This window comes from Haliotis rubra, unplaced genomic scaffold (genome assembly GCF_003918875.1).
Source record: "Haliotis rubra isolate DU_JTF1 unplaced genomic scaffold, ASM391887v1 Scf20, whole genome shotgun sequence".
NCBI classification, from domain to species: domain Eukaryota; kingdom Metazoa; phylum Mollusca; class Gastropoda; order Lepetellida; family Haliotidae; genus Haliotis; species Haliotis rubra.
The window spans coordinates 2,356,783-2,500,961 of NW_025766003.1; the positions used below are offsets into that span (position 1 = coordinate 2,356,783).

General features: G+C 40.0%; 6 protein-coding genes and 1 long non-coding RNA gene across 11 annotated transcripts; 4 read left to right on the forward strand and 3 right to left on the reverse strand.

Annotated features, from left to right (window-relative positions):
• Positions 1 to 4,985: 4,985 nt before the first annotated feature.
• LOC124275591 lies at positions 4,986 to 6,707 on the reverse strand. Its single transcript, XR_006898314.1, has 2 exons — positions 6,636 to 6,707; positions 4,986 to 6,525 (listed from the first exon to the last, which is right to left on the reverse strand). It is a non-coding gene; the product is annotated as an uncharacterized LOC124275591 (long non-coding RNA).
• Positions 6,708 to 8,379: 1,672 nt separating this feature from the next.
• Positions 8,380 to 30,815, reverse strand: LOC124275587 (protein phosphatase 1 regulatory subunit 37-like). Of its 2 annotated transcripts, XM_046711177.1 has the most exons (13): positions 30,389 to 30,815; positions 23,236 to 23,333; positions 22,093 to 22,138; positions 21,660 to 21,760; positions 20,268 to 20,387; positions 19,635 to 19,785; positions 17,890 to 18,035; positions 16,567 to 16,692; positions 15,971 to 16,112; positions 15,277 to 15,443; positions 13,894 to 15,100; positions 12,688 to 12,771; positions 8,380 to 9,246 (listed from the first exon to the last, which is right to left on the reverse strand). In XM_046711177.1, exons 1-13 carry the CDS (start codon positions 30,702 to 30,704, stop codon positions 9,197 to 9,199), a joined length of 2,754 nt encoding a protein of 917 aa, XP_046567133.1. In that variant the 5' UTR covers positions 30,705 to 30,815; the 3' UTR covers positions 8,380 to 9,196. The 2 variants fall into 2 exon arrangements, with proteins under 2 accessions (XP_046567133.1, XP_046567135.1); XM_046711179.1 differs by lacking the exon at positions 12,688 to 12,771.
• Positions 30,548 to 56,021, forward strand: LOC124275589 (serine/threonine-protein kinase VRK1-like). Of its 4 annotated transcripts, none has more exons than XM_046711183.1 (13): positions 30,548 to 30,572; positions 34,851 to 34,913; positions 40,535 to 40,681; positions 41,213 to 41,265; positions 42,493 to 42,562; positions 42,827 to 43,020; positions 43,409 to 43,513; positions 47,234 to 47,366; positions 47,632 to 47,752; positions 47,996 to 48,054; positions 52,242 to 52,417; positions 53,118 to 53,301; positions 55,419 to 56,021. In XM_046711183.1, the coding sequence occupies exons 2-13, from the start codon at positions 34,889 to 34,891 to the stop codon at positions 55,526 to 55,528; spliced, it is 1,377 nt and encodes a 458-aa protein (XP_046567139.1). In that variant the 5' UTR covers positions 30,548 to 30,572; positions 34,851 to 34,888; the 3' UTR covers positions 55,529 to 56,021. The 4 variants fall into 4 exon arrangements, with proteins under 4 accessions (XP_046567139.1, XP_046567138.1, XP_046567141.1 ...); XM_046711182.1 differs by lacking the exon at positions 30,548 to 30,572 and adding an exon at positions 30,892 to 30,958; XM_046711185.1 differs by lacking the exon at positions 30,548 to 30,572 and adding an exon at positions 31,166 to 31,188.
• Positions 56,022 to 63,947: 7,926 nt separating this feature from the next.
• On the forward strand, positions 63,948 to 78,044 carry LOC124275595. The gene is made up of 4 exons (XM_046711188.1): positions 63,948 to 64,025; positions 70,813 to 70,978; positions 71,905 to 72,267; positions 77,878 to 78,044. The coding sequence occupies exons 1-4, from the start codon at positions 63,980 to 63,982 to the stop codon at positions 77,981 to 77,983; spliced, it is 681 nt and encodes a 226-aa protein (XP_046567144.1). The 5' UTR covers positions 63,948 to 63,979; the 3' UTR covers positions 77,984 to 78,044.
• Positions 78,045 to 85,136: 7,092 nt separating this feature from the next.
• LOC124275594 lies at positions 85,137 to 88,866 on the forward strand. The gene is made up of 4 exons (XM_046711187.1): positions 85,137 to 85,205; positions 86,421 to 86,587; positions 87,509 to 87,997; positions 88,698 to 88,866. Exons 2-4 carry the CDS (start codon positions 86,421 to 86,423, stop codon positions 88,801 to 88,803), a joined length of 762 nt encoding a protein of 253 aa, XP_046567143.1. The 5' UTR covers positions 85,137 to 85,205; the 3' UTR covers positions 88,804 to 88,866.
• A 3,515-nt stretch (positions 88,867 to 92,381) lies between these two features.
• On the reverse strand, positions 92,382 to 98,177 carry LOC124275597 (mitochondrial chaperone BCS1-like). Its single transcript, XM_046711191.1, has 5 exons — positions 97,911 to 98,177; positions 96,432 to 97,227; positions 95,473 to 95,628; positions 94,214 to 94,331; positions 92,382 to 93,734 (listed from the first exon to the last, which is right to left on the reverse strand). The coding sequence occupies exons 2-5, from the start codon at positions 97,162 to 97,164 to the stop codon at positions 93,479 to 93,481; spliced, it is 1,263 nt and encodes a 420-aa protein (XP_046567147.1). The 5' UTR covers positions 97,165 to 97,227; positions 97,911 to 98,177; the 3' UTR covers positions 92,382 to 93,478.
• Positions 98,178 to 105,154: 6,977 nt separating this feature from the next.
• Positions 105,155 to 125,082, forward strand: LOC124275596 (dipeptidyl peptidase 3-like). The gene is given in 20 exon segments (XM_046711189.1): positions 105,155 to 105,195; positions 107,295 to 107,462; positions 108,591 to 108,707; positions 109,913 to 110,002; positions 110,295 to 110,432; positions 110,889 to 110,963; positions 111,734 to 111,830; positions 112,191 to 112,345; positions 112,893 to 113,023; positions 113,226 to 113,284; positions 114,028 to 114,222; positions 114,957 to 115,063; positions 116,505 to 116,597; positions 117,458 to 117,520; positions 118,027 to 118,151; positions 118,942 to 119,062; positions 120,144 to 120,323; positions 121,993 to 122,155; positions 123,548 to 123,618; positions 123,620 to 125,082. Coding segments are annotated over 19 exon segments (2,199 nt in total). The 5' UTR covers positions 105,155 to 105,195; positions 107,295 to 107,306; the 3' UTR covers positions 123,683 to 125,082.
• The last annotated feature ends 19,097 nt before the right edge of the window (positions 125,083 to 144,179 follow it).

The following is a 144,179-nucleotide window of genomic DNA, read 5'->3' on the forward strand; positions in this document are numbered from 1 at the left end:
ATACAAAAATGTGAAAGGTTTACAATAGGATAGTAATGATCCTATTAATGTGAATATAGTTAAATACAATTCTTAATATGCAAAGAAATATCTTTTTGCATATTACAGCTAAAAAAATGTTTAAAAAATAATAAAAAGTGTTAGATAAAACATTTCTATTTGTACTTTTGTTAATACTCATATTTCAAAATTTTCGGAAATCAATATCAAATCTACTCAAAAACTAAAATTTTCAAATAATTTTCCTTCTAGGATTATTGACCAAATTAAGTATAACAAGATATTAATTTTGCTGCCCTGATAAAAAAAACCTGGTACAGGCCAAGCTGAACATGAAACACATTAAGATGATTATATCCTAATCAGCTACAATTGGTGTTTGTAGGAATGTTCATACCAAATTTGACCTAAGTGAATTAATCCTGCTGAAATGATCATTAGGAACCATTCAGTCTCTACTCCACAAACATCCTATAACCCCAAGAAATACAAGTATGCTATGAGATTGTCTTATTTAAATATTACTGACATCTTTAGGCATATTTCTAATCGCATCACTTATAGTCACAAGATGTCAAACCTCAAAAAAAGATGCTTCAAGTTGCCTGTACACATACTGGGGAGGATGTAAACCATGACTTCCCCCATCCAGACCTACTGGACATATCTACAGGTCCCCATTCCCATAATGGTAACATTTTGGCCCATCAACTAAATCTTTCACTCAAATTCAAGACATATAAAATGTGTTCTGACTATAGCAGATCTTGACTTGTCTACCTGTTCACACATGCTATTCCCAGGCACACTTGTACTTAGCCTTGTGACAATACAGTCTCTACAATAACACATGAAATACTCGTCCTCATCTGCAAGATAAACGACATCCTACCAGACATGATAATAAGCATTGCCTCTGTTAATAACACAACATGAAGACTTAGAACACTGAATATGTGTCATATGTCGGTGTCTATGTTGACATTTAGCTGATAACCATTCAGTCACACTTCCCAAACAAATATAACCAACCTCACAATTGACCCAATCATACTACTTTCACAACTATTTTCCTTTACTTCCTAATGGAAACTGTCTCATTGGATAATTGAAACTAGTTATTTTCTGGCATTGACATGATGTATTTCCTTTTCAAACAGGTTCTGAATGCTGTTGAGTATGATTGTTTGAAGTACAGTGGCAGATCATGAGAGAAACAGAAAGATGTCACATTTACAATTTGAACTGTTCTTTTATCCGGATTATGAAAGAGAAACTGCGAAAGTGCTATTTACAACAGGGCCTAAAGCTAGTCTATATGTACAACCTATACAGATGTGAATATACACAGTTGACATCAGCAAGCAACACAGTGGAAAATGAAAGACAAAAGGAGCATGGGAGTGTAATGCATCTCAATGTAAATGTGTCCGTCCATGCCGACAGCACTAGGTTTCTACTTACAAGCACTCAGGACTGCTATGCATAGAAGTTAACTCAGCCTAAGAATAGTTCACTAATACAGAGTGTTCACATTAAAACAATAAGGGAATAAGAAATTGATTACTTTCTATTCTGACTATGAAAATGGTTTCACTATATTGAAATCTACAATGTTACCTTAACAATTCAATTGGAGTAACAAAACTCAGTCCACTGGAAATACTTGTATAACTGATTGAGAACAGTACTGAGAGTACAGCTTTGTAATTAATATAAATATTACAGTACCACATGATACATCTTCTTACAGTGCATGAAGCCAAAGGATGCACTGTGTTCTGATAAAAGGGCATAAAAGAATAAATCACATGTTTATACAATGGGATAAAGTGTTTCAGAAGGTTGAAACAAACCTGTCATATTCTATAGCACCACTAGCATTAGGAAAAACACCTGTTTCAATAGTCACTACCTGGGACAGAAATGTACTGAATTTTCAGCAACCATTCCAAAATCACCACAATGAGTGAGTGAGTGAGTTGGGTGTAATGCTTTTTTAAAACAGTATTCCAGTTATATCACTTATATTTCAGCTTAATGCCAAGGAAAATAACTAACGTGACATATGCCGGTAGGTATGTAACATTCACCACTGTGGTGAAATCAACAAATTAGTAATGTAGTGCAGACAAACCAATAACCATAATTGGGGTGAACCAAGAATTGAACCCACGATCACAGATTTCAAGTAGGCCCACAGGCAACGTATGCCTTGTCGACAAAGACTTAAACCAATTGCAGCCCAAAGCTCGCTTTGTGAAACCGGACCCTCGGTATTGTGGACTATATTCTAGGAGAACTGAACGACAGATTAGAGAGTATTTTCAATGCATTAACAGAAAAATCAGAAAGTATTTTTGAAGAATTTAATGCAGACAGATTAGAATGTATTTCAGAAGCATTAACAACAAACAAATCAGAAAGTATTTTAAAAAGAATTAAACGACATATTAGCAAGCATTACAAAAGCATTGAATGACAGATCTGATAGTAGTTTGGGGGTCGGCAAAGAGATCTTTTCTATCCATCATCATTCTATATATTGTCAAAGGATCAAAGAATCCTGCTTCACAACAGAGATTATGCATGTTACAAACCTCCCCATACTGGAAGATAAGGTCCTGCTAATGTTTGACTGTAATGGGAGACACAACAGTTACACAGACATGAATCTGTTCACTTGAACAAGGCTGATTAATTCAATTCAGCTAGAACACAAAGAGTGAACATGTGAAATCCCACATTGGGGGGACAAAAACATATGGTAACATTTGAATATAAGGCCAGACCAATTTTAATGTTGTTTTATGGATTTTTGTCCTCAGAAACCCTAAATACAGGATGGATTTTTTTTTTTTTAAATCACCAGTCAAAGTAATATTCCATCTAAATTCTAAAAGTATTTTACTTTTGGCAATTTATGAAGTGTATATGGGGCAAAAAGTTCTTGTAAGTTTACATTTTTTGCCAATACAAACATTAGGATATGATGTTTTGAGCAGGGAAAATTAATTTATATTTCTGTTCTCATTCTTGAAAAAATATGACCGGTGGATCAAAAAAACAAGAAATAAAATTGGTCTGGCCTCAGTAGGCTTTGTTTCTGATATATGATATAGATCTATGATATATCAATGAGCATGAAACAAGCCAAATGTGCAGAGTGATCATTGATGCACACACATATCTTCAAGAAAAATACTAATTTCCTGATACATACAAATAAAACATGTATATGCCCTATCAATCCTGTGAAAGAGTGGATTGGACTTCACACCATTTTTATCAATATCATGGCACAGGTTTTGTGAAATGGCTTTGTAGTACATGTAGTTCCTGCAGACAACATCTATTAAAAGAACCCTTAGGCATATATGATGAATGGTGCTTAATCCACATAATCGTATCTTGGGAATCAGAATTAAGTGTACCAGTAACCATCACTTTGGACAAAATATGACATATAGATTTTATTTCCAGAGTAAATATATAGCCATATCTTTCATAAGCTGATGAACAAACTGTGACTTAGGCATCAATTGCACCATAAGATGTGTATATAATACATAACATGCACTTTCATTCAAAAGATTATCTTGAGAATCAAACTGTCAGATGAAACCAATCTTACACAAAGCATAGGTATTTATATCAACAATATATACATATAATAGATTTATATCCAGGCTACTGATGCAATATGCCCAGTAGTCATGTTCATATCACATAGGATGGCAACACAGTGCAGTGATCACCATAGTAACAGGTCATCACTGCCTTTGGCGAAAGATTAATATTTCTGGTGCCTGTTTGAATTAAGAATCTCCAGTTGGAAATTAAAATAACATCACAAACTTCATGTAACTATGTCACTCTAATGTCAATGTATAACCCATCTAAAATGTGTACCGGTATTTCTTTCATGATTTTATCCAGTAGATTTAACCAAATTGTTTGTAATGATTAAAAACTAAATCCACGAATATTAGCACTTATTAGAAAGTTAAAATAACTCTTTTTTCCAATACACTCCCCCAAATTGGGTATTTTATAAGCTGAAGGAGCCTGTGCTGTTTCTATTATTGATTTAAAAACTTAATTTGTGAACAGTCAAGAGTTCTACAAAACACAAAGGTGACAATGACAAGACGACTATTGTCATCACAGCACTGCTCTTGAATGAGGTGCATATTTTGTATGGCGTTGCAGGAGATATTTACATAATCAGTTGAAAGGGGACAAGCTCATCCACTGCATCAGTATTTTATGAGAAACCTGGCTGATGCATCATCCCATAGAGACATTACTTCTCGGATCTTTGAATCAAAATATGATGCTAAATTCTAACATGACATAATTTCACTGTGCTGAAGCTGAAGTAATATATATATTACTTTGTTTATATATATAAAACACCTTTTACACTCAAGACTCTTCTTTTTACAGTAACAAACTAAAAATGCAGAAAAACATTATTTAGAATGAAACAAAATAGTAGAATCTTACCCTTGAGTCTTTTGATAACACATGCTTCAAAACTCTTTGATAAAAGTTCAAAAAACCTTGTCACACCTTGGAGTTTAAAGCATAGTTGATCACGTTTGATACATATGATATCAAAAGACGAGTTGTTGATTTTTTTCTTTTAATAACTGGGTTGGTAAGTGAAGGTTATCAGTTTCCCAAGATTCGTATTCCTCAAAAGGAAACTTTAGTGAATTCTTTCTAGTACAAAAAAAAGAAAACCAAACCATTAGAGTTTGGCAGCAGAAACTTGGATAGCATATTGAAACTACATTTTATATCATACCACATGACATATATCCTGAAAAATAATGTGCTAACTTCAACAACACAACCATATTCACAGTATGAAACCAAATGCCCCGTTAACACCATACCAAACACAGATCTTCAATGATTAATAGGTCTAATATCAACCTTGAAAAGATGGGTACACTTCAATTGATATGTCATTGTCCAGCAAAAAACAGCATATATGTATTCATCTTACAGTCAAATGAATGAAGAAACACAAATTAAGCTATAATACAGAACTGATACACCAATGGTTCCAATAAACGGAATCTCAGGACGATCAATGACGTCTTGAAGCATCTATAGCATCTCTGTGCAGTGACCAAATCAGTAGATCTCACCAGTATCACTTTAGTTTTACACCAGGGTCACAATCCACAAGTGCTATGATTCGTAAGCCAAGGATAAACTATATAGTTACGACAGGTAACGTTTTGTGGATAGAGACCCAGCACTGGACTTCAAAATATAGGAAAAAATGAAGGTACCAATTACTTGAAATTAACTTATCTGGGCATCCAATTTAAGAACTCTTTATTCATATCTGTGAACACAGCAGATTCAAGTAAAGAAGACAAGAACTTTAACATGGAATGCATAATCATGCATGCTCGTAAGCTTAGGGGTAAATGTTTTAATGTTCTCATAATCTTTGCAAAAACAGGACAATGTATTTTATAACACTGATTTGTTTAAAGGGAATCATGAGGTAAAAATGTAATCGTATCCATCATACTGCACTATTGGATCAAGTGTACCAATAATATAACTTAACCATCAAGTCGTCTAATCCAACTCCTAATCTATTTTGGATAAAACAAATTTTGTCCTTCACAATTCTTTGCAAGACAAATTTCAGTATTTTGACATTTTGTCGTTGCAAAATTATGACACAAGATGTTTAGTGACAAGATAGTGCCTGAAAGAAATATTTTCAGAAATAGAAAAGATATTTTGACACTCGGGTGAAGGATGGGTTTCATCAATATCTCACTGACTAAATTTAATTTTTATAGAGTTTTAAAAGTAAGCAAACTTTACCAAAAGAATGAGGCCAAGATCTACAATGACTTAATGCTTCCTCCTGGGCTTCATGCTGCTTTAAACACTATTACTATTACTCTCCCAGGGTGCTTCTGAAATCAGGAGGTGAAACCCGAGTGATACTGGCTTACCACAATGGTGAAACAACTGAGTACAATGCTGACAAATCTTGGCTCTAAAAAAGGGGAACATGGCATTCAAACCTACTGTGACGCATCCTGGCTTGCCTAGAGAGTGGACAACTCTGCAGGACAAACTGCAACATCTAAGGTGCCTTGGCTATGAGCACAGCACCTGTTAGTACCATCAAATGTGTTGAAGCACTATCATATGCAGAAACATCCAAGAACAAATACGGTCAGCAATGTTTGTGAAGAAGTATTCAAGAGTCATTTGTCATGTTTTGCCATAAATTTAAGTAGAACATTTATAGTCACTGACAAGGTTCGGAGTGAATCTGTTGGTATTCTTAGCAATGCTGGATCAATATCTCGACAGGGAATCAAAACATTTGGATATTGGAAACACCAGTGTGGTGATACACACACTGTGGTCGAGTGGCTAGAGTGTTTGCCTGAGGAGGCTGATGCTTCTATCTCATAGCTGCGTTACATTTTGTTATCCTGCCTGGTGCAAAGCATTGAGGATAAGAACCAGGGCCTAGATTTTCGAAGCTCTCTTAGCGCTAAGATAGTCGTACGTGCCATACATTAACATTAACTTATGACTATCTTAGCTCTAAGAGAGCTTCGAAAATCTAGGCCCAGGACCTAGATTTTTGAACTTCTCCTAGTGTTAAGATGGTTGTCAGTGCCATACCTTAACATTAACCTACGACTTTCCTAGCGCTAAGAGAGCTTCGAAAATCTACGCTCACTAGTGGTTGGCTCGGAGTCAGTCACTGTGTCTTGAGTTGGGTATTCATTTCAAACAGTGGCATGGTATCTCAGATGGCTGGAATTGTAAAAACGGCATACGTCTGGTTTAGTATAAACAGCATGTACACATTTCATCATATAACTGAAATATATCGAACACGTTAAAACCCATTTCACCAACCCATTAGGTGAAATGATGTTTAGTGTAAGGGGGAAAAGCTACTACACTCCCATTAAGCAATGGAAAAGACAACTTTGTCAGAACAAACCAATATACAGCATTTACAGACGGAAGTGATCAAGTATTCAGTACACACCTAGTTACCTGTGATGACTTGCAAACTGAGACTCCATGAATATAAATGTTGACCAATCATTTTGACAATCAATCCTTGAGGTTTACTATTTAAATTGACTAGTTGTATAACAGATAATGTTCTTAATCATATTATCTTGTGGTTACGAAATGGTAATGATAGCAAGTCTTGATCCTATTTTCAAGACCCTTGTTCATTTGACTACCAGAAGCTACACAACACGTTGGCATCCGGTCACAGGCCATCGTGTCTGTGAGGATTAAAAATGTTAAAATTATATAAAAAATTTGCGATGACCTCCAACTCGAAATGCTTCACAGTAAAGTACATGATGACAAGGCCGGACACTTCAGTGTACCCCACCTGCCTCCTTTACCGATCGCTACGGTACCATCACATACAATCGATTGTTTCATCCACATCCCTGTTTTGTGTTGACATCGTCATCCATTTGTGTTAAGATCGTTTAGTTGAGGGTCAAAATCGGGTTTCAATCAACTTGTAGAAATAACAATACAAAATTGGTAGGTCACGAGTGGTGATCGATAGGCCAATCATCCATGAGGTGTTAATCGATTGTATGCTACGGTACCGTAGCAATCGGTACAGCAGGCAGGTGGGGTACACCAAGGTGTCTGGCCATGTCATGACTTATTGTAGTGTAAAGCATTTTGAGTCAGGGGGTCATCTCAAAACCAAAAAAAATCTTAACCTTAAATCCTCTCAAAGACACGAGGGCCTGTGCATCCACCTTCATCCAGTATCAGCATGTTCACTCCGGTTGTGTTGGTGTCCAAATTGATATACTCATAATACCAATTACATTACAATAGAATGTTCCAATTACAGTACAATAGAGTGTCCCTATTACATTACAGTAACACATTCAATTACAGAGCGAGAATGTTACAATTACATTACAGTAGGATGTTCAGTTACAGTACAATTGAACGTTACAACGTCAGTAGAATGTTCAGTTACAGTACAATAGAATGTTCCAATTATATTAGAGTAGAATGTTTAATTGTGGTACAATAGAATGTTCATTACATATTAACATACATGACCATCATGGTTATGTTTAGGCCAAATAAACAGTTTAACTGTCTTGGACATATAATCTGGTATTGGAAGACTGGCTTACTATACATCATTAACTATAGTTACTGAGCCTCCCCGCACATGAGACAAATTAGCTCAATACCTTACATAGAGAGGTAAACTGTAAGCATTAAAGCTTACATTTCATGCCAACAATCAAGTCTTTGTGGAGAACAAAAACATAATACCCTTAACCATCACTATTACATTTATACAACATGTACGTTTCGTAAATATTAACTTGGATGAAAATAATGTCTACTTTCCTTACATCTTCTCATTTTATCTTACTGAAACTATTACTGACATGTCCATTGTATCTCATCTTACATGCATTAAAGAGAGCATGAAAATGTGTTTTGTTTTGTTGAACTGATCACTAGGGTGTATGGAACTCACTGTCTTCTAAGTCTCTGGAGAGTAAGATACAAGGTGTTCTCTGCACGCGCTCCAGAGTCACATATTGTCATGGCAACATAGGACCACTTCTTTCATAAAAATCACTATATTATCAAATATCTATTTAATTTTTGTTTTAAGATAAGTATCAAAATTCACATTTGATTCTTCAAAAATATTTAAGTCACGGATCCTGTGCAATATACATTCAATGACAAAATAATTATAAAGTTTGACTGATAATCATAATGTAATATCTAAAATATACTAACTTTATACATAAACCCTATGTTCTGGATTACAATGTTCATCTTGCTGTATTTGCTTCTTGTTTGTATCAACTCTAACTACAATACCAAAGATGTAAAGACGCAAAAACTAAAGTGTGAAAGTACATCCAAAGAGAAAGCGAAAAACGATGAACAAGATATTTGTGTGGCGTATAATGTATTGTATCTGTAGCTTGGAAGCTGCAGTATTGAGCAAGACAGCATTTGCACATGGACTGTAGGGTGCGGCCAACCAAGCAATTTAGTGGGCAAAGCTTCTGTCAAGTTCCAAGTATTGCAGGTGACTTGGCCAAGGACATTCTTCCTTCTGTTGGCTGTGGGGAATGGACATGTAGGGTAAAGTCCATCAACTTGAATTATCTTCCATTGGTGTGGCATTCTCCTCACTTGTTAATTCTGAAAAGACAACAACATGATGAACATGTGCTTTTCACTTGATATGTTTCTTGGGATAGGGATTATGAAACATGCAAATAAATAATTTGTTCCACTGCTGGTCAAAATATTATCAGTTCAGTACATTACTGGCCAAAGAAGCAATACATGTGTATCAAAATACAGAGCTGACAATTTCATTTACAAGCAAGCAATTTTTAATTACACCTGTAACTCATAGTGAAGAAAATCTCCATCCCTAAACATGTTTTCATGCTAGTTATAATATTCCTGTTTCCACTAATCTGTTCTTTTCTTTGTTTTTACCAATTGAGCATAAACATTTGAGTCAGCATACTTGGGAGTCACCATTCTTTCAAATCATAAAAATGTGGCAACATCTGTCTGTTTGTGTGTTGTGTTTGTTTTGGTTTGTTACGCTAGACAATATTCCAGTGAATCATACTGTAAGCAACAACTGACTGTTGTGATACGGAGCACACAATCAACGAATAGGTCAGTGAGCCACATCATTCTATTCAATAAATTGCTTCTTATGACAAACATTGGTTGCTGAGGATAAATTCTATCCAAGATTGCTACTTTGTTGACTGGTTTGTTTGTTGTTTAACGCCGCAGTCAGCAATATTCCAGCTACAAAATGTATATGGCAGTGGCCTGTAAATAATCAAGTCTGGACCAGACAATCCAGTGATCAACAACATGAGCATCGGTCTATGCAATTGGGATACAATGACATGTGTCAACCAAGTCAGTGAACCTGACCACCTGATCCCGTTAGTTGCCTCTTATGACAAGCATAGGTTGCTGAAGACCTATTCTACCCCTGATCTTCACAGGTCGGATTCCTACTTACGAAAGTAGCTATAACCAAGCAATTCAATAATAGTATGTTTAAACATGAGCACTATCCTCTAATCAATAAGGATCTAGCTGGAAATGCCTGAAATTAATTTAACATGTCCAGTTTAAAAATAAATATACTAAATAATAAAAAAAAGAGGAAAACATTATATCATCATTTAAAAATTGTGAGAAAACTGACAAATTCAGCATGTGAAAAATTCCTCATAAACTGCATGAATAGAACTTTAGAAGACAGTAAATTGTTCTTTTACAAGTCGTACATGTTAAGTAATGTCCTTTTAATACACATTTTCACCACATGCCCCTGGTGTAACCAAGGCAATGTATTGTACCCAGAAAAAAACCAGGAAGTGATGAATGATCACCAAAACAGTTTTCCAAACATTTAATAAATTTGGAGCATGCATGCAAATAGGAAGTGAAAAGAAAAACCAAGAATCCAAAGGAAATTATGGATGCACAATAGCACATATACATCTTACAAAATTATAATCAAGGAAGAAAGAGACCCATCCTATACATCTTTTATGTGTACTAAGTGTGAATAAGTCACATGACCACCAACCAGCTATTTTCAACTATCCATATTAACAGTGATAATGGGGTCATTGGATTTGCTGGTCTAGCCAATACAAGAATTGTACATACAGTGACACTGATACTTTCCTATTCCACATGGTTTATTTAATCAAAGCAGCGTTTGAAAATCATGGGCTAAAGTCTACTGTATTGTGCTGCTGACATTTATGATCCAAAGTCCTTGCTGACTGGTAGCATCTGAGAGCTATCATTCAGTTCTCACTGAATCAATTTTGCTATGCACTGGGACTGAATAAAACTGACAGAATATAAACAAAGTAAACATGTTTGTTTTGTTCCAGCTACCAGCTTTGAGGAGTAATTTCATCCATCCTGGCCTTGTGAAATAGATAGAATTTCAAAGGCTGCATGCATAAACCAGTACTTCCCCAGATCAGAAACATGGCAGAGATCAGAGTCAGCAACAAGTCCTACCCAGCATCTGAGTCTTACACGCACATCAACATGATCATCAGGGCTCGATTTAAGGAAGTGCAACTAACTTGCACCCCGTGCAACCTTAGGTGATAACCTGTTTGCACAATACAAAAACATGTTGCAACTGCTGCTCAGTATATAATTTAATATATTGCTATGGTACTGATGATCCAGAACATCATTACAACAATAAATGTGGGGCTTTTATCATCGTTTAATCTTATTTGGTAAAAAGACATAAACAGTAACAGGCATTCAATCACGGTCTGTGTTGTCAGTGTCACTGCTTGGAACCAATTCCTCATTCTGTTTTCAGGCCAAAGTCTATGTTCCTTGAACAGCAGAACATTAACATGCACAATGTGCAAAAGTTGGTACAAATATCAGGTTGCATTTTTGCAGTTTTAAGTTTGACATGAAATGTGTTGATTTCTTTCACTGTATTTTTTTCTCACAGTTACTTATGATATTTATCAATCTTTAGTTAACGATTAATGTACATTGGTGAGTAAACGAATGTTGTTGTCTTGGAACTATTTGTCAGCAGATCAGCTGATTTCACTTAAGAGTGTTTGCATATAAACAACTTGCATCGGACTAAAGGAAATATTCTTGTGTCTTTCTGCTTCAGTGACTAATTCTACCTACACAGCTATGTTCAGTTTTCTACATATAATGTGTCCATTACTCTGACATCCAAAAAATACGAAGTCGTTAAAAAAGTGAGGGGGAGATTTCTCATTCAGGTTCTTAACCAATTATAGATGAAAGAACACATTTAACCTAATCTGGGGCACACAACAATATATGATTGAACAATAATTGCGATCAATAAAATGAACTTCAAGCCAATACCTGTAACTTTTGCTAACCATGTTAACATATAACTAGTGGGTGGTGATTCTGTGATCACCAACTGAAGGAGAAACCTCTCTCGTATCTTCAGAAGTAATACTACTATATTTCCAAAAAATGTGAAAGCTCAAACGGATTGGACCATTTGTTACTTTCAGTTTCAGCCAATGCCAAGGCAGTACACATGAATTAGGATGCATTAGGCAGAGAAAGACAGGACATTTCATTCTGTAACTGAAACAGCTGACTGAATGACAGAAAATATTTTGAGACAGTTGCCAAGTCCCACAATGTTATAGAATAAACCTGACTACATGAATACACCCGATGTCTCACTGAACATTGATTATTATTGCTATCACAAGAAGCCCGGTTGCTGCCTTGGTGGGAGACTGCTTCTCTAGATATCCTGAACCTTGATTATTATTGATATCACAAGAAGCCCGGTTGCTACCTCGGTGGGAGACTGCTTCTCTAGATATCCTAGACAAACCATATCAACAATGTCAGTTCAAACTGATTAAAATCTGATCTTTTACTCTGAATTGTTCTACTTATTATATGAAGATATGCTATCAATTAGATGTGAGCTTGACGTGTACAGGACGCTGTTGAAAGGGTGGATGAGGATCACAAAGCAATAACAACATGCAGCAAGCAGCTCAGGTTTAATACCTAGGAAGGCTCATGTGTAATACTTACGCAGTTGTGAAGGTAAATATAGACCAACACTTGCCAACATGGCGTCTAATTCTTTTTCAAAGTCATCAGTCATAGTAAACTCATCTGATGAAATTAAAACATAAAACTAAAGCTCAACTAGTGCATTGTGTGTGAGATGTTGGAAAAAAACAATGATCAAGGTCAAATTCTGTACACAGGAGAGCTGGTTAAATGTAAGTATCACAACAAAAATAAAGAAAATCATGTCTGCTGCACATGTTGGAAGTTCTCATTGTTATGAAGGGGCAGAATATATAGAAGTTGACTTCTACTTGTGAGGAATACATTGTTACTCCTCATAGTACAGCCGCCGTGATATTGCTGGAATATTGCTAAAAGCGGCGTAAAACCAAACTCAGTCAGTCAGTCACAGTACAGAGGTTGACATCCATATATTCTACCCCATCCCCTTCCCTTATGTGTATCACTTCTAAATGCCATTCCAAAATATCATTGTTATGATCTGTTTCAACATGTTAAAGTGAGTCTCCTTGAACTCAAACATGATACAACTAGACATCAATATATTGAAGAAAAGAAAAAAAATACTAACTGCATGCTGTTTGTGAAACATTAATGACTTATGTTACAAATTGTAGAACACTGTATTATATTAGAACGTTTCGATACTGGTTGTTGATTTTAAGAGCTATTATTTTGCTGAATGTCTATGGTACAGATACCAGAAGGTCTTGGAAAGATCGTTGAGGGTTTTAGCTGTAGTATTCATTGGTCTGCTTACACATGTTCATTGTAAAGAACCTTAATATTACATTTATGCCATTAGAATTGAAAAAAGAGCCTTCGTAACTTTGAACATTATTATGATTATACAATTCAATGATATTCAATGATTCAGCGGCAGGGATTGGGAAAGGCAGGCGCCATGGGCCATTTTTCACATTAGAATAAAAAATGGCCCATTAAAATTTTGAAGTTTACTATTGATACATGGGCAGTGGCCCATTCTAACTACAGAAAATGGCTAATAATCCTGAAAATGGCCCATTGTGAAAGTTCTCTATCCCAATCCCTGCAGCGGATACAGTTAAAGCCATGCTGGGTCATGTTACAGAAAGTTCTATATATACAGGTGAGTATTTTTTACTGCAGGACTTGAAACACTTTTTGTTGTTATTCTCTAAAACTGATATATTGCATACTAGTGTACCATGAGTTACTTACTGGTGGCACTGGCAGCTACTTCCTTATCTGTCTGTTCGTCAACAGTGTCCAAGGCACTGGCCAGCTCACGAGCAAGTCCATTTAAAGAGAGGTTGGTGTGGAAATCTGGCTTCTCTGTCTCCCCTGTGGTGGTAGTGGACTGTGCAGACTGTTGCAAGTCAGATGAGTCCACGGTTTGCCACTGCTCAGTCTCAGTTGGGTTGGATGGATCAGGTTTCACACAGGTTTCTTTAGCGTTCTGACTGTTCATTTGTGTCGGAGCACTATGTCCTTCAGTTGCACATCCTGGCTGAATTTCATCCTTTGATTTATCACACTGACTTGGTTTCTCCTCACACACAGCCCCTCCATCTGCTGAGGCAGCTTCATTACTTTGCATGTCCTCTGTAGCACTATCTGCTCCACTACCTCCATTTTGTTCACAAACACTGTCCTTACTGACAGCCTTACTCTCTTCCCTTTGCCCATCTCCTGAGGAAGTGTTAGCAGTCTGTTCAGAGTCTACACTTTTCTTGTCGTCTGGCACAGGTCTTGTACCGCTCTCTGCAGCCTCGGATACAATCTGTTCTATATATTCCTTGACGGTTTCCGTGGCTAGATCCTGACAGAGCGTGGTAGGGCTGATGGCAGGGGAGAGCACTGCCCCAGGGACCTGACTAGCTGAGAGGAGGTTGAGAGAGGAACTGGCTTCACTTGGTTGACCAGCAACCAGGGTTGGAGAAGGCATGCTCTCTGTCACTCTGTTCACAGAAAAAATCTTCTTGGCTGTTAGTTTGGGTATGTACTGAGGACTCAGCAGCATGTCTGCTGGTGGAGTAGACAACAGCTGTTGTGACGTAGTTGTGGGAGGGAGACACAGAGAAAGGTTCTGGGACGACGCAGGTGGGGAGGTGACTGGAATGTTGTCCTCGTGGAAGTCACCTGGCGATTCCAGAGACCGCTGAGGGGCCAGAATGTTAAAGAAGAGAAGTTTTGGTCTCTGGATCTTTTCAGCTGAGGGAATGTAATCCATGTCTGACTGAAGCGCCTCTTGTGCAGCTCTCACTACATTCACTACCTCTTGACGTGCAGCTTCTTGCCGAGCATGTTCCACCTTCTCCTGTTTCTGACGCTCTTCTCTCTCCACAGTTTGTTTCTGGTTACGCTCACAGTACACCAAAATCTCTTGGTGTAAACGGCGCTGTTGCTCTGCGTAGTCTTTCATCCCCTGTACAAAAAGAGAAATAATTATGCCCTTACCACAAATTCTAACCATTCATCAAAAGTGACATATAATGATAACTTTGTGCTTATTTGAAAACAATGGTTTTATTTCTACATGCAAATAAAAAGTATTTCAGTTGGTAAGACTGTGTTTGAGAAAATACTTGAGTGAGGACTTACAGATTCTTTCTTTGTGTCTCTATCCAAGTCTAGTCTGGCGACCGTGTCATTCACCCTCATGGCCAGAGACAGGGCCATAAGTCCAGCCGTCTTAATGTCATTTTCTCGCAGGTCCAGACGAACAAGTCGAGGACTGTCTGCCACAAACTCAGCTAAGGCTACAGCTCCTGTTGAGAGAAATATGGTGATATAACAATCCAAAAGATAGATGCACAAACTTCAACATCACAATATTTAATAACAATGTCAAAAGGTGGTGAGGTGAAATTGGGTTTAACGTCGTGCTTGAGAATATTTCGCTCATATGTCGGCGTGCATGCGTGTGTATGTGTATGTGCGGCGGCTTGTACTAGCCCAGACTTAAGCTGGTTTTATAGTGCTAGCCCACTGAGATACCATGCCACAGTGAAGCATGAATACCCCACTCAGACACATTACACTGGCTCCAAGCCGACCAGTCCTTGTTGTACCCATTAATGCCAAGAGCCAGGCAGGGACCAACAAGTACCATATTTTAACGTCTTTTGGTATGACGCGGTCGGGGATCGAACCCGAGACCTTCCGCTCTCCGGGCGGACGCTCTAACCACTACATCACGGAGGCGGTCTAATGTCAAAAGGATGCCTCAATAGCAGTAGATAATATATATAGACAGAAAAATATATACACACATAAGAAGGACCCCAACACTGACCTTCACATGAGACCTTCGTTCCCTGCAGTCCCAGCCTTAGCAGAGCTTTGCTTTTCAGCAACCCATCCTTCACGATGTGCATCCCTTCGTTGGTGACGTTGTTGTGCCCCAAGTTCAGTGTTTCCAAACACTCTGCTGATTTCTGTTAGATGCATTTGCAAACATCAGACATATTTTCGACACAGAATAAAACACCAACTTTTGAGTGTGTAGGTATAACTTCACGTTTTTATGCAAGTCAGCACAATTTCAGGTATAAAACTGATGTTGTTTTAATGGCAGGCATTGGAAAAACTTGATCATCAGCAACTGAGTGATATCCATTGCTGTGCTGAATCAGAGTGAATGGGTGAGTGAGTATGGTTTTACGCTGCTTTTAGCAATATTCCAGCAATATCACGGCGGGGGACACCAGAAATGAACTTCACACATTGTACCCATGTGGGCCTGGAACCCGGGTGTTTAGTGTGACGAGTGGATGCTTCAACCATTAAGCTACCCCACTGCCCTGCTGAATCAGAAGCTCAAGCTGAAATATCAAGCACATACTGGAATAGTTTCATATCAACAAAAAACATGAGACAGCTTTTACATACCAGTGCCTTAGCAACAGAAGCCATCGCTTGATAAGTTATCTGGTTGTTCCACAGCACTAGCGTCTTCAGCCCAGTGTCCAGGTTCTGTTCATACAGACCATCACACAGATGACTGGTTCCTACATCCTGCAACAGACAGAACATTCATGAAGCTGATGATAAGAGACGTGGAACCCCAACTCCATCCATTACCGACCTATACAAACCTTAATCTGCTGACCTACACTTAACATGGCATTTCTGAAGATGGTCACCAACACATATACAACAAGTGTTTGCCACTGATGTGGCAATGTCCCCCGCCGCTAAAGAATGGAATATCTATATTTACTACATTTTATTTTTGGGTCACATACAAGATGCCTGAAATGACTGGTGTCTGCATAACCCCCAATGTAGGCTGTCAACATACCATAAAACATTGGGTGCAATGTTTTATGAGATATCGCCTTTAAAAAGCGGTCAAAGTATCGTGGTGACCTTGAAGATAAGGTCAAGGTCACCCAAATAAACTGGTGTCTGTGTAATACCCCAATGTAAACTGTCACCAAATTTGAAGACATTGGGTAAAACAGTCCATGAGATATCACGTTAACAAGAGTTAAAAGTGTGAAAAGTGTCGTGGTGACCTTGAAAATAAGGTCATGGTCACCCAAAATCAACTGGTGTCTGCGTAATCCCCCAATGTATGCTGTCACCAAATTTGAAGACATTGGTTACAACAGTCGATGAGATGCCGTGTTAAGAAGAGTTTGAAAAGTGTTCAAAGTGTCGTGGTGACCTTGAAAATAAGGTCAAGGTCACCTAAATAAACTGGTGTCTGCGTAATCCCCCAATGTAGGCTGTCAACAAATTTGAAGAGACTGGGTACAACAGTACATGAGATATCACGTTAACAACAGTTTGAAAAGTGGTCAGCGTCGTGGTGACCTTGAAAATAAGGTCAAGATCACACATATCGTCTGGTGTCTTTGCAATCCCCTAATGTAGGCTGTCACCAAATTTCAAGACATTGGGTGCAACAGTTCATGAGATATCACGCTAACAAGAGTTTGAAAAGCGGTCAAAGTGTCATGGTGACCTTGAAAATAAGGTCAAGGTCACCCAAATCAACTGGTGTCTGGATAATCTCCCAATGTAGGCTGTCACCAAATTTGAAGACATTGGGTACAACATTTCATGAGATATCGCGTGTTAACAAGAATCGGGACGTACGTACGGACGGACGCCGCTGAATACATAGTCCCCCGTTCCGCGTTGCGGCGGGGGACAACAACACCAACAATAGATGATAGAGTTGTTAGATATGAGAAATGTATTGACCTGCAGGTGGTTGTTGCGGAGATCAAGCAGTTCTAGTTTGTGATTGTACTTGAGAAGGTTGCCCAGCTGGATTCCGTCACTCGGCATCAGCTTGTTGTCAGCCAGAAACAGCTCCAACAACGTCTCGTTCATCTTCAGTGCCGCAACTACAACATGTGGATTCAGGCATTACACAATCAAGTCAATGAACATGATACGGTTCAGTAGCTAAGTTATAGTAGACCAAACAGACCATTTACATTGACTATACCAAATATATATCATTATTCATGTACTGGAAATAATCATGTGTACAAACAAACATATTGTTCACAACCTGCAAAACTATGCAATGTCTCTTTGTAGTAATTAAACTGTAATGTATAAACAGTCTGCAAATAAAAGCACAACTATTTTAGTGTACATGAGAATCTCCCTTGTCAGTTCTTATTATATAACAATGTACCAGATGACTGTGTTCAGCCTCACCAGTCATCACAAACACATCCAAAGGCAAGGCAACGGTACATCTGAGAAACATGTGAACATATGGCACAAGTGAAAAAGGGGAACTGAATCAGAAATTATTTTGGGCATTGAGGAGTCACATGCAAAAAACTCAACCTGCAGATGTTTCTTGTTTAATTATTAATAGACCTAGTTTATTGGGTCAAACTGTGTGTTAAGTTTGGATTGATCCACAAACCATCGTCAAGCATCTTTGCTTGGTACCAACACACAAGCCATCCTACTCAAACCTATAGAGCTGGGTATTGCAGAGAATTTTCATATTGAGATATATTGCGATGCGAAAGCATATATTACGATATGTATTGCAATATATTGCAAGAAGTTCTTTTTTTTAACAAAAAACTACTTATAATCGAGTTAATGCTTGATTTATAAAGCAAAAACACAACAAAATTACCATGCTTGATTAAGCTTTAATAAAAACTTCTAATCATGACAAAACATAAATGTAAATAATATTTGGCACAAATAAAAAGGAAAGGAACAATTTATAAAACGGAAATATCCGAAGATTTCCGAGTGTTACGAAGTTTTCCGAATGCATGTCAAAATACCGGTTTCAATCAGCATATCGCAATACGTATCGTTTTCATGTCAGAACCGGTAGATACCGGTACACCGGTTATATTGCGCAGCCCTACAAACCTATTGCCAGTTCTGTTAGTGCAAATGTGCTATGCTAGTCCAAACTGTCCAAGAATAGTCAATGAATACCATGAATGCGAAATCCACATTCAACATGTATATTCAATAGTATGTAATTGAATTCAGCTTGGGACTTGGCTGATGTATTGGGCATGGAATTCCTCTAAATTCAGAGCTGAGCAATGTAGTCCCAAGGTTTCAGAAATTGTTACTGACGACTTGTTGTTTCGGACAAACTCTTACACATAAAGATCAAGCTTTGGCTTCAATAGGAGAAAGAGGCAAAGATTGACCTCAATATATTACAATTCATGAATCAACTTGAGAAATTAAAGAAGACCTGATTCTTTCATACTACTGTAGATAATCAGAATCTGTTATGCCTTGTGACAGATTAACTATGTCACATATTGTGATATGAAGGATCTGTTTTTTCTTTAACTTCTTAAAAGTAGTAAGGAATGCTTTTTCAACAATCCTGAATCCCTTTCTGGATTCAAAACATGGCAATAAACACGATGAAGGAACAATTCCATCCAACATTCAGGATGTAGACGTATCTAGTGGCGGCTTCATGACTGACAACCTACCAAGTATGATGAGGGCTCGGCCAGACAGAGAGATGTTCTCTAAGTGTAGGACAGTGAGTGTACTGCCCAGCTTCAGGGCACGGCCAATGATTGGGATGGAGCGTTCATTCAGATCACAGTTCCTCATGTCTAGATGAACAAGATGAGGGGTCTGAAACAAGCAGACATTGTTAGGCTATTGAATTCCATCACGTGAGGGTGTGCTTCAACAGCTTGTGAATCCTGGGTCCCCTTAACTTGTAACATCAGAATTATGACAAGAACACGTCCCTTTTACTTTCATGCTAAATTTCGAACAGTGGATATTATGTATACATATTTCCGTACTAATATAGTGTTCACTGAACATTTCTTGAGTGTGTTCAAAACTATATGCAAGCTTTCTGTTTGTAGATTACTTGAAAATATTCACATGGAAAATATCATTTGATACCAGGATATGTAGTAACAGGAAAATAAAAAATTGAGGGTTGCAGAATTAAGCTACCTAAATCAGAAACAAAAAGCCAGTTTCAGTTTTCGATCATTCTCCATTATCTCCATAATACGAGTATGTTATGCTAAGATTCAAGCACATGACATGACATTCAGCATGCTGACATAGATCATGCAACTGAGAGATCAATATCCTACCCTGCGTATCAGCTTGGAGCAAGCCTGCCATCCTCTTAGTCCTATGTTCTTGTTGAAGGATATGTTCAACTGACATGCTGAGTCATAGAATTCAATCATGTCAAATAGTGCCACAGCACTCTGAAAACAGAAAACACATTTGCTACTACAACTCACTCCAGGTATAAGATTCCTCACACCCCATGGAGACCTGGCTACATGTACTCATTATAAGGGGAAACTCATTTGAACGGGGAGGCCTGACCTAGTGGCTTTGAACAACATTCATAGCTTTAATAGTGTGTGAGTGAGTGAATTTAGTTTTACGCTGCTTTAAGCAATGTTCCAGCAATACTACGGTGGGAGACATATTGCACCCATATGGGGAATCAAACCCGGGTCACTGGTATGACGGGCGAAATCTTTAACCCCACGCCTCATAGCTAAAATAGTACCTCAACAACCTCTACTGGTTGACCAAATGGTGTCCAGCAATGAAGACTTTGTTGATCAACCTACACCGATGGCATAATATCAACCATTGTTTATTCTATTCACGCTTAATGATTTACAGGCATGCATGCATGATAAACAGGGAACGTGGACAACATCCAAACAAAATGCTGAAAGTGAATTCATGCATGAAGTTTTGTTTGTTTCCAGTTCAATGCCCGACTCAGCAAGAGTCCAGCTATATGATTGTGGCCTCTAAACAACTTCCTTTGGACCAGACAATCCACTGATCAATGTAATGAGCAATGTTCCATGCCATTGGGGTATGGTGATATGCAACCAATGACGTAACGTCTGACCACCTGATCCATTTAGTTGCCAAGAAACTATGAAATTTGAACAGTGAGTGAGTGAGTGAGTTTAGTTATACACCACACTCAGCAATATTCCAGCTATATGGTGGCGGTCTGTAAATAATCGAATCTGGACCAGACAAGCCAGTGATCAACAGCATGAGCATCAATCTGAGTAATTGGCATGTGTCAACCAAGCCAGCGAGCCTGACCACCCGATCCCATTAGTCGCCTCTTACGACAAGCATGGGTTACTGAAGGTTCATTCTAAACCGAACCTTCACGGGTACGAAATTTGAAAAGAAAAACTGTATCTGAGAAGCTGTAATTTGTATTGTCAGACAGTTAATCTAAGCATAGGATATATTTGGGATTACTCTTTCTCAGTAAATATGTTACATTTGACCACTTTCTAAATGGTATTGTGTCTTCATAGAAAGTTAATTCATTCACCATCAGTCATTGATCATTGGGCTTAAGTGTCAACTCATTTTGACCTGGAACATTTCTCTAAAACATTCAGGATGTATGAAGACACAAAGACAGATTTCCCTGGATTATAGGGGATGATCACTCCTATTTAGACTTAATACGGTTGAATGTGTACCTCATCCTCCAGGTGGCAGCCCTCGAGATCAATAACACTGAACTGTATACGCCGCAAGATTTCCTCAATACTCTCGCAGTGCTTGTGGTCCAGCTTCTCGCCTGGCAAAATGGCAAAGATTCAGTTGGGGCATCCCTTCATGAATGTGCACAAAATCTAACTGAAAACACTTCTCTTAATATTTTGACTGACTGACTGACTGAGTTTGGTTTTACGCCGCTTTTAGCAATATTCCAGCAACATCACGGCGGGGGACACCAGAAATTGGCTTCACACATTGTACCCATGTGGGGATTCGAACCCGGGTCTTCGGCGTGACGAGCCAACGCTTTAACCACTAGGCTACCCCACCGCCCCCTCAATATTTTGACATGTTAGAGACTTTTGAAATAAATAATGCACAAACACTTCAAATACTGAAGGAAAAACTTACCTTTTAAACTGAATAACTCTTGTCTCTTTCCATTGTCAACAAGACCCTGAAATAAGATGTATTGTGATTGTATTGTAACCATGGTTACACTGTTTAGGTTGTATTCTCAAAATGACATGACTTGGCTGTAAATAAATCAATATCATTGCTGCAACTTGTGTTAAGTGGATGGAATCAATGTTCTTGATGTTACAGAGTAGCTGTCAGAACAGATACTCTGAGACTGACAGTTGAACAACTTTAGGTTCAGTTAAAGGTTGTCATCAAGCAATAGTGCTATTTTTAGCATCAGTGGGGTGTTCTGCACAATGTATCTGGAAGTTATGTCATTGTGTAATAAGAGAATTCCAGAGTGATGTATTAAAGAATATTTTGGTCATGTGTTACTTTTGGTCTTCAAGCCTATGACAATTGTCACCAGGGGATAACCCGGGTCTTCAGCATGACGAGCGACCACTTTAACCACGAGGCTACCTCACCGCCTCGTGTCGGTTCGAGAGATAAAGAGAAGGTGAGGTGAAATTGGGTTTTACGTCGTGCTTGAGAATATTTCGCTCATATGACGACGTGCATGCGTGTGTATGTGTGGGTACTTGTACTAGCCCAGGCTGAAGCTGGTTTTATAGTGCTAGCCCACTGAGATACCATACCGCAGTTAAGCATGAATACCCCACTCAAACACATTATACTGACTCCGAGCCGACCAGTCCTTGTTGTACCCATTAATGCCGAGGGCCAGACAGGGACCAACAAGTACCATATTTTAAGGTCTTTTGGTATGACGCGGTCGGGGATCGAACCGAGATAAAGAGAAACAATTTTTACATGTACAGAGGGCAACATGACAAAATGTCATATGCCTTTACTCTTGCCTAAATAATCAGGGTGAGTGAGTGAATTTTAGTTTTATGCTGCTTTTCCTTAACAATATTCCAGCAATATCATGGTGGAGGGACACCATAAGTGGGCTACACACATTGTATCCATGTGGGGAATCAAATCCGGGTCTTCAGTGACAAGTGAATGTTTTAACCACTAGGCTACCACAGTAAAATAATCAAGAAATACATACGTATGCATAAGACTTTTCCTCATAATCATAGAACACATGGAAGTCTAGTTGACCAGTGTATATGGCGTTACCTGTACTTGTTGTATTATTCTATTGAGGGGCTTAGTGTTGTGTTTCTCACAGCTCAGCCTGTAAGCCATCATCACCTCGTGCCATGTCCATCCCCGGGCTGAAACATACATACGTAGCTTTAGAAATTAGTTAAGTCTGGTCCAGAGGATTAGTACCAGTGTTTGATATAAGTGCCTGCCCACTGGCCTGCTGCAGGTCGATCTGTGTCGGACCCAGATTTTCAAACTTGTGTTGGTCCTCATGGCCTGCAGTAAATGTATGTATTGATTAATATGTCACAGTAAGCTGCATTGTTTCACAGGAGGGCCTAAAGAGTTGAGCCAGGGTCTGCAGCTTCTAAAACCTGTGGGTTCAGATGGCAGCCTGATATTCTTTTTATTACAAACACTGACCAGTATAAACCTTTTATCACTGGTGCTTTCTTAGAAAAGTTAAACATGTTAAAAGTTTGTGCAGTGTTATGTGACATGGGTCAAGCCTTTGTCAGCCTTAAATATTCATTTGAGACTTGTCCAGAGAAATAGACTAAACCTAATTACACTCTTCTAGAGAGTTTGTACCTGGTGCTGCTTCAACAAGACTTTTTGTTTACTACGTTTGCACTTTTTGTCGGTTTTCTTCAGTTCCAGCGTTTAATGAATAGAGGCCAAATGACAGAATTATTCTTTGGATTTGGATTTTTACTTGTACACAACAATGTTAGCAGTCTTAGGCCAACTTACTAGCATTAATTTCAAGGGCTGTAGAACCATACTAAATTTGTCTTTGACAATTTCGGATCTTGTGATATGCCAAGAAAACTCAATCCTTTAAATATGGCATATGTTTGGTGACTCATTTTTTAATAGTTTTGTTTTTAATATACCGGTAGCTTGGTTGGATTTGAACATTATACTTACTGAATTTTGTAAAAAACTTATCATCAGTTCTCATTTAAAAAAACCCCGATTAAAAGCAGTACTTCAGATGATAAATCAGTGGAAATACAGTGATAGGTAGATAATATTTTCTCTCGTTGCCAAATGTTCTGCCATTATTGCCAATTACCAACCACAACCTGTAGCAAATCCATCTTATGACAACAGTTGAAATAGATTCAGAGTACTAAAACATGTCACCAAATTTAAAAAAATAATAATCATGTGCTGGATTGATCATGATCTAACCCAAAATCAACTGTAGATTCTCTGTCAAAATATTTCCATAAATGGCTATCAACAGAATTTTGTCCTCAAAAAAGAATTTGCTTGATGTGATGAGTAAGCTGTAGTGTGGCAAGCATCTGTTGACAATTCTCAGATACACATACACACAAACATACAAACAAAGGACCATCTGTGACACACTCAGCGTCACGTACATAACCATTAATGTTTCTTGATGTAAAGTTCACACGAAGGCTAGACAGGTGATAACTTGAGGTTCACTATAAATCATATTCCAACAACACTGCTTCATGAAGTGTCATGATTTGATGATGGTTGTGTAACTATAAATCCCAATCTTACTTTCTTGGTTTCATTTTCCTTTCCTTTTGAATAACCCTGGTTTAAAAAAAGCAATGGTTCGCTGATCAATGCTGATTGCTGCATAACTATTACATACTGATTTCATCGTCTTCAGAAGATCTAGTTAAAACATGTAAGTCTCTGTGTGTGTGTGTGTGTGTGTGTGTGTGTGTGTGTGTGTGTGTGTGTGTGTGTGTGTGTGTGTGTGTGTGTCAGTCAGCAATTTTGTACACATGTACTAGTGGGGTCAGCAATTCTGTACATACAGATACTACAAATTATGCTTATAAATTATGGGGGTTGGGGGCGGGATGGGCTCATTGATTTTGTAAATGACATGCAAGGAGGCAGGGGGTCACTTACTTAGTACATAATTTTATTTTATTTTTTTTTTGGGGGCTTCAATCATATTTTACATGCTTCTACATAAAAATGATCATCACCCCTCCTTAGCCCTATATTATGAATGGTCCCTAAGTACAGTAACATCTAGATACATGCATAGTAACCTGAGATCTCTCATTCTCTGGGCACATGGTCTCTGTTTAGAATCATGTGTATATGCTCTTTGGCATGTTTTTTTTAATGGGTAGCAGGGATTTAAACCTGTGAGAGTCTTTTAACATGTTTGAAGCAGGTAGCTATTGAAATCAGTATAACTGTAACACTGTTAGCATGTGATGAAAATTGCAACCAGACAACCAGGAGAGTGGGAGTATTTTCCAGCACTTCCAGATACTTGTGCTATTTGGGAAGTAATTGATTTCTCTGGCAGAGGCAGGTATTTGGCCAACAATAGCCTATATCAGTAAACATTTGCAACACCTCCTACTATCCAGTCTGTGGTACAAAATACAATATGGAAATGATTGTGACAGTGTTGAATCAATCAATCAATCAATCAATTTTGCTTCTTTGCACACATGCACGGACACATACAAACAAACATTTTCAAAGCTGGTTTGCATCAGTTTGGCTGGAACTCACAATGAAAATACTCAGGACCAATCAGACATGTGAGGCATTTGATATACTATTCACACTTTGTTAAGGATCAAATCATTGATTCAACAGAAAACTATGAGGAGGGGTCTATTTTGGTTTAAATATCTAAGCTTATTGTAAGCATGCTTGGTTTCAGTGTGTCACTGCATCTTGTAGATCCAATACCTGCTATTGACAGGTGTTGTGTACTTGTCAATGACTCGTTCCATGATTTGCAAAATGGTCGATTGGTGCCATGAAAACCATTTTTATGGTTACTCATCTATCAAGTGCATAAGGTTAGATTAAAGTGGCTGTTTGCCTAAAGAGGGGTTACCATACCGTTATTTATCCAGTTTTAAATGGGAATTTTTGTGATCCTTAGCAAAGTGTAAGTAGTATATATTCATTAACTACATTAGGAAAATGGCAATGTAAGTGAAAGTAACATCTGCAGTGGATGACTTCACTCACAAGTCCAAAGCCAAGTCTTGTAAAACCCTGGTCAGTAAGATAAGGTAACAAAACACAATATAATAACACTAAAATATACTAAAAATAATCTTAAGAGCAAAATTTCGGCTCGTAGATAGTAGACTCAAAAGCTTTCGAGACAGACTGCATTTGTATGGTGGCAATCCCTTTGGTTAAAGATAGTAACAGTCATTTATGATTTAGTTGTTGATTACAGCATCACCTCCAATTCTGCTTATCATGCTGATTACAACCAGGATATTTCCAGCTCTGACAGAAAGAAGACACTTGAATACTGTGTACTCCCTATCATTTTCCATCGGCACAAATTTGACAAAAAATACTTAGCATGTCAAGTGATATAGTTAAAAGAATTTGTGCTTTCTCTACATGTATCATACTGTAAACAATGGTTAACAGTCAACAGTTCAAAACACACGGCTTAACACAACGCACAAATATGTATCCAGTATGCACAAATGTGGTGAATGGATACAGAAAACATATATGGCATCCTGGACAAACAAAAATATACTTTGTGCCTAATTCTAGACAAGAATTATAAAGTTTCTATCAAAAAGTAAATATTACATCTTTAAGTACACTACACGTAGTACACTACACTATTTCATTACTTTACAGCACCCTTAAACCCTGGTAAACAATGTTTGAATCATATTATGTCATTCACATCTCTAACTAATATCTAATGCCATATGTCAGTCATGTGTTGCCATGGTTTCTATGGAAATGAAACCTTTTTCAGTAGGAAGCAGGCAAACTCACACTGAATGAGTGAAGGGAATGTCAACATCGTCAGAATATTCAGCTATTCATAGACAATTTGTACTCGTATTTTCATAAGATTTGTCAGGTTTATAGCACAAATGAAAATGACAAGTGTGTTCACGTTTTAATGACTCTCATCACACCTACCTACAGCAGGGATTTAACTGGGTTGTATATTTCAGTGGACACAGGTCTGTGTTAAAAACAGTCAGTGGCAGTATGTATTTACTGTTTTCATCCAGGTGGTTGTTTGAACGGGAAACAGACACAAAGTGATATGTGTATTGTCAGACTGATCAGCTGATACCATGGATACCAGTTCCGTGTATGATTCATTATTGTATATTTAATCCTTGAATCAATAAAGTCTATCTATGTACATCGTACAGTGAAATGTGACAGGTAACAGCCATCTTATGAATGATGTCATCCCTCAACAAAGCTGAACATACTGACTAGCCTAAAATTGGCTCTAAGCATCAACATGATTAATACCTAAAAGTGTTTTCATACAGAATTATATGATCATACTAAACTGACCACAGTTTTACTAGACATGGACTTGTGGGTAAGTTGCAGACTGTCACTGTATCCTGCTGTCCCCTTTCTCTATATTGTAGAAAATACTCATACCTATTTCAAATTACATGACAAATATCTAGTAACATGGTTCAATCATCATTTTCATTGGCCACATTGCTGTTACAGAATATTTTAGAATATCATGTTGTGTGCTGCATTACTTACTGTTAAAAGACTAAAGTAAATGTTCAACACGTTCAAACAGCTGCTTGTTAAGATACAATAATATATATTTTGGTAATTTGATAATAACAAATTAATAAATACCCATTTCATTTTATCTTTGCACATATCAACTAGTCTAAAGATACCACTTTAACAAAATTAATCATTTTGTAAATAATTGAATCCATATATCTTTTGAACAAATGTAGAAGGACAATAAAAACATGTTTCAAAATTGTCCTGTTTGATTGCATGTTTAATATAAAATTATGTATGATTTATTAATCCATATATAATCAGTCGATAACAAAATCGTATTTAATGCAGCACATAAAAATATGGAATGCAGTGTTCACGAATAGCGTCTGACACTCTGACAAATTCGGCAGATTCGCCAACGGTCCGATAGAAGTCTACAACCTGACAGTCCCAGTGTCTGACTGTATATTTCACAATGATTTTGACTGAAGTTGTTATATGTGACATGTGACACTTGTTTGCTGTTAATAAATCTTATGTTTGTTAATAATTTCAATGCCAGTTATAAGAAATGTTAAATCTGAAATGTGTGTTTAATTTTATTCTATGGGCCCTGTGAATTTTCAGTGGGTCAGACAGACATCTGAAACTTACAGGACCCAATGTCCTGTTACTTTGAAACACCATTCGTGAACACTGGGAATGCTGAAACTGAGAATTCAAATTCAGACATTAACATCTATGCTTTAAAATTGTAAACATATGCAAAACAAATAACAAGTGCATACACAGAGATGCAGAAACTTACTATGCATGTTAAGGAATGAATTCTGATATTTCATTTTTTAGTGCCACTCCTTTTTTGCAGTTTGGGACCCTCATTTAATAACCTGGCCTCATTGCACAAAGTCATATTAGTGCTAGGTGATCTTAACTCCCATTCCTTACTATAGAGTTACAATCATTGAAGCGATAAGGTTGCTACAGTTATGGGCTTTGAGACCTTTAGACCAAAGAAAACAAATAACCTAGGTAAATATCTCATTATCTATAGCCAGCTTCTGCTACAATGACTACAGCTGCAGTCAACTTGTGTAAGAATATCTCAAATAGGACTGCATGGTATTACCACGATTAACGGTATACCAGTCTATCACAATACGCCTTTCACTTTCAGTTTCAAATGATAACATTTTTTCTCAGAACCGGTATATTAGCAATTTAGGCAATGAAATATATGTGAAGTTTTGTGATTATCTTTATGGTTTAAGTTCACATCTACACAGGCTTTCATTCACATTGACGTTTTCCATTGTTATTGATTGACAAAACAGCATCCTTTACATACCATACATTTTATAAAAATGAACATACAATCCCTCAAAATCAAATCTAAATTCAAAATTTCTGTCATCACAACCATCAAGTATATTTTTAGGGCTTTTGTATGTAGAAAAAAGGCTCTGCATATACAATCAATGTCACTCACTTGGTCACTGTCAAACACTTAGGCTCCCAATATATATCGCAATACGTATTGGGATACGGGTACCATGTTGCAATACAATTTATTTGCCAATACGCAGCCCTAATCTCAAATGTTCAATAGTGATTAACATTACCTGACCACATCTTGTAACATATGAACATATCTCAGCAACTTCTTATCCATAAAACTTGTTATATATTCTCAGCTATACATTTACATTTCTCTGACAACAGTGATATTTATAAACAATAAAGTATTCTTGTGAATCATTAATTCAAAACACTGAGTTTATTTTGAGATTTAAACAAACGGCTTCACAGAGGTTCAGAAAAAAATTCACTTTTCCAATGACAGAGTCTTGTAAATGCAGGGCTCCAGATAATTTTTCAACATCAGGAGTACGTACTCCTTATTTGTTCAATATTGAGTACTGGAAAACCTTAAGTGTACATTTAGAGTACTGAATGGAAGCTAATGGACTATCAGTAATCTTGTGTTTCGTTTCATATATGCACCACAACATTGCTACTCTTGTGTAAACAGGTCAATAAACAATACTTTTTTCAGATAAATACGTCTGTAAATGATTCTAAGACCGTACACCATTGCTGTGGTGCGTATCTGCTACGTTTTCTAAATTATTTCCTACCGTATCGTGCATATTTTTTATCCGTACATAAGCCGATACGGCCCTTATCTGGAGCCCTGTAAATGTATCTCAAAGGTGTCTTGAATTAAATTGTGAAAGGTCAGAATACAGCACAGGGAAAAGGTGTGCAGTTAAGAGCATGGTTGTAATTCACTTGTCCATGTAGAGCAATGTAAGTACTGTACAGGCTATAAGCTACAAAAATCTTAGGAATAGCTGGCACAGTGTTGTAACATGTGTTAAAAAGCTGACACAAGTTAAAAAATAACATCAGCTCGAACAGCTGTTGGAATATAGTGTGAAAATTAACATCATAAAATATTCATAAACACTTTATAAAAATCTTTTTTGTAGATCTATCACTAATGACACTTGACAGACAAATGTGATCAGACAACATGCACAGATCTAGGTGACCAAAACGCTTGGGGTACTTCATTAATCAACTATTGTCAGCTGTTGACAAGGATAACTTGGAGAAAAACAGATATAGTCTGATAATGTATACAGAAGATTTCTTGAATGCTTATTACCATCCTTCCAAGGGTCGGGAGCGTCCTTGTATCCTGCGACAATTCCTTCATGAAACTTAACTCCGCGTTTCTCAAACTTGGCTGTGGTTTCTTCAAACGCTTTCTCTTCAGATGACGAGTCTGAATCGTCATTTCGCATGAGGGGACCCCCATCCTCGCAAGGCTGGGATCCTCCCCCACTTTGGTAAGCTACTTTGTTTACTTCCTGTCCTGAGGACGACGTCGGGACATCTTTCTGAGCACTGACAAATTCTTTCAGCTGACCATTTTCGGTTTTAGTGTCAGAGGAATGGCTAGTGGGTTCTGTCATTGTCATATCTACATATTTCGTTCTACGTCTATTACTTAAAATGAGACAGTCACACAGAAATTAGCATTTCTGGAAACTCATCTGCTTCTTTCTCGTGAATACTCCATTTTGTGGTTTGCGTCACGCCACTTCCGGTCCATCTGTGCAATGTGATTTATGATTGGATATGTGTATCTTATTGGCCAATCGGCGGGGGCGTTTTATCTCCCCACAGTGGCGCTTGTTTTGAAGGAAATGAGTGTGTGTCGGTACATTTGTCCGTGAGTTGAAATCTTTTAATTGTGTATGAAATAGCCATGGGACCAGGCCATCTGTAATATGTCTTCTTTCAGTAGACTATAATGTTGATAAGTTTATGTCTGAAGTCATAGAAAGAGGGTGAAAGTTGTGGATTGCAACGCTACAAAAAGCAATTTATCTGTCGAATAGAACTATGCTTTTCCTTATTTTGAAAATCTGTTCCCAGATACAACATTCTTAGTAAATATAGGTAGGCATGAACTGGTTTACATTCTGATTTGCAACCATTTTAAATTTGCATTTGTGAGAGAGGGATTGATTTATTTTGTTATACTGCATCAATGTGTGTGTTTGTTTGTTGTTTGACGCTGGTCTGTAAATATTTCTTTAAATCGAGTGATCAACAGCAGGAGCATCGGTCTACGCAGTTGGGATACAATGACATGTGTCAACCAGATCCCATTAGTTGCCTCTTCAGATAAGAATGATTTGCTGAATTCCAATTCAAACCCTGATCTTCACGGTCCAATGCATCAAACAAAGTGAAAGTAGGGTTCGAAAATAGTATTCATTGATTTTTGGCTTTGCAGCCAAGATTCAACAGTAAACTCGGCTAGCAAAGGTCACTACAAAACTTGCAAACGGGCCCACTTGTTTATTCACTCTGTTACTGATTAGCCTATTCTATACTACCCATCAAATATTTAGACTCACTTAAAGCACTCACTATATGCTATGTATATATATGTGGTTACATGAAGATGAATTTTTCCATTAAATAGGGGGAACCAACTGCAAACCGTATGCAGATGAATTGCATGAGGATCATGCATCAAATTGTTGAAAAGCATGTGCAGATATCATGCATGTGAACAGCTGCATTTTGGTGTAAAAGTTTGGTAAGAGTTCGCCAATTTTGACTGATTTTCATCATTTATTGAACTCATGAGAATAATCTTTCAACATTACGAATTTGTTTTACAATACATCAGTTCATGTGTAAACAGTACCTTTAAACAGTATGGAATCTTTTGCTAAATCTAGTTTAGAACAGTTGACTGAAGTAAGTGGCTACATTTACACTAGTGAGTCTAAACTTTTGATATGTAGTATAGTTCAGTCTAATAATTTTCATTGATTTATGTTTTTGAGCAGCAGTGTTTACCCATGCTAGTGTGTTGTGTCACTTGAATGATGGATTGGTGTTTGGGGCGCAGTGGCGATTCTACCACATTGTATTTATCTCTAACCAGGAAGTACTAGATAATCTGCTAAATCTGCATCTGGTTCTTGCAGTTTCCATTCTTATTCACGTTTTTACACCAATATAACTTGTTATGTATCTTATTATTGTCGTACAATCAATGTATTATATTGTGTACCTTGTATCACGATACAATACTATACAGTATTGCCATTTTGTTACGCCACCAGTCATCAGTGTAAATATTTGCTTCATCATGAGCACGATTAGGATTAAGGAAGTATTTCTTTATTTAGAGCTGACATTCAAACTATTTGTTTTGTTGCTGAAGGTCGATGTTGTGTATGCTTCAAGTTTCCCACTTGATATGATGAATGTCCCATGTTTTTTGTGATTCCTGTACCAACCTTGAATATGTCCTCATCACAGGAATAACTGTCTGATTGAAATATGTGTACCATAGAGTGGACCTCTGTGTACCCATGTAATGAGATATTAAAAAAGGCAAAAAAATACACTTAAAAGTCCATGGGAAGTAATTAATGGTTGTCAGTATAATGAAATATCACCTTGCTCAGCTTTCATTGAGGTGTGAGACAATGTCTCCATGGTGTAGTGGTTAGAGCACATGCCCGGAAAGCAGAAAATCGGAGGTTTGATCCCCAGGCACATCATGTCAAAAGACGTTAAAATATGGTACTTGCTGTTCCCTGCCTGGTGCTCAGCATTATGGGTAAAACAAAGACTGGTCGGCCTAGAGTCAGTATAATGTGTTTCATGGTATCTCAGTGAGCAAGCACTATAAAACCAGCTTAAGTCTGTGCTAGTACAAGCAGCCACACATACACTTGCATGCACGTCGTCATATGAGCGAAATATTCTTAAGTACGATGTTAAACCCCATTTCACCTCACCTCATTGAGATGTGAAGATAGTCGTAGGGCTACGAGAGCTTTGTGAAACGGTCTCCTGGCCCCTAGTAGTAGCACAACAACTTACGATTCCAGCCAGACGATGAGAGACTTGCCCTTATCACGTTGACATGCATGCTAATTTATCTAAAATCCACGAAATCTACACGATTTACTTCTGGTGGTCCCCAAATTATCATAAGGATGTTTTTGGCAGTAGAAGAAGCTGGAAGAAGATTTCACAGGGGGGTATTTGTTCAGACGCTATTTTGATCTAACAGTCACAGTGAATCCTGTTAGGTGGCTGACCCACCACCTATTTGGGGGTGCGGTGAGCGAGCTGCCTAAGGTGCCAGGCTAGTAATCCAGCAAGCTTGGAGGTGCCGGGATCAACCCCACCTGTGACCGGGTGTAAAAAACCTTGGAGTCAACTTTGTGTGCAGACTCTTTCAGTGTTCAGAGCTCCAGATAAGATTTAGCTCATGTGGGTACTGTACCCATTGTATTTTTTTGGAGTGGGTATTATGAATGTTGAGCGGGTATTTCATTTTCCGTTACCCACTGCTTTCAAATATGTGGGTATTTCAGTGATTTTACTCACCTAAGTATTATGTCATTGAGTAAGTTTACTATGCAGGTATGTTCTGCCTTATGTCATACCTAATAAAAATCAACTGAAATATAATGGAAATCATTTCATAAAAAATCACTCATCCTGTACTGACAGTACAACACTAGTCGTGTACTAACAGTAAAACTTGATAGCAATCGATGTCTTTTTCATTACGCAAGCGATTTTTATAAATATATTCCGTACACATTTGTTATAAACGTTTTGCGTATCTAACATTTTAAATGTTATTGGTATGCAACAATTATTTTTCAATGCGTAATTTGGAAATTTTCTATGCGTATTTTACCCAGATACGCAGCTTATCTGGGCCTCTGAATGTTGTCACAACCCCTAGTGTACAGTAAACAACCCTGTGCACTTAAAAGAACCCACGAATCCGTTGGTATATGACCAGATGGTGGCCACATTAATACGTGCAAACACCTAGGTGCGGGTACAGCAACCTGCAGTAAACTTCGACAAAGTACTGTGACTATGTGTCCCAGTCTACCCAGCTGTGAATGGGTACCTCGTAAGATGGGAAAGCCACATTAACTCGGTGCACCTAGTAGGCAGCAAGAGTTGTATGCTCCCCAGGGAGTTGAGATTAAAAATACGATGTGCCGTTGTGATGGACATGCAATGATAGAGGGAAAACAAAGCGCCTTTGAGCAGTTGTACTGGATTGTAAGCAATATAGCATGAGTCAGGATAAGGATAAATGTGTAAATTTTATGATAAAATTGATATTTTATACTTATCCTAATTCTTGATCTGAAGTACAAAAAAAACCACCCCCAGACTCGATTATTTACAGACCGCCGCCATATAGCTGGAATATTGCTGAGTGCTGTGTAAAACTGAACTCACTCACTCACTCAGCACAACAGGCTTCACTGTGGGCCCAAGTGTGGGCATATTTAGGACAGAGTATTGAGAGCATGGCTCAGGTCACATGAGGCGGCTTTTGTGAGTGAGTGCATTTTGACTGTTCTTGGGAACAGAGATTCAAGTTTCCACGTTACCGTCGAAAGGGAAAAGGAGATAAGCAATATAGCATGAGTCAGGATAAGTATAAAATATCAGTTTTATCAGGAAAATTACATTTTCTGGCCAGCAGATTATGTGAAGACACTGCATTTCATTTTATATATTTTCTAGCAATAGTTTGTTATATTTTGCAGAATATACCTGTTGAACTGAAGTCTGCTGCTCCACCAAAATGCCCAGGGCACCAAAACCTGCTGGTGAGAAGAGATTTGTTTGCAGTCTGTATCCCTGATGATTTATCATTGTTTCCGTGTCTTTTGGTTGTACACACAGTGTGTGCATGCAGGTGATCCATAGATGTAGAGGTTGCTGTTCTTTTACATGCCAGGATCTGCTGTTAGTAGGTTTGGAATCCTCATCAGCGCAGATCTCCAACACCCAATGCATATGTGGGCATACAGTTCACCCAGTCGTCATGTCCCAGAATTTCACTGTTACCCAAGAAACTAGACTTTCTGCTGATAATATTAATCACTGGTTTGTCTGGTCAAGCTCCATTGTCCATATCCTGCTATCACACAGTTGAAATGTTGCTGAGTTCAGCCCCAAACAAATACCATGTTTTCTTGAGTACAATAGTGTAATGCTAGAAGAGTGAATATTCTGGACAAACAATATTTCCAGTATTATATGCAGAAAAAAACTACATGGTATTCCTTCAGTGAATACAGCTATGAATAAACATGCATTAACAAACTTTGTCAATGAAAAATTGAAATTTGAGATGAAATATTACTGGACATATGATTTGCCATTCACATCTTCATTTCTGGTAGGTGTTGTTGTCCCCCGCCGCAACGTGGAACGGGCGACTATGTGTTCAGCAGCGTCTGTCCGTACATACATCCCGATTCTTGTTAACGCGACATCTCATGAACTGTTGTACCGAATGTCTTCAAATTTGGTGACAGCCTACATTGGGGAATTACCCAGACAACAGTCGATTTTGGTGACCTTGACCTTATCCTCAAGGTCACCACGACACTTTGTCCACTTTTTAAACTCTTGTTAAAGTGATATCTCATACACTGTTGTATCCAATATCTTCAAATTTGGTGACAGCCTACATTGGGGGAATTACACAGACACCGGTCGATTGGGGTGACCTTGACCTTATTTTCAATGTCACCACGACACTTTGACCGCTTTTCAAAACGCAATGTCTCATAAAACATTGCACCCAATGTTTTCAATTACGTTGACAGCCTGCATTGGCGGATTATGCAGACACCAGTCATTTCAGGCATCTTGTATGTGACCAAAAAATAGAAAGTAGTAAATATAGATATTCCATTCTTTAGCGGCGGGGGACATTGCCATATCAGTGGCAAACACTTGTTTTATATGCAATGATTTCAAACAAAATGTGTATTTATGCCTGGATTGCCAATCAAACAATTATTTAAATAGCCAGTTCTGAAAATATCCAGATTTTTTCCCACTTTTGTTCAAATTGCAAATTTTCTGTCTACCTATGAGTCTGACTATCAATATTGATCACAGAGATCAATAATCGTAAGCTAGATATCGATCGATTATCAATAAATATCATAGGAGTAACTTTCAGCAAAAATGCCAAAAATGTCTGAAAGAAATGGATATAGATGCATCACTGGTGAGTGGTGACATGTTTTGCATGGATTACAGCCTCCTGAACATAATTTAAAAGCAGACCATGAATAAAGTCTTAAAATTGTATATTGTGTGAGAAAATTAAAACTATTTTCTGTCACAAAAGTTAATGAACGATATTATGGATAACACAATTTTCATATCGATAATCATTACTCATTTTTCCTAGCAACCATATCTTGATTATCAATCATTTTAGCCAGCCCTATCATCCTATATTAATCCCTGGGTTGGCTGTGAGTCAGTATGCTGTGTCTTTGTGGGGTATCCACATCAAACTCCAGCACACTAGCTCAGTGGGCTAACACTATAAAACTGACATTCTGGACTAGTACTAGCAGACACATGTCTGCACATGTTATGCTATAAATACAATATTTTTCCTTATCCTGACTCATGATCTTTGCTTATCTCCCTCTTCTATGCAAATGGTAGTGGAACATTTGAATCCTTTGTAGTTGCCTAAAGCGGACGTAAAAGTACACTCAAACACGAGTTACCTCCCTTTTCCCACGTAAACAGTCATGTGACCAGCCTTACTTGTCACTTTCTCCCTTTTCGCCCCAGCGGATGGTTGGACGAGCACTGGAGTCCCGTATACAGCATATATCCTTTATATCTAGATCCTCTATTTATAAAAATTACGCTGTGCATGGTATTTGGCTATATCTAGCTTGTATTATATGTAAAATTTTGAAGAAATTATTTGTTTTTGTGACATATTTTCTTTGTAATGTAACTTGTTTACATTTCAGGAAATCTTGCAGTGTTTGCAGGCACCGGCTATCTGTGGCTTATCCTCACCCCCAATGCCCTTAGTGCATTAAACCATGTTCTTCCACCTTGCGTTGTACATATTGTATTGGTTTATCAAATCTACAGTTTAATCAATATTTGTCTTATATCTATAGACCAGCCATGGGTCGGGTGAGGAAGTCATCACAAGTCACGGTTGATAAATCTGGAGATCAAGCCGGTAACCGTATGTTGCTTGTTACTGCAGAAATACATAACCTAGTGCTATGTCGAGTACGTTGCAGGGGCAGTCGTCTGTTACGGGGGTCGAAGAAGAGATCTGCTACCATGAGTTGACACCTTCTCAGAGTAAGAAGAAGACTTCTTAATCATCTACGACTCAGAGGAGGGCATCTGTAGCTAGATTGGAGTCGATATCAACGACCTAGTAAGGCAACGCATCAGAGATCGTTTAACGAGGAGATTATTCCACCTCACGAAGTAGACGTGTTTGATAAACCACCGTTATTTCTCCCTGAAGTACCTGCTAGATCGGTGACACAGTCGACTTCCATGACCACTAGATCGTCTCCTGAAACTACAACAGCGGGCCAGCTGTTTGACGACCAACCACTAACTTCTCAACGTAGCGAAGTTGAAGCACACAACTCATCAGCGTTTGTGAACGCTTCATCAACGCCGCATCAGCTTCAGTCAGCGCAGAACGTTGATCCAGGCGAATACATGAGGCAATGTACTAACCAAATGATGGCCATGATGGAACGTTGGTTCGAGGAAGAGGCGAAGGCTTGACGGAACCTCACATCTACTGACAACGTTCGCAAACCCTCTGACCTGCGCGAACTTGTTACACCTCACAAATCTACATCTGAAGACTACGTTGGCGAACGTCTTCGTCATGCTGGCTTATATTATCCACAATGGGAATACGTGTTTAATATCACTGAACAAGATTTTACACTTGGAGCAACCCTTATTCAAAAGGTTTATATGAGCAGCGTAGAATTACGTGCGCTTTTACTCAACCAACTATTGCATCAAATTTTATCGAGATCTACGCAGTGCCAGTGTTTATCGCTATAGGAATGGGGTGTGCACCTCAACAACCAGGTTACATCAGGGAAGTGGTCGGAGACAGAACAGCATCTTCACATCAATCTGCTGGAAATGAAAGCTGTGATCAATGCCGTACAACTATGGTCGAGTTCGCTGAGCAGCAGAATACTGAGGGTCCACACGGACAACTCAACAGTGGCATTCTCCATAAATTGGCAAGGATCAACAAGATCGCCAAGCCTATTGCAGCTCAGATTCCAGTTGTTCAACATCACGGAGGATGCAAACATCTAGATAAAGGCGTGTCACATAGCAGGAGCCAAGAACGGTCTAGCAGACTCTCTCCCGACCACTTTGTCCATTACCCACGGAATGGATGCTCCACCCAGAAGTATTCCGGCTCATCATAAGGGAAATAGGATCCCCATGCATAGACCTGTTTGCCACCAGGTTCAACAAACAACTACAGACATTTGTTTCACCAGTACCAGATCCCCAAACCTGGGCAACATGCACTGAGCATATCATGGGAAGGACTAAACACATTTGCGTTTCCACCTCCGATCTTACTACCGAAAGATAGTGCTGTTTAAGATCAAACAGACACAGGCGCTACAACTGACTTTGGTCGCACCCCATTGGCCAGCAAGAGTATGGTTCCTAGACCCTAATAGAAGATCTCGGAAATCCAACCCTCAAACTACCAGAATGGCTGAACCTACTCAGACATCCGCACACCAAGCAAGTCCACAGGAACCCAACACTGTTCCAGCTACACGTGTGGACTGTATCAAACCTGTCTGAAGGAAAGAGGAGACTCCGCCAGAGCAGCAAAGGCAGTAACCTTAGTGTTACGCAGATCCACTCGTAACTTGTATGAAGACAAGTGGCAGAAGATTGAGACATATGCAAGGCGGAAAGGCTTCACAGCTATGAACGCTACTCATCCTCAAGTGGTGGAATATCTATGTCATCTTAGATATACTAGACATCTGAAAGGTTTGACATTATCCACATATCTGGCAGCCATCAGTACAGTTATCACTATGGAGTCAGGCATCAAGTTGACTAAAGTACCAGAATTACTTGCTCTGCTGCGATCTTTTAAACTGGAGGACCAGCAAAAGAAATTCAGAGCACCGGCCTGGGATCTGAATGTAATTCTACGTCATCTCATGAACGATGCCTACGAACCTCTAGAACAGACTACCTTCGAGCTGCTTACACAGAAGACTGTTCCTGCTTGCCTTAGCCACGGCAGTTCGAATGTCTGAGATACATGCGCTGGACTTTGGACGAACTAGATTCGACCCGGGGCACCATGCTGCAGTACATGTAGGACTGAGATGGGATTTATTGCCAAGAATCAACTACCTGGTCAATCAGATAGACAGTTTCATGTACCAGCGCTATCTACGATCCTCGGACCAGAGGATACGCAGGACTTATCCTTGTGTCCTGTCAGAGCCCTGAAGATATATCTTCAAAAGATTAAAACAAGGAGAAGAAAATTCAAGCACCTATTCATCCCGTTATCTACAGTGACATCAGTAGAAGTCTCAAGAACGACAATATCGTTCTGGATGAGAGCCGTTATATTGAGAGCCTACAAAGCAGCAGGACTAGAACCTCCAAGAGCTTCCAACCCACACAAAGTCAGAGCACTGGCGTTAACACTAGCTCTGCATGGAAATTGTTCTATATCATCAATTATGGAGGGCTGCTGAGGACAGCTGTTGAATCCAGGAAGTGGCTTGACCCACCACCAATCCGAAGGATTCTATGAGCAAAGATCATGAGTCAGGATAAGGGAAAATATGTAATTTTTAGAGTAAAATTGATATTTTATACTTATCTTGACTCATGAGGACAAGCCCTCCCAACCTCCCCGCTGGAAACACTTCGGATTTCACAGTAGATTCAGGTGCATGGGCAGAAAATCAGGCGAGAGTGACAAGTAAGGCTGGTCACATGACTGTTTACGTGGGGAAAGGGAGGTAACTCATGGGTGAGTGTGCTTTTATGTCCGCTGTAGGCAACTACAAAGGAGTCAAGTGTTCCACTACCATTTGCATAGAAGAGGGAGATAAGCAATGATCATGAGTCAGGATAAGTATAAAATATCAATTTTACTTTAAAAATTTTACATTATTGTTTAAAGCCTGATTTTCCAAATATCATGCATGAGTGAACAGGTGAAGAGATTATTGCCAGTTTTATGTTCACTAACTGCACAATTTCAAAATATTAGATTAATTATTTTAATTACTACGGTAATAAAGGTAAATATGCATGTGCAAATTGAGTCTTCACTTTAGTTATCAGGGTTGTACGGACCAAATTCTTTCAGGTGTGTAATGTTGTCAATTTACAGCTAAAGCCCCTAAAGCTCCTAAAGCTCCTAAAGGTCACAAGTTACCTGAAACCTTCCCAAAAGGCGAGGTTTTACAAGATGTATTGAAAAAACAGTGGAAACTAGGCCCCGTGATTGGACAAGGTGGATTTGGACTCATATATTTAGGTAAGGTTGAACATGTTAAGGAGGTTAGGATGTACTATTACAGGTAATTTTTTTACCTACATGTGATATTTTGTTATTTTGAATAGACAACCTGGTTTTCATTATGAGGCTGTTTCAGAGTTACGTGTGCAGTGTTTCACACATTTTGAAAAAATGTTTTGATTTAGAATGAAACATGCTGTGAGCATGATGAAAGGTAATCACCTATGGAAGTTTGATCTGGTGCTTATTGGTGATTTTTGTTATTCTTTTTATATTGTTATAGTTTTCATGATAACAAGTTGACTTTCCTGCTTTTTGATGATATAAGCTACTGAAAAATACTGAACAGCATTATTGTTTGAAAAGTATCCATTGCAATGAACCAAAACCAGGGTATATGTAGGCAAACTCCATTTCGGACTGTCACCAGATCAGGGGAAGATGTCATCTCCTAATGACCTTTGTTTGCGGTTGAAAAGACTTCAAAATGGATATTATATCCAAAATACTTTCACAGGATATTTAGTATTACATGGTTGTTTTCCACAGCTGATGAGGCTCAGAGCTCTGTTGGAAACACTGCACCATATGTTGTGAAAATTGTGAGTACATTTAGCAAAGCCAGTGGTCCAAATTAATTACCGGTATGTAAGGCCCCATGCAGATCTGGGTTAGAACTAATGGTGGTCCAATTACTTGAAATGATCGAAGATTGGTCGCAGTGACCAAACGACCAAGCAATCGATCACATTTTCCCATATTCAAACACTTGTTAACGAATTTGGACCTACTGTTTTAGAGTTTGAAACACTTGACGATGGAACATATCGCAGAAGTTTTCAGGGCCTGAAAACGGGTTTAATTCTTAGAAAACTCACTTCACTTACTGAAAAGTCATGACTGAATATTTCTTGCAGACTCTGGGAGGTTTATGTTCATGATATGTTAGTCATCACTTTAAGTAGCAAACTCATTCCCAACACTAGTTAGAACAAGTCTTTAGCATTGACACTAAACCATTAGAAGTGCAGAGGTACAGATAAGCTGCGTATGTGCGTAAATTACGCAAATATTTATGTGAAAACTCAATTCCTATTAAGTCTGTTGCGTACAAGTACACTTGAACTTTTGTAAATACTCAATAAATTTGATCTTTCATGCTTACACACAAAAATGTGATAGAGATTACCGAGGACAGATCAAATAACTGAGGTACATTGAGAGATTCTATTTCCGCACATGAACTTGGCAACTTGCAGTCTTTCCTATTGTTTCTCATATTACAGATCAAATACAAATAACAAACACGTAAACCAACATTTAAACTTTATTATATTTTTACAATTAATGGAAATAGGCAATAACCCAATTGAGTTTGAGTGAGGTTTGTACAATATATTTGCTTACTCAAAGGAAAATTAGGATACCCAATTGAGATGAACACAAGCAAGTATATAACTCAATGACCCAAAAAGTTTTCTGTAGCTCTGGAAGTGACTAGTGGGTTTGGGTTGTCAGACTCAATGACTTTGGTAATGCATGTCTTTGTATCCCAATAGCATAGGTTGATGTTCATGATTTCGGTCACTGGAATGTCTGGCCCAGACTCAGTGATATGAAGACTGCCATCATACAGCAGTGAACATAGAAGATGGTGTTATAAAACAAACAATTATGAACTTAGTTCTTGTTAAAAGCCTTATTTGGTTGAATATTTAAAGAATGGTTAAAAGTGAAAAATGGTTGAGAATGTCTGGAAGAAGGGTTGTCTTTTAATGTCTGGGTATGTGAAGGAATTGTTGTCTTTTCATAAACTTTACTTCTTCCAGGAACCCAAGGATAATGGCCCACTCTTCTGTGAGCTCCACTTCTACCAGAGGGCATGTAAACAAGATTTTCGTAAGATTGCTTCAGTGATTTTCCTAATTGCTTATTAAAAGGAGAGATCTATCTGAACATAACAGGTTTAATGTGATGAATGTAACAGCACTGTTTTCATGAAGTAACAATGAGTCTTGTTATAGCCTAAATATTTAGAGTCTGAAATTTAAGGAGTCCTTAGGTTTAATTTCAGCGATATAGGGTAACAAATCAATCAAACATTTTCAGATGTAACATGACTGTCATCAGTTTTGGCAATGATGTTGTTTTACCTATGTTCAGTGGATGCCTGGCTGAGGGGTCATAAGCTGAAGTACCTGGGTATACCACAGTATATTGGTTCTGGCCTGCACACTTTTAACGGGAAGGAGTATCGCTTCATGGTCATGCAGAGGTTCAGCACAGACCTACAGAAGCTGTTTGAGGCATCGAGGAGATTTACTCCAAAATCAGTGCTTTGTCTGGGTATACGGATGGTAAGCATTGCATTTGTGCTGTCTTAAATGCTTGTCAGCATGGTTAGCCTTAGAACCTCCTGCCTCTTTGGTTTTAGTATAGAGTGTCTACCTATAGAGAGGATGATGGACATGCTGAAACATAACTATAAACCCAATAAGCCTTCAACAGGTCCAGGTTCCATTTTGGAACCTGTTTCTGAGGAAGAAGTACTTCTAATAATAATGGCATCTGTCAAGTCAGGTGTTTCAGTCAGATACAATGAAGTTGTTGCTGCAGATGACAGTTAAAAGTTCATGAACAATTCACCAAAGTAATGTTTGCATCACTGTTGATCCAACTGATGGGAAGTGTTAATGATGGATGTTGTAGCTGATCTGATACCCACAGGACTACGCTATGTTGTAGCTTGACTGTCTGGAGTATCTCCATGAGCACGAGTATGTCCATGCAGACATCAAGGCTGGCAACATTTTACAAGGATACAAGAACGGCAAAACCGAAAACAGTGAGGTAAGAAAATAGGTTCTGCAATGTTTAGAAACAGGACAAGCTTAACTTTCACTTCACACATTGCAACACACAAAGACAAAATAAATTCAGTCATGAAGTGAATTTGCTCAAGAAAAATTGCTTTTGGAAACTTTCCATTATCATTATGATGGGGTAAACAAATGGGGTAGGACACTCACTTGTCTTGTCGCTATCACGGATCAAGGTACAGGGTTTTACATGACGCTTGATTCCTGCGTATTTGACGCAACAATTTTGTAAACGACTCTCAAAATATTATCATATGAGTCAAGCTTGACGTAAGTTTTATGGGTGGCCCTTACAATAGACCGATCCAGTCTGTCAATCAAAACTGGCGCATGCGTCAATTTTGGCCAATCAGCAGGCCGGGCGCGTTGTGTGGATTTGTCAGACTTATTTCCGGGGTCAAACGATGCATCCGAAAGCGATGTGCTTCAAATTATGCCATTTACACTCGCTATATTTATTACATATTGCTGCGATTTGATGTATACCTTAACAAAACCATTACGGTCAAGACAACAAAAATGGAGGCGGATCAAGAAACGCGATAGGCCTGACGATCAGTTAAATGTCTGCACCATCGTTCAGGAAACCTACGTCTGCCTGCTGATGAGAATTTGCAATTTGCACACTTTTGCACATGTGCAAAATCATTACCAATTGATGACAACAAATAGCAGTTTAAGACTTTGCAAGTGTTATAAACACGGACAATTCTTGTAACTACAAAATTGTTTTTGCTTCACGTTTTAGTCACTACTAGGTATTGAGTTGGTACGCCACAAAGCTCAAGAGAGACAGGCGAAAGCCGTGACACAATGTAAACAAATTTTCATTTCGGTTAGGTTCAACCGAAATAGCAAAACATGTTACATGAAAGAACAATGTGACGGATATTGTCCCCTTAAGCTCTTAGATATTCTTCAATTTGTCACACATTTTAGGATGTTTTAAGTTTCATAAGCACAATCTGAAGGCCTACAGTATCTTGTTAACAGAGCAAAATATTCGATGAGTAATATTTTTTATTCAAACGGAAATATTGTCAGTGTCAGCAGTTGACTATCATGCAATATCCAAGTATCAAAATTAGTTCATATGAGTGCCTATAAAACCATGCTTTAAATATTTCAGATTTTTATAAAAGAATTGCATGGGACTTTGACCTGAATTACCATCCTCCAGGTTGATCGAATCTGAAAACTATGTGAGAAGAATAGTGACTTTCTGGAGTATTGGACAGAGTGAAATAAAGTGTATATCTTAATTATGAGAACATTATTTGAAGTTTTGTTACCACATAATTATTCACATATAATGGTACATTTTAGGAGTAATATTACAACTGTAATTTTGATTAATTCACTGGAAATGATATCAAGGTACATGTTTTCAGAATCTTGCTTTTTTTAGTAAACGTTAAGGGAAATAAAATTAATAATAATCTAATCAATAATAAATAATTATTTAATTGATTGACATATCAGATTTTTAGATTTTAAGGCAGAACTAGGCAAACAAACACCATACATATCAAGGCAGGACAATCACTTGGTATTAACTTAGTTTCTTGGCTCCTGCTTTTACATGGTTTTTTTAAATACTACATTTACTAATAAGATAATTCTGAAAGTGATTGCTAGTATCATAACTCATTAAAGTTATTTCAACATCCAGAATATTTGAAAAAGCAAAGGCTACATTTTGGTCAAACCCTGGGCAGGCATTATCTAGTCCTGGAACAGAATAACTTTCAATAATCTCAGGTGACTTTTCATGTAATGGAATAAAGATTGAAACATATATTAAACCCATATTTGATGTAATTCTTCTGATTAATCATATGTTTTTTAGGAGGTTACTACTATTTGAAGACTGAGCCAAAGCTAGTGTTTATTAAGATGGTGGATTTGGACAAATTGTTCAAGGTTTGTTGATGGTTATTTGCAAAATGAGCTTCATATTAAATTGCACACAGGTTTGTAGGAGGTGAGCGCTTCAGGACATTTTCATGTCTGTTTTCCTAAACCTTTGTTATGACTTTTACCAAATTTTGAATCAACTTTACTATAATTTTATGACACCAGTAAGTATCTCAGAAAAGGAAAAGATCAAAATCAGTGTTATGTCCTCTAGGGATATGGTCTCAGATCTAATAAAACAAAGATTATCATTGTTTAATTAAGAAGCAATAATTGTATTGACAGAAGGCTTTGAACATAGGATATATTCTTTGCACCTTATTTACACTAGTAGTTAGCAGTTAAACATCTCTGATGAAAAAACAATAGATCTACATTTGTATTTTGTGTAACATTCTATTTCAATGCTAGTTAATTGTTCGAATAACTGTGGATTCTCTGTTCCAAAATTTTGCATCACATGTTTCCTATTTCTGGAAGATGGGTCAGCTAGTGTACAGGTGCAGACTGTATCTTGGATCTTCTTTGTGTTCTGGTGCTGTGACATACCTGTACATAAACGCTGGCAGTTCATGAAGTCCAGTATTGTGGAAGTTTGTATGTAAATTAGAATTCCACAACAAAGTACATATAGAAAATTAAATGGAATTGATGATTAAAAAAATGATTTCCTTATATTCAGTGTCATTTTATCATGGTGTACAGAGAGAAACTCTACTGAGAGTTGCTGCAGATCAGCTGTTGAATATTTGCTTCTGGGTATGTCCAGATATCAGTCATGGAAACATGTTGTTTACAAGCCCAATTACCTTTTCCAGATTTCCAAATAAGATCAAATAGGTTATGCTGTGATTGATTTGTTAACATTAATTGTACAGACAAATAAGGTGCATGAAGTAGTAGGCGGGAAATATTTTCTGATTTTTATTTACCATTCTCTTAATTCATTAAAAGATAGAAACCCATGTTTTCAGATTATTGAACTAAATTTGAACAACATAAGCGGATAAGTAAAAACCCGCAGCGCAGTGTTGATAATCTATTTATAGATACCCTAAACGATGTGCAACATGACCATGTGGTTGTGTTCACGAAGTTTTAAAAATTATAAACCCAAACAACAAAATTCAGCTATCCTTTCCCTGCTAATATCTGTGACGGAGGTGAATTGCCAGATAGATTAATTGAGTCGAAAAGAAATTACGCTTCCTACAGTCTCAGCAGCTAGTCGAGACGCTTTTTCAGCGGGCATGTAACTCATTTTCACTCGCCAGTTGTAATCTGCCAGCTAAAATATATTAAAAATCACATACGTATAACTTGCCTCTTTAAATAACATTCACAAACGACGGATACCAAAGTATCACAAGCAGAATTCATCAACAACGTTCGCAATCACGTAACGTTTAGCCGGCGGTGACGCCATTGTGATTTGCCAGTGGTTGTCCCCCCTAACGTCAAAAACGAAGTGGGCGGGGCTTATCGGCCGAGACTGGATCGGTCTATTCAGTTCAATAAAATCGATTTGATAAGCAAAAAATGATATTGTCCGATGATAGTCTGACTTTTACAGAGCTGTCAGATTGTTCCAGAGAACTCAGAGAAGACAGTAATCCTGGCTGTTTGAATTGAACAATGCTGTAGTTTCATTTGGTGGTGTGACATAGACAGTTACATTCTGAGAATGATTAACACAAAGAATTATTAACTTTTTCATGACTCCCAAATATTGAAAATGACTCTCATTTTTAAAAGTCTGTGTAAAATCCTGAAGGTGTACCTGGTGGACTACGGGCTGGCATTCCGGTACATCGCAGACAACAAACATAAGGAGTACAAGGAGGACCCGAAGAGAGCTCACGATGGAACCATTGAGTTCACAAGCAGGGATGCTCACAAGGGTGTTGGTCAGTGTCAAACTCAGTGTTCAGTAATCCCACCACACATTGTGGCATGTGATAATACATGGACCATGTTTGCCAGGAAGATGTGTAAGACAAAAAGTCGAGTTCGACTTATATTACCTACAAAACTAAACTGGATGAAGCTCCGAAAACTAATTATTTCTTGTTAGGCCTCAGTCCTAGAAAGATCACCTGATGTTTTTCCAACATCCAAGTCCTACCTGTATGTGACCAGACCATAACTGTCTAATTATCTCTGTTTTTGTAGTCCCGTCCCGGCGTGGAGATGTAGAAATCCTAGGCTACTGTCTGCTACAGTGGCTGTGTGGACGGTTACCATGGGAGGACAGACTCACTGACCCAAACTATGTCCAAGATTCAAAAATAAAGTAAGACTTGAAGAAGCTGCATGAACTCACTCCTAAATGTGACATACCATTATCTTGAACCGAGGCGTTATCTTATGTACAATACATATGGCCTTTGATACCAGATAAACTATTGGTCTCCTCTTCCTTCTCCTCCAGCACCCCACTGTCTCTCCCTCTTCCCTCCCTCCCCACCTTGGGAGTCTTGATTAACTTCTACCACTTTTAAAGATAGGATAAAATATTGCAGATTGTTGATTGCAGGTACATGCGTAACATACCATCCCTGATGAAGGCGTGTTGTGTGGATGGAGAAGCTGCAGGTAGGATGGAGTGGTTGTTGCAACTGAAACCTGTGGCGGCTGTAACATGTTGGATCTGTAATGTCTGAAGGGGCTGTAACATGTTGGATCTGTAATGTCTGAAGGGGATGTAACATTGGTAGAGGCTGTAACATCTGTAGGGGCTGTAAAATTGGTACAGGCTGTAACATGTAGGTGATGTAACATCTGTGTAGGGGCTGTAACATGGTGTAACAGCATGGGGGGCTGTAATAGAGTGCTTATGGAAGGGGCTGTAACATTGATAGAGGCTGTTACATGCAGGGAGCTGTAACATGTAGGTGGATGTAACATTGGGGATGTAACATTGAGTGATGTACACATGTTGGTAGACAGATGGACTGGAAAATTGAAGACACATCTGTAGGGGGATGTAACATTGGTAGAGGCGATGTAACATTGAGCCTGTAACACAACCGTGTAGAGGATGTAACACAGCTGAGATGGAACATTGGTAGAGGCTGGACACATTGGTAAGAATGTAACATTAGTAAGACACATCTGTAGACTGTAACATTGGAGGACAACTGTGAGACATTGGTAGAGGCTGACACACATGTAACAGGTAGGAACACACAGAGGCCATCTGTAGGGGCAAGGAAACACTGGTAGGGGGGTGTAACATTGGTAGACATAACTTCTGTGGACATTGGTAGGATGGGATGTAACATTGGACACAGCTGGATGTAACACCTGCAACACTGTAGGACATGTAGCACTGAACAGCTGCCCTAGGGATGTAACATGATGAAGGCACAGGTAGGTGGTGGAACATTGATGAGGCTGTAACATGTGGATGAACATTGGATGGCTGCAACAACTGTAGGTGGATGTAACGATGGATGCTGTAACACTGTAGGTGATGGAACATGTGGACAGGCTGTAAACAGGGATGTAACAGAGGAGGCTGTAACATTGGTACAATGTGGATGTAAGGAATGTAACATTGGAGGCTGTAACATGGAAGAATGTACATTGCTGGAGGCTTTAACACATGGAAGTGTAACATTAATGGATGGAAGAATGGAGGCCAACACACACAACATGGATGGAGGCTGACATATGTACATGTAACATGGAGGCATGTAATATAGGAGGATGTAACATGTGGAATAGGTGGAATGTGGAGGTTGTACATGTAGGTGATGTAGATGGACGGATGTAGGAAATGTAACATTGATGGAGGCTGTGTAATATTGTAGGTGATGTAACATTATTGATGGAGGCTGAAACATGTAGGTGATGTAATATTGGATGGAGGATGTAACATGTAGGTGATGTAACATTGATTGAGGCTGTAACATGTAGGTGATGTAACATGGAGGATGTAACATGTAGTGGATGTAACATCTGTAGTGGAACATGTATTGATGGAGGGATCTTAACATTGATGGAAGCTGTGGAGTAACATGAATATCTGTAAGATGAGGAACAGTGATGGAGGCTGTAACATGTAGGTGATTTAACATTGATGGAAGGCATGGGTGATGTAACAACATGGATGGAGGATGTAACATGTAGGATGATGTAACATTGATGGAGGCTGTAACATGGTGATGGATGGCTGGTAGGGATGTAACATTGATAGGGCTGAGGTTTAACATTGATGGAAGCTGTAACATGGATGGAGGCTGTAACATGGAGGCTGTAACATGTAACTGTAACATGTAGGGATGTAACATTGATGGAGGCTGTAACATGTAGGTGATGTAACATGTAGGTGATGTAACATGTAGGGATGTAACATTGATGGAGTCTGTAACATGTAGGTGATGTAACATTGATGGAGGCTGTAACATGTAACAGTAACTGTAGGTGATGTAACATTGATGGAGGCTGTAACATGTAGGTGTGATGTAACATTGATGATGGAGGAGTGATGTAACAACATGTAGAGGTGATGTAACATTGATGGAGGTGATGTAACATGTAGGTGATGTAACATTGATGGAGGCTGTAACATGTAGGTGATGTAACATTGATTAGAGGCTGTAACATGTAGGTGAGGTGATGTAACATGTAGGCTGAACATGTAGGTGAACATGTAGAGGCTGTATGTAGGTGATGTAACATTGATGGAGGCTGTAACATGTAAGTGATGTAACATGTATGGAGGGCTGTAACATGTAGGGATGTAACATTGATGGAGTCCGTAACATGTAGGTGATGTAACATGGGAGTCTGTAACATGTAGGTGATGTAACATGTAGGTGATGTAACAGTGATGGAGGCTGTAACATGTAGGTGATTTAACATTGATGGAAGCTGTAACATGGATGGAGGCTGTAACATGTAGGCTGTATGTAACATGTAGGTGATGTAACATGATTGGGATGTAACATTGATGGAGGCTGTAACATGTAGTAACATTAGTGATGGAGTCTGGCACATGTAACATGTAGGAGTGTAACATGGATGTAACATGATGATAACATTGATGGAGGCTGTAACATGTAGGTGATGATGGAGTCTAACATGTAGGTGATGTAACATGTGATGTAACATTGATGGAGGCTGTAACATGTAGGTGATGTAACATTGATGGAAGCTGTAATGTTGATGGAGGCTTAAACATGTAGGGATGTAACATTGATGGAGGATGTAACATGTAGGTGATGTAACATTGATGGAAGCTGTAACATGTAGGTGATGTAACATTGATGGAAGCTGTAACATGTAGGTGATGTAACATTGATTGAGGCTGTAACATGTAGGTGATGTAGCATGTAGGGATGTAACATTGATGGAGGCTGTAACATGTAGGTGATGTAACATTGATGGAGGCTGTAACATGTAGGTGATGTAACATTGATGGAAGCTGTAACATGTAGGTGATGTAACATGGATGGAGGCTGTAACATGTAGGTGATGTAACATGTAGGTGATGTAACATTGATGGAGGCTGTAACATGTAGGTGATGTAACATGTAGGTGATGTAACATGTAGGTGATGTAACATCGATGGAGGCTGTAACATGTAGGTGATGTAACATGTAGGTGATGTAACATGTAGGTGATGTAACAGTGATGGAGGCTGTAACATGTAGGTGATGTAACATGTAGGTGATGTAACATTGATGGAGGCTCTAACATGTAGGTGATGTAACATGTAGGTGATGTAACATTGATGGAGGCTGTAACATGTAGGTGATGTAACATGTAGGTGATGTAACATTGATGGAGGCTGTAACATGTAGGTGATGTAACATTGATGGAAGCTGTAACATTGATGGAGGATGTAACATGTAGGTAATGTAACATTGATGGAGGATGTAACATGTAGGTGATGTAACATTGATGGAGGCTGTAACATGTAGGTGATGTAACATGTAGGTTAACATGTAGGTGATGTAACATTGATGGAGGCTGTAACATGTAGGTGATGTAACATGTAGGTGATGTAACATTAATTGAGGCTGTAACATGTAGGTGATGTAACATTGATGGAGGCTGTAACATGTAGGTGATGTAACATGTAGGTGATGTAACATTGATGGAGGCTGTAACATGTAGGTGATGTAAGATGTAGGTGATGTAACATTGATGGAGGATGTAACATGTAGGTGATGTAACGTTGATGGAAGCTGTAACATGTAGGTGATGTAACATGTAGGTTAACATGTAGGTGATGTAACGTTGATGGAAGCTGTAACATGTAGGTGATGTAACATGTAGGTTAACATGTAGGGGATGTAACATTGATGGAGGCTGTAAGGGATGTAACATTGGTAGAGGCTGTAAGATGTAGCTGATGTAACATTGATGGAGGCTGTAACATCACCAGGGGATGTAACATTGATGGAGGATGTAACATGTAGGTGATGTAACGTTGATGGAAGCTGTAACATGTAGGTGATGTAACAAGTAGGTTAACATGTAGGTGATGTAACGTTGATGGAAGCTGTAACATGTAGTTGATGTAACATGTAGGTTAACATGTAGGGGATGTAACATTGATGGAGGCTGTAACATCTGTAAGGGATGTAACATTGGTAGAGGCTGTAAGATGTAGCTGATGTAACATTGATGGAGGCTGTAACATCACCAGGGGATGTAACATTGATGGAGGCTGTAACAACTTTATTAGTTAAATGATAGCCACAATACAGGATTATGGAGGTGATAGAGATGTAGTAGAGGTTTGATTTCTGTAACTGCTGCTTTGCCAGACGCTGTCAGCAGCTACCTCAGCAACATAGTGAAGCTTGACTATGATGAGAAGCCTAACTACAATGCCCTGAGACAGGTGCTCCGACGAGGACTGACCAAACTGGGGACGAAGGATGAGTGGACCCTGGAGCTGTCTGGTGTAGCCATTACCAGTCCCAAACCAACAGCAGCCAAGGTACACCAAAGAAGTTACATACAGTGCAAGAGATGTTTAGACAATACTCCTGGATCTCAAATTGAACCATGGCAGAATAGGTTCTCAGTTACCTTAGCTTGTCTCCCTGTAGTTATTCCAGGGCAGATTATTGTTTTCTAGGACACAGTGACACTGACACTACGACAAACTGCATTTATTCTCTCCTCGCCGCCGCCATATAGCTGGAATACTGCTAAGTGCAGCGTTAAACAACAACCAACCAACCAACCAACCAACCAATAAGCTGTAATTATATTATAGAAAAATACACCCACTGCTTAAAGGACCGCCTCCGTGGTGTAGTGGTTAGAGCGTCGCAGAAGGTCGCGGGTTTCAACCCCCCCCAACTGCGTCATACCAAAAGACGTTAAAATATGGTACTTGTTGGTCCCTGCCTGGCGCTCAGCATTAATGGGTACAACAAGGACTGGTCGGCTCGGAGTCAGTATAATATGTCTGCGTGGGGTATTCATGCTTCACTGCGACATGGTATCTCAGTGGGCTAGCACTATAAAACCAGCTTAAGTCTGGGCTAGTACAAGCCGCCGCACATACACACACACACGCATGCACATCGTCATATGAGCGAAATATTCTTAAGCATGACGTAAAACCCAATTTCACCTCACCTCACCTCACTGCTTAAAGGATAGTTCTTCATTGGGAATCTATTTTTCAGGGAAGGAAAAGGAAAGGCAATGATGACATTGATGACAGTGAATCGCCACCAAAGAGAAAAGTGACAACACCACGAGTAAAAGCAAGTGCACAACGAAAGTCTCCTGCTGCCAGAGTTAAGAGTCCAGCTGTTAAGGCAAAGGCTGGGACACCAAAGCAAGCCAACACTGCGAAGAAGGCTAAAGGTTTGGGAATATGTGCAATGTCATGATATAGGGTTGGGTATATAACAGAAGGATAACTGGCTTTTTACTTTGTTGAACAAAGCAGCGTTACGACTTTCAGAAGCCGATGCCACGGTTCGATCACCTGACAACTAAGATCAGTTGGTACAACCTCACCTTTGGCCCAGGACCTAGATTTTCGAAGCTCTCTTAGCCCTAAGATAGTCGTAAGTTAATGTTAATGTATGGCACTTACGACTATCTTAGCGCAAAGAGAGCTTTGAAAATCTAGGCCCTGTTCTACAAAGAGATCCTTGAAACATGCAACTTTATGGATAACAACTTCTTGTTTGTTGCATAGAGTAACATATCGATGTAGATTCTTACACCATTATCAAGCTAAAAGTGACATCGAAACATCGCTCTAAGCATTAAACAAGTTGTCATCCATAACGTTGTATGTTTCATTTTTGACTTACCAACTTCTAGAAAGCTGATCAAACAATTAAAGAGATTGCACCCATGGTAAAGTTTGGTTGTTACAATCACATTAGCGTTTAGATTGTTTGATGGGACAGGGCGCAGGGAAGATCAGACACCTGTGTCAAAAATTAAGAGTTGTTATCTTTACAAATAGTTTGTTAGTTAATGTCAGCAACACAGAAGTCTTGATATTTGATGTAAACCTTCTGTCCAAACAGTTTAACTTAGCATGCTCGTTGGGACACCATGTTCCCTGTATAAAACACGCATGCACACACGCACGTACACACAGTTGAAACTGTCATCATGTGGTTGATAGCACAAACACCAATAGGTTGCTGTCAGGGAGCGACACCATCATCCACCATGTTGTAACATTGTAACCACAAGGTTCCACTTCCATCATAACACAACTTTCAAATCTCCCAAACTCTAAACACAAGGAGGCATAGATCTTCTTTTTGTTGCAAACAAGAAAACATGCTTTTTTCTGACAGAAATGGCTTCGAGATCTTTGAGAAGACATAAACTAAAATATCTCTATTGAATGACTATTTACATGGGGAAACTGGTTTGAGCTTTGTTGCATATCCAAAGAAAATATGCACATGGACAGAGAAAACAAGGTGAATGTCAGAAAGAAGACTAGAATAATATCAATGTATGTTGTATATATATCCTGAAATGGGAGATGATAGTAAAAAAAAATTTGTGATGATATTTACAAAGGGAACACAAACAGGTAACACTTTCAGCATGTTGATAGCTGTACTGTGTTACTGTAAATGCAATGCCAGGTGATGGCTGCAACTGAAATGTGTTGGCTGTTATTTTAGTGCATGTGTTGGAAACACAAAGTTTCATATCAGGATGTGAATGTTTTTCACTTATGATTTGTTTCTTACTGTTTTATTAACCCCTATTTATGTTTGTTGTGTTATGTTCATGTTGTTTGGAAACTGTGGTATAACTGTTCATCTCACCTGATATGCTACTGTGGACGGGTGTGAGGTTGAAGTTGTTGTTTGTTTATCTTGTCACACCATGTTATAGTGGAAAATAATATAGAAATATACTGCAAAATGTTTTGAATTTTTTTGACAGATACAGAACAACATAGAACAAACAGATAAAACAATATGGTACATACATTGAACGAAATCATGACATTGTGTCTAAATTAATGCATACATATTCAAGATAATATAGTAATGTTAAAAATTCACATAGTGTGTACAGACACGGAATGTTGTATGTTTCTAATGAGATATTTTGTGAAGATGTGACAACTCCTTAAAACACTATAAAAATGTACCAAATTATCTTTACGCAAGTCATGCCTAAGACATGCTATAAACATATGTTCATGGGTCCAAATAATGGTTATGACTGAAATTATGTTCAAGGTGGCATTAGTGGAACTCCATTGACGACCATTCAGTTACACACTCACTCACTCAGTACTTTATCTAACCCTCACCCTTATCCTTAGCTTCAGCTGAATGTTTGGTTAGTTAAAACATATATTGGACAACTTTGCTATTCTCTCACTGATTCATCTGACCATGATTCCCAAATTAAATAAACGTAAACTGATCTCCCATTCCTATTTTATGCCTTCAACTGATGCCCATTTCTGACCTTGTCCCTCACAGGTGCCAGATCCCCGCCCAGCGCAAAGAAAACGACAACAAGACGGAGAAAGAAAGTAGTTGCCGCTGACGCTTCTATTCAAACCACACCTAGCCTCAATCGGAAACGATAACACCATTCTGTATCAGTGCTCAATGTGTATATACTGATCAAAAGAAATAAGGGAACATGTTGACCGTTGTGATGGATATGACATCCTGTTTGTACATGATAACACAAGAACATGGGTGATAGGAGCATTCCTGATACTAACAATTTCACTCTGTGGCTTACTTCGTTGCTTTATTGTTTCTTCAGCTGTTTAGCTTTGTGTTCCCAGGTAAATTTCACCAGCATATATACTGAGGGAAAAAATAAGGGATCACATGTTCCTTTATTTGTTTCCAGGTTTCTTCACAAGTGATGCGATACAACGCTTGTGAAGAAACCTTGACAAAAATAAAGGAACACTTGTGCTTTCATGTGATCCCTTATTTTTTTTCCCCTCATTATATAAACACCTACAGGGGTTAAAAAAAAACAACGCTCGATGCCCGGGACAAGTCAGTTTTCATTTCGGGCAATCAAATAATGGTATCCTACTTGTCCGTGGGCTACTAGATAATTTCCATTTATGGTTTCAAACTGCAAATAAACTTGGATTTAATTTCATATCTGCTCAAAATGTAGCTATTAAATTTCCCAATGATAATAAAATAGAGTTATCTTTCTTTGCTATTTATCACTTTTCAATAAATAGTCCTGTAAACATTAACATCAAATACCATGTTGATTTATTCTTCATAATTACATCATCATGATTATTTCATAAAATCAGGGCAAGTGGAAAATCAGTCAGGGCAAGTTACTATCTTAAAGTCACTTGCCCTGTGGCAATTGACTTTTTAAAAAAAAATTGAACCCCTGACCTAGATGGACAACAACAAAAAAGACCACAACATATCATGTACAGTAAACTGTGGTTAAAGGGACTCAAAGGGACTAGTAATGTAGTTTGTTATAACCGTAGTTTGTTATAAGCATTTCGACTGAAATATAAAGCAAACTGCAGTAACCAAGGTCAGTCTGTCAAATCTGTCAGTTCATATATGGTTCACATTATTAACTTAGTTTACCGTAACAGATTCTTGGTGATTTGTTTTTTTTATAAATACTTTTCTTTTTTTACATTCATTAACCATCTGATGTGGAATTCACATTTCTGAAACTTGTTTCTGTTATTCTCAGGTTTCTTTTTTGCTCTTTTGTTTTGTCTTATTTCATTGGTGTTTTTGCTAACACATAAACTTGATCAATGTGAAATAACTGCTGGCATGGCAGTATATGTTGAGTATAAACTTAAGCAAAAAGGTTGTGTGGTCCATGCTCCTTATGGGGGGACTCAGAAGTCGGATGCTGAAGATTTTGGGGCCCTGAGGTTCAAATACCATAGGAACAAACCCCAAGGATCCCCAGAAATACCATGTCAATCAATCAATCAGTTTATTGCATGAAGGCCAGAGGCCCATATACAAAAGAAATATGTATGATATGTACAACATATACAACATGCGACACACACGTTACATTGAATCTCTTCTGAATATAAGTGTGTGATAAATAAATAGAGCTACCTTATATTGTAATAGGGATGTTTTACATGAAAGTATTGAATACAATTTTGTAGAATTAATATTTGATTGTAGCCATTGTGGAAAATACAGTTGCCTTAAATCATTATATGCAGGACAAAGAAATAGAAAGTAATTCATTCTCTACAGTATTACAAAATGGACAGAACCTTTGTGATTTTATAATAGATGAATATCTTCCTTGATTGATATATAAATCATTTAGGCCAAGTCTCAGGCGTATGAAAACATTCCGAAGCTTTTTTACTACGTAAGTTGTACAGATACGACTCAGGTTCAAGTAAAGATTTAAACTCACGATAACAATCATATCTTGAACTTTCATATAAAGATGAATGCCAGTCTTGTTTAAAGATATCGATAGCCCTGGTACGAAAGAGTTTGATAAATGCATTAACGTCGCATGTGGATTATTGTTCCTTGTTGGGGCCAGAATGTTTAGTGGACCACTGTATTCTGAGGTTGTTTGGTTTGACTCGTGACAGACTTAGACACACATAATGCATGGGTAATCATTGACTGTAACATAATTAAGACCAAATAGGTTTTCACCTTTATCTGTCCCATAATGTCGAGCTGATGAGAATTTTGTGTGTGTTAAGTATTAGTTGCCTTAGTGTATAAGGCATGATCATTGTCCATGCAGAGTTGTGACCCTTTGTTATGTCAGAATCTGCTGATATTTGGTTTCCATGCCTGGTTTTGCTTTCTTTTCTAAAGATGGTTATATCGTCCTTCTCTAACAAGACTACAACCTATCAACTGAACTTTGGAATTGGGAGACACTTTAGGCCTTGATTTACTGTCAAATGAAGCCGTGTTAGCTGGATTGTCAAATATTACGTTAATTATTCCTTATGCTACGACGAAGCTATAGGACAGGGGATCTTTTGGAGAAGATGTTAAAGGTATCTATCAAGGAAAGTACACGTTTCTTTGTCTTAAATGGTTTGCCCATATGTTATCAAACCATTATTTCATTAGCCACAATAAATCAATGCAGCTATGGTTTATAATGTCATTGACATCCCCTGTGTAGGTGTGTCATTAAGTGTTTCATGATGATATTGTTTCAAGAGGCGTCACTCACAAGATTTTTGATCAGCGACTTAAATACATTGTATGCAGTATGTTTCTATAACTTGTGTACATTTTCAGGTTGCAGTGGTAGATGATATTAAGAAACCAGTAGTATGGCTTTAAAGAAATAGTGTTTGTAAGTCACTTGAAGTTTACGATGTGCAAATATGTTATTGACTGTACGTACCTGTGTATGCTTGGCAAGAAGAGATGTATGTTGACTGTTTCCTGATTCTTTGCTATGATTTGTGTGTATCATGTTTATTGCAGTACAATCAAGTAGTCTACTGCAAATGATATTAAATGGTATTATACTACCCATCAAAAGTTTAGACTCACTAGTGTAAATGTAGCCACTTTCTTCAGTCACTGTTCTAGACTAGATTTTGCTAAATGTTCCATACTGTTTAAAGGTACTCTTTACACATGAACTGATGTATTGTAAAACAAATGCGTAACGTTGCAAACATTATTTTCATGAGTTCACTGAAAACTTTACACCAAAACACAGTATTGTGGAAAACAAACCATATATAAACATAACATATAGTGAGTGCTTCTGATGTGCAGTATAGAAATTTAGTGGTTACATGTCTTTTTCATAACGTTGGAAATCATTTTGAAACCTGTATTAAAAGAATTGTTGAACATCAATGATAATAGAAGGTATTTTTAGAAGTTTCGCTTATATAAACAGAGGTAAGAATATAAAGAGGATATTATATGAGTATCCATTTCATACTATGTTTACGACACGACTGCCTTTATATTTGTATTTCCCGAGAGAAAACAAAGGATATACCGATATTTAGGCACGAGTGTCGTAAAAATAGTATGATATGGGCTCGAATATAATATTCTATTTATTACCGAAGTCGTCAAATTGAGGAAAATAAACCCAAATCAACTTTCAAACAGGTTGGCTACCTGTCGTCGTCACATGTAGAACGCAATGTCATAGAAGACATGTGACATCATAGCATTGTTCATGATTTCACGTCACCATGACAAAGCCATATTTTGCCCAAGGGCATGGTATGAAAAATATGAACCCCGATATTTTCGACCTCGTAGGTAATAAAAAGGCATCTAAAGGATTTACATAGGTATAAAAATAATTAAACATGTGAGAATGTTTAGTCTTCGGTTTGTTAGAACAGTGACAAATGTTATTGTTCTATATATTTTGTCAGCTGCTGTATGTTTGCACAAGTGATACCAGTTTGGTGAAATAACACTCGTTCGTCTATGTCCATTGCTGTGTTCACGTGCAATATGTCAGACTGCACCTTCTGAACTTCATGTTCATGTAAGTTTAGTGCAATCTGCTTTATATTGCCTTTCATCGCCTGTGTAGTTTTGCCATAGTATTTTCATCACTGTAAATAAACCATTTTCCCTCATGGATACATCATGTCTATCTAGATTGATTCTGAAAGAATTTGTGCATGTTCTTGTGGATAGGGCATCTGAGAGAGCAGAAGGTCAGGGTTCGAACCCTGGCTACATATTCCCCAAACAGGGGTGGAAATAACTTTAAAATTGCTAGTGTACACCGGTACAGCGCACATGTAAAATCACTTGCCCTGAGAAGTTTTCCACTATACCAGTTGTTTTCTTGTTGATTTTTTAAATAAACAACATAATTAATATTGGAAAGTCAACTGGACACAGTACAGTGTGATATACAAATTTGCTGGCCCGACAGAAAAAACCCACTGGACTTGGCGTCGGGCAATGGGTTATTTCCACCCCTGCAAAAGATGTTGAAAGATGGTGGTAAAGCAGTAACCCCAGGAATGGCGAGCTGGGAGACCAGCACCTGGGCCCCCGGGGTATCCATGTTCAACTCCAGCGTCTCACTGGGCTAGCACTACAAAACTAAGAGTTAGTCTGGACAGTGACTGCAGGCACAAAGTTTACAAGCCTTGCACAGAGAAAACATTGGTTGGATCAGTTCCCATTAATTGCAGTCAATCACACCAAAGTTTACAAGCCTTGCACAGAGAAAACATTGGTTGGATCAGTTCCCATTAATTGCAGTCAATCACACCAAAGTTTACAAACCTTGAAAACATTGGTTGTCAATCACACCAAAGTCAATCACACCAAAGTTTACAAGCCTTGCACAGAGAAAACATTGGTTGGATCAGTTCCCATTAATTGCAGTCAATCACACCAAAGTTTACAAGCCTTGCACAGAGAAAACATTGGTTGGATCAGTTCCCATTAATTGCAGTCAATCACACCAAAGTTTACAAGCCTTGCACAGAGAAAACATTGGTTGGATCAGTTCCCATTAATTGCAGTCAATCACACCAAAGTTTACAAGCCTTGCACAGAGAAAACATTGGTTGGATCAGTTCCCATTAATTGCAGTCAATCACACCAAAGTTTACAAGCCTTGCACAGAGAAAACATTGGTTGGATCAGTTCCCATTAATTGCAGTCAATCACACCAAAGTTTACAAGCCTTGCACAGAGAAAACATTGGTTGGATCAGTTCCCATTAATTGCAGTCAATCACACCAAAGTTTACAAGCCTTGCACTGAGAAAACATTGGTTGGATCAGTTCCCATTAATTGCAGTCAATCACACCAAAGTTTACAACACTTGCACAGAGAAAACATTGGTTGGATCATTGGTTGGATCAGTTCCCATTAGAAAACATTGGTTGGATCAGTTCAATCACAATCACACCAAAGTTTACAACCCTTGCACTGAGAATTAATTGCAGTCAATCACACCAAAGTTTACAAGCCTTGCACTGAGAAAACATTGGATCAGTTCCAATTGTGATTACAATTAATTGCAGTCAATCACACCAAAGTTTACAAGCCTTGCACTGAGAAAACATTGGTTGGATCAGTTCCCATTAATTGCAGTCAATCACACCAAAGTTTACAACACTTGCACAGAGAAATTGGTTGGACAATAACAAAGTTTACAAGCCTTACACTCTGAAAATATATTGGATCAGTTCCCATTAATTGCAGTCAATCACACCAAAGTTTACAAGCGTTGCACAGAGAAAACATTGGTTGGATCAGTTCCCATTAACTAGTAACATTGGCCCTGCAGGTGCTGGGTTCATCAATTAAGAACAGTTCTTCCCATACCAATGAGAGGGGCGGTGGGTCAATCACACCAAAAAGTTTAGCCTAATGGTTAAAGCGTAACATTGGCCCTGCAGGTGCTGGGTTCATCAATTAAGAACAGTTCTTCTACCATGAGAGGGGCGGTGGGGTAGCCTAATGGTTAAAGCGTTGGCTCGTCACGCCGAAGACCCGGGTTCGAATCCCCAGATGGGTACAATGTGAGAAGCCCATTTCTGGTGTCCCCCGCCGTAATGTTGCTGGAATATTGCTAAAAGCGGCGTAAAACCAAACTCACTCAGTCAGTCTACCATGAGTCAAAAGGTTGAAATGACATGTATGTTTATTGACTCTCCTGCCAAGCTGAGTACTCTCTCCCAGGAGTCCACACTGCAGGGATCATCACTTCATATGGCCCTCACTTGTCCAGCCCTCTCATTTCCTCACAGTTCATTCTTACATTATTGTGAGTGGTCCTGTGCATTAAGTTCAGGTGACTATCAGTAAGTTATGCAACGTTGGCTGTGGAGAGTCTCAGATGGGTGACCGTGTTTGGTAGCTTGACTCCTGAGAGTTTCTGGGACTTCAGTCCTGCCCCACATCGAAGCACATGTGGTCTCATCTTAGGCAAGTGAGTTTGTTCAAAATTGCCTCTGTCCACCCAGCAGTAAATTGAGGATCTGGCATGATAAGATGGTAGTCTGAATTTGAATCTTGAGCGCCTGACTGGCGAGTGGTTGTATTCTCCCATGGAAAAATGCACAATATAAATGACTATTATTATAACCATTACGTGTAACACAAGCATCAGTGTAGTGACATGAATGGGTGAAAACGTCAGACAGCTGAGATCTTCCTTTAAAAGACAACGTGAGTGGTACCAAACACATGGGACTACAATTTATAAAAACTATGGTCTGACAGGAACTGTAACAGTGACGATGTAAACTGAACTAATATGAGAACAAATTAAGTCATGAACACTTCAGCATCATATTTAGTTCATACAATAACGGGGCGCTAGGGTAGCCTAGTGGTTAAAGCGTTGGCTAGTCACGCCGAAGACCCGGGTTCGAATCCCCACATGGGTAGAAAGTGTGAAGCCCATTTCTGGTGTCCCCCGGCGTGATGTTGGAATATTGCTAAAAGCGGCGTAAAACCAAAACTCAGTCAGTCAGTCATACAATAACATCTCAATATCCAACTATGACAGTTTTAAAGATGCAGATGATGCTCTTTGGGCTGAGTTACGTATAATTATGTTGAACAGTATTCCAGTTAGGGCGGTGTGTCAGCACAGAGCGGGGGGAAGTCACGAAGTCTTATACGTTTACCTCCAGGGTGAAACCCACGAGCTTTTGTATGGTGTGGACAAACCCGGAAACAATCAGGGCCAACCTGGGATTCAAACCTTTAATCGTTGGTTCCTGGAGTGCCCAAGGTACGCAACTCTGCACAGCGAAATATGGCACCTTAGACGACTAGGCCACCCGTGCCCCTCTCAGAGAAATATATATGAGGATTGATTGATAAAAAGCTTTAAGCCCAACGCAGAAGAAGTTGTGTGATTGTGAAATTTAGTTTTGTTGTGGACATTCTTCTGATGCCATGGAGGTGTTTCGACAAATCAACGTGAGTCATTTGAGCAAATAGTTTCGCTGTGGCCAGTCAACAAACAAATCAGGGGTCTCTACGATCTCTGGAAAGTTGACAAGCAGCGGATGAACTTAGGTCTCTTCAACAAATCGTTGCAAGATTTTGGCGGTATCAGACAGAACTAGATCATCATGTGCCTCATCTGTTTTTGGTCAAATGTCATTGCCAAATTATCTATGAAAGTGGAATATATTCCGCCCTGGGAAGTGCTTGCTGAATTTGCAATATGACGCTCAGTCTTTTGCAGGTCGGTGCGGTGGGGTAGCCATGTGGTTAAAGCGTCCGCTCGTCACGCCGAAGACCCGGGTTCGATTCCCCACATGGGTACAATGTGTGAAGCCCATTTCCGGTGTCCCCCGCCGTGATATAGCTGGAAAATTGCTAAAAGCGGAGTAAAATCACACTTACTCACTCACTTTTGCAGGTCCGACATCACCATATGTGAATTCGTCTTAGAGTGAGTGAGTTTGGCTTTACGCCGCTTTTAGCAATATCACGGCGGGGGACACCGGAAATGGGCTTCACACATTGTACCCATGTGGGGAATCGAACCATGGTCTTCGGCTTGACGAGCGAACGCTGTAACCATTGGGCTACCCCACCGCCCCCGTCAGTCTTAGAGTCTGCTGCACCTTTACAGTGGCACTGAAACGGACATGGTTCCGAAATGTTGTCCTCATGTCTTTACGGGTGGTATTTGGTGTTCTGCCATTTTTCCGTGTACGATTACATCAACCAAGTAATCGAGTCTGACTATCGAATCCATTGTGTCACCTCTTACAAACAGCATATATTGCTTAGTACCTGTTCTAACCCGGGTTCCCAACGGGGTCACTCACTCATTAAGTCATCTGGTTGAAGCATATCATGACACCTGTTCATGTGGGTTCATGACACTACTTTCCTTATTGTAGTGAGGCCTCATGATAATCTCCATAGATACTCAGCCGTGCCTTTACTAGGCCCTACCTTTATTGTACTATGGCATAATTCAATTCATGCTGGTTAAAAAAATCGCAACTGATTATAACATTCACGCTCTAAAAAAATTTAAACAGAAGTGAACTCACACCAAAGATAACAGAACACAGTCCTACCAAATGTCCACCATGTTGTCGGCAGTCGTTTTTCTGCTTCTCTGCCATTGTAAGTATTCCAGACACATTTAGTGCAAACTCTTCTTGATACATTTTCAGGTATGTGTGAAAGAACAAACAGACACGTTACCGAATTTAATCCTTAAATATACTGAAAGGCAAAAGAAACGTCGTATTTTTCAGATTATGGATTTGGTATCAATGATGTATTTTGATGACTGAAAACAACATTTAAACAACATGATTCGAACACTAGTTGATAAGTTTGTACAACACACCAACTTTTTGGATGGTTTAAAAAAGTTTCACTGTTTTTGGACAAGGAACAGCTCAACCAAACGCAACATTGAAAGCACACTGCACGTGCATCTCGTGCGCATACAGGGTATTAATTCCCAGCTTGACTACCGATCCTTTAGTCGTTTCCTGACTACAGCAGCTATGCCGAGGTTAACAAGGGATCAACGACAACAGGCCATCGGACGTCTCCATGCAGGTCAACGTGCTACTGTCATCGCCAATGACTTCAATTGTTCTGTAAGAACAATTGAACGTCTCCGTCAACTGTTCAACACCACCAACAGCACAGATGACCGTCCACGTAGTGGTCGTCCCCTGGTAACCACCCGTCGCCAGGACAGACAGATCGTCCGTCACCACTTGCAAGACCGGTTCAACATGGCAACAGAGACAGCTCGAAACACCATTGGCACCCACCAAAGAGCAATCAGTGACCGCACCGTTCGGCGACGCCTTCAAGCCCGCAACCTGTGCTGTAGACGTTCTGCCCTGGGTCCAGTGCTAACGCAACGTCACCGCCGCTAACGTCTACACTGGGCACAACAGCGACAACACTGGCATCAGAGACAGTGGAGAACTGTTATCTTCTCCGATGAAAGTCGTTATTGCGTATTTGTGGCTGATGGGAGGACTAGGGTCTGGCGTCGCAGAGGAGAATGCTTCAATGATGAGTGTGTGATGGAGAGAAACGCTTGGGGTGGTCAGAGCATTATGGTTTGGGGTGGAATCGGACTTAACTAGAAAATCGGTCGGGTTATCTTCCAGAATCTCGGTCCAGGAAGAGGGAATGGTGTGACAGCTGCACGGTACATCGACCAAGTCCTACGACCCCATGTTGTGCCGTTTTGTGCACGTCATCGGCGTCATGTTTTCCAGCAGGACAATGCGCGTGCACATACCGCCAGACTCACTAGAACATTTCTGCAGCAGCATAATGTGGAAACCATGCCTTGGCCAGCCCTGAGCCCAGGCCTCAACCCAATAGAGCATTTGTGGGATGAGATCCAAAGATGCCTCAATGACATTAGACCAAGGCCAACAACTGCGGACCAACTACGCACAACGTTCCTGAGGGTGTGGGCTCGGATTCCTATGGCCTATGTGAATCGCCTCGTGCACTCTATGGTGAGGAGGTGTGCTGCAGTTGTGAATGCAAACGGTGGTCACACCCGATATTGACTTCGGTTCTTTCCAGTGACGTCATCGGTGAATAGGATGTGACAAACAACACCAAAGGCCTTAATAAACAAATGTTTGTCAAAAATAACGTCTGTTATCTTTTCATTGTGTCCTTGTTTCCTATTATAACCATAGAGTGATCCATTCAACCAGTTACTACCCCGTCTACATACGACGTTTCTTTTACCTTTCAGTATAGTTATGTACAGAAAATATATTCTCTGTTTCGTTGTTCTTTGATCTGAGCGTCGTGGTTAAGTGAGTTGACCTTGGTGCAGGCTGTTTTTCTGTGGGAGGAAAAGGATAAGTCAATGCGATGCATGGAGAAAGACAAAATCATACAATATGGTTTGTACATGTGGTAATGTTGGAAGATAGATGTTCACGGCGACATAGGACGATATGGGGAAACCCGAAATGTATTTGCACTTCTGTGCCCCACAATAAACAAGCGGGGAGTGGGATCATTCGTGAGCAACTCGTGTTATTCCAGGACATGCCGAAGAGCGGCTCGTGAACCCCTCGTAACTATTTGTGTGGCTTGGTATCGACAAAGCGTAAACGGGAACGGATAGATAAAGAATTGCATATGGATTCACACATATTTCCCCATATGTATTGCAGATACCATTAGACTTCGGCTTACTTACTGAATGATTAAACACAATTAGCTGTATGTTGGGTATATGTATAGAGGCACTCATTATTCATTAAAGGATTCTTTAACCGAACTACTTGAAGTGATACATTCAGACTTTCTACAATATGGTACGTAAAGGGGGCGGGTGATGAAAATGAGTTGGAATTATCCCCAGCCTTGCTGTACGGGTGACCAAGCTCGGAGACTTTGTTTAAATTTTGGTTTGACGCCGCTATTGGCAATATTCCAGCTATATGACAATTTCCTGTGAAAATCAATCAGGACTAGACACTCCAGTCATTGACGTCATAAGCATCAATCTATTACATACATACATACATACAAATACTTGTATAGCGCCAATATCCGTAAACCGCTCAAAGACGCTTTGGCTCTAAGATGGTCTAGATATCACATAGAGTTCAAGTGCTTCAGCAAAGAGACACGTCTTTAGATTTGATTTAAAAACAGCTAAATCTGGTTGTGTTCTGAGGTGAGATGGAAGATTGTTCCAGAGATGAGGGCCAGCCGTCTCGAGTGACCTGTCACCATATGTTTTTTGTCCTAGTCACAGGAATTGTCAAAAGACACTGGTCATTTGATCGGAGGGAACGTACAGGAGTATAACGGTGGAACAGATCACAGAGGTACTGAGGAGCTAGACCATGTAAACTTTTGAAAACAAGGAGTAGAGTTATATATTTTATGCGGTAGTGGACGGGAAGCCAATGAAGTGAGTGAAGAACGGGAGTAATGTGGTCTGATTTCTTTGACTGAGAGACCAATCTGGCTGCAGTATTCTGCACCTTCTGAAGCTTGTGTATAAGATAATTTTGGAGACCCACAAGGAGCGCATTACAGTAGTCAAGACGAGATGTTACATATGCCTGAATAAGAGATGCTGTTAGTCTTGACGTCCAGGTATCGTCGAATCATGCCGATGTTGCGAATGTGGTAGTACGCCCTTCTACAGATGTTATTGATGTGTGGCTCCATGGACAGTGAGGAATCAAAAATAACTCCCAAGTTTCGCACCTCATGGTTTGGCTGAATCTCACACTGACCGATGCTGAATTTAGGAGTGAGAGTGATTATGGTTTTACGCCGCTTTTAGCAATTTTCCAGCAATATCACGGCGGGTGAATTTAGGAAGAGAGATACTGGGTTGGAGACGCTTAGGGTGTAAAACCATGAGTTCAGTTTTATCATCATTCAGTTTGAGGTAGTGTGACGACATCCAGATTTTCATGCAGCTGACACACTCTTCAATGGCGAGAAATGAAGACACAGCTGATGAGGAAAGTAAGGGTTTGAATGATATGTAAATTTGAGTGTCGTCAGCATATTAATGCAGTCCAAGGTTGAAGGATCTGACGATATCACCTAGAGGAGAAGTATAAATAGTGAAAAGTAGAGGTCCAAGAACCGATCCCTGGGGCACGCCATAAGCAAGATCCTTAGGACTGGAGATGTGACCATCAATGATCACCGATTGATGTCTATCTGCTATGTATGACTCAAACCACTGAAGAGCAGTTCCTCTAATACCCATCCTGGTCTCAAGTGTATGCATCAGAATACTATGGTCGATAGTATCGAAGGCACTACCCCAAATCAAGTAGAACCAATACTGCAGCACCATCTTTGTCTACGGCTCTCAGTATGTCATTGTGCACTTTAACGAGTGCGGTTTCCGTGGAGTGGAAATTCCGGTATGCTGCTTGCATGACTTCGAAACACCCATTTAAGGTCATGTGTTCCTTGAGTCTTGTTGTGACCACACGCTCAATCAATTGTGAGGTGAATGGTAAATTTGTGACTGGCCGATAATTTTTTAAGAGCTCTTGATCTAAACTTTTCTTCTTCAGCAGTGGAGTTACAACTCCATTTTTCAATGTATCCGGTATCATACCTTCCTGGGGCGGTGGGGTAGCCTAGTGGTTAAAGCGTTGGCTCGTCACGCCGAAGGCCCGGGTTCGATTCCCCACATGGGCACAATGTGTTAAGCCCATTTCTGGTGTCCCCCGCCGTGATATTGCTGGAATATTACTAAAAGCGGCGTAAAACTAAACTCAGTCAGTCAGTCAGTCAGTCTTGCAAATACAACTTGTAGCATATAAGGACTTTTCCCTATTCTGTCACAGAATTGATGCTATCTCTGCTTGTTCATGCTCTTGCAAATACAACCCAGGTTCGATTCCCCACATGGGTTCAATGTGTGAAGCCCATTTCTGGTGTCCCCCGCCGTGATATTGCTGGAATATTGCTAAAAGCGGCGTAAAGCTAAACTCAGTCAGTCAGTCATACTTTCCTGAAGAGATTTATTGACAACAGAGGTCAATATAGGGGCAAAGGTATCCAGAGAGTTCTTAAGAAGCCATGTAGGTATAGGGTCAAGAATACATGACTTTGTCGGTGACTTAGAAACAAGTTTCACAATCTCTGCTTCTGTTGCTGGTCGGAAATGGGATAGGCATGGAAATGCAGCTGCTGGTTGGGGCTCACTGTGTGGAGCGTCATCATGTGATAGTGAGTCTCTGATTGTGGAAATCTTCTGAGAAAAGAAGTCTGAGAACTTGTCGACTAATTGATCAAGGGATGTATGAGATGGAAGAGTCAGGGAATTATCCTTAAACAGAAGCCTGTTAGCTATCCTGAACACGTCCTTCTGTCCATCCACATCCTGCAGTGCAGCTTTGTAATAGCTTGACTTGGCTGTCTCCATAAGAGAGTGAACATGATGTCTCTGGTCATTTGGGATACGATGATACGCATCAACCAACTCAACATGCTTGACCACCCGATCCCGAGGTTCACTCCCAAAAGACAGACCTCCCATAAGACAGACTCAATGAGTACACTAATTAGCTGAGCCATGCTGTCCACCCCTATTTAATTAATGAGCTGACCTAGAGTCACTACAGGGTACGTATAGTAACAACACACTCCTATCTCCTGTGCCCTTCTCAAAACATATTACTAATCCTTTTACTGAACAGAACAGAATAGAACCGAATATTATTCTAAAAAATCACATATAGTGACACAGAGAACATACAGCAAATTGATACATATTATAACATTGAACAAAGTCCAGTTTTGATAAATTTGGCAACTTTAGAGTTAAGCGGTGAATAATCACTTTTCATTAGATAAACAGTTTTTTCAATAGTAGGATGTTTACAGAACTAATAAAAAGTGAAGATCATCACCGACATCTAACTTCACACTATGCATAAGCTCACCTCAAGAAGCTTATTTACATGTTGGAGGCCAGTTACATCATGTTCATAAAGAAAACACTCAAGATCATACAAGAATAAATAACTGGAGAATAGGACGTTGTTGTTTATTTAGTTTTTGCAAATAACTGGAGAACAGAGTGTTTTTATTACTTAAGATTACTTGAAGATGAAAGTGAAATAGTATTTATAAAATTCAGTATAAACAAAGTATATAACTGGAGAACATGATAGTTCTAATAGTTATTTTTCACATGACTTTTTTTCCCTGACTTTTTTCCTACGACTTTTCCCGATCACCCTTCTTGATGTCTTCCTGTATGCCAAGAACAAGGTGAAAGGACAAAATGATGATGTTCAAGTGACTTTCTAATAAGTCTTATCTGTGCACTGACTAACGTGATGTAAAATAATATGGTGCTTGGTCTCATATGCTTGATAGGTACATGTATATAAATTATTGTTTTTGATAATATTCGCAAGGTAATGTGATCTGTCAAATATATATTGATGTACATATTATGTTGATGCAATATGTCTTAATTTAAAAATCATAATTGATTACATGAATTGATAAAACTATAGTTAGTACCTAATGTCTTTTTTTCTGGGCACATACCATTATTATCAAGGGTACAGCTTAATTAAGCCTTATGCAACCAACCATAAAATGTGTTGTTTTAAGCGGTCTGCCTTTTGGTAGGTCTGTATTATGAATGTTATAGGAAGATGGTTTATCCTCTCTGTGCAGGCAGCCTGTAGAGGATTAGAATTAGTGATGTTGCTATAAGGAAAGGGATCGTCTCAACTTTCCCCACAACTACACTCAGACCTTGTCTGGTGAAAACTTCATCGTCCATGCTGGCGACCACAAATCCTGTCGAAGGCTGGCATGCAAGACTTAGCAAACTTGGCCAGAACCATCCCAGTATATATAGCTTCATTGATCTTATCCGGAAAGAGCAGAGCCCCACTGAGACGCCAATAGTTCAGATTCTACATGGTGCTAGCAGGCCCCCAAAGAGGAGTATTGACACATCAATGATGAAATCCTTCGATGGAATTTGCTGATTCCATTTTTGATATTTTTGAATGAGCGTGTGTGTACATATAGTTAAGATAAATTGTATATTTTATAAAATAAGTACTATTGAGTATGTTACTGTAATGAAAAATAATAGTTCCAACTTTGTGTCACGTGTTAATACTGATACGGTCCCCAAGTAATCCCTTTGTTTTGCGATTTGACATGCCTGATTGCTTCAGTATATATGAACAAAAGGTGCCTGTACTATGAGGAGACCCCGGGAAGATACCGATCTCGATAGCAGCCTTTTTACGACAAGTACCAGTTGTCCAATACACATTCTAGCTTGGCCGTTCATATGCATGAGTGGGAAAGCATGTCATCAGAGAAATTCCTCCTTTTCTCCATTTCACCTCACACCATAACCATGTTGCCGCTATTCTTGCAGATGCAGTGTCCAATCCCGACCCTCTTGCCCACGAACTCCACGAAATAACACAGCACTATGATGACCGTTTGTGTCAGCATCTCCTGACAATTGACTGCAGCACACACGTGGTGCATGGCCACTCTGAGAGACTGTGTGGGACAGACATGGTGCAGTATAATAACTTGTAAGTGCTGATTTGTCATTAACTGTGAGTACTATTATGTGGCCAAGTTATTTATTGTGTGTTGCATTGTTTTTGTTGACACCAGTAGGGAACAGTGCTGTGCTGTAATATCAATCGTGCTATATTTAGACGGAGGGTTCTGCAATTACATGGGCCTTTCCAGCGTAGTTTATCCCAGAATTTTCCCAAAGTAAGATGGTATAAGTAACATTGATTGATTGACTGAGTTTAGTTTTACACCACACTCAGCAATATTCCAGCTATATGGCGGCGGTCTGTAATTAATCGAGTCTGGACCAGACAATCCAGTGATCAACAGCATGAACATCGATCTACGCATTTGGGATACGATAACATGTGTCAATCAAATCAACGAGCCTGACCAGCCAATCCTGTCAGTCGCCTCTTACGACAAGCATGGGTTGCTGAAGATCAATTTTAATCCGGATCTTCACGGGTGGTGAAGCATTTATAAATATTTTTCAAACAATTCAAGGGACAATCTGTTTTAGTAACTATTATATTCACTTAAAGTTGCTGATTATTGTTTAATCAGAAATCATGTTGAGATCCTTTCCATGCTGCGACCAATGTGGTCTGACCTAAAAGTACGTTGAGATGTGGTTACCCCTAAGGATCCGTATTAGAACTGACCTATCCCATGCTTGTCGTAAGAGGCGACTAAGTGGATCGGATGGTCAGGTTCATTGAATGGGTTGGTGCATATCATCGTATCTCAGTCACTGGACTGTCTGGTCCAGACTCGATTATTTACAGACCAACCAAACAAAAAACCAACCAACCGATGTTGTTGCCAACGTGGTTTGATCAGAAGATATGTCGAGATCCCCCATCTTTTCAGATGAAAGAATGTGTCCTAAAACAACATGAAGAGAAATATCAAACAAATATCTTGTTCTTTTCAGCTGTATCTTTGCCCACGCGAGATGCAAAGACCATTCACTGTCCATGCTGAATAAAGGAGACTGTCCCCTGCCAACAGTTGCACCTACTGGGGACGCCTTTACTACTGGTGACGCGCTGGCTACTGGTGGCATGCTGGCTACTGGTGGCATGTTGGCTACTGGTGGCTTTCCGACTACCGATGACACCCCGACTAGTGGTGGCGCCCCAACTACTGCTGCCGTTACATCTGTTAAACCTACCGGCGTGGACCCAGCATTTGCCATCATCAAGGATGTGTTCTGTAACAACATCTATCAAATCAGCTGCGGAACGGCCGTCACAGCCGACATCTGTGGAAATGATGGCAACATTTACAAAAGCCAGTAAGGATCAACACAATTACTTTCATGTGAGTGAGTGAGTGTTTATCCTTATACCAGTTGTAGTGAGTGAGTGAGTGGGTGAGCTTACCCAGCGGGCACACAACGTTGAATCAACGTTGAATCAACGTTGAATTTTGGTTGTTTGGTTGATCAACCTTTCATAAACGTTGATTCAACGTTTATCATGCGACCAAAGAAAGTTAGTCGAGATTCGTTTAGTTGTCAACGTTGTTTCAACGTAAGGAACCAACAAAATGTCAACTAATTGTTTCCTTGGCAAATTTGATACATAATTCATATTGGTAATAGGTATCCAACTTAGCAACTATCATTTCGGAACATTATTTTCATAAAAGATCAACATCGAGCTAGTGACAGATATAATCTTATATATTATTTGATTGTGCATCGATCGACGGACGGAAATATTACGTAAATCGCAGTTTTAGGTATAAAGTCATCAGTTATCCAAATTGCATTACATTTGATATTTTCCCACAAAACTGTGAAAATTGTATAATTCCCGACAATTTGTTTCGATCGCCTCGTTTGGCCATATCCGGACATGCGCACAATTATCGCGCGCGCAAAGGCAGCTGATCGTTGTCAGTTCACTTTGGCGAAGTTCAACGCAATATCGTTCTATTTTCACCATCTTCACGGCATGCTGGTGTTTATTTGGTAAGTATGTCCTTCATGTATAATGAAAACGTAGGAATGCCGTTTAAATCTAGCAGTAGCAAGAAACTCCGAATTAGGGCTCATGTTTTATCTCACAAGGTTACCGGTATGTCACAGTACATGTTTCTCAAAATTTTGTTTTGTTATTTTTCAATATATTTGCATGCATATATAATTTATTATATAATCGAATAAGATTTCCTTTCGTACCCATCACCTGATTTGAATTTTGCAAATATACATTTTCAAATAATCAATGAAGTACATCAATATAAGGAACCGTTCATAATTAAATATATGGCTGCGGGTGGTGGTGTTGATTGTAAGGGTTGGAGGGTGGGGTGGGGTGTCACCCATTTTGTTCTGGGGAGCTAATGGGTCAGCATTTTTGTACACACGCACTATGTTTAGAAATTATGGGAAGGGGATAGGGCGTCATAGATAATGTACATGACATGCAGGGTGGGCCGTCTCTTATTCTGTACATACTCATACACTTTTAGGGGCGGTGTAATTCACATTGTACATAAAAATCAACATCACCCCAAAGCCATACATTATGAACGGTCCCTAAGGGCAGCTATACAAAATCGGATAGGATTAATCAACATTTTATATTGCATCCCATTATTATGAACATTTGTTCGTTTGAATAGATCTATCAGTAAATGATGCATTGAGCACGCCCTGAACCCTATCAACATATGTATATTACTGGGGGGGGAGGGGGTGGTGGAGAATGGCGTAAGGAAATGCAACGAAAATTTTCACTTTAAAATGTCTTGTGAAAGTCTTTGTTAAGGATGAAATTGTATATAATTTATTTGAACTTTTATTTATTTACGAAAAGTGTAACTTCACTAATGATTCTTTGATGGGACAATTAACAAAACTGCACCCACAGACTTTCATTCTTACACTTGTTTGGAAGGGATATGATAATTCATGTCTCTTAAAGGTTAAAATCTTACATACAAAAGAAGTAATTTTAATGTAAGGAACATTTAATTATGAAATAAGATTATTTTAATGGAATTTGCAGAAATCTCATCTTCGAAGACTGGGTGGCAGCAATTTTGTGGATCACATAAAAGGAGCAAGGCTATGGTAACACGTTTTTAACATTTCACTTGTTTCCAGTATATCACCACAAAGTTTAAGAGAAAGATGATAATGCTCTTTCATTACCACCTGTTTTGAATATTTGTGATAATGTTTGGTCTTTTTTGGTGATAATAGTTGGTCTTTATTTTCATTTATATATTAAGGTTGATCATTTAAGAGAAAAAATTGACAATGACTTCTCCCGGAGATGTTTAGTTTAATGAGCACTCCCTTGCTTGGCGCCATATTGTTTTCCGCCGTAAACAGCTGGATGCAAGATAGCACGCGAGAGGACAGAAGTCATACATTTATAGATATATAGAGATGTTTATTGCTGGGAAGCACACTCTTCAGGTATTTGGTCAGCTGTAGAATTTGAATATGATGTTTTTTTATTATTGTCAAAGGGTAGGTTTTTTCATTATTTGCAATCTAATATGTGTGCAGTGAAACATACTGAGATTTGGAAGAGTCCATTATATAAAGTACAGGTGTTGTTAGATATCAGCATTTTATGTACATGTTCCTTGTTAAGATCATCTATCGAGTATATTAGAGAAGGTGTATATTTGTAGTGTTTTAAATCAGAGTTATTTTCAGTGTATGACCTACATTTCAATATGTTTTGGCCACCTGTCACCTTTGGTCAAATAGAGTAGGACCTCCATTTCTTGGAATTGAGAGTCAGAGATGCACTGTTTCCAAGAATTTGCGTTAGCCAGCGATGTTTGTTTACGAGTACATTTAAGTCTTTTTGAGTGTAGATTGGAGTTGTAAGAGATGTTATTCAATGTCTTATTATTCATGGTATGATAGATTATTTCTGACAATGTAGAGTTTAATCTCATTATTTTATTGTTCATGATTCAGAGAAGCATAGTTATGACGTCGCAGATAATACGCACACATAATTCATTATATGAGAGATTTTCTAAGCGTTCCTATAAGAGATTAAGTGTAAACATATATGAATTATAAAAAAAGTTATTTATCTGAGTTTTATGAGTGTACAAATGACAGAGAGAGAGAGTAGATAATAGAGAATATATTGTATACTTATGAGAGCTCATTATTGTTTTCAGAACTCCATGATCCATACTTCCTTGTGTTTGGGAACAAATGGTGTTGGGAGACCTCCCACAATAGACTTGTTCTTTGACCTGTGAACCACCACCCATTTTGTTTTCTTATCATTTAATGTAAAATGGCTTTTGTTACAATTTATGACTCCTGGTAGCAAAATTGCTACATCAGTTCAACTCCTATTAATTTGAAATAATCATTTCCGAGAATCTCTAAAGAAAACTAAATCTGACAGAATAACAACAATCTTCCATTGTTTTGCAGGACAATGTCAAACAATTTGATGTCAAGAATGAATGTTGATGGACAAAACGGCAAGTTTTCTTTTAAGAATACAAGGTTGTATTCAATCATCTCTGGTAAGTTAATTACCAAGTGCAGCATTTTCATCATGACCATAGCAAATAATATATGACAGTAAAGCATCGTCTAATTCATCCTACCGGTAATTCATAGTCTAATTAAATAATCAACTTGCAATTGAGGATTTTCTTTGAAAATGTTTAAGAAAACTTCCATTCCTTCGGTTGAAAATATAAATTGTTTACACTTTTCGTTCATATGTTCACATGCCAAGTTACAGCAGTGAAATGAACCTTTCAAGTGATTGATTAAACAAATACTTGAATCATTTAAGACAATATATCTTCCATATAACTTATTCATGTATTTAAATATAAAATTTCAGAATGTGTCCTATCTCAAGGGAATGAGATGGGAATGCATCCGAAGCAAATTTCAAGAAAGTTAGGAACGTTTCTGAAGTATCCACCTGACCACCAGGCACGGAGTGGCAGAAAGAAGAGGAGCTGATAATTTTGTTTTTGGAGTTGTAATTGTGTTGAAAAATCTGAACTGTGGTATTGAAATTGGTGGCGTAAATGTCACTTTGATGCTATATGCAGATGATATTGTGTTATTAGCACAACAGAGATCACCTACAGACTATGTCATGTGTGATGTTTTACATTATGCATTAAACCACGTTTTCTGTGTGCGTGTGTGTTCATAAAGATTTCATGAAAAGTGACTTGTTTTATGTGCTGTCTTCAGGTATAGTTCCTGGTCATCTTGGATCCCTTTCATGGTGAAAGTAATTGCATTGTGTTTATTCAGAGGTCTGTCTAAGAGCTGAAATTCAGACAAAATGTCTTCTCGTGACAATTTTCACCTTTTCAAGGTAACAATACAACAGTAAATAGTTTTTCTTAATTTGGAATACTCTTTTCTTCTTACTGGAATTATACGTCCAACTGACATAAAACTTAAATGAACATTATATTGAATGTGGCATTTTAACCAAGTATTTTATCAGGTAAATATTTTTACTGCAATTTTCTGTTTGAACACTGTTTATTGCAGGTAGCTTTTTGGGTATTTTAGCTGGATGCAGGAGTTTGGTGCTACTTTATTGTAGTTTAAAGATGAAATGCGAGTCTATTTAAAGGAAAGTGTAATACCTCCCAGACACAACCACGGAACAACCCATTTTTAACGTTAATAATATGTCAGACTTCAACATTGATTCGACGTCGGATATCTACGTCAAAAAAACTTTCATATACAACCTATTTTCAATCTATTTTCAACGTTGAGGATCAACCTATTCGCAACGTTGATAATCGGTCAAACTTCAACGTTGATTCCACGTCGGATATCTACGTCAAAAAAACTTTCATATACAACCTATTTTCAACGTTGAGGATCAACCTTTTTTCAACGTTGATAATCGGTCAAACTTCAACGTTGATTCCACGTCAGATATCTACGTCAAAAAAACTTTCATATACAACCTATTTTCAATCTATTTTCAACGTTGAGGATCAACCTATTTTCAACGTTGAAACAACGTTGATGTGCCTGCTGGGTAGTGTTTAAGCAATATTCTAGTTTTAAAGTGTGAGTAAGTGAGTTTAGTTTTAGCAATATTCCAGCAATATCAAGGTGTAGGACATCAGAAATGGGCTTCCAAGTTGGGAATCGAACCCGGGACCATAGACCATTAGGCTACTCCACCGCCCTGTATGTTGGCTTGCAGACATGTCTTGCTGATGTGCATGTACCTGATAAATTCTACCTTGCTGGTTGTATTACACGTATGAAACATGTAGATGAATTAGCGGGTACCTCAGTCATCCAAATTATATTCGAAACAACAAGGGCAATAACAAGGGAAAGTCTTTAACATCACCTACAGATCAATAAACAACATGGGCAGATTTTTAACATCACCGACAGGTGAAAACCAAGTGCAATTTTTAAAGCATCACCTACAGGTGGCAGATTTTTAACATCACCTAGAGGGCATTAATATGGGCAGATTTTTAACATCACAAGCAGGGCAATAACGAGGGCAAATTTTTAACAGGGAAAGATAACATATCTGCATTCAGGTTCACCCGGATCAGTCAGGTTTTTTTTTAACATCGTTATCAGCAATACTGTAGTGGTAGCGGTTTGCAAATAGCGGAGTCTGAATCAGACGATCCTGTGATGGACATCAAGAACATCAATCCATGCACCTGGGATACAAAAACATAAAATCGACCAAGTCAGCTATTCGATCTGTCTGTCCAACTTATCTATCTAATCGCCTCTTACGATAAGCATACACGGTTTGAGGACATAATTCCTACCAAGACTCAACCACAGATATATACCTCTGCTGAGATCTGTAACCATTTTACTTACTGATTCACAGATACACCATGATCTTCCAGTAATAATGAGCTTGTCTTCCAGATGCATGTTCTCCAAGACGAAGTGCTATAAGGTTGACCTTGAGTTAGCAGAGGCCTCCACGTGTGGGGTGAAAGGCCTGTCAGTCAAGACCACGCCCAGCTCATAGTCTATGCATCGACGAGCTCGTGTGTCCCACACAAAACCATGCCATTAAAACATGAATACAGCTTGCTTTTGTTCAACATTTTCTGTATGCCCCTTGAATTGTCAAGCTTCTTGGTGAAGATGAATTAGGGGTTCTGTAAGTTCATTTATGAATGGTACATGGGCACTGCAGGTAAATCCATACCTGTAGTTCAAACATTAAAGAATGAAAGAAAACCGATAAATATTAAAGTGGCCATTAAGAAGCTAATGGGACAAACATCCGGGGTAATAAATGTCTGAGTTGTGTTGAATTTGTTACAGGCATATTTGAATTTGTTCTGTAGCCATTTATTGAATGGAACTAGATCAACTGAGAAAGAAATGTATCGGTTTTCTAGTGTCCACTTTCAGTGCCTCTGAAGATAATACTTTGATTAGGTAAAAGACATGTCTTGAGAGCGATTGTGACCATGAAAAAGGGAATTATTCCTTTTAATATTGACGTTTTGAAATGTTCCGACCACAGTATATAGGAGGTGACAATTATGATATGACAAGGTTATTGCTTGTTGTATGGAGGAGGTCACAGCCACCTTTATGGTAGTATGACAAGGTTATTGCTTTTTGTATGGAGGAAGTCACGGCCGCCCCATTATGTTGTGACAAAGTTATTGTAAGTTGTATGACGGAGGTCACAGCCACCTCATTATGGTATGACAAGGTTATTGCTTGTTGTATGACGGAGGTCACAGCCACCTCATAATGATATGACAAGGTTATTGCTTGTTGTATGACGGAAGTCACTGCCACCTCATAATGGTATGACAAGGTTATTGCTTGTTGTATGACGGAGGTCACAGCCACCTCATAATGGTATGACAAGGTTATTTCTTGTATGACGGAGGTCACAGCCGCCTCATAATGGTATGACAAGGTTATTGCTTGTTGTATGACGGAGGTCACAGCCACCTCATAATGGTATGACAAGGTTATTTCTTGTTGTATGACGGAGTTCACAGCCACCTCATAATGGTATGACAAGGTTATTTCTTGTTGTATGACGGAGGTCACAGCCACCTCATAATGGTATGACAAGGTTATTGCTTGTTGTATGACGGAGGTCACAGCCACCTCATAATGGTATGACAAGGTTATTTCTTGTTGTATGACGGAGGTCACAGCCGCCTCATAATGGTATGACAAGGTTATTGCTTGTTGTATGACGGGGGTCACAGCCGCCTCATAATGGTATGACAAGGTTATTGCTTGTTGTATGACGGAGGTCACAGCCGCCTCATAATGGTATGACAAGGTTATGGCTTGTGGTATGGAGGTCACAGCCACCTCATGGTAGTTGTTGTATGACGGAGGTCACAGCCACCTCATGGTAGTATGACAAAGTCATTGCTTATTGTATGACGGAGGTCACAGCCACCTCATTATGGTATGACAAGGTTATTGCTTGTTGTATGACGGAAGTCACAGCCACCTCATTATGGTATGACAAGGTTATTGCTTGTTGTATGACGGAAATCACAGCCACCTCATAATGGTATGATAAGGTCATTGCTTGTTGTATGACGGAGGTCACAGCTGCCTCATTATGATATGACAAGATCATTGCTTATTGTATGACAGAGGTCACAGCCATCTGTAGTGTGACGATATGGTTGCTAGTTGTATGACGGTGGCGTTGCCCCGCTTTGAGCAATGTTCCAGCAATGCCACTACAGGCGTAAATACTACCAAGCTAGTTGTATTTCACTTAGATGAATGAGAGGGTACACCGGTCATCAAAAATATATTGGAAACATCACAGACAGGGCAATAACAAGGGCAGATTTTAACATCGCCGACAGGGTAATAATAAGGGTACATCTATAGCATCACCGACAGGGCAATAACAAGGGCAGATTTTAACATCACCGACAGGGCAATAACACGGGAAGATCTTTAACATTACCAACACGGCAATAACAAGGGCAGATGATTAACATCACCGACAGGGCAATAACAAGGTTAGATCTTTAACATCACCAACAGGGCAATAACAAGGTTAGATCTTTAACATCACCAACAGGGCAATAACAAGGGCAGATCTTTAACATCACCGACAGGGCAATAACAAGGTTAGATTTTTAACATCACCGACAGGGCAATAACAAGGTTAGATCTTTAACATCACCAACAGGGCAATAACAAGGGTAGATCTTTAACATCACCAACAGGGCAATAACAAGGTTAGATCTTTAACATTACCAACACGGCAATAACAAGGGCAGATGATTAACATCACCGACAGGGCAATAACAAGGAAAGATCTTTAACATCATCGACAGGGCAATAACAAGGTTAGATCTTTAACATCACCAACGGGGCAATAACAAGGAAAGATCTTTAACATCATCGACAGGGTAATAACAAGGGTACATCTATAGCATCACCGACAGGGCAATAACACTGGAAGATTTTAACATCACCAACAGGGTAATAACAATAGCAGATCTTTAACATCACGGACAGGGCAATAACAAGGGTAGATATTTAACATCACCAACAGGGCAATAACAAGGGCAGATCTTTAACATCACCGACAGGGTAATAACAAGAGTAGATCTTTAACATCACCAACAGGGTAATAATAAGGGTACATCTATAACATCACCAGCTTTATCACCGACAGGGCAATAACAAGAGGATCTTTAACATCACCAACAGGGCAATAATTACATATTTAACATCACCGACAGGGCAATAACAAGGTAGATCTTTAACATCACCGACAGGGCAATAACAAGGGTAGATCTTTAACATCACCGACAGGGTAATAACAAGAGTAGATCTTTAACATCACCGACAGGGTAATAATAAGGGTACATCTATAGCATCACCGACAGGGCAATAACAAGGGCAGATTTTAACATCACCGACAGGGCAATAACACGGGAAGATCTTTAACATTACCAACACGGCAATAACAAGGGCAGATGATTAACATCACCGACAGGGCAATAACAAGGTTAGATCTTTAACATCACCAACAGGGCAATAACAAGGTTAGATCTTTAACATCACCAACAGGGCAATAACAAGGTTAGATCTTTAACATCACCGACAGGGCAATAACAAGGTTGGATCTTTAACATCACCAACGGGGCAATAACAAGGAAAGATCTTTAACATCATCGACAGGGTAATAACAAGGGTACATCTATAGTATCACCGACAGGGCAATAACACCGGAAGATTTTAACATCACCAACAGGGTAATAACAATAGCAGATCTTTAACATCACGGACAGGGCAATAACAAGGGTAGATATTTAACATCACCAACAGGGCAATAACAAGGGCAGATCTTTAACATCACCGACAGGGTAATAACAAGAGTAGATCTTTAACATCACCAACAGGGCAATAATAAAGGGCAGACTTTAACATCACCGACAGGGTAACAACAAGAGACGAACTTTAACATCACCGACAGGGTAATAACAAGGGCAAATTTTAACATCACCGACAGGGCAATAACAAGAGAAGATCTTCAACATCACCAACTGGGCAATAACAAGTGAAGATCTAACATCACCAACAGTCTAGAGCAATAACAACATCAGATCTTTAACATCATGAAAGGTTAATGACAAAGACAGATTTTAAATATCACCGACAGGGCAATAATAAGATATTTAACAGGGACAGGCAACATATCTGCATAAGGTGCATTCAGGTTCGTCCGGATCGGTCAGGATTTGCTGTATATTATAGCTATATAACAACCATAGCCGCCTCATAATGCGGTGATCTGTATGGCAGGAAATCAGATTCTGTCTATACAGAGCCATCTCCATTCCCGACTTCCACCAAGGACATTGCGATGTCTACTGAACTGCAGCTCACTTATCGTTCACTTAATGAGCTCATTCAGTCTTATAACAACGGCTTCAAGACTTTAATCGAGAAACATGCTCCTCTCCAAAGAAAACTAACCAAACTGATGCTCCTTGGTACACGGATGGTACACGGATGGGCTTAGAGAGTTGAACCATGCACGTCTAAAGGCTGAGAGACGATGGCGCCGGACCAAATTGTGTATTCATCATCATCTCTGTAAAGACCAGTGCAAACTAGTCAGTAAACGTCTCATCAAAACCAAAAAGGACTGTTATTGTGATAAATGCAGTACAGATCACAAACAAATGTTCAAGCTTACAAAGAATCTTATGGGACAATCATGTGAAACTATCCTACCAACCCGCTTATCTGATACAGCCTTGGCCAACAAGTTCAACGACTTCCTAACTACAAAGGTTGCTGCGACAAGAGACATGACGTCTTCTGTACAGTCAGATGTTCTTGATGTCTGTTATGGGAGCGGCTGTTGAGTTTGTTCGTGAACATATAAAACACTTCACACCAGTTACCATGGATGAGGTTCCCAAATCCTTCTGAAGGCTCCATTGAAGTCTTATGAACTTGATCCCCTCCCAACATACATACAGAAGCTATCGCTCACTCTGATCACATTAATCATAAACAAATCGCTGATGAAATCACAAGTCTCTGACTGTTTCAAGACTGACTGACTGAGTTTGGTTTTACGCCGCTTTTAGCAATATTCCAGCAACATCACGGCGGGGGACACCAGAAATGGGCTTCACACATTGTGCCCATGTGGGGATTCGAACCCGGGTCTTTGGCGTGACGAGCCAACGCTTTAACCATAAGGCTACCCCACCGCCCCAACTGCTGTTTCAAAAGGGCTTATGTCAGACTATTGCTGAAGAAGGTTGGCTTGTACAAAGAGACAATGAAGAATTATATACCAGTGTCCAACTTAACATTCATGTCCAAAATCTTGGAGAAAGTTTTGTCTCCTCGTCTCCAACTTCATCTTGCAACTCACACCCCTCCATGATAACTTTCAATCAGCTTCCCGAATCGGGAGGCGGTGGGGTAGCCTTGTGGTTATAGCGTTCGCTCGTCACGCCGAAGACCCGGGATCGATTCCCTACATGGGTACAATGTGTGAAGCCCATTTCTGGTGTCCCCTGCCATGATATTGCAGGAATATTGCTAAAAGCGGCTCAAAACCCAACTCACTTCCGAATCGGACACTCTAAGGAGATTGCCATTCTTAGGGTTCACCACAATATTGCACAGGCCTTTGACAACAAAACATCCGTAGCACTGATGCTTCTAGACCAGTCAGCCGCCTTTGACCTCATCGACCACGACATACTGTTCAGTCGACATCGATACATCTATGGTGTATAAGGCAGTGTTCTCACTTGGATCCAGTCCTACAAGTGCGTGACAATCGGATCACCATGTTCAGGAGAAAAATGTCTCAACTTTGGCGTACCACAAGGATCCGTACTTGGACGAGTCCTCTTCTGCTTATACTCTAAAGCCATGGGTGAAATATGTCGTCGTTATGATCTACCACACCTTGTCTATGCAGATGACAAATTTACAAAGTTATACCACCTTGCAATAACTGGGATAGTGCCACCAGCAGACTGGAGGCATGTCTACATGTAGCTGATATCAACGATTGGACAAGTTCCAACATGCTGAAATTAAATCAGGATAAAACAGAACTGATAATCTTGAGACCCAAGAATCAGACTAATAACACCCAAGAGCTTGAGGTACAACTTGGCAACAACAGAATCCATGCTGTTGACTCGGTGAAGAATCTCGGGGTATATTTTGACAGTTGCTTGAAAATGGAGCAGCAGGTCAATGTTGTTTCTAAATCCTGTTACTACCAAATCAGGAATCTTGGCACCATCTGACAATATCTTACAGAGGACACCTGCAGAACCTTGGTCAACTCACATATCACATCAAGACTGGACTATGTTAACTGTGTCTACTGTGTGGACTGCCGCAGTCTCTCAAAGACCGAGTACAGAACAGTGCAGCGCTACTCATTACTCGCACACAGACACACGACCATATCACGCCGATCCTGAAGATCTTGCATTGGTTGCCATTGCACCTCTAGTGCCAGTACAAGATCTTGATGTACATATACAAGGCCTTGCTTAACACTGCTCCAACATATCTCAAAGAGCTCGTCATTCCTTATGAAAACAGCGCGATCTCTTCGATCACAATCTGCATCTCTGATCGCTGTGCCTAAAACACGAACTGTTATGTTTGGTGACAGATGCTTCAACACGATTGCAGCAACACTGTGGAACGATCTACCATCTACCCTGAGAAACTCAACGTCTTATGACATTTTTAAGAAGGGTGTGAAAACCCATCTCTTTAAATCAACCTACACTCAGTAGCACATTTGTGACGCTTTCTATAAAGCGCCTTGGAGTGTTTCAGTTCCTTAATCCTAAAATGCACAATACAAATTTTGCATATTCTTTTTACAGATTATGATAACAAATGCAGCAAAGAGGGTTTGGGTGATCAAGGCGCAGTCGGGTGGTAAGGCTCATCATCAGCTCAGGGCCCTTACCCCCTCTACACGCAGCCCAGACAGCGAATGGGACTTCTCCCAGGAAGCACTGCCAAGTCGAACCCACCATGTACTTTCCGGAGAATATGAAGGTTCCCCAACAGTGCAACCTTCTGCATTGCCCATAGTGTCAAGAGGACTGTGCTCCCGATGGAGAACCCGGGTACTCTCCTGATCTGTGCCAAGAGATCAGAAGGTACCAAACCAAGGGCACCGAAAGTGTACTTGGGAATGTACTTGGGATGCAAGTGAAACTTTTTAAGGGCAAGGTCGAGGTCACAGCCGCCTCATAATGGAATGGCAAAGTTATTGCTTGTTGTATTGAGGGTGACTCAGCCACTTTATAATGGTATGGCAATATTATTGCTTGTTGTATGATGGAGGTTTTATGGGATCGCCATCTTGTGGATTCTCTGGATCATTTCTGGTTCCCAGCGGGGTCACTCACTCATTAGATCTTGTTCAAGCATATCATGACACCTGTTCATATGGGTTCATGACACTACTTTCCTTAATGTAGCGAGGTGTCATGATAATTTCCATAGATACTCAGCCAAGCCATTACTAGGTCCTACTTTTACTGTACTATGGCATAATTCAATTCACGCTGGTTATAAATATTCGCCACTGATAATAATATTCACGATCCTAATCAAAGATATTAAACAGAAGTGAACTCACACCAAAGATAACAGAACACAGTCCTACCAAATGTCCACCATGTTGTCGACAGTCGTGTTTCTGCTTCTCTGCCATTGTAAGTATTCACAGACACATTTAGAGCAAACTCTTTTTGATACGTTTTCGGGTATGTCTGATAGGACAAACAGACGAGTTGCCGAATTTAAGCCTTAAATAGTAATGTACAGAAAAATATATTCTCTGTTGCCCGTTGTACTTTGATCACAGTTGTCATGGTAAGTGAATTGATCTTGATGCAGGATCTTTTTTTGTGGGAAAAAGGGCTTAGTCCAAGAACGGGTCGCTAACGCGATGCATGGAAAAAGACAAAACCGTACAATATGGTTTGTACATGTGGTAATGTTGGGAGATAGAGGTTTGGGGAAACAGGAAAAGAATTTGCATTTCAGTGATCCACCATAAACAAGCGGGGAGTTGGAACTCCCCGGACATGCCGAAATGCGGCTCGTGTATCTTTCGTGGCCATTTTTCGACTGGGCATCGACTAGGTATAAACGGTATAGCTAAAAGACAAGTGGGACAACTTCTCATAATGTTTCACACATATTTCCCCCTATATATTGCAGATACTATGGGACTATGGCTGATATATAATATGATTAAACACAGTTAGCTGTATGTTGGGTATATGTTTAGTTACACGAATTATCTGACCGAACTACTTGAAATCAGACGCAGCGCATTGAGACTGGTATGCCGAATGTTCGCGCTTTACGTTCTTCGGTAGGGGGGAGGTGTCTTGGTGGGAGGTACTTAAAGAGGAAAATGAGACGGAATTGTCCCAAGCCGCACAGTATGGGTGACCACACTCATTGACCTGTTTTTTCTTCTTGCTTAACGCTGCTATTGGCAATATGAGGTGAACTTTGAGGTAGTTTAACTGTAGATTAGATACCTCTGGTTTTAATTTTAACCCGGCTCTGTGGTGTGGGGGGATAGAGCCGTCGGGCTGAAAATCGGTGGTTCGATTCATATACCAAAAGGTGTTAAACGGTGGAAAATTGTTGTTTAACCGCCTTGGCCTGAATCGGGCAAAACAAGGATAGGTCGACACCGAGTCAATATACAGCATATGTTGTTTCTGAGTAGGTTATCCAAGTTAAACGTCGGATCTCAGCTGACTCTATAAAACGAGCATATGCCCGGATTTGAACACACACACATACACACGCTAAAACGCACGCACGCACACACCCCGCTATATAAATACAACGCTAACCTAATCTCCATTTCACCTCACACCATAACCATGTTGCCGCTATTCTTGTAGATGCAGTGTCCCAATCCCGACCCTCTTGTCCACGAACTCCACGAAATAACACAGCACTATGATGACCGTTTGTGTCAGCATCTCCTGACAATTGACTGCAGCACACACGTGGTGCATGGCCACTCTGAGAGACTGTGTGGGACAGATGTGGTGCAGTACAATAACTTGTAAGTGCAGATTTGTCATTAACTGTGAGTACTATTATGTGGCCAGGTTATTTATTATGGAACATTTTTTCAAGGGTATTGCATTGTTTTTGTTGACAACCAATAGGGTGGCAGTGCAGCGCTGTATTTACACTTGTCCTTTTTGTTGACGGAATGGACCTTTCCAGCATAGTGTAACTCAAATTTGTATGGGTAATTCCAGAACTTTTAAAGTATACATATGTGGCGCGCTTGGCACCGGAATCTCACATCATTTTATATAAATAGACACTTGACATACTGTGCCAAACAACTTTAGGCATCAACATATAACTGTCAAAAAGTGTAGTGGAATAGATTTTTTTATTGTTTGTTGTTTCACGCTGCACTCAGCAAAATGCCAGGTATATGGCCACGGTCTGTAAATAATCGAGTCTGGACCAGGCAATCCAACAGCATAAGCATCCATCTACGTAAATGGGAAACGATGACGTGTCAACCAATCAGTGAGGGGTTGGGGTTGGAGTTGGGAAGCTCATGCGGTCTAGAGGTTAGAAAATCTTCCAGGGACGTATTCAAAAACATTTACTTTGTTGAACAAAACTTTGGGCGTCAAAAACACACAACAATGTAATTCGTAAGGATGCGGATTAGAACTGACCTTCAGCTTGTCGTAAGACGAGACTAACGTGATCGGATGGTCGGGTTCGTTTAATGGTTTAATGCATGTCGTCGTATCTCAATTTACAGACCGCCGCCATAAAGCTAGGAAATTGCCGAGTGCGACTTTAATACGAAACCATCAATCAAAAAACAAACTAAACGATGTTGTTGTCAACGTGGTTTGATCATAATGCATGTCGAGGTCCCACATCGTCTCAGATGAAACCAAGTGTCCTAAAATAATATGAAGAGAACATTAAGGGCTCCTTTCTATTTCAGCTGTGTCTTTGCCCATGCGAGATGCAAAGACCATTCGCTGTCCATGCTGAATAAAGGAGACTGTCCCCTGCCAGTAGTTGCACCTTCTGGTTTTATACCGACTACTGATGGCAAGCCAACTACAGGTGGTATGTTGAGTACTGATGGCATGCTGGCTACTGGTGGTATGTTGAGTACTGATGGCATGCCAACTACTGGTGGTATGTTGAGTACTGATGGCATGCCAACTACTGGTGGTATGTTGAGTACTGATGGCATGCCAACTACTGGTGGCATGTTGGCTACTGGTGGCTTTCCGACTACCGATGATATCCCGACTACTGGTGGCGCCCCAACTACTGCTGCCGTTACATCTGTTAAACCTACCGGCGTGGACCCAGCATTTGCCGTCATCAAAGATGTGTTCTGTAACAACATCCATCAAATCGACTGCGGAACGGCCGTCACAGCCGACATCTGTGGAAATGATGGCAAAATCTACAAAAGCCAGTAAGGGTCCACAGAATTACTGATATTTTACCTTTCTCTGAAAGCTCATTTCTTGTGTCCATATCCGCGTCTTGCACGAGGTCTTCTCTTACATGACTGAGTGAGTGAGTTTAGTTTTACGCCGTTTTCAGCAATATGCCAGTAACATCAGGGCGTGGGACACCAGAAATGGGCTTCTCACATTGTATCCATGTGGGGAATCGAACCCGGGTTCGAGTGTAATGGGCGGTAATATCAAGGGCAGATTTTAACATTACCAACATGGCAATAGCAAGGGCAGATTTTAACATTACCAACACTGCAATAACAAGGGTAGATGTGTAACAGGGACAGGTAACATATCTTCCAACGGTGCAGTCAGTTTCATCAGAATCAGTCAAGATTTTGTTCAGAGTTTCTCTTGGAAAAAAGTAGCTATAATACAGCGGTTGGCAGACATTGAATCTAAAGCAGACATCACAGACATTTATCCATGAATCTGGAATACAAAAACGTGTAATCAACCAAGTCGGCCAATCGATCGGTCTGCCTAACCGATCTATCTAGTCGCTCCTTACGCTAAGCATAGACTGTTTTAGGCCTTAATTCCTACCAGGACTCAACCACAGATATATACCTCTGTTAAGGCATGTAAAAGGTTTACTTACTGATTCACAGATACACCATGATCTTCCAGTAATAATGAGCTTCTGTCTTCCAGATGCATGTTCTCCAAGACGAAGTGCTTCAAGGTTGACCTTGAGGTAGCAGAGGCCTCCACGTGTGGGGAGAAAGGCATGCCAGTCAAGACTACGCCCAGCTCATAGTCTCTACATCTGCGAGCTCCTGTGTCACACGCAAAACTATACCATTAAAACATGAATATAGCTTTTCTGTATGCCCTTGAATTATCAAGCTCCGTGGTGAAGATGAATTGTTGCTCAGTCAGTTCATTTATGAAAGCTATCTGCAGGTAAAGCCATACCTGTAATTCTAACTTTAAAGAATGAAAGAAAATTGATAAATATTAAAGTGTCCACAAAGGAGGTAACTGAACAAACAAAACAAGTCCAGGGTAATAGATATCCGAGATGTATGACGGAGGTCACAGCCGCCTCATAATGGTATGGCATGGTTATTGCGTGTTGTAAGATGGAGGTCACAGCCGCCTCATAATGGTATGGCATGGTTATTGCGTGTTGTAAGATGGAGGTCACAGCCGCCTCATAATGGTATGGCATGGTTATTGCGTGTTGTAAGATGGAGGTCACAGCCGCCTCATAATGGTATGACAAGGTCATTGTTTGTTGTATGACGGAGGTCACAGCCGCCTCATAATGGTATGGCATGGTTATTGCGTGTTGTAAGATGGAAGTCACAGCCGCCTCATTATGGTATGACAAGGTCATTGTTTGTTGTATGACGGAGGTCACAGCCGCCTCATAATGGTATGGCATGGTTATTGCGTGTTGTAAGATGGAAGTCACAGCCGCCTCATTATGGTATGACAAGGTCATTGTTTGTTGTATGACGGAGGTCACAGCCACCTCATTACGGTATGACAAGGTTATTGCTTGATGTATGACAAGGTCACAACCGCTTCATTATAGTATGACAAGGTTATTGCTTGTTGTATGACATGAGACAGACACCTCATAATGACAAGACACCTTCAACCACAATACAATACAATAAAAATTATGTTCTGAGAAACACTGATCTTAACCCAAATGAACCCCTTTTGGATTACCTTCGGGGCCCAGTGAGAGCTGGAAACCCTCCATGTCAAACTAGAATGAACTCGACCAGGAACTGTGCCACGTTTGGTTTGGTTTGGTTTGTTGTTTAACTCCACACTCAAAAATATTCCAGCTATATGGCGACGGTCTGAAAATAATCGAATCTGGACCAGACAACCCAGTGATCAGCATCATAAGCATCTATCTATGCAATTGGGATACGATGAGATGTGTCGACCAAGTCACTAATGGACACTAGTAATGGGCTTAACACACTGCACTTGTGTGGGAATCAAACCAGGGTCTGCAGCGTTACAAGCCAACTCTTTAACCACTAGGTTACCCCATCGCGCCCATTCCACCAGGAATTCAGAGGATCCAAATGTCGAAAATCAGATGTCTGATTAGAAGCATGAGGGAAACCATTGCAAATATCATCCATGGGAGGGTGGATACTCCATGTACCGATTGTAGTGTCAGTGGTGATTCCCAGCCTGACATATACTCCATGTACCGATTATAGTGCCAGTGGTGATTCCCAGCCTGACATATACTCCATGTACCCATTATAGTGTCAGTGGTGATTCCCAGCCTGACATATACTCCATGTACCGATTATAGTGTCAGTGGTGATTCCCAGCCTGACATATACTCCATGTACCGATTATAGTGTCAGTGGTGATTCCCAGCCTGACATATACTCCATGTACCGATTATAGTGTCAGTGGTGATTCCCAGCCTGACATATACTCCATGTACCGATTGTAGTGTCAGTGGTGATTCCAAGCCTGACATATACTCCATGTACCGATTATAGTGTCAGTGGTGATTCCCAGCCTGACATATACTCCATGTACCGATTGTAGTGTCAGTGGTGATTCCCAGCCTGACATATACTCCATGTACCGATTATAGTGTCAGTGGTGATTCCCAGCCTGACATATACTCCATGTACCGATTAGCCCAGTGTCAGTGGTGATTCCCAGCCTGACATATACCCATGTACCGATTATAGTGTCAGTGGTGATTCCAAGCCTGACATATACTCCATGTACCGATTATAGTGTCAGTGGTGATTCCCAGCCTGACATATACTCCATGTACCGATTGTAGTGTCAGTGGTGATTCCCAGCCTGACATATACTCCATGTACCGATTATAGTGTCAGTGGTGATTCCCAGCCTGACATATACTCCATGTACCGATTATAGTGTCAGTGGTGATTCCCAGCCTGACATATACTCCATGTACCGATTATAGTGTCAGTGGTGATTCCCAGCCTGACATATACTCCATGTACCGATTATAGTGTCAGTGGTGATTCCAAGCCTGACATATACTCCATGTACCCATTATAGTGTCAGTGGTGATTCCCAGCCTGACATATACTCCATGTACCGATTATAGTGCCAGTGGTGATTCCCAGCCTGACATATACTCCATGTACCGATTATAGTGTCAGTGGTGATTCCCAGCCTGACATATACTCCATGTACCGATTATAGTGTCAGTGGTGATTCCCAGCCTGACATATACTCCATGTACCGATTATAGTGTCAGTGGTGATTCCCAGCCTGACATATACTCCATGTACCGATTATAGTGTCAGTGGTGATTCCCAGCCTGACATATACTCCATGTACCGATTATAGTGTCAGTGGTGATTCCCAGCCTGACATAAACTCAATTTACCGATTATAGTGTCAGTGGTGATTCCCAGCCTGACATATACTCCATGTACCGATTATAGTGTCAGTGGTGATTCCCAGTCTGACATATACTCCATGTACTGATTATAGTGTCAGTGGTGATTCCCAGCCTGACAATAATCAAGTGTAATATCAGTACATAACAGTCCTGGCTAGCTATTCTCAAAACGTTCGTAGCGCTCGAACTTCTTAAGCCCACTCTTAACACATTGGCTACGATCAAAGTTAAGAATTCTTAGGGCTACGAACGTTTCGAGAATCAGGGCCCTGGTCATTGGCTGGGTGTTTATACTTTTCAGTGTCGTGGAAACAAACATTTTTACTTGTTCAGATAACTCCACTAGATCAAAACCGCTCGCTTGTGAAAACTTTATTTTTTTTAGGGGTGAAGATCGGGATAGAATTGTCTTCAGCAACCCATGCTTGTCGTAAGAGGCGACTAAAAGGATCGAATGGTTAGTCTCGATGACTTGGTTGACACGTCATCGTATCCAAATTGCGTAGATTGATGCTCATGATGTTGATCACTGGATTGTCTGGTCCAGACTGGATTATTTACAGACCACCACCATATGGCTTGACTGACTGACTGAGTTTGGTTTTACGCCGCTTTTAGCAATATTCCAGCAACATCACGGCGCGGGGGACACCAGAAAAGGGCTTCACACATTGTGCCAATGTGGGGATTCGAACCCGGGTCTTCGGCGTGACGTGCCAACGCTTTAACCATTAGGCTACCCCACCGCCCCCCATATGGCTTGAATATTGCTTAGTGCAGGATTAACCAACAAAACAACCAACCAACCAAACTTGACATTTTACCTGAGTCAATTTTCAACAGTACAGTATTGTATACATGAGAAAATTCATGCCCAAATCATCCTTCAAATTCTAACAAAGCCCCAACGCAGCTCTGTTTCAAAGAGCTGGTAACTCCACGAACAAAACACAACCAGCTGAAGGAAATCACAGTTTCTGGTTTACTTCAGTAACAACACATTAACAGTAAATCACATACACACCTGAAGATATTTAAACACCCCTATCATATACTGCTATATGTGAATGGGTGAGTGAGTTTAGTTTTACTCTTCTTTTAGCAATATTCCAGCAACATCACGGTGAGGACACATGAAATGGGCTTTACACATTGTACCCATGTACGGACTCGAACCCGGGTCTTCGGCATGACAAGCGAACGCTTTAACCACTAGGCTACCCCACTGTCCCTATTATATACTGCTATATATACTGCTCCACTACTGATAGGGATTTTTATCTTTCGCACAAAATCAACTCTTAAAACATTAAGGATATTTAAATGAAATGGAAACATTCATTTTCTCCATCAATGTTGAGTAGTATATGTCAAGTACATAACAAATACTATGAAGAACTGATTATACCTCTTAAAGATTTTAAGAGCATATTTCCATGTACAATTAACAATTCAAAACACCATGTATCTGCTATTTGTTCTTAGGAAACACCTTGTTTTTGTTTACAAACTGTCAAACTCATTTTCAAATAGAGACACTGAAGTACATTGTGATGATATTGTGTAATAGTTATTTGACTACCCTTACAACAGCTTCCTCTTTGTACCTGCACCATGTGATAAACTACTCAAAATTGGTTAAGGATTCCTACTACAGTTATGACAACCTGATTCTCTACTATTACTATAGCCACTCTGTATGCAGATGAACTATAGAAACATAGAACAAATGGGTGTCCTAAAGATTATTTGAGCAGTTTATAAGCAAGTTAAGGTACATAAGAATTCTGCTTAACCTTTTTCCAGGTGTATATATTCAAACCGTTTTGTATTTATACATGCACACAGACTATCACACACACATGTTTCATTGTCACTAGCTCCAGGTCACTTTTGTTTCATCATCATCATCATCATCATCATCAACATAGAGACCTTACTGGACTCATCAATGATTTGTTTCCATGAAGTTTTCTCGTGTGCATAAATCATGATCACAATATGGTTCACCCAATACTACAGTGTGGCTGAGTTTATTGTTGAATATTCATGCCAATCATATAGTCCATAGTTCCTCAATCTGGCGTAGAACCTGATCTGGTTCTGCCTTGTGCATCATGAAGTAGCCCTGTATTTGAGCCACACTCACTGGTCGACCGTCAGCCAGCACTCGCTGGGCAAACTCCTGAGATGAAGACTCTGGTTGGTCTGGGTAGAACCTGCTGAACATCTGCCGGAGCTGGTGCTCGCTGGCATAGTCAATCCTCTCCTTTAGATCAACACGACCAGGCCGGATCAGAGCTGGGTCAAGTCTACAAAGACAGTGGTGTACTTCATTAGACAAGCTTGTTTTTAGTTATTTAATGCTGCAGTGGCTCAGACAGTCAAACTATTATGTAGGCATGGGAAGTAAATACGAAATATATTGAATACAACACAAATGGACATGTCTGCAAGACTAAGCCTTTTTTAAAGGATGCATCTTGTTCAAACGTTATTTACTACTGACGTGGCCCGATAAATATGAACTACTTTGTATGCAAAACAAATGGACACATCTATAAGCATGACAGTTTTTAAAAAGACATAAGCATATTTCTTCAAAAGCTATTTACTACTGCAGTGGCCGAAAAATTACAAATATTAGTGAGCATAGTAAGTAAAGATTCTACATCTATACACCATGAAGGGACACATCTTAAAGAGGGAACCAGTGTTGATTTGCATCCTCATCAGCAATATCTGTAAATAATCTGGAGCAGATACACCATTGGTTGATAACAGAAGTTACCTGTCAATGTAGTTGGTTGTCATGAAGATGATACGAGCCTCGGCTGATGCCACTCCATCCAGAGCATTCAGGAGACCACTAAAGGTGAGCCGACCCATACCCTGGAAGGCCGCGGGATCTAAGGGAGACAACACTGATAGTTACAATCCTTCATACCACATAAAAATAAGAACAATTCAGTTTACAGTATCATCAACCTGACCTCGAGCTGTTTTGATACGTCATATTTCACCTTCCGTGACAGGATCTACAAGCAAATACATGGACTGTCGATGGGATCCCCTTTATTTCCACTAATCACTGAAAACTTCACGACGTTGTTCTGCCCCCCTCCACAGCACCATTCCAACCCCTCTGTTGGTACCGCAAAGGGGAGACACATTTACCATAAAAGACAACAAGAACAACCCAACAGAGCTCTTCATTGCCCAACACCAGATATTCCACTTCACCATGGAGACAGAAACTAACCAACATCAACACCAGAGATGCCAACCCTTGTTTGGGCCTAAGTGTAATACTTGAGGTCAAAAAGTGTAATTTGGACCTAGAAAGTGTAGTCGCTTCAAAATGGTACACGTTTTCACAAAAGGAAGATTCCAGACAGAAACACATGTGACGAATCATGATGAAGCTCCATAAATTGAAAATTGTTGGTAATGTGACTCAAAATACTTTAATTCCTTGCGAGTTAATTGGAATGAGTGCAATGCTAAGAGTAAGCAATTCCTATCGGTGCAAGGCCATTTCTGCACCCCAGCACCTGTGCGTTATAAAACACTTCCCCTATGAAATTTTATCCACTTTATTGATTTTTCGTAAAACAAGTTGAAAAGCGTAAATTTCGCAGATTAAGTGTAATGGCATAATTCAATGGTCAAAAGCGTAATAATTACGCCAAAAGCGTAATGATTGGCATCTCTGGAACACCAACCCTTCCTGGAGATGTCCCTCCATAATACTGTAAAAGGACTGAGAACATCTGTTTACTGGAAACCTACACACACAGGCCAGTATATCCATTACAACTGCCACCACACCCAGATAAAATAAGTCATCATTGCCACCCTCAACTGATGTGCAAAGCAATCTGCTATCCTGATGTCCTGAACTGAACCAGTGAAGAAAACATTCACTATATTCAATGGTCACTATTCCAACCTTGTCTCTCAAAACATCAACAAGACCATTAATACATTTTCTCCTATATGTGTCATATGCCATTCAAAGACTCTCCATATGATTCATAGGTGACCTACTTTCCTTGGCCAGGTCACGACTGAGGAAGGCTGCATCTACATCTTCCAGGAGGATGATACTCTGCTCCGGGGCAACTGTGAGAAGGTGATTCAGGCGGTCATCTGACAATCCCCGCTCCGACAGGTTCAACACACATATACTGTAATCCAGTGCACCTGCAACATGAGTGTGGAACATATTAAATTTAGGATTACACTTTCTTAGTTAATTGAGTGAGTGTATGTTTTATGCTGCCTTTAGCAATATTCAAGCAGTATCATGGCAGACACAGAAATGGGCCTCATGCATTGTAACCATGTACAGAATTGAACCCGGGTCTCCAGCAAGACATGCAAATGCTTAAACCACAGGGCTACAGACCAACCCAGTTGACGATGAGAGAGATGGTGCTGATGATGTCACTTCTGAAAAGAAGCTATGGTGGTAAAACTGGGTCCAGGGTAATGATAAGAGGTGTAATGACACACTGAGGTCATGATACAATACACATCTCAATATTACAAGTACTACATACTCAATGCAATTTGTATCCTAGTACAGTACTTTTCTATAAGAAGTTGATATTTGTTCTTGTGGCATGTGAATCACAAACCTTAATAATTTGTGTTGAAATGTCAAGGATCTAAGATGGGATATTGTTGTGCAGAAATCTATACACTAGGAGGCATGATGACTGTTATGCCGTTCATTGCCAACTGGGAAATGGGTGTTCAACAATTTTGCATATCAATCTAAATCTCATATTCTAGTTTTAACACCAAAGTGACTTGTAATGTCATCAGGCATCAGATGTATCATGATACTGACGTTGTAAATCGATGTATTGTATCATGGGTACTTGCAGAGGGATTCAATATTGTATTGATGTATCGTTACACTGGCACCAGTATGTAGCAAAAGAGAACATAGATAAGTGGATAAGTTAGGATGTTACTGAATGACCGAGGCTTTTACCCACCTGCTAAAGCCACAATATAGCTGCTCTTCCCACAACCTGGAGGGCCATACAACAGATACCCACGGCGATATGGAATGCCTCTTTCAATGTACCACTCTGGTTTTTCAGTAAACTCTCTAATGTCATCCAATATCTTCTCTGATATCCCTCTATCCAGCACAACAGATGACATTGGCCTCTTTCTCCGTGGGTAGCCGAAAGGCCTCCATTCCGCCCCCATGGCAGTATACATCACTGTCTTCCCTTCCTGTTTCTGCAGGGCTAGTTTTCTGGCCTGGTCTAAGATATCGAAGAACATTTCTCTGTTTCTGCCCACTGATGTCAAAGTGACAGTCTCAAAGGGAACACCTGTCTGCAGATCTAACATCTGCTTCTCTCGATTTCTTTCAACTCTGATCCAATTATTGCCATAACGAAAAAAATGGCTACCTGGACTTGGTACAAAGTCAAACTGTGTGCTGACCTTGCCAGTCTCTGTTTGGTTGAAGGTTGTTTGAACACTGAGATGCTGCGTACGTGTACCATGGGTGGAGATCCATTGCAATAGCCAGAAGTAGCTCTTGTCTCTACTTGATACCTCAAGCGTGATCATACAGTGTCTACGAAACATAATCATACCGGCTTGAAGAGACTTCCTTGAAAGTGCTGCTGCTGCCCCTAGACCAAACAGACCAAACCCAGCTCCAAAGTAAGGGTTGTCTTTCAGTGAAGCAATGATATCTGTTAGTGTCATGGTTGACTATCTGTGGCTGCAGGTACAGTGGAGTCATCTGTTGATTACCTTCATACTAAGCATCTGTTAAGACAAAATAAACATCAATGCTCATGAATTCATTATTCGTACAGTTTACACTTCTATGTACTCATAAATTGCCTAGTTTATTCAGATGACCAGTTTTATCCAATATCTTGATTCTGCATTTACGTGTCTGCTCTCATAAGCTGGTTCAGAGACTATATATATCGGTATGTGCAGAGACCATATAATAGATATTTATATGGTCTCTGGTATGTGGTCTCTGGATGGTTGTGTGATGCTTACGTAATATATACCTTGGAAACATCCGATGCACATTCCCCTTAGAACAATAACCCTGACTGAAATTGACCTGTGATGAACAGATGCCAGTAACTGCTGAATACAAGCCAAACCAAGATTATTGTCTGAAATAAGCAATTTAAATTTCTAACAAGCAAAGATGAGATATCCATGTTCCAATACTTTCAATGTTGGAGTGTTGTTCACAGTTGGCCTTTACCCTTTTCCTAGCTGCTCTAGCATGTGTGGTTTTACGTGTGACTGGTGACATGGAAAAGATTTGCATGGTGCAAAGTTAAAATACACTAAATCGAAAACATTATTTGGTATTTGGTATTTTTCAGCAGTCAGCGACCTATATTAGCCTAAAAGTTCAATCAAAATTGAATTTACAAATTATCTGACACTTTGGAAGGAGACTGCTATGCTAGTTTACTGACCTCGGTTGGAAATGTACTATTTTATCCTCCGCAAGTATCGTTTCTAGGTTCTTCTTCACGGCTATCTTACTCTTAGATCCGCAAGACGAACTGACTGGAGGCATAGAGGTGAGTAACTTAATACTTTCACTCGCGAACTGTCCCTTATATAAATAAATAAAACTTTCCAGACACAATTGAAATTGTTATCATTTTACAAAATGCCGATTCGTGCATCTTGTTATGAATGTACAGTGTCAAAGTCACGCCGGTTCGTGGAAGCAGACATATTTGTTAAGGGAGACAACTCCACCATCGTTACACGCGCGACAGTAGTGAAACCCAGCCCGAAAGCACGATCGAGGCTTGGGTGCCTTGCGAACACACTTAGGCTGACCATTCCAAGCTGAAATTCCACAAATGCTTCAACAACATTTTCAAATCGGGATAGTAACCAGTTCATGGCTTCTTAATCCATTACTGATCAGCACGTTAAAGAGAAACAAAACTCGTTCTGACAGTTAACGTTAGTTCATATAAATAAACTCGTATTCCAGCCAAAGCCTACATCGAGTTGTCGAGCACACCTTGGTAAAGTGCAAAGCCGTCTAGTTATATGTCCGTGACATTGACGTTACGAGTCTAAATGCGGGGCAGCGATGCCACAAAGTCAATGACGGGTATGCTCTTGAAACGTGAAAAGCAAGAACAGCAGTAGTGCATCGCCCACTCATTGAATCTGTCACCTGTCAAATTGCATTTAACATCAAGTAATGCGTTTCTCTCGCGTGAACCTTTCTCACTCAAAAAGATCATGGAACTCACCCAAAGCGATTAATCTCAATAACACGGGGTTCAGCATGACATTCCCCAAGGCGTCGGTCATGTTAAGATGTTGGGGAATGTAGAGAATACTGTTTCACATTCTGTCTGGTGAGCTACATAATAAGCCATCTAACATATGTTTATTCATGCAGTTTAATTGAAAACTCACAAAAGCCAGAAATGTGCACATTCATACAGGACTCGTCTTTGTAGGATAGACTGTACATGACAGTTGATTACTTATCTCCGTGGAGAACCGAAAAACCCATACGTCACCGCTCGCCTCCAAGAGTGACCAAACCTGCTTCTCTGATTCTGATGGATGTTGGTGAAAAGGCCTCGAGTTGGTATTGCTCGTGTTTGAGTAGGTTGGGGTTGGGACGGCCGCTTTTGATGAAAGCATACATGTGTGCGCAGTGTTTAAGGTTGTTGGGGCGGTGGGGTAGCCTAATGGTTAAAGCGTTGGCTCGTCACGCCGAAGACCCGGGTTTGAATCCCCACATGGGTACAATGTGTGAAGCCCATTTCTGGTGTCCCCCGCCGTGATGTTGCTGGAATATTGCTGAAAGTGGCGTAAAACCAAACTCAGTCAGTCAGTTTAAGGTTGCCACCCTTGATACAATTGTGTGCAGAGACTAGACTCAATTGTACTTCCGAATTGGTTAAGATCCGAGGAAAATCTTTGGACAGTGCTGAAAATGGGCTACCCGTGTTAATATTGTTGTTGCGGCTGTTGGTGGTGTTTGCTGCGGGCACTTGTGTTCATAGGGTGTTGCAGGACTTTTCCCCTTGGATCCGCCAATGAGTGCATGTTGATTGTTGAGACGGCAGTTATATTCCTATAACTGCCCTGAACATTCACATGGTCAATACTTAAATATAAAGGATCTTATTCCTTGATTCTGCAGGGTGTATGTGACCACAAATACACATGTTCACAGACATTAACATTGGTTGGCCAGGACGTTCACGTGACGTTCGCATATTCCGAGATATTTATCGAGGGTGACACAGGAACTCTTCTCCCACCATGGACCAAGAAGGTTGTCGATTCCTCCATGCCAGTTGTTATGTAAGCTATTGCAGCTTATCCCTTGAAAACATGCCTATTGAAACCATACGCCAACAGCCAACCTGACCTGACACCCCAAAAACTTTTACTTATACCATGTAGCAAATTTGCACCTAGTGCTGGCTAGGTGTAAATTTACTTATGTGTGTAACATTTGCATAAAAAGCAAATGCGTTCATACGACCAATATTGCTCACGTAAGTATATTTACATATGTGTAAAGTATACTCATGTAAGCAAATGTGGTCGTATGAATGTGGTCTTTGTAACCTGCACGGAGCCATGAATAACATTTTTCAACAATTCTCCTTCAGGGAATTTGACATATACGGCAAAAAGATTTTTCATGATTGCTTCACACTTGATGAATACAAACACATACCGTTGATTTTCCTGCACCAAAGAGATTTCCAACTGTCCTGTATTCAGCCGATGATGCCATCCAACAGATTGCAATCGCAACTTTCTTGTGGACATCAAGTGGTTCCTCTACTGAATTTGGCAAGGGGGACAGATCATCTTTCAGCATATTACATATCACATGGAACGGTTTACTCGCAAAAGTTAGACGTCCCAAAAGTCAGACAAATCAATCAGGCGTGACTGTGTTTACAACCTAGTCTTACCCACACATATAATGAACCTGCCCCATACACTAACGAGATGTTTTTCACGTTTGTACAGAAATACTTTGATCAGAATATTAATGTTGTCTGGGTTCTCCAAATGTGTTTTCACAATGTTCAATTTTATCATAACAGGATTATAGATTTTGCATACTTGTTTTCACAACGTTCACTTTAATCAAAACAAGATTATAGATTTTGCATGCGTGTTTTTACAATGTTCACTTTGATCAAAACATGATTATACATTTGTTTTATGTTGTTGAGTTTCCATCAACCTAAAGGAGTTACTTCCTTCCTAGCATTGTTTTCTAGCATAAACAATATAAAATATATAAATAAGTACAGGGTTAACATTCAATTATAACTGGCAAATAATAGGAAAACATTATCCACTCTACCAAATTCAACACTATCTACACAAAACCAACTTTCATCCAAACGGCAAATGTATCACTTTCAAAATTCCTGAAACATTAGCCCACACAATCTTTAACTGCTCAAAATATAATAAACAAAGAACCCCATTTACCAATGCTTTAAAACAGTACCTCAACAATGCTAACTCTTCTGATCTCAACATTCTAACAAACCCCAAATTAATTAAAACAATCACTAAATATCTTATTCATACAAAATTATATCAAACAATCTAGAAACAAAAACAATAATACAATAATGCCACGTTTTACCATATTAAAAAATTGTTATAAATGTGTATATATGTTCTTTTAACTTTAACTCATTTTTTAACCTTTTACTATGTTCATCATTATTCACTTAATAATTATGTTTTTAAACATAGGTTGGTTGTAAAGCAACATATTAACAAAAGTACAATCAAATTGTTTTTTTTCATGTCAAATAAAGTCATTGTCATTGTCCATAATAGCTTTTCTTTGTGTTTGGATTAGTATACTAGTATCTGGAGTATTCCATTAATAACGAAGGTAGTGAACCTGAGTGCAATCAACCATAACCTTTGTTGTTTTAACGCGTCTAACTTTTGGGACGTCTAACTTTTGGGAGGTCACCCATGGAATGTTTCCTTTCTCATTCTGAAGTTGTTGAACCCTGACGGCCATGCTCCGATGACCTGTGGACGCGTTGGTGGCTGTTTGAGCTTAATAATTATCTGACCCGACGCTTTGGGCGCCATTGTGAATGACTACATCGGGTTTTATGACTGATTTTGCAGTGGTAGTAGATGGATGAGGTCAAGGTAGGCTAACTTGTGACTTGTTTTAGTTGTTGCTGGGTAACGTGCAATCCCATGCATATGTTTCCCCAATCCGCGCTAACGTTTAACTGTAGACTGGGGTAGTTGTTGAAGGAAAACCAAACACTGATGAATTATGTAAATTCATATTTGCAAATAGATTCAGCGTCGAGGCAGATGCCAGTGTATTTTGATAGTGTTTGTGGACACATTCATCTGTTTGCGATTGCTCGCGTGCGAATGTATCACTATATATATTTTCTTTTCTTGTTATACTGTACTTGTGATCGTATCCCTATTGCGCAGATCGATGTTCATGCTGTTGATCCCTGGATTGTCTGGTCCAGACTCGATTATTTACAGACCGCCGCCATATAGCTGGAATATTGCTTAGTGCGGCGTAAAACTAAACTCACTCACTCACTCTTCGCCAGAAGCTGGTCATACAATGCCCAGGTTTGCTCACCAAATGTATTTGGTGAAATAAATTCACATGATTACATTGCGTTGTGTGCCAGACTACTGCAGTGAACATATTATATTTCTGTCACTTTTCCGAAATCTACCTGGGTCTTTCATGTACAAAATTAAACTTTATGAATAACAACTTCTTTATTTCGTGAGTGCGACGTTTGGATACAGATTCTTGTACCTTGTCAAGCTAGGAATGATACATGAAGAGGAGGAGATGTATATATACTGAATTTTATAGATTGCCAACGTGTATCATATTTCAAACACGCCCTGAGTGCGACTTAGTGTATGTTGTCTGTCTCATTACACTTGACGGCAAAAAAATAATGATTCTGTTGAATGCCATAACAAATAAATAAAAACAAAATGTAAGTATTAAAATTAAAACAGAATAAAGTTATAGCAACAATATCAGGCTACTACCTTGTTCGGGGAATGTATCAATCAATATCCACATAAAGGAATGAGATGCCATTCATCTGCAAGCTGACAAAGTATTCTGTTCCATGTCGTGTCTTTTAACAGTCTAATATGCGAAACAGTGATCTATCGTTTCAGGTTTTTCACAGTGATGTATAGTCTCATTGGTCACCCAAGATAGCACACTTGGTAACTAATTGCATTATGTCCGCCATTCTTTTAAAAAGTAACTTAGTTAGCCAATAATGAGCAATCAATCAATGTATTGGCGGTTAATCCTTTGAAGGAAGGACGTTGTTTTTACACAGGCACTTTACGACAGGGTGTATTCAGTATAGATGAGTGAATCTACATACATAAACACTACCTTTTGACAAATCCGCTGTCCAGGATAAAAGCAATTAATTAATCAGCGTGTTATCGGTTAATCCTTTGATCGATGTTTGTTTCGTAACTCAGCTGATAATTCCTCTTACTGCACTTCCATGCGCGTATTACATAAGATGTAATACATTTGCCACATCAGACCTCAATTTATGATGATGAGTATTTACTCTAGACACAAGAAATGCCAAATGGGAACCTTTGTCGGGTAATCTGAGTGGTGTTATCACTAATTATACCTTTTTATAAATTCATTGACTGAACATCAAGTGAATGATGACTAAAAACATACATGTATGTGTAGCTTGACCACCAAACAAGGGTTACAGCAAGAGAGTAGTATTCGCTGTATTGCATGCAAGTTTGATTGCCTGAAAAAAACAACTTATGGGCCGACACTGTTTTGAGGATACGAACGGAACTTCATTGTTACATAAGAAATATATATAAGCATTTGCTGTGTACTTAGTTAAAAAACTGTATATACCTAAGTACCTAAGTAAAATTTCAGATGTTTTTAGCAATGGCAAAGAGGGGTTGTTTAGTTTATGGATTCAAATATATCAAATGTGTGTTTTTGATATCATAGCATACGTAATAGACATCATATTTTTACATGATTAAATATTGAGGTAAAAAAACACAGAAATAGGATCAAATTGGATCAGTCACTATACCATCAAAACATCTGAAAAAGCCTACACTGCTGGGATATTTTATTACAATCAGGCAAGAACTACCGGGGATATTTTCAAATAACGGCATCTGCTGATGGAGCTCCACCCTTCCCAATGTCCCACTGATTAGGTTGAAGAAATTCTGCCAAGGTGGACAGTAGCCCAGTCCCCGTATCTGTCACGGTCGAGGGAGCAGGGGCTGACCAGTTTGCAGCTAGGTTTCGTAATTAGACTGTTGTCGAGAAACATTAATCGCTCTGGATCAGTGGCCCTTTAAGTTGACTCCAATGTTTTTACACCCGGTCACAGACAGACAGACAAAATAGTTTATTTATGTGTCACGTGAATGTACATGTCAAAAAATGGCAACGGTAAAAAGACATAGAAAAATACAGACACCAGGCCAGATGGCCAATGAGATACACTAGACAATATGTGCATAAAATGTATAAAATATAAGATTAAAACATTAAGGAGTATCACACATATGAAAGACCTAAGGAAAAAGAAAGAAATTTATAGGGATGATACCTTACGCCGATACATACAACTAAAGCGGCCAGTGGATTAACAATAATTTCTGTTTGTAAGAGGAGTGTAGCTTGTTCAGTGTTTGATAACTGAGCAAAATTATAAGATACTAGTTTTTCTAAACAAATCATACCGAAGATCAGAATAATAAGGACAGCTAACTAAGAAATGGACTTCGTCTTCGACAGCCTGACTACTGCAGTGACGACAAAGCCTGTCTGCAAGTGGCGTCGCAGGACGAGAAAATCTACCACGTTCTATTTCTAATGGAAGTGTACCACAGCGAAGTTTACCCAGAACGCTACGGTGCCATCTGAGCAGTATAGCTGTTATGTATGGTTCTGGAGTAACAGTGTACTTAAACTGTCTATATGTGCGTATTTTATTACCGTTGGGATTACCCTGGTCATTCCACAATTCCCGAAGCCACTCCTGATGATCTAACAATTAACTGTATATGATGAAATGACAAAGTCAATTCACTACTAGACATGTGTAGCAAGTCTTGCACTGGGAGTTGCAGCGATTGTAATAAAGATGACACTGTGTTATCCCATGATTTGGCTAAACGCCGTGACCAGCTGCTAATAACAGAAGGCAATGCAGGTGCCATACGGTGCAACTTAACCCAAAAACGTAATACTTCTGTTCTTTGTTTTGACAGCTAGGTGGGCTCGATCCCGGCACCTCAACCTCGCTCGATCAGTAGCCTGGCGCCTTAATGTGCATACCCCCTTGTAATACAAACCAATAATACCGATTTGAAACTATGATCGTTTGTTAAACAACTTTTATCCTAAGTTGAATAAAAATCTGAGATTTAAATTTTGAAATGGCAAGGTAAAATTATGAGGATTCGCAATCTTAATTTCTCTGTGAAATTCATCGGTTCGTTTTCACCGCAAACAGACTATAGTTGTTAAGTCTACGCTTCGCATAGCTGATATACATTTCAAGGGCGATAAAACGATAGCTTAATGCATTCTCGGCTGCCATTGTTTTGGTGGGGAACTGAATTATCTCCCTTCTTTCCTTCCTTTTCCGGTGCAAGTGTGATCGGTGCGAGATCGTGCCACATGTGAGTGTTATGATCCGTGCAGGTGAAAGCTAAATACTTTTCATATTTAGGAAGACAATATAGTATGCATCGCTCTTTGCATAGTTCAACCTTTTGTCACATTGCGTCGAGAGAATTTGATTCATCAATTAAGGAGAATAACAAAAGTCTTGTTGAAACTTGTCAGCTTCAGATTCCAAGTATTTGAAGTTTTTTCATAATCAGTAACAATGTCTCCTTTCGGTTTCTGCCTTCGCATACATGTTCTTGCGTGTATGCAATCAGATGTACTCCTAAAACTTTATTTTCAGCCTTTAGGCTTTGCAGAATATGGAGCCATTGGAGGCAATATTGGTCGGTTACTTTGCACAGATGACTATTTCAATGTTTTTGCAACTGTATACAACTGAATTAATAACGTTTCATTTTCAATTGTATTAAAGGTATGTTGCGATACAGCTGTCATGGTAGACGATGTATTGTAGTAGATACAACACAAGACAGCAGTTCCATTTCAAAAAGCGTGAAAAAAGTGTTGTTTGTTAGTTACTAACAGTGTTTTGGTAGTCTGTAAATAAATAATTGAGTCTAGAGCAGACAATCACCTGATTCCATCACAGGCAATCATAAATGTAATTGAGACTAAATGACATGCATCAAACACCGAGTTTGACTGTTGTTTGTTTCCATTTGGTTAACTCCTATGACAAGCATGGGTTGCTGGACCTATGTTCTTATTCAGATTCTCCCATAGGTGTGAAAGGAATGGACAAAACTTTGTTTCAGCGTTTGCAGACTTGGGTGCCTGTAATGTCATTACTGAAAAGCAGACTATTTTCAGCTTGTTTAACTTCTGGTGTCCCCCGCCATGATATTGCTGGAATACAGTGAGACCTCGGATATCCGGACACATTCGTTTTTACGTAAATCGTCCGGATAATTGAATATCCGGATATCTGGATTTTTGGTTTTCATACACCTCAAGGAAAATCCAAAATGTTTATGATCATCAAGCATTTATTGTACATGTATAGACATTCAAAAACAGCATCACAACATAACAATCATACCTTTACAATTATTCAGTTTTGAAAAAGTCTTTCATTGAGGACTGCTTACACTGGGTGCCGCTCCTTTGCAACACGACGGACAACAGGTTTTCACAGTCGCCATTGTTCTCAAAGTAGCTGAGTAGGCCTTCATACTATTATTAAAACTTACTTTGGGATTTTGTTCTTTGTAAAGACATATCTCTTTCTTTTCCTTGGCTGTCACTGCGTAGCGCTTGCGTTTAGTAGGTTGACTAGCCATTTGTGATCAATTGAAAGACCGACTGACTTGAATATCGACGCACTGCACTTTTATTGCTTTGACTGAATAAACAACTTAACAGTTAGAACTCAATGGTTAACTCAGTGTTAGCTAGGCCTTCTAATCACCACCAGTACCTTGATGATCATTAATCCGGATTAGCCGACCATGTCTCGTGTCAAAACACGTAGGACTCTCGCACTTCCCTTCACACGGTTAGCGGTAGATTAAAGCTTTGTGCGGATAGGTGAGTTAATTTTTTGTTGATTTAGCTGGTTTGTTTGTAAAATGTACCGTCCGGAAACAGAAACCGAATATCCGTTATAGACAGTCACTTTTATAACGTAAGAGATTGGTTTTTTACTAAAAATTGACCGGATGGCGAGGTTTCCGGATATCTGGGGTACGGGTATCCGAGGTCTCACTGTATTCAAATTTGCTAAAAGCGACATAAAACCGAACTCACTCACTCTTAGTTGCTATCATGTTGAAAAAGCTGACTGGATCAATTGGTCCATGGTAGAAATGAAGGGTTATTGTTTAGGGCTGCTGACCAGAGATATGCAGAGTATTCTAAAATGAGTCCACAGGACATACTCCCCATCCAGAAATCTTTAATGGGGATTTAGAACTAGAAGTTGTAAGAACATGAATATATGATCCTTTTCGATGAATATCGTTTTTCATTCATTCATAACAATGTTTCAGAGGTACTTGATGCCCCTTCTTCAGGTGAATACAGAGGAAGTGTGTAGAGTTAGTATGGATATTTAAATGATTATGTGTTTTTCCATGTTTTGTGTCCCCAGTACTCCCGTAGAATGACTGACCTGTCCCAGTACGTACTGTCCAATGAGACTGGCATCTGCCTGCTGGACTGTGAGGATGCCTTCAACAGTCTGACGAATAAGGAGCAGCTCTACGCCCACTACATCTCACAAGCCTCCTTCAATGGTGGTCTCATTGTACTCTTGCAGGTAAGGGCAAAAGTGTAAGATTATGTCCCAGCAGACCTAAGTATATGTTGGTATCCCAGTAAGGTGGTGCCTCCAGAGACTTCAGTGTAAAGTGGTGTCCCAATAAGATGGTGTCCCTTCAGACTTCAGTGGAAGGTGTGGTCCCAGTAAGGTGGTGTCCTAGAGACTTCAATGTGAGGTGTGGTCCCTGTAAGATGGTGTACCAGTAAGGTGGTGTCCCAGCATACTTCAGTGTAAAGTGGTGTCCCAGCAGACATATAGGGAAGTTGGTGTGCCAGTAAGGTGGTGTCCCAGCATACTTCAGTGTAAAGTGGTGTCCCAGCAGACATATAGGGAAGTTGGTGTGCCAGTAAGGTGGTGTCCCAGCATACTTCAGTGTAAAGTGGTGTCCCAGCAGACATATAGGGAAGTTGGTGTGCCAGTGTGCCAGTAAGGTGGTGTCCCAGCATACTTCAGTGTAAAGTGGTGTCCCAGCAGACATATAGGGAAGTTGGTGTGCCAGTAAGGTGGTGTCCCAGCATACTTCAGTGTAAAGTGGTGTCCCAGCAGACATATAGGGAAGTTGGTGTGCCAGTAAGGTGGTGTCCCAGCATACTTCAGTGTAAAGTGGTGTCCCAGCAGACATATAGTTGGTGGTCCCAGTAAGTTGGTGTCCCAGCAGACATATAGGGAAGTTGGTGTGCCAGTAAGGTGGTGTCCCAGCATACTTCAGTGTAAAGTGGTGTCCCAGCAGACATTAAGGGAAGTTGGTGTCCCAGTAAGATGGTGTCCCAGCATACTTCAGTGTAAAGTGGTGTCCCAGCAGACTTCAGTGTAATATGGTGTCCCAGCATACTTAAGTGTAAAGTGGTGTCCCAGTAAGATGGTGTCCCAGCAGACTTCAGTGTAAGATGGTGTCCCAGCAGACTTCAGTGTAAGGTGTGGTCCCCGTAAGTTGGTGTGCCAGTAAGGTGGTGTCCTAGCAGGCTTCAGTGTAAGGTGTGGTCCCAGTAAAATGGTGCCCCAGGAGACTTATTAAGTATATGTTGGTGTTCCAGTAAGATGGTGTCCCAGCAGACTAAAGTGTTAGGTGGTGTTCCAGCAGATTCGAGTGCCAGCTGTGTCAGTTCATGTCTATCAATATTACAGACATCTCCAGAATCCCCAGGCATCTTCGTCCTGCTGCAGAGAGTGTTCCGGGCACAGTCGACAGCTGACCTTGAGACAGTAGCCACACAGAATGGCCTCAGCAAGGAAGAGTTTCAGGTGGGCCTCATTCACCCCTCTTGCTAGCTTTAGTATTTAGTGGATGGCATTGTAAGCGAGCAAGCTTTATATGACTTTATTAATCTGAAGAAATCTGAATCTACTGTCATAATGATTCTTAGAACTACAGAAAGATATATTTAGTTCATGAGTTTAAGGATTAGAGCCTTGAATTATCTATCAAGTCGTTAATCTTTAAAAGGTCTGTGGATTTTGTTCTAAACATGCTGAATTAACATTTGTCACTGAGTTCAAATATGGAAACAGCTGATATGGTATCATTCTGTATAGGGCTAGATGATGATCATAGAGATGAATTATAATAATGGAGAAGTAAGTTAGAGCAAAAATGAAAATAAATGTCCAAATTCCATGCCATTGGTGGATAACTATAAAAACCCCATCTATATATGATATAGAGTGCTTTATGTCATCAGAACAGTTCATGTGAAATATTATGACTGACATGATTTCCATGTCAGCAGTTGTTTAAGTTAACAATATTTCCGATGGTCAATATTTTAGCTAACCCTAATTGTATGACACAACTAAGGTGAGGTGAAATTGGGTTTAACGTCGTTCTTGAGAATATTTCGCTCATATGACGACGTGCATGCATGTGTATTTGTAGGTGCGGCTGCTTGTACTAGCCCAGACTGAAGCTGGTTTTATAGTGCTAGCCCACTGAGATACCATGCCGCAGTGAAGCATGAATACACCACTCAGACACATTATACTGACTCCGAGCCGACCAGTCCTTGTTGTACCCATTAATGCCGAACGCCAGGCAGGGACCAACAAGTACCATATTTTAACGTCTTTTGGTATGACACTGTCGGGGATCGAACCCGCGACCTTCCGCTCTCCGGGCGGACGCTCTAACCACTACATCACAGAGGCGGTCGCATGACACAACTAAGGCTACAGCTGTGTTTGTTTGTTGTTTTGTTTGTTGTTTAACCCTGCACTCAGCAATATCCAGCTTTATGGCGGTCTATAAATAATCAAGTCTGGTCCAGACAATCCAGTGATTGATGTCATGAGCATTAATCTAGACAGGATACGATGAACTGTATCAACCAAGTGAGCATGCCTGACATCTGATCCCATTAGTTGCCTCCTATGACCAGCTTGGGTATCTGAAGACCAATTCTAACCCTGATCCTACAGCTGTGATGCTATGTATGCCATTTACTTCACTCCAGGCTGTCCTGATGTACGCGGCTGGTTTCTACTGCAATATGGGCAACTACAAGTCTTTTGGTGACAGCAAGTTTATTCCCAATTTGCCAAAGGTAAGAAACAGATGAGAAATTACCGAGAATAAGTTTTGAAGTTCAAGATTGTTGTTGTAAGAAATGTGAAATCAGTTTCACAAATGTTTTGCCCATGACTGTTAAGTTTGTCAAAGAATATTTTCTATTAGTTTGGATAATTTTTATAGCTGATCATGATGAACACAATGACTGGGTAAAGCTGATATCAGCCACTATTGTTGCTGGAATACCCACAGATATATTGCTGATGTGACTCAGCAACAGTCACTTGTCCCTGCAACTCAGTGCATGACATTGTTTCTGTGTGCAGGAGAAGATGGAGAAGTTGATCCTAAACAGTGCTGCTGCTGCTGCCGACCCTGGGAGCATCCAGTCCCTGTGGAGTTCCGTCCAAGACCGCATGTACTCCCTCGCAGCCAGGGACAAGGAACTGGGGCTTGGGGAGAAAGTACTTATACAGCTTTCTTACTGTCACGGCACGACTATGTAACGAGTCGAACAAATTTAGAAAATATATTGAGTATTTAAATTTTCTCAGGCCAGTGTGTGACATGATGTGGTATGCCTGTTTGTGGTTGGTGGTATATTTTAAGCCTATAATCAGAATTGTGTAACATGTCTATTTTGTATTAATTCTTGATCATTAACATTTTCAAAACAATTGCATGTGCCAATCATTAACTGTATAACATGTTTTCATCATTAATTTTTCATTCAATAGCATATAAGGCATTATCATTTATATTGATAAACTTTAAATTAATCAATGGAGATGAACCAGCCTTTTGGCTGTAGTGTCAGTAGGATGGGTTATTACCTTGTTAGTTAGAAACATGACCTCTTGTACAATATTCACTGAGATATTGCAGAAATACAGCTGAAGTATATCATATTCCTCATTCAGGGAACAACGACCTACTTCTCAGAGAACTGTGACAAGCGAGATGGGGAAATTGCTCAAGAATTTATGAATAAACTGGTAAGTATATATCATAGACATCATCTGTGATGTGATTTGTCTTCTCTCAGATATATCTTACAAGAATTATTAAAGGGCACCTTGTCTCCCCTTTAAACGGAAAGTAATTTGAACAGAGTCATGTTTTGAGGGAGTTATGATGTAACTCAAAAAGTATTTTATCATGGGATAAGGAGAATTGGTCCCTTTAATCTTTTGACAAAACATTTTAGAAATCCATTAGTGATATCTCTGACCTGTCTGAACGGTTTGTGAAGTCACCTTAAGCCGACAGTAACATGTCAGTGTGAATTCTGGCTAGCCGTTTTGGGTGCTCATTCTGACCCATTAATGCTTGCCATTGTATCTGAAATATGTTCATTGGTTCCCATGTTATCCATCACTGGATTATCTTGTCTAGGCTCAGTAATCAAGAGGCAGTTGTTATATAACTGGAATATTACAGAGTGCCTTATTCAGCATACCGAAACACTTTATGGTGAACAAACTCACAAACGTTTTTCCCTTAAGCATGTTAAGAAAATCACACATTAGTAGAAAATCATCGCTCCTGACATTCAGAAATGAAGGCTTCAAAATAGAGTTCTGCATGACATGTATTGATCATATTGATCAGCAGAACTACAAGGCCTCGGTCAAACATACAGAAGGGTATGTGTAAGCATGTGTTGAATATCACCTTTCGTCCTCACACTTATGGAACTGATTCTGTGATGTATCACAGTATATTAGTGTTTCCTCATCTGGGTATAACATATTGTCTCCTCCAGGACTTAAGTCCATATAACACGCGCCTGTTCAAGACTGAAGACAAGCGTACTAGCCTCCCTGTTTATGAGATCAGACTAGCCTCTGTCGAGACAACAGGTAAGCACAACTACATCCATTTTACGGTATTGCTTGTTAAAATGTGCATTACAAGAAATATCGCTGAGAATAAATATTTATGAATATTTATGTAAAATTTGTGTAATTGATAATGTATTATATGACTATTGTAGCGAAATAATGTCCTAGTTTTCATACGCTATACACAAAGTTACATCTTTATTCCAAGTCTGCTTCTAAATTATGTTCAGAACACGTTTTTTGTCATAATCCAAAAATACATGTGCCACCAAATGTGTTCTGTGTAAATGAAAGTGCTATCTAACAGGACTTGCATATGAAGGAAAGATAACTGTTTATCTAATGTGATAATTTTCTGTCCATCATCTTTCTCACCAGCCAGTGGAGATATTCCAGGTGTAAAATCTGAAAATGGGCTTGGAGAACATAAGTTTACACCAACAGATGTTGCCGGACCAGTCACCTTCAAGGTTACCAGGGGAGACTACTCTCCACTTCTCAAACGTGTTGTAGATAACCTTAACGAGGCCAAGGTATGTGTTTTGTCAAAAATTAATAGTGTTTCAGATTTGATTAAATAATGGATTTCATATGATGTGATGATGCAAGAAACCTTTTTGAAGTCCACTAAGTTTTCATGGATTGCCCTTTCTGAAGACAGTAGGATGTCATGGAATTGAAACATGATAGTTCTAACTTGATCAAAGTACAATGACAACTTTTAAGCCCCTATTGTAGCTTATGTATGGGGCATTGCTAATATAACACTGAGAAGGACAGACAATGAATTCAACCTATGTTCGCCAGCATTGCATGTAAAGATGTTTAAAAAGTGAGTTTAATCCTCCAAAATTGATAATGCTGTTTATTCACAAGAGAAAGAATCATTTCTGAGGGATCTAGGTCATCCTGATACTGGGATATAAGTATCATGCATGAGGGTTTCATGACAGTGGTAAACGTCCGTGACATCTGTGATGTCTATAATGTTTGGCTTTCCAGGCCTGTCAAAATGACCTACTGGATGTGATTGAAACACTGTTCAGAGCTGCTTTAAACCAAAGTCATTTTGCCTTCCAGAAAAATGCAGCCACAGAGAATGAGGTGCGAATGTTGGAAGAGTATGCCCAGAGCTTCACAACAGGGTCACTACCAGCACACAAAGATGGTTCCAGGTTCTGGATAAAGAACAAGGGTCCTATAGTAGAGACGTAAGTATAAAATATTAATACTAGTACTCAGCTGTCATCACTTTAGTTGTTCTCATGTGAACATGTATAAGCTCTTTGTTTCTTTCTTGACGTCCACAAATTTCCACCCATATTGTGTATAACTTCTAAATGCCATTCAAAGAGTATATATATTTTTTTTGTACAGATGTCTTGTCTGAAGCCTGTGACTGTCTTGTTTCAGATATATTGGCTTCATAGAGTCCTATAGAGACCCTTATGGTGTCAGGGGGGAATTTGAAGGTAGGTTTACACATATGTCAAACATTGTGTTAATACTGTTGTCAGTCATGTTTATTCTGATGTCAGACATCAGCATTATACTTAGGGGAAACTCTATGTTTGTTTCTTTTCATTTATCAGTTATGTTTCTTCTAATACGAGAGATCCTGTGTATACTTAAGTCCTATAGTGCGTTTGGCGCAAAAGCGGACCGATGAATTGCAATCTAATTAAAAAACTAATAAACATATAGTACTCAATGAAACGCTGATCATAATCAAAACATCAGACCAACTCTGAGCTTTGTTTGCAGAATTTATGTCCTAAAATTAAAAAAAGTTGTTTAACAAACTATCATTAAAATATTGACACAGTTCACTATTTGTTACGAGGGAGGAGTGCAGAGAAAGGGACAGCCAGGTGTTAGAGAAGCACGGACACAAGTGCCGACAAAGTTATTGATTCATTAACCTGTGCTGTGCCGTCTCCAGCCTTTCTCGCACACCTGGCTGTCCCTCTCTCTGCACTCCCCCCTCGTAACAAATAGTGAACTGTGTCAATATTTTAATGATAGTTTGTTAAACAACTTTTTAATTTTTAGGACATAAATTCTGCAAAAACTTCACAGAGTTGGTATGATGTTTTCATTATGATCAGTGTTTCATTGAGTATTTTATGTTAGATTGCAATTCATCGGTCCGCTTTTGAGCCAAACGGACTATACATCATATGGTGTTTATATTTGTGTGTGTAATTCTGCTTAGGTTTTGCTGCGGTTGTGAACAAGAATATGAGTGCCAAATTTGGATCCCTGGTGGAGAGTGCAGAACACTTGCTGGCACTATTGCCATGGCCAGCAGCGTATGAGAAGGACAAGTTCCTGCGGCCAGACTTCACCTCCCTAGACGTCCTCAGCTTCGGAGGCAGTGGCATCCCTGCAGGAATCAACATTCCTAACTGTGAGTTGGCTTTGGTTTAACATCATCAGTTTGCTGAAATAGGACAGCAAGTGATTCAAAGGTTTTGCACTTTATAGTTTGTGTATTTGTTTTGCTAATTGTTGAGGTTCCCCTCAAGTATACTTTATTGTCCCTCTCCGCAACGTGGAACGGGGGACTATGTATTCAGCAGTGTCCGTTCATCCGTTCAGATTCTTGTTTACCCGATATCTCATGAACTGTTGTACCCAATGTCTTCAAATTTGATGACAGCCTACATTGGTGGATTACCCAGACACCAGTCGATTTGGGTGACATTGACCTTATCTACAAGGTCACTATGACACTTTGAACACTTTTCAAGCTCTTGTTAACACATCTCATGGACTGTTGTACCCAATGTCTTCATATGTGGTGACAACCTACATTGGGGGATTACACAGACACCAGTTTATTTGGGTAACCTTGACCTTGTCTTCAAGGTCACCACGACACTTTGACCACTTTTCAAACTTATTTACACGTGATATCTCATAAAACATTGCACCCAATGTTTTCAATTACGTTGACAGCCTACATTGGGTGATTATGCAGGCACCAGTCATTTCAGGCATCTTGTATGTGACCAAAAAATAAAAAGTAGTAAATATAGATATTCCATTCTTTAGCAGCGGGGGACATTGCCATATCAGTGGCAAACACTTGTTGTTTCTGTATTTGTTTTGCTAATTCTGTAATCTAAACCTACATACCAGATGATGATATTCGGCAGAATGAGGGCTTCAAGAACGTGTCACTGGGGAACGTGTTGACGTCTGGCTATAAGGACACGAAGATCACATTCCTTGATGACGAAGACAAGGTGAAGACATTCAGTGCCGTTTCTCTTAATACATCTGTTCTGATGCAGCAATTAAAGGGACAGTACGTCAACTGTACTGATGCAATGTTTTGTAGACTATTGCCTTATGCAAGCTTTTCAGTGTTGCCTTATCTTGTTTGCCTAATTATATGTATATTTATACTCGTACAACTGTAACAGTGAGAGGCATTGGCGGATCCAGAGGGGTGGTTCAGGGGGTTCGAACCCCCCACCCCCCACCCTGTGAAAATGACTTAAGACCACATTGAGATTTTTTTTGTGTTGGAGGAGCCAATGGGGTTGTTTCAGTGGGTTTGAAGCCCCTGAACCCCACCCTATCTTTACACATCATAGTGATGGTATTCCTTGCTCTCCTTTGGGCTTGGATGACTGTGTAGGGCTGTGTTGAATTGAATGAGGCATGAACTAAAGGTGTGCTGTCACAGGTAAATCATTTCATGTATTATTATGAACTGTTGAGGTATTGTCAATTAATATCCAGTGACTGGTGCACACAAGAAAAATTCAAAACTGTATAGATGCAAATTGATGAATATGGATGAATATGGATCTTAAATCGATACCTTTTATTGTGACCTAGAGCCTCGGTTTTCATTCTTGGTGAATGGATTTACTAAGATAGGGAGAGGGAGAGGGAGGAAGTAGATGTGTGGTTGAATTGGTATATGTGTGTTTAATCCCAGGGTTTTACATGACGCACGATTCCTGTGTATTTGATGCAACAATTTTGTAAATGACTCTCAAAATATTATCATACGAGCCAAGCTTGACACAAGTTTTATGGGTGGCGCTCACAATTCAGTTCAATATTATCGATTTGATAAGCAAAAAATGATATTGTTCGATGATAGTTTGACTATTACAGGGCTGTCAGATAGTTCCAATGAACTCAGAGGAGACAGTAATCCTGGCTGTTTGAATTTAGCAATGCTGTAGTGTCATTTGGTGGTTTGACATACACAGCAGGGCGTAGGAACAGGGCGGGCTTGGGGAGGGGGCTTACCCCCACATTTTGATTTTCAATATTTTTCATAAATCAGCTCCCCCTCCCTCCCTCCCTCCTCTGAAAACCGTTCCTACCCCCCCGCACAGTTACATACTGAGAATGATTAACACAAAGAAATATTAAAAGTTTCATGACTCCCAAATGTTGAAAATGACTCCCAATAATGAATATTGTGTCACCATGACTCCCATTTTTAAAAGTCGGTGTAAAACCCTGGTTTAGTCCTTCACTCAGCACTGTTCCACAGCTACATGATTGGGCCTCTGTACAAGCTCTGAAGAAGACAATCCAGTGATTGATATTGAGAACACCAGTACATGTCATCTTGGTATGATTGCACTGCTAGTGTCCCTTAAACACAAAAAAGTTTGAAACTTTGTATGTAATAGTTATTGAATTATCTCCCCTTTCCAGGAGCTGTACGTGAAGCTGAAACTCCCATCCTTCGAAGTCCAGGTTGGACTCCATGAACTGCTGGGTCATGGTAGTGGCAAGCTCTTTAAAAAGGTGAACATGCCAATATTGTGTCTTTGCATTCTCTACGCAAATGGACCCGTAAAAATCTTGGGTAGAATAGGTCTTCAGCAACCCATGCTTGCCACAAAAGGCGACTATGCTTGTTGTAAGAGGCGACTAACGGGATCCCGTGGTCAGGCTCGCTGACTTGGTTGACACATGTCATCGGTTCCCAATTACGCAGATCGATGCTCATGCTGTTGATCACTGGATTGTCTGGTCCAGACCTGATTAATTACAATTACTGGAATATTGCTGAGTGTGGCGTAAAACTAAACTCACTCACTCACTCACTCTACACAAATGATAGCTCTAACACAATAATGACTTGCCCTGGGATTTCAAGTAAATGTTTGTCGTATGATGTATAGCGTTGCTGACTCTGGCAGATCCAGAGCGGAGGTGGGGAAGGCATATGGCTGTGCCACACTCTCCCTTCAGTATTGCAGTTATTATCAGTATTTCATATAATATTAACAGAAACACACTCAGCTAGTAATCTCTATGATTTAAGATAAGCATATTCATCAAAGATGACAACGATGATCAGGGCCCCATTCCGCAAAACGATCATAGCGCTACGACTGTCATAAGTCTATGTTGAAGTATGGGAGTTACAATCACCCTAGGTTTATGATCGCTTTGAGGAACGGGGCCCTGGACTGTATTACAGTGAGTTTGTCAGTTCTAGGGGCACAGCTTTAGATACGTTTTCCCTTGCTACATATTTTTATGTATGTATGAACTTTTGATGTAGAGTAAATGATGTGCATACCTGGTAAATAAACATCGGTTCAACACTTAATGCAAGTGTACAGTGTTGTACTCGTATTGTCAATGTGTGTTGTCAGGAAGAAGATGGAAAGTTCAACTTTGACCAGGATAACGTGAGACACACGGAAACTGGGGAAAAGGTAGGTCCAGTCAGTTAACACTGTCGACTCCCAGAGACATTTGGGTACTAGGTCAACCCTATTGAATCATGATAAGAGCATTACCTAATTGAATCATGGTAAAGATCACAACCCAATTAAATCCTGGTAAATTGCACAACCCAATTAAATCCTGGTAAATTGCACAACCCAATTAAATCCTGGTAAATTGCACAACCCAATTAAATCCTGGTAAATTGCACAACCCAATTAAAATCCTGGTGAATTGCACAACCCAACTGAATGCTGGTGAATTGCACAACCCAACTTAATCCTGGTGAATTGCACAACCCAACTGAATCCTGGTGAATTGCACAACCCAACTGAATCCTGGTGAACTACACAACCCAACTGAATCCTGGTGAATTGCACAACCCAACAAATTGTTCCAACAAATGTTCATAATCATAGTCAGACAACAACTGTATGATATCAAATAGAATGTTTCCTTACAAGATGTTAAGTTTTGATGGATTTATCGTATTCAGATAACAACGTGGTACCTCCCCGGTGAGACCTGGGACAGCAAGTTCTCCTCAATAGGGTCAAGCTATGAGGAGTGTCGGGCTGAGTGTGTTGGAATCTACCTTTGCCTCTCCTTTGATGTTCTAAAGTAAGATATAGGAATTAGACATGACTATTGACCTGTTACACCTGTACATACGACACAAGGCTTGTATATACAGGTTTCTGATGGCAATCTTTTCTGATTCATAGTCCAGGGGGTTCACAATAAAATTATAGTTTCCACTCTAGTCTAACTAATGTGGAATTTTGTTGGCAAAACATGTCTGTGTATTCCAATTGAAATTGCATAAAGGAATTGACATTTGGTTCATGAACAATGTGGCTACTGCCTTGCTGATTTCAGTTGCAAAGCGTATGTATGGTAAAATTGGCTAGATTGTCTTGCCCTTATCCATTTCACTGTATTTCATGCCAACCTTCCTGAAGACATCTGGCATTGGGAACTTTTGTGGTATCAGACTCTGTACACTTCAGGCTGACATCCCTGCATCTGTACCATTCATCTGATGTCCTGTCCCCTTTTGTAATCATCAATTGTTTTTTACGCAAACCGGTCCCTTCTAGAACCAACCATACAATGCATTGTATAACGTTGCAACATGGGATAGGTCTGTTGTACATCTACATGTTATGATTTGCCACTTTATAACCACTCAACATCTGATCGGTCTCAATGTAACCCGTTTACGTCTGATTGGTCTCTTTATAACTAGCTGTTGGTCTCGCATGAATATGACATATGACTGGTCCCCCTATATCTACCTGGCATCTGATTGGTCCCTATAAAATTACCTGAGATCTGATTGGCCCCCCTATAACTTAAGCTTGACATCTAATTGGTCCCTTGAATCACGATTCAACATCTGATTGGGCAGGATATTTGGCCACATTGGAGACTCAGCTGATGACATCATCTACATCAACTGGCTGAACATGGCCCGTGCTGGTCTGCTGGCCCTGGAGTTCTACTCCCCAGAGACGGGTGCTTGGAGACAGGTGAGTTGTCAGATGACAACAGTAAGATGAATCTGGTTATCTCCCTTTACTGAGACTGTCTCCGTTGTGTATTGGAGACAGCGTCTGCCCAGGTGTGAGGTTGCCATCTGTTGGATTGTGTCAAACATGGAACTTGTTGCTACCCTTCAGGTGCCTGGCATTAAGATGATTAGGTCATACTGACACTACTGACATGTTACTGTATCCATCTTACCATCCATGTTGTCCCATCTCACAGTCCATGTGATCCCTTCTCACTCTCAATGTGGTCCCACCTTACCCTCAGTGTGGTCCCACCTCACCCTCAGTGTGGTCCCACCTTGCTCTCAATGTGGTCCCACCTTGCCCTCATGTGGTCCCACCTTGCTCTCAATGTGTGTCCCACCTTGCCCTCAGTGTGGTCCCCTTGCTCCTTGGTCCCACTCCTCAGTGTGGTCCCACCTTGCTCTCAGTGTGGTCCCACCTGTGGTGGTCCTTTTGCTCTCACCCACCTTGCTCTCAGTGTGGTCTCAATGTGGTCCCACCTTACCTCAATGTGGTCCCACCTCAATGTGGTCCCACCTTAACCTCAGTGTGGTCCCACCTTGCTCTCAATGTGGTCCCACCTTGCTCTCAATGTGGTCCCACCTTACTCTTACTGTGGTCCCACCTTGCCCTCAATGTGGTCCCACCTTGCTCTCAATGTGGATCCACCTTGCTCTCAATGTGGTCCCACCTTCCTCTCAATGTGGTCCCACCGTACAATCCATGTGGTCCCACCTAACTCTCAATGTGGTCCCACCTCACTCTCAATGTGGTCCCATCTTACCCTCAAGTGGTCCCCACCCTCAAGTGGTCCACACCTTACAATCCAGGTGGTCCCACCTTACAATCCATGTGGTCCCACCTTACAATCCATGTGATCCCACCTTACAATCCATGTGATCCCACCTTACAATCCATGTGATCCCACCTTACAATCCATTTTGGTCCCACCCTTACTGTCCATGTGATCCCACCTTACAATCCATGTGATCCCACCATACAATCCATGTTGTCCCATCTGACTCTCCACGTGTGACATTATGACTGTTTGTGACAGGCCCACATGCAGGCAAGGTTCTGTATCCTGCGTGTCATGCTGGAGGCAGGGGAAGACTTCATCACCATCACCAACACAATAGGGGAGGATGGTAAACCTGATCTCAGGATCAAACTTGACCGCACCAAGATCATTAAAGTGGGCAAACCTGCCATTGGGAAGTTCCTTCAGAAGCTTCAGGTAATAAATTGTGAATCAAAGTGTATAGTCATTACTAATGTCATTAAGTTTTCAGAAACTTCCAGCTGGAATAGTGAAGCCCATTTCTGGTGTCCCCTGCCATGATATTGCTAGAATATTTCTAAAAGCGGCATAAAACTAAACCCACTCACTCACTCACTCCAGCTGGAATAATGTGCACCTAAACTTATGCAGCTGATACAATAATCAAATGTTATTACGCTCACACATGAACGTCAGGCGAATCCAATATCCAGAAAAGTAAAAGTCTGATAAACTGGATAAGTGGATATTTTTGTTTTGTTACAACTGCACCCTTGTTTATTTTGTCATCATAAATGTTTCAAACTCCAGCTTGCTAGAAATATTTAAGTCAAAAACGTCTTGTGTAAGTGTGGTAAGTGGAAGGTTACTGTGTCCCTTTAGATTATTTACGTAGGAGTCTTATAGATGACCTCATGGTGCAAATAGCTCTGCCATCTTCAGCTGACAGCAGGTCAGCTTGTTGAAGTATTGAGGAATGTACTGCCACTGACTGCTACTTACATCCTTTTCTCCTTGAAAGTGGTTAGAGTGTCCGCCCGGAGAGGGGAAGGTCGCGAATTTGATCCCCAGCTGCGTTATACCAAAAGACCTTAAAATATGGTACTTGTTGGTACCTGCCTGGCGCTCGGCAAAAGAAACTATTCCTCTGATTTAATGTAAGCATGCCTCCAGTGTACTCACAGGGCTGTGTCTAAGTCTCATTAAATGAAATCCATTCAGCATTCCAGTTACCATGGTTATTGTGGTTGTTTTGTATAATGTAATGTTAAGTACCTGTTTACTCTCAGCATTGTGCCATTTTGACCAGTGTTAGCTGGGACCCTGATGTTCTGATGGAAATAATTTTGAAGGAATATGTTCTACAACTGATTTATGGCAACAGGAATAGCCCATGTGTTTCGATATAACATTAGCAGCACAGACAGGCAGTTTCAACTTTTTATCAGTGTGTAGACAACAACCTAGAGTTTTGAACCCTCTGAGACATGGGCGTTAAACGTAATATTTCACTAAAATGAAGTTACTTTAGTCCTTTTTTAGATGTAACTTTAGCTGTAAGAACACTTCTACTGGTAAGAAATGCCAGTGGTATTCTAAGTTTGTGGAATAAATGCACATCTACCGCCTTCGTGGTGTAGTGGCTAGAACGTCCGCCCGGAGAGCGGAAAGTCGCGGGTTTGATCCCCGACCGCGTCATACCAAAAGACCTTAAAATATGGTATTTGTTGGTACCTGCCTGGCTCTCGGCATTAATGGGTACAACAAGGACTGGTCGGCTCGGAGTCAGTATAATGTGTCTGAGTTGGGTATTCATGCTTAACTGCGGCATGGTATCTCAGTGAGTTAGCACTATAAAACCAGCTTAAGTCTGGGCTAGGTGAAGCAGCCACATGTACACACGCATGCACGTCGTCATTCAAGCGAAATGTTCTCAAGTATGAATTTCACCTCACCTTTACTCCTTGAAATCCTCTGTTTAGTAAATCAGTCTCTTGCAAATGGTGTTAACTGTCAGGAACACCTGTATGGGATAAATTGCAGACCAGATAGGTAGATACCTGGTTCAGTTACTTGATTTACCATACAAGGAGTCACTCATATTTTCATGGCGTTTGTGGTTCAGGTGTACAAGTCCACCGCAGATGTTGCAGAAGGGAAGAAGATGTACGACTTCTACTCTGATGTCAACGACAATGCCAAACCACACTTCTTAAGTCTTCGCGAGGTTGTCCTTGCTCGTAAACAACCACGCAAGATGTTTGTTCAACACCACACATCTGTACAAGGTAATGTAACAGTTATCGTTACTCAACAGTTTTACCTTGTGTCTTACCTTCGTTGTTTAGTTAATGTGGTCAGTTAAGTGAGAAATAAATAAATGATGTGTTAAATATATAAAAAGTAGGTTTTTTTAATGGGAGCATGCATGAGGGAGGGTCTTCATAGGCAAGTGGTGCATATGTATTTATTTCTGAGAAAGGTTTGTTAGCTTCATGAAGCTGTGAGTTGGGTTCAACACTGCTCTAACTATGATGCATCGATGCTTTTTCTAAGACGATACAATTATTCATACATTCAAGACTGTATTGATATTTCATTTTGAAAGTATTGGTTTAAATATGTTTATGTATTGTTTACATTTTGCAATTGTATCATGTTTTTTTATGTTATGATAGTTATAAATTATTATTTTTCGTCCACCAAGATGGGAAATTAGAGGTCAAATATGTTGATCTTTTCATGGGCAATTATAAAATAAGAAATATTAATGTTCAAAATGTAACTAAATTTAATGCTGCGAAAATAGTTATCGTGATCCATTCGATTCATGACATTTTTGTATCATGACATCCCTACTTCTAACTGTTTTCCAGTCATTTAATAGCGGGTCAGCTTGCTGTGGGAGGAAAGCATAAAGTGGTGCAGGTGTCACATGTTTTCCACTTTGATGAGGGGCAGTGGGGTAGCGATGTGGTTAAAGTGTCCGCTTGTCATGCCGAAGATCCGGGTTCGATTCCCCACATGAGTACAATGTGTGAAGTCCATTTCTGGTGTCTCTGTCATGATATGACTGGAGTTAAACTACAAACAGCGTAAAACCAAACTCACTCACTCAACTTTGGTGAAATCTATGAGGTATGGTGTTGATAACACAATTGGGGTTAACCAGGATTTGAATCCACAGACTTTTCCTGGTGTACCTGATGGATGCTACTCAATGGATGCAGACAATAGGGCTACCCATGCCCCAGTTCTCTATAAGATAGCTGTGGGAAAAGACATTATACAATAGCAGTGGGTTAAATATTTATTAAAAAGGCTCACAGCATCTTTGATTCTTGAAGATGTTTTACATGTATTGCTATATTTTTCTGACTCATCACAAATGGCAATGTGGGGCAAATTCATAAACGGTTGTATTTTATTTTCTGATTGTATCTCAAGTACGACGTTAAACCCAATTTCACCTCACCTCACCTCACCTCTGATTGTATCTTTTGACTTGAGTGAAATCCATATTCCCAAGTCATCCACCCTTAGTGCTCAGAGTTAAAGCAGCGTCTTGTGGTACTTGAGAAGTGTTAACATGTTTAACTTATAACATAAACATGATAAGGTTATGATGAGGGTTAATTTCACACAATGCGCTCACATTGTAAACATCTGTCTGTTTACAGATGGAAAAGTGACCTTAAAGAGTTATGAAGCCAACGCAGCTGGACTCATCCAGTCCTTCGTGGATCGTTTCTCCTCCCCCCGAAGTTGACAGCGAGATCCTGGCCCTGTGTGACAAGGACAAGCCCTACTTCTAGATAACCCTGCGTCCAACACATTACTGCCGCCTGTCGAAACAAGCTCTGTATTGTGATGCCATTGCAACAGGATCACTGTGGATCATCTCCTGCCTTTGCCAAGAAGATTCATATCCAGGAGTACTGGTTGAGGGCCAGTGTCATGATGAAGTCCATGGTGTGCATTGGATTGTTTAACTGCTTTTGAGGATCTGACTAATTATGAAGAATTTTGTCATTTAATGTTTGAATTTACTCATGAAAGTTCACTTATATCAACCTTTGAAATACAACAAAGGAAACTATTCCTCTGATTTAATGTAAGCATGCCTCCAGTGTACTCACAGGGCTGTGTCTAAGTCTCATTAAATGAAATCCATTCAGCATTCCAGTTACCATGGTTATTGTGGTTGTTTTGTATAATGTAATGTTAAGTACCTGTTTACTCTCAGCATTGTGCCATTTTGACCAGTGTTAGCTGGGACCCTGATGTTATGATGGAAAATATACCAGGCGCCATCAAGTTATTTTGTTAAACTAATTCCATCACAAAATGTCACCTCCTCTCAGTGAACATGGTTCCTAGCAATGCTCTGATAACTGGAGAAAATTGTGCAGATTCGTATGATTCTTAATCTGTTCTCAGACAAAATGCTTGAACTGAAATAATTTTGAAGGAATATGTTCTACAACTGATTTATGGCAACAGGAATAGCCCATGTGTTTCGATATAACATTAGCAGCACAGACAGGCAGTTTCAACTTTTTATCAGTGTGTAGACAACAACCTAGAGTTTTGAACCCTCTGAGACATGGGCGTTAAACGTAATATTTCACTAAAATGAAGTTACTTTAGTCCTTTTTTAGATGTAACTTTAGCTGTAAGAACACTTCTACTGGTAAGAAATGCTGGTGGTATTCTAAGTTTGTGGAATAAATGCACATCTACATTCATGTATGAATAGTTCATCATGATTTCATTCTTCTATTAAGCATTGAGATTCACCAGTGTGCAATGTTAGGGGTAATGGGATAATGTTGTTACGTTATGGCTGATTTCTTCTCATGGTGAGAAAAATGTTAATTGAATTTGTACACAGTGACGAAGTAATTAAAACATACAAAGGCAATACAGGTGGAAAGTTGTTATTCTCTTCTTTGTTGATAGTAAAATCTAAGTTGAGCAAATTAATACAATGTCATTCTGATTCCAGATGTACTCAGAATTTATATATCCTTAACATCATAAATTTTTAAGGAAACAATATTTCTTAACAAATTGTACATCGCATGGTATTTGTTTTGTATTGTGTTTATACTATGACAGCTCATGCAGGTTGTAAGGTGAAATATAATGTTTTGTAGACCAGATGTCAGTATCTGGCATCTGAAACATTTTTTAATAAACCTATTTCACAGTCCACAGGTTGTTATTTGTGTTCCTGATGGTTTGTCATAAACTTGAGACCGCCTCCGTGGTGTAGTGGTTAGAACGTCCGCCCGGAGAGCGGAAGGTCGCGGGTTCGATCCCCGACCGCGTCATACCAAAAGACGTTAAAATATGGTATTTGTTGGTCCCTGCCTGGAGCTCGGCATTCATGGGTACATGGACTGGTCGTCTTGGAGTCAGTATAATGTGTCTGAGTGGGGTATTCATGCTTCACTGCGACATGGTATCTCAGTGGGCTAGCACTATAAAACCAGCTTAAGTCTGGGCTAGTACAAGCAGCCGCACATACACATACACAGGCATGCACGTCGTCATATGAGCGAAATATTCTCAAGCACAACGTTAAACCCAATTTCACCTCACCTCACCTCATAAACTTGACACAGTGATGTCGCTCGCTCTTGATGATGAAATGAACTTGATGTTTACTACGATGGAAAACAAATGGTCATTGATATTTGTTACATTATTAACCTGAATCGTCAGGTAGTAAAAAAATGGATTTCATAACAACTCCCATTTCAGTCTAAATCACAGCTGTGGCCCTGTACACGTACAAAATAATGTTTAAAAATCCCTTACTATCAAAAGCCAACCAGATCTCTGATGGACCTATCTTGTGGAGAAGACATATTGTACTATTTCAATGATATGCGCCGGAAATGCCATTACATGTTTCATGAATGGTGGCCATACCCCATGAACGGATTGCGGTGAAAATGTGTTCGGTCAGTTTTCGCTGTGCAGACTGAAGGGCACAGGGGTAACTTGGTGCCAATAGTGGCTAGAAGCGTTCGCTCGTCCCATGTAGGGATCGATTCCCCGAATGAGAACAATATGTAAATTTATGGTGTTCTCCTCTGCCATGATATTGCAGAAATAAAACCATTTGAACTCACGCCCTCGATGTGGTTTGGAAAGCTGCAGGTTTTTTTTTATCACAGTGCCCTGTCCACGATCTTCTGTCTACCAATAATTACGCTCTTGGAACGGCATTTAGTATAGTATAGGATATTTATATAGCGCACATATCCACGCACTAGTGCATTCTCAAGGCGCTGGTATTTTTTCCATCGATCATTGGATGCCAATCTCAACGGCACATCGCATTATCAATCTCAACTCCCTGGGGAGTATACAACTCTTGCAGCCACTAGGCGCACCGAGTTATTGTGGCTTTCTCATCCTAACGAGGTACCCATTCACAGCTGGGTGGACTGGGACACATAGTCACAGTACTTTGTCCAAGTTCACTGCACGTTGCTGTACCCGCAACTAGGTGTTTGCATGTATTCATGTGGCCACCATCTGGTCAGATTAGAGGTGATACACATAAAGGCACAAATATATGGATGTCAACTTCTTATTTTGATGGACATGACATTTCGGAGTATATACTTACTCCTTCATCAGGTGAATGTACGCCGATACGTCGTATTCATCAAAATAAGAAGTTGACATCCATAAATTTGTGCCTTTAATCAGGGAGAATAGAAGACTGAAGTAGATTATCCCTGCTTTAATCATACTTTTGGTTGTGGTGTACATTTGATATTTAATATACTAATCGATCTTTCTTTAACAGCATGTATATATATAAGGCTTTTGAAAAACACGAGTAAAGTCAGCTTTCCGGTTTACATTCAAATGAACATTAATCGCTCACATAACCCAAGGGAAGTAACTCCAACAGCTCAACTTTTCTCCAGTGAAATAAAGCGGTCATACAATCACCAGTTCGCCCTCACTCGCTAATATAACCTCAAACGTCTTCCGATTCAGTGAATCTAATCCCTATTAATTAATGTTTATTCGTATTGCAGCACGCTACAAATCGCCCTCTGGCGACAAAATGAGCCCCAAAATAATTCTAATAGCTCCAAACCACGGTAAAACCGAACATGTTCCATTGATGTTGAGGTGTTTCAAGCTCCATGTCGCTGATAATCGTGATAAGGTGGTGTCGTGGAGTTTACTTCGCTTCTGGAATGTCTTTGATGAACTCTCTGGTTGCCGCGCGCTGTGTTGTGGGCTCTCAAAATATATCTACATTGCCACATCAAAGATAATGTACGTTTTCGCTCTGTAATTCGATGAAAGTAAACTTTTCCTGTTTGGATAAGTCGTTGTGGGGGCTATCGGGACATGTCAGATTGGGTTTTCATGGCGGTTTAAGTTCATATGTCTTGGGGTGACATAAGTCGATATATAGCGAACTTTAAATCGGATAATGAGCTTCAATGGTAATAGGCTAAATGTAAAACCACTTTAATATGTACTTCTATGATTAATTGAGGCCATGGAGTGGAAACTGAGAAAGAAATCGCCAGATTCTCTCGGTGCTCCTGGTCCACAAAGAGAGGAATTTGTTCATGGTAAAGACTCAGAAACTCACTTCAAAATGTGCGTTTTTAAAAGCGCGGACACGGTTTTGAGTTTGTTTGTTTGGTTTGTACGCCACACTGAACACTGAATACATGACACGTTTTATAGATAACAACTTCTTTTTATATTCTTTATGGCCAAAATCAGCCCTGAAACGTCGTATAAAGAATAAAAAAAGCGCTGTTATTTGTAAAACGTGCCATGTATTCATGTTCGTTCAACTTCAAAATGCCTTTAAAAAACTTCACACTGTACAACGTAGTAAATATTGGAGTGAGTGAGTGAGTTTAGTTTTACGCCGCTTTCAGCAATTTTCCGGCAATATCACGGCGGGGGACACCAGAAATGGGCTTCACACAATGTGCCCATGTGGGGAATCGAATCCGGGTCTTCAGCGTGTCGAGCGAACGCCTTAACCACTAGGCTACCCCACCTGCCCCTGTTAAAAATGAACCACAAGAATGTTTTATTCAGATATGATTATTCTCTGGCTGTCGTCATATAGCTGGAATATTGCTGCGGGTGGCACATAGGTGTAAGGCGTACAAGTGCAGGTATGATCATCCAGAGAAGTCAGGATCCGCTGCATGAGGTGACTGCCAAAAGGGGCGGTGGGGTAGCCTAGTGGTTAAAGCGTTCGTTTGTCACGCCGAAGACCCGGGTTCGATTTCCCACATGGGTACAATGTGTGAAGCCCATTCCTGGTGTCCCCCGCCGTGATATTGCTGGAATATTGCTAAAAGCGGCGTAAAACCATACTCACTCACCCACTGCCAGTACCTTGCGCGTGTTATGGCGGCGGTCTGTAAATAATCGAGTCTGGGCCAGACGATCCAGTGATCAACAGCATGAACATCGATCTGCGCATTTGGGAACCGATGACATGTGTCACCCAAGTCAGCGACCTGACCACCCGATCCCGTTAGTCACCTGTTACGACAAGCATGGGTTACTGAAGATCAATATTCTAACCTGGACCTTCACGGGTACCCCCGATCCTTTGCTTTACACTTGCACAAGTCTCTAAAGTTATAATTAATAATTTAAATGCAAATTTCTAAAATAATGTAAACAGACTGGCGTCCTTACTTGTACGAAGTGACTAATTCCATATGTTGGTAAGGCGCGGTGTCTTAGTTGACCTCCAGTCTTCAAACCACGGTGGACGATGTTCAGAAATCAATCACGGGTTTTTTCAAGCCTGGAGTATATCATTTACAATGTAAATAATAATTACTTATGCCGGGAATATTACTGACCGAGGCTTACTTACCAAACAAGGAAACCCCGAAACAACAACAAGTACAGCTGTCGTAACTGCAATCTTGCCTCAGTGAAGATCCCGTGAAGATCCGGGTAAGAATTGGTCTTCAGTAACCCATGCTTGTCGTAAGAGGCGACCAACGGGTACTGGTGGTCAGGCTCGCTGACTTGGTTGACACACGCCATCGGTTCCCTATTGCGTAGTACGATGCTCATGCTGTTGATCGCTGGATTGTCTGGTCCAGACTCGATTATTTACAGACCGCGGCCATATAGCTGGAATATTGCTGAGTGCAGCGTTAAACAACCAAACAACCAACCAACCAGCCAACCTCAGTTAGTCGATGTTAACCTCTTTTTTTTTTCGCTCTCTTTTTCATGTGAAACTGACGCTTTGACTGGCCTGTACTTAAAATCAGATATAATCAGTGTTTAAAAGTCTCATTTCCTCGATTGGGTTTAATGGGCCTATTTAGGCTTGCTTTCACTGGCGTGATATCAAGTTGATCAAATGGTGGACTGGACAGAAAGCATGCATGCTGTAACTTACTGATACAACCTGCGATAGTATCGAATGAACCACTTCAGTGAAAGTAGACCCCTTACGGCAGCAGACGACATCCGGTTGTAAGTCACGCCGTAGAAATGGACAGCGTGACCTTGGGTAATTTGAGTCATTTATTCGAGCAGGAAATCTCACCAGATTGTGAAATATGGACAATTAGTTATCGGGCCTTAATTACCAGCGTCTAGACTGATTCACATACTTGGTACTTGGTGTTCTGTATAACATATTCTCCATCTTGGTGTTCAGGGTCATGGTCAACAATCGAATATGAGGCATAAATGATGCAAAATCACTTATACGAGTTACTAGTTCTTGGTTTGGATCTGCGAACTTTGTCCGCGTTACGGTTATGTATTTTTGTTCATTGTTAATGCCGAACTCAGTAATATTCCATATATATAGGGGAGTTATGCAGCTATATCCGGTACCCCGGAACCCCCCTGTCTTTAGACAGCGTTTAGCTACATGTCGAATATTATGAAAAATTCGTAAGTATTTTAAATCAGAAATGTGTTAATTACCTAGGACGGTTACCTGAGTTAGGGCACTGTCCGGATTAACAAGGTCCCAAGTGTAGACGTTTTGATTACAAAGGAAAGTGGTCTAGGCCCAATTTTATGTGTACAGTTGTGGTGCGGGTTCGAATCTCGGAGGTAGCATCTATTCTGATCATGGTCTGTCTGCACATTAACTGCGTCCGTTGGTTTCATCACAGAGACAATTAAACATCTTGCTTTCTTCACAACATGGACAGCGCTGTCATATCACTGGCATACTATTCAAAGGAGTGAGTGATTCCGCGTTTTCTCCGCTCTTTGGGGCTTTACACATTGTACACATGTTGGGAGTAGAACCAGAATATTCGGCGTGACGAAGGAGCGCTTTAACCAACCTACAGCCCCTATGGTCAAAGGAATCAAACCCGTTTCTATCGCTTGAGGGCATGAGGTGAGGTGAAATTGGATTTAACGTCGTGCTTGAGAATATGTCGCTCATATGACCACGTGCATGCGTGTGTATGTGTATGTGCGGCTGCTTGTACTAGCCCAGACTGAAGCTGGTTTTATAGTGCTAGCTCACTGAGATGCCATGCCGCAGTGAAGCATGAATACCCCACTCAGACTCATTATATTATACTGACTCCGAGACGACCAGTCCTTGTTGTACCCGTTAATGCCGAGCTCCAGGCAGGGACCAACAAGTACCATATTTTAACGTCTTTTGGTATGACGCGGTCGGGGATCGAACCCGCGACCTTCCGCTCTCCGGGCGGACGCTCTAACCACTACACCACGGAGGCGGTTCTTGAGGGCATGTACTGTCTGAGGTACCGAAATAGGCTGTGTAGAGTTGCATCCCCTAGATGTGACAGGTTCTTGTTTGAATCTCAGATTGTTCCCGTTCATGAACCTTTGGCTCCATGAAAATCCGGGTTTGAACCTTTCTTCAGCATTCAATGCTTGTATGAAGCTACTAACTGGATCGAAAGAAAAGGTACAGTAACTTCGTTGATGACTGGTCTTCGTATCCCATGTGCATAGATCGATTCTCCTCATCTCGATCAATGGATTTTGGGTCCAGACTCGAATATTTTACAGACGCTGCCATATATCTGGAATATTGCTGAGTGTGGCGTTAGCAAACAAACAAACAAACAAACAAGCAATAAAGCAAATGGGTCTTTGGAAGCATCATACCAGGGCGGGGACGGTGGGGTAGTGGTTAAAGCGTTGGCTCGTCACGCCGAAGACCCGGGTTCGAATCCCCACATGGGTACATTGTGTGAAGTTCATGTCTGGTGTTCCCCGCCGTGATGTTGCCGGAATATTGCTAAAAGCGGCGTAAAACCAAACTCAGTCAGTCAGTCATACCAGCGCGACCGCCTCCGTGGTGTAGTGGTTACAGCGTCCGCCCGGAGAGCGGAAGGTCGCGGGTTCGATCCCCGACAACTTCATACCAAAAGACGTTAAAATATGGTATTTGTTGGTCCCTGTCTGGCGCTCGGCATTAATGGGTACAACAAGGAATGGTCGGCTCGGAGTCAGTATAATGTGTCTGAGTGGGGTATTCATGCTTCACTGCGGCATGGTATCTCAGTGGGCTAGCACTATAAAACCATCTTAAGTCTGGGCTAGTACAAGCAGCCGCACATACACACACACCCGCATGCACGTCGTCATATGAGTGAAATATTCTCAAGCACGACGTTAAACCCAAATTCACCTTACCTCACCTCATACCAGCGCATATGGGTTTGACCAAAATGGTAAATCCTGAGACTTGCACCACTTCTGGGTTTCCTACACCACTTGAGTGACACATCGTCATATAACGGACACACTGTTGAAAATGACCCTTGGCTAACTCACTGATTTGATAGTGTCTGTTGTGATCATAATTTTTTACAACAACGTGGACTTTCCTGTCTTTCGGCGAAGGTCATTTACACTCCAGCTATGCCTATGTTTATTCTGGACCACAAGAATTCAAGGAAGATGAAACAGAAATATTCAGAAAATCTTTAGAATGAATTCTCACGTGACTCCCCGAGGAGTAAGTTCTTTTTAAGTTAGATCATCTGGCGGAGTGGCCCACCAGTTGAGATATGTATTCGTATATCTGTCATCGCTATCAGGGTAAATTCACTTAGCAATTGACAATAGTTGGGGAGAATGGGGCTTATCGTATAAATAAAGAGTTTTTTTATTGATGCCATATGTGGCGGTGGGATTCTGAGGTTATAATTTGGTTGCAATCTCGTGCTGTTGTCACGTGATCTACTGACAGGTGACATGACATCAGAGAATAATGGTTGTAAAATTATAATGGACCTTGGTTTAGATGAGCGAAATGAATTCACGAGGCTTTTGGCGAACAGGAGATAACAAAGCTGTGGTGCCAATGTTGTACACTGACGTGATTGGTGAGTTTTTCATGAGCAATCTCGGAGCAGTTCACCTAACCTCATAATATATGATAATTGTAGGAATTGTGGTTAAAGGGGGTGGGGAGTTGGGGTCAGAAGATGGCTTCTCTTCGTCGCGTCTGATTAAGAGCGTTGTAGCTTTGTATGTACGTTGCAGAGGCGGTGGGGTAGCCTAGTCGTTAAAGCGTCTGCTCGTCACGCTGAAGATCCGGGTTCGATTCCCAACAAGGGTACAATGTGTGAAGTCCATTTCTGGTGTCCTCCGCCCTGATATTGCTGGAAAATTGCTAAAAGCGGCGTAAAACCTAACTCACTCACTCTACGGTGCGTTGTATTGTAACGTTGCGTTGACTGTACTTACACCTAGCTATACGTTGTACCTATATATAGCTAACCTGTATTACTGTGCCTGTCTCAAAGATGTGGATGACTCTATGTTGTTCTTGATTCTAAGCCATACATCACGCTACGTTGTTCCTGATAGTACGTTGTATCTGACTATATGTGTGATACCTGACTTTACGCTGTACATGATAGCATATGTTGTACCTGACAGTACGTTGTATCTGACTATATGTGTGGTACCTGACTTTACGCTGTACATGATAGTATACGTTGTATCTAAATATTTGTGTGGTACCTGACTTTACGCTGTACATGATAGTATACGTTGTACTTGATAGTACGCTGTACATATCATACACTTCGTTGTACCTGACTGCAAGTTGTACCTGTTTCGTTTCATCAAACTGCGTTTCTACTGATTGCACATGTAATCTGACTATACGTTCAGCCAACTTCCACGTTGTATCGGGTTCTGTTCTACTCAACTCAAGTGTTGTTTATTTTACGTTGTTCGGTCGTTAATGCCAAAAAATCGGGTTTGGGTCGACCTTGGACGATTTGTCACACTTCGTAACAAGACAAAGAGAAAGGAGAGAACGTGAAGTATTTCTACTTCCTTTTTATTGTCGAAACGATCACACTTCATTACAACGTTTGTATGTTGAGGCAAGTATCCTCGTTCTCATGACAGTTTGTGTGTCCGTCCTCATCAACAACAACATCAACAACACCATCTCCAGCACTACGGTGAACGCAACAATGAACACATTCCCAAAGATGAAGGATTTGGTGTCAGGAGAAGTTTAAGCTGTTGTTCACGACGTAAGGGGAAAATCGGGATGTAGAGTGGTGAGACTGTCAGATAGGTTATGGACACAGACGGCGCGGACGCTACTTGCATACATAATATCAATCACATGTCGGAGATTCCTGGTCAGGTTGGACTTGTTTGTTTGTATGTATGTTTATAGTTTATTGCTTCACGCCACAGTCAGCGGTCTGTGGTTATGTCTGTCTGGGTCAGTCTGGGTCAGACCCGTCACCGGCAAGATGAGTTACGTACAGCGCCTTCGAAATGAGTGAGTGAGTTTAGTTTTACGCCGCACTCAGCAACATTCCAGCTATATGGCGGCGGTCTGTAAATAATCGAGTCCGGACCAGACAATCCAGTGATCAGCCTGACCACCCGAACCGTTTGTCGCCTCTTACGACAAACATGGGTTACTGAAGATCAATATTCTAATCCGGACCTTCACGGGTGAGTGAGTGCGTGAGCGAATGAGTTAATTCCAGGTTTCTCAAAGCACGTCGGCTTAAGGAGAGGGGAAAGACCGAAGTGATGACGTTTACCACTTTGCTGAAAACAACCAACACGGGTACAGTGCTGACAAACTAGAAAACATTACAGTAACGGGAAATGTAAACTTGGATTCGAACCAACAATCAGAGGTTCCTGTAGACTAACGCTTAGTCTCTGAATATATATAATTTTGATAGAAACAAACAAGCCAATTTAAACTGAAAAGGAGCCCCAGGGAGACCAGAGATTCTGAACCTGAGGAAATCTAGACTTGCTTTATTTAGGGCTTTAGCAGTGCAGATAGGGCTTGGCAGTAGGGAAAATAATGTGGTTCAGGGACTGTGAGACAGACTAAGGTTCCTGGTGTGCCCAATGAAAAACATCTTTAACAAACCAATGACCTCAAGCAGCTTTGCATTCTTCTTATTATTAATGCACTGGGAGGGTAGATGAGAAAGGGAATTGGAAGGACCGGGAAAATATTTGCCATCACAACCGTCCCAATCCGAACCTTTATTTTGAATCTAGACTGCACCAACCTGAACAGTCCGTATATATAGTCCCAGTTCAAACTCACGAACATATTCCCTAGTAATGCTTATCTTAAGAACTGATGGGCAAAAGAAAGTATACCTTTGAAATTGGATTCGACCAAAATATTTCTGGGCTAAAAGCTGTCGCTGAAACACTGCACATGTGAGGTCGGCAATATAAACATGACAATTGTAACTTGTAACTTGTAAACTGGGATTTGGACAAGTGTGGATACAACATGACATGGGAAACATTGATATGTTCTTATTGGAATTTAAACAGCGACTGAAAGATAACGTAATCCAGGACTGGCATCCACCCCTACATGGCAACTCAAAGTTTTGCAACTACAAGCTGTTTAAATCTCTCCTTGATGTTGAAAAGTACCTTACATGTGACATCCAACCTTCATAGAATCTGGTCGTCATAAAAATATACCTCGCAGTCAAAGATTATGTGAAATGTGCACAACTAATAATACAAAGTACATCGAAGATCAATACCATGTTCTCCTGTGTTGCCCCAAGTATCATCATCTACGGAAAACATATATCAACCAATATTTCTTTGAAAATCCAACTTTGCATAAATTCACTCAGCTCATGCAATCCACTGATATAAACTCTTCAAAAAAAGAAACGCAAAATGAAATTCAAGAATGATACTTACGATTTTGTACACATATGTAAACTCAAACATTTTTTTAGGGTTGCACATTGTTTCTGGAATGTTTTAGAAGATCATGCTTGACCAAACGCAACCAAAAATGATTTTGAACGGTTTTATCATTCAGGATTGTCATGATGTGCGTGGATGTCATGCAGCACGAATATCAGGCATAATGATTGTTTCTCACGTGCAAAGCATGAGTACAGCATGTGACTCTAAAAGACCCAAATGAATCTCACAATTTCATCCACGATCTTTGCAAGTACTGTACTAGAAAATGGGACGTCTCAACGGTGCCGATCGAAATCAGGCAATTGGACGATTGCAAGCTGGCGAATCAAAGAGTGAGGTGGCAAGGATCTTCAACGTTCATCCCAGCACAATAACTCGATTGTGGGATCGATTTCGTCAAACAAATTCGACAAATGACCGTCCAAGATCAGGAAGACCTAGAGTCACCACACCTGCTCAAGATCAGTACATCCGGGTAACCCACCTACGTGACCGCCATCGTACCGCCCGGGACACAGCACAAGAACAGTTTGGAGCCCGAAGAGTGTCCGATCAGACAATCAGGAACCGTCTCCGAGAAGTAGGAATACGTGCCAAACGTCCAACAGTTGCCCCCTCCTTGACACGACTACATCGACGTCGACGAGTGAGGTGGTGTAACACGGTGCTGCCATGGAACCTGGCAAACTGGAGGCGCATATGGTTTAGCGATGAATCCCGATATCTTCTCAGGCGACGTGATGGTAGAGACCGTGTCTACAGACGGCGTCATGAACGTTTTGCTCCCAACTGCATCAGACAGGTGGACAGATTCGGTGGAGGGAGTGTTATGGTGTGGGGGTGGAGGGAGTGTTATGGTGTGGGGGGATATCTCACACACCCGCAGATCGGAACTTGTGCTTGTCCAAGGCAATCTGACGGCCAATCGATACATCGACCAGATTCTCCGTCCGCACGTCCTTCACTTTGTTGACCGTCAACGGCAGCTCTTCCAACAGGACAACGCCAGGCCCCACACAGCACGTGCCACAGTGGACTACCTGGCCAATAACAACATCAATACCCTCCCCTGGCCCTCCAGATCCCCGGATCTAAACCCAATAGAACACCTTTGGGATCAGATCGATAAACGGGTACGTCGACGTCGTATTCCACCACAGAATCTTCAACAGTTGTTCCACATGCTGCAGGAGGAATGGAGAAGGATTCCACAACAAAACATCCAACGACTGATTCGATCTGTACCCAGGAGGTGTCGGGCAGTGGTAGCAGCTGGAGGTGGTCATACGAGGTACTGACTTCAACACCACCTGGTGGACAGCAGTAATGACTGTTATGGCTGTTATTCTCATGAAATATGGACAAGATAGCAATGCATTGCTCCACAAAATTTCATTCATGTATCTTTGTTTTCCGCTGATCTACACGTCCTTGAATAACACCAAATTTTCATTGATATTTGGGTTTTGCGTTTCTTTTTTTGAAGAGTGTAAAAACAATCCAAGCTACAGTTATGTTCCTGTACAAAGTGTTCAACGCACGTCGTGTAACCTCGTGAACTTTAAAACACTAAATTTATGCATGCAATGTACATTATCAATCGATTGCAACACTATCTTGGACCCGAGGCCTTATACTGTAATAAATCTGTCTGTCTGTCTGTCTGTCTGTATCAAACCATCACCATCAAACAACTATTGCTTGTTTGATTCACTTTAAGCAGCCATCAAACATGAGTGTATGCTTCCTTTAGTGGGCCAGTTTAGACCAGAGTAATCATGAAATAATCGTGGAAGAGTGACCAACTGACAGGAGATGCCTGTCAATCAGTCTTTATTTCAGTACTGAGGAGGTCATAGGCCTATAGTACATTTCATATGTACAATTTTCTTATCATCGTGGCTTGATAAATGAAAACCGCAACGTTTTGGATTACAATTTCTTTTGAACAATTCAGTAGAGAAGAAAATGTATCAATTGATGGATGGACAAAATATAATTCTTTAATATATGTTTTACGTATAGTAATATATGATACAAGAATAAATGATATTCGTGTTCTATAGCTCTATTATTACAGCATCTACATATTCTATCTTCTCTTTTGATATTCATAAACCTACCTTATTCAATAACAGGTCATGAAATGAACAACGGAAACGAGCTGAAGGTATTCTAAATTTCTTACATTAACACATGATAAATAACGTTCAGTATAAATGTGAGTTTTACAGATTAAGTAGTAATTACATTTTGTAGATATTGAAATTGTTTCCAACCATTTTTGCTGGTAAATATCTTTTTATCTTTGCGTGAATGTATTTAGAAACAATGGCGAAACTTCAACCTTTTGTACATACTATAAATGATAAATGAGATGCCTGTCGGTGCAAGTACACTCCCTCAAAGGTTGAGGGACATAGCTCATGCTATGGATCGCGACAACTGGGTTCTGTCTGGACATGGTTACTTTACAAAACCCACCGACACAGATGTATGTTGAAATCTACAGACACATCTCCCCCTGTAGTTTGTCTCACAGTCCCTGAACCATATTATTTTCCCTACAGCCTAGCCCTCCCTGCAATGTTAAAGCCCTAAATGAAGTAAGTCTAGATTTCTCCAGTTTCTGGTCTCCCTGGGGCTCCTTTTCAATTTAAATGAGTTTGTTTGTTACAATAAAAATTGTATATATTCAGAGACTAAGACTTAGTCTACTCCCCCCGGTGACCATATTAGCACTTCACAGGTTTATCAATAACCATGGTGACAAATAGTCCGGAAGTTGGTATGTTTAACTGAAAGATACCAGACGAGGAAGACAAACAAGGTGTTGACCTGTGCAAAAACCTTTACCCAATTAAGAGACCATATTATAACCATATTACCCAGAAATCATCACTTTTCTCGTTATGGCATGAAAGATTTGATCGATAGGACAGATAAAATTGTTTAAATACACGCGGCCACATTCCAGGCGAAAGGATGGTGACTGAAAAAGAACTATATTTTGTGACGGAGAGTGATATGAATAGCGTGGGTTATCTAAGGTCCGCTCGCACGGGGAAAAAGTCCAATAAAACGTAGATTATTTGAGTTGCTTCAGTCGTGTATCCATCCTTGTCAAATGCCATAATTGAATAGCATCACAGAGTAATTGGCTCCACTAAGACCACGGTGCAGAGATGCTGTGACGGAATGCATGCTATCCAGGAATCCCAGCTTTAATTATCTAATTTGTCAGACGGAACCCATTTCATTATTATAACATCGAAGTGTTTCATGGCAAGGTGTGAATTATTATGAATTACCTCTTTGTAATCAAATAGAATGTATGACGTATGTTTGTTTTTATTAAAGCCCATCTTTGCTAAAGAATGTGGCGGTTGAGTTCCTGGAATGGAAGTGAATAATTTAAAAACAATTTAAAACATTTTCAGGCCTCATAGCTGGTATTTGCTTGTTGTGTATGTAGTTTATTGCTCGGGAATACTCGAACTATTTGAATATGTCACTCCAGTTTGTAAAAAATGGATTCCGGACGAGACAAAATGGTTTATAATAGTATGTATGAGCAATGGTCCGCGATGTTGGGGCATAAAGATCAGACCCATTAATTAAGTCGCCTCAGACGATGATTATTGATAGTTGGGGACAAATCGTAACCTGGACTCTCAACGAGGTATTAACTAAACTGACGTTCAGAAGAAAGTACACAGTCACCAGATTCTTTGGTAAAATGTTTTCTTTAAAACAGCATTAATATTTTAAAAAGTGTTTTGATTCTGCCTTGTCACAAACATTGTGCAAGTGTTTCCAAAACACCAGATATTGTACCCAATTACAACGTTGCTAGCGAAATATTTATGGTTTTAATGGAAATAGTCCCCAAACACCAGGTGTGTACTCTCTTATGAACGTCAGTATAGTACTGCCATCCATGATGTATCAAATTATGCGTGTCATTAAAGTTATTGTTTTCGTCTGCCAGCAGTCTTATACACACAGGTAACTGCATGTAGGTAATCGAGCCTGGGCCTGGTATACCAGTGGTCGATAGCATGAGCGAACATTCACTCTCTCGGGTACGAAGAGACGTCTGATCATAGATTGCATTCAAATTTTACTGAAACCTTTTTTTCTGTTCAACCAGTGTGTGTATAACTCGCTTGTCATGATTAGCTACAATTAAGCAATTATATCATTTTAGCGCATTTTTTTCAATTGAAACCATTGATATTGAGCATAACTTGATATACAACCATAACCGAATCATAAATGGTTGCCGATAGCAACGAATATAAGATAGTGGTAAGCGAGTAGATAGAGGTGTATGGGCTGTCTTGGCAACATTATGACGTCACGATTACCTAAAAAAAAAAAAAAAAAAAAAAAAAGGAACAAAGTGCGCACTCTCTCCCCTGGATCCCGGCTTTCTTTGCGCATCGTTAACTTTCGTCAAAGTTAGTTTATTGCGATTATGAGAGAAACTTACAAACCAACCTTTGATCGCGTCACAGTTGTTTACTGGCAATGAAGTAGTACAAAACATCTGATACTGAAACACAAATTATCAACTAAACTGGATAAGATAGGATACACTTCAAAATGGAACTGACCTAAAGCATTACATACCTTGTCAAAAAATAAATATGGGTAGAAAACAGTCGCCGAAAAAAACCCAAAAACGTCCGAAAACTATTGCGATACCCTTATCAAAAACATCACCATCGCATCACCATTTATTCCTTTTTTCACTTTTGAGCCACAATCAAATATGGGTGCACACCCTTATGACCGGCATTCTACAAGTTTTCTTTAACTAATGCCAATGACGTCATCGCGTTCCTGGTTGATGAAATACGCGAGACCAAGGGATGTATTTCAGAGACGCAGATACCTAACGGAGGCCTTATCCCCAGGTTAAAACAAACAGGAAAAAAGTAATCTCTTTTTCGAAGAAAAGATGGCAGCCTATCACATGACCACACATGTTCCCCATGTGAGGAGAAGTGCGCACTGTTTCATATAAGGGCCCGGCACCAACTCCCACATGTGAGTGTCAATTTCTCTTTCATCATCCCCTTGTCCCCTTTCACAAGCCCAGCCTACGACTAAGATACTGAGGTATGATAGCAAAAGATTCTAGTGAATTCATTTTATTCGTGACCAACTCGTGTTATTCCGGGAGAAAACCCGAATAGTGATTGCAAGTTACGGAAAGGGGCGAGTGGTGACGAATTGGAAAGGCCGGGGAAAATGGTGACGACCAACGAGAGAGAGACAAATGGTGATGAGATTCGTCCCCGCACGCCCCTTTCCGTAAACTGCAAGAAGATGCCACCTGGCCTGTCCCTGATTGACACGAGTTGGTCACGAATGTGGTGATGAATGAATTAATTTGTCGGTGATGATCTGCAGAAAAGCGATCTGAGTTTTACGACATTAAGAATGAGCGTGACAACGGACTTGATGCATAAATAATACCTTTAAGAGATTGCAAGTGATCTAATAATCAACTTAGTTGAATCGTTCGTCAGAAAAAATCAACTGAAAAAAAGCTGTCTGACTTCGACGTTCGGAGTAAAAATATGACCAAGTCATCAATTAACTCGGGTACCTCAAAGACGCAAAATGAAACATGTTTAAACTCTCGTTTCATTTCCTAGGTCTGTTCAGTTCCCTGATAGCTGAAAATATCTTGTAGGCTTGAAGTTAATAAACCCCACAAGAGACTAACCTACTCCCTCTTGTTAGAGCTCCATGATATGTTTGACATTTGGGTGACACGACCGTTTCCGCCGCAGTCACGCATCGGGTGGTCTTTTCATAAACAGATCGGTATTACTTGAAAATGTTTAATCGAAGTCTTCCTATGCCGAAAGGAATCCCCATTTTCGCGTACGGAGACCACGTTGTACTTAAAGTCTTGCAACTCGATGAAAACCTCGATGACACTCTGAATGAGTTAAACAACTTATGATTGTGTCAGCTCATTGGCGGGCGGATTATAATAATACACCAAGCACCTTATGTGTCCAACTGTTGTGTTCAATCCTCTCACCAGGCCGGACCTAGATAAAACTTGTTAATCCTCTCACCAGGCCCAACCTTGAAACTTGTTAATGATGCTGCTTCACATATTTTTCTATAGTTTAGAACTTGTATAAATAGTTAGAGATTAAATTTTAACACACTTTAACAAATATTTTAACTACATCACAAATTTTCACGAGAGCAGACAATAGACCAACTTACAACTAATCACCGTATATGTTCCACCCCATTAATGGATGTCACAGTCCATTAGAGAGACGGATCGGTTTACCTGAATTGTAGAGTTAGCAAGAAAATAAATTATGTACAGTCATATAAAAAAATAGGCACCAAATGTGTTTGTTTATAGCTGTATGAAAACTGCTTTGTGTCGAGTTCTTGTTTGTTTATAGCTGTATGAAAACTGCTCTGTGTCGAGCTCTAGCTATATTAAAACTGCTTTGTATCGAGTTCTGTAGTGGTGAAGAATCGGGGAACGCCAGCTCATCACAGACCTGCTGAGTGGCATCTAGACTAACGCCTAGTCTCTGAATATATATAATTTTGGTAGTAACAAACAAACCCATTTAAATTGAAAAAGGAGCCCCAGGGGGACCAGAGACTGAAGAAATCTAGGCTTGCTTCCTTTAGGGCTTTATCATTGCAGAGAGAGCTAGGCTGCAGGGAAAATTATGTGGTTCAGGGACTTTGCGACAGACTAAGTGGCATCAGAAAATAAGCTGCTGCTACCATGTGAACAAGTGCTTCGTCGAAAGGCATTGTGGGAACAGGGTAAGGGGGGTCCATCGATTGTATCTTTAGCAGATACAGTTTTGTTGCCCGTGGCCCTCCGTGGTTAACCCTATACCAACTGTTCTCATGTGTTTATTTTCACTGTTAGTGCTATGTATGGAAAAGGGAATCATATTTATCACACTGTTATATACACTTCAAATTTAAACACGCATACAAACAATAAAATATAACATCCGGTCATGAGTGGCCTACGAGACACTAAATATAAAATCATAGATCAGAATAGGATACATTAAAACCTATCCCACACAATGATTAAGAAATGTGTTAAACGCACGTACGATGAACCCGTACACAGTGAGTGAGTGAGTCAGTCAGTATGGTTTTACGCCGCTTTTAGCAATATTCCAGCAATATCACGGCGGGGTACAACAGAAATGGGTTTCACACATTGTACCCATGTGGGTTCTCGCACACAGACAGACACGCACACACACACACGCACGCACGCACGCACACACGCACACACGCACACACACTATTGCTCCATACTGAAAAATAGGTGCTTGAGTTGATGTCAATTTGAAATATTCTACGAAATAACGAACTCTTGATGCTTTCATATTACCAGTTAATCTATCACGGACAAAAGAACAACCGATTCTTTCAAATTCCTACTTCGTCTGCCAAACCACGACAGATCAATTATAGCAATATAAAAGAATCATGTGTTCCCTCACTTATTTTGGGTAGTATATATCTCATTACGTAACCTCATTACCTAACCTCATTACCCTGCACGTCTCAGTCTTGATATGGATAATGTTATATATTTACAGTGATTGCATGTCTTCGGATAAATGAGATTTCCTGTGTGAAATCTGGACCTCTTGTAACGGAAGGCGTCTTCATGTTCTTTGTTTTTTTATACCTCGGGATTGAAAATAAATGAATTCTTTGAACACAAGAGCGATTCTGGGAGATTACTTGCACACATGAGATAACAAGCGAACTGAACTGTTGTTCATCCTGCAGTGAAGCCTATGAGGGATTTCATGGTTTGTACCATAAGTCTGAGAACAGGGGATATGTCCTTTTCCTTAAATACGGAACATAATTAGCGGGGTAAAAATAGGCCTGTGGATTGTGAAATGTCTAAGCACCTGGCACGGTCCCGCCTAACAGTGGCGCAATCATTGTGTTTATACACTCAATCACAAATACGCCAGGTTTTCAGTATTCCTTCTGGATTTGTTTTCGTGTTATCTCAGTCTTGTCAGGAGTTTATTTGAAAAGCATGGCTTGTTTTCCTGTTGAATCATGTGACTTGCCTGTGATAGATTCCTCATCATCCGCTGCCCAGACCCTCCCCAACCCCCCGTCTTCCTCCCATTGGCCAGAGTTTCTTCCAAATGCTTTATCAATTTAGGCGTATTATAACACTCAGAGTGCCCATGCAGATGTGGCGTGGTTGTATTACATGCGAAATCTCAAGAAAATGTTGTAAAATAGTCGCCACGCGCGTTGTCAGGGTTACACCCCAAACATTGGGAAATAAAAGTCGTGGTGTGGGGGGAGAGGATCCGGGTCTGTTTCCGGTATATCCACTCCCATAATTCTCTGCGGATCACAGCCCTGATGCCATCAGAGGATGTAAATATCATGTAATCGATGTCATCTTCAGCATTGCAGGCAGAAGCTGAAGTGTTTACAGGCGTGGGTGGGAGGCAAAGAGAAGATTCGGCTCTGTTACCTACCGCTATATAGACTTTCCTTTTGATGTTGGGAAAGATGCTTGCGCACAGCCCGTACAATGGCTCAGTGAAGTGACTGGTGCAGTGTGGCGGTAGCGCGCCTGCCAGAAATACGTGTCTGCTATTTGGCAATTTACTCGATTGCATAATGTTCATAAATGTCAGGTTGAATCACGTTAATGAATGAGTATGACTGTACACCGTATCAACAAGTCTGTCGATATTTGCGATAAATGAAACTGCGCAATTCCACGCGTATTACACGCTGAAAGGTCCAGTGTTTACGGGAAGGGGCATGTAATTGGTGAACCTGCATATATTTATTGCAAGATATGCGACAAAACCAAGTCCAAATAAATAATACTAAAATCAGATTCTGTTATACAATATACACTGTTGCATTTACCTGAAGACACCGATGACACCAGGTGTTCGAGCGAATGGTGTTTGTTGTTGGACGCCGCACCCGGCGATATTTCAGCTATAAGATATTTATTGCCTAGCATTCCATGAAGAAACA

Bases quoted from the DNA above. Each gene is read 5' to 3' on its own strand.
- LOC124275587 (XM_046711177.1), bottom strand. From the start codon at position 30,704: ATGACAATGACAGAACCCACTAGCCATTCCTCTGACACTAAAACCGAA. The intron at 22,139-23,235 runs GTAACGCCATAT...ATCTTATTTCAG, and splicing joins GAATAATACAACAAGTACAG to GGTCTTGTTGACAATGGAAA. The intron at 16,693-17,889 runs GTCAATACATTT...TGTCTGTTGCAG, and splicing joins TCCGCAACAACCACCTGCAG to GATGTAGGAACCAGTCATCT.
- LOC124275589 (XM_046711183.1), top strand. From the start codon at position 34,889: ATGCCCAGGGCACCAAAACCTGCTG. The intron at 34,914-40,534 runs GTGAGAAGAGAT...GTCAATTTACAG, and splicing joins CAGGGCACCAAAACCTGCTG to CTAAAGCCCCTAAAGCTCCT. The intron at 47,753-47,995 runs GTAAGACTTGAA...TGTTGATTGCAG, and splicing joins GTCCAAGATTCAAAAATAAA to GTACATGCGTAACATACCAT.
- LOC124275595 (XM_046711188.1), top strand. From the start codon at position 63,980: ATGTCCACCATGTTGTCGGCAGTCGTTTTTCTGCTTCTCTGCCATT. The intron at 64,026-70,812 runs GTAAGTATTCCA...CTATTCTTGCAG, and splicing joins TTTTCTGCTTCTCTGCCATT to ATGCAGTGTCCAATCCCGAC. The intron at 70,979-71,904 runs GTAAGTGCTGAT...TGTTCTTTTCAG, and splicing joins ATGGTGCAGTATAATAACTT to CTGTATCTTTGCCCACGCGA.
- LOC124275594 (XM_046711187.1), top strand. From the start codon at position 86,421: ATGCAGTGTCCCAATCCCGACCCTCTTGTCCACGAACTCCACGAAATA. The intron at 86,588-87,508 runs GTAAGTGCAGAT...TTTCTATTTCAG, and splicing joins GTGGTGCAGTACAATAACTT to CTGTGTCTTTGCCCATGCGA. The intron at 87,998-88,697 runs GTAAGGGTCCAC...TCTGTCTTCCAG, and splicing joins GGCAAAATCTACAAAAGCCA to ATGCATGTTCTCCAAGACGA.
- LOC124275597 (XM_046711191.1), bottom strand. From the start codon at position 97,164: ATGACACTAACAGATATCATTGCTTCACTGAAAGACAACCCTTACTTT. The intron at 94,332-95,472 runs GTAGGTCACCTA...TGTCTCCCTTAG, and splicing joins TCGTGACCTGGCCAAGGAAA to ATCCCGCGGCCTTCCAGGGT. The intron at 93,735-94,213 runs GTAACTTCTGTT...CTGTCTTTGTAG, and splicing joins ACAACCAACTACATTGACAG to ACTTGACCCAGCTCTGATCC.